Source organism: Acanthochromis polyacanthus, chromosome 13 (genome assembly GCF_021347895.1).
Source record: "Acanthochromis polyacanthus isolate Apoly-LR-REF ecotype Palm Island chromosome 13, KAUST_Apoly_ChrSc, whole genome shotgun sequence".
NCBI lineage: Eukaryota > Metazoa > Chordata > Actinopteri > Pomacentridae > Acanthochromis > Acanthochromis polyacanthus.
In genome coordinates, this window is record NC_067125.1 from 27,593,532 (window position 1) to 27,715,427 (window position 121,896).

The 121,896-nt window shown below is 40.4% G+C and overlaps 1 protein-coding gene across 6 annotated transcripts; it reads left to right on the top strand.

The window, feature by feature from the left end:
- The first annotated feature begins 7,869 nt into the window (after positions 1 to 7,869).
- Positions 7,870 to 116,750, top strand: cntn5 (contactin 5). 6 transcript variants are annotated; one of them, XM_022189027.2, is made up of 25 exons: positions 7,870 to 8,439; positions 37,599 to 37,717; positions 49,426 to 49,635; positions 59,418 to 59,541; positions 59,652 to 59,827; positions 72,678 to 72,773; positions 74,276 to 74,299; positions 78,370 to 78,573; positions 83,003 to 83,105; positions 88,023 to 88,204; positions 91,526 to 91,662; positions 91,813 to 91,942; positions 94,604 to 94,748; positions 98,869 to 98,996; positions 99,385 to 99,584; positions 100,804 to 100,924; positions 104,311 to 104,469; positions 106,346 to 106,495; positions 107,273 to 107,343; positions 113,543 to 113,777; positions 113,864 to 113,973; positions 114,108 to 114,294; positions 114,454 to 114,566; positions 115,239 to 115,407; positions 115,841 to 116,750. In XM_022189027.2, exons 2-25 carry the CDS (start codon positions 37,663 to 37,665, stop codon positions 115,942 to 115,944), a joined length of 3,333 nt encoding a protein of 1,110 aa, XP_022044719.1. In that variant the 5' UTR covers positions 7,870 to 8,439; positions 37,599 to 37,662; the 3' UTR covers positions 115,945 to 116,750. The 6 variants fall into 6 exon arrangements, with proteins under 6 accessions (XP_022044719.1, XP_022044723.1, XP_022044732.1 ...); XM_022189031.2 differs by having other exon boundaries at positions 99,385 to 99,572; XM_022189040.2 differs by having other exon boundaries at positions 7,871 to 8,439; positions 99,385 to 99,560.
- Positions 116,751 to 121,896: the final 5,146 nt, after the last annotated feature.

Here is a 121,896-nt window from a genome sequence, read left to right on the forward strand (position 1 = left end):
ATCCCGCTGTTTCTTCCAATTAAGAGTGAGTGAGTCAGTTTGTGCTATTATTACACAGTATTTACAACAGGAATCATGTGACAAATCAGTCTTACCCCAGGCAAAACTTGCAAGCTTTTTTTTTTTTTTTTTTTTTGACTTTCCAACCACATCTCACAGTTTTTATGAGCAGATGTGAGCGGACAGTTTGAGTTTTTTGCAGCCACCCTCTGATTTCTGGCTGACAACTGTCAACTCTTCCCACTGTTGATGTTAGACCAGTTTTGGCTTGGTGTTCTCAGACAGTATCTGTGTGTTCCCAGTGATCATGCAATTTCTAGTTGTTGTCATGCACCGGCCTGTCACATGGGATATTACAATAGTGTCCTACAGTATCATTTCCTACAGCCCAGTCATGTAAAGGAGTCCGATTTGATTATGAAGACATAAGTGGAGGTGGTTCGCACTTTCGCCTTGCAGCTAGAAGATCCCTGGTTTCCGTCCCAGTCTTCCTGGGATCTTTCTGCATGGAGTTTGCTTGTTCTCCATGTGCATGCGTTGGTTTTCTCTGGTTACTCCTACAGTCCAAGCATGCTGAGGTTAACTGGTAACTCTAAATTGCCCGTAGGTGTGAATGTGAGTGTGATTGCTTGTCAGTGTATATAGTCCTGTGTTAGACTGGTGACGCCATGGTGTCACCTGCCTTTACCCTGAAGGCACACACTGTGTAATTTTAACAATGTTATAAGTTCACAGCTTGCTACACTGTACTACATGAATCTGATAATTTGCTGTGTGCAGATTGCACGATGAAAACGCAAGCTGAATCGCAGCCTATCATGTATGCGAGTTGACATGAATGCGCAATAAGCGTGCGCCGTCCATCCATGCAAAGTAAGCAATAACATAAACTAAGTGCTGTGGCCACTTTTTTTTTTTTTTTGCAGCGGTGCTTGTTGTGTGTTTGCTAGCCGCTAATGTTAGGTTACTAACCTGGGAGCTGCAGTTCTGTCATTATATCCTTCTGTTTTGTCCCTTTTTGTCCAGGGCTTGTGCTGCCACAACTCTACTAGGCTGTCATCTTTGTTTAAATCTCACATACTTGTTTTGATGCGTTTAGCTGGAAATCCTCCATTTGTGTTTAGCGCCAATTTCGCGCTGATCAATACATCATTTCATCCTGCATTTCTATTGGTTAGTTAGTTGTCGTAGGTTGCAGCAGCAGTCACACTGTGAGACAATCACCCCTAATTTCTGACACTGTCAGAAGTTTACCACAGCTTGTCTTTGGTCGTAAAACCATGACAACGGCCGTCCTTGAAACTGTTTTACAGTGTGACGTAGGACAACTGATTTAGAGCCATGACCAAAGATATCGCCACAAAACCGGTGTTTTGGCACGAGCTATCGCGTGATTTCAGAAAGAGATTTGCTTTCTAGCGTCCTGAGATTTGGATACAGACCACAACAAAGAGCGATCGCCAAGTAACGTGGAGGTTTTCGTTCACTTCTCATCTCTCGTATGTTGTGGGACACTCGTTGAGACTATCCAAGCCGGTCAGTGTGGGAAAAAAAGCACGTTAGGGCGGACTTTGACGGCAAGTTGCCCCATACTTTTCACTAGCTGAGCTGCGAAGCTGCCTGCCTGGCTGCCTGCCTGGCTAAATACTGGAGCTATGTCGAAAATTAATTTCTCCATCACTCACATGTATGAAATGACATATGAAAACAGACCCCAGGTTGAAAAAAACCGAAGTTCCCCTTTAAGTCAGCTGGGATGAGGCTCCAGCCCCATATGACCCCAATAAGGATTAAGCGGTGTATAGATAATGGATGGATGGGACATAAGTAGACCTTGATTTGAAATTATTTTCAACCCAAAGATGAAACTTCTGCTCGACATGCAATATAAAAACACTTTGTATGCTTAGGTTTAAAAGCAGTCCATTTGCTATTATGTACAGGGGAAATATGCTGTAATACTTATTTTTAATATCAAAATATATATACACATTCTTTAGAGTACAAGTGGCTTTTTAATATTGGTTGTACTCTACAAAGTTCATTGTTCCAAATCTGTTCCAAAGTTTGATATCTTTAATCAGTCCAAACCTGTGATTCCTGCTATACTTGTTTCTCTCACTTCCTTTAAATAGACTTTAAATCTTTCATTCCTGAGTGTGACTTTTTGTAGCCAAATGCATGCATAAACACTACCCAGCAGATGTTGGTGCTACCAATAATGAAAAGAATCAATCTACCAACCAAATTGTAATTTACCACCTTTATCTAGTCAGCATCTGCTGAGCAATAAATATAAATTGCTTAAATTTGCTAGGCATGTTAATGTAACCCACCATCTGTACTAGTATACCTTTATGATTTCCTTAACTTTATATGGTAGGAGACTGTGAACAGACAGATGCTAGACTTACACTCAGTAAACAACATGCACACACACAAATGCAATGCTAAAAATGACTATAAACTCATTATGCTAGCATTCTTGCGAAATTATAAATCAGATCAAACACTGATTTCACACAAATGTACATTTGGTTAGACTGTATCACGCCAGGTGCAATCCGCCATTGCTAAAAACAGAAGTTGGTGCAGCCGTCTGAGCAGTTGTGAAGTGAAAAGCAGTGTAGCACAACGCAGCTCTCAGTGTGTGTGTAATGAAGATAAATTAAGACGTTTTGCTCGTGGATAGTGCTGTGCTAGCTCAAACACTGAGGATAGCCATCGCCTTAGCCTTTTCTTGGGAAATTAGGATTCAGTCAGCTGCAACATCACATACCACCCTGCAAACCGGCAGATGTCACATACTTGGGTTGTTAGAAGTGTGAAAGTGTTCATTCCCACACTGACAGAAAGAGGGACAGACTTGAGCAAAAGAAGATTATGTAAAGAACAGGTTCTGCCAAGCGAAATGAGTGATCACAGACATGTTCCAGCCACGCTGTTGATTTAAGTACGACACGGCTAAAATAACTCGTAGTACTGACTGCTGTGCTTTACAGTTAATTTGGATTTACTTACACGTGAAATGTACACAAAAACAACTGAAATCTTTATACTTTGGAATCTGTTCAGAAATAGATCAAAATCCACCATTTGGGCAGCTTTGTATCTGCATTCTAGCATGCCTGGATCAAATTTAATTATTGGCTCTGCGACAGGGAGGAAATCTGCCTCTGATAGCTTCCTCTGCTCACAGACTGTACCTGCCAATGTCAGTTTGGCTTAAGAGTCGAGAAAGTTCTGCATGCTGCCATGTAGCTCACGTCACCATGTGACACTTGTTGTCAGGCCTTAATTTCTAATCTTTTCCTTGCAGCAAAGCACCACCTCTCTAATTACACGTGATGGCTGTCTTCTTAGTACCAACAACATGTTGCCAAGTTGTCCTCCTTAACTGTAATTACGTTTCATATGAAAATTACGTGTTACCAGTCGGAGCGAATCAAGTGAAGAAAGAAAAGCGGTATCAGACTGAGGATGACAAGAGGATAAAATTGTATCACACCAGCATGGGAGATTTGTTAAGTTTGGCTAAATGTGTTCTTCTCTCCAGTTTGCGCTACCATCTGCCACATAACCAAACATTTTGAGGTGGCGTGTTCGGCCCAGTGGTACAACAGCAAGAGGATAATGAGCAGCGACAACATGTACAGACCGCTCAGATTTAGTTCTTTGTAATAAGGGCGTAAGTTTTGTGTCTAGTATCTCATGCTCTTGGACATCATTGATATAAAGACAGTCTATAGTCCGCAGTACACACCAAAAAAAAACTGAAGCTCATTTGTTCTCACAATCACTATGACAGGTTTGCATTAAAAATGCTAAAAGCTGTGATTATTTGGGCTGTGAATGTGTGGTTTTAGGGGGCACGATCTGGTTAATCTTTGCTTTATTTCCACCTTCCTTCCTGTGTTTTGTGCTTTGGGTAAGTGGACAAACGGTGTCAAAAAGATGAACCAACTGCAGGAGACAGAAGCAGTCCAATTTGTGAACGTGGTCTCAGAGAACAATGATCTCTTGCCTTTTTTACCTCCCAATTATAAAGTCTCAGATTCAAAAACATTGAGTGTTTCAGACTTTGTAAGCTGTGATAAAGTAGATATTCTGAGTATTTGGACAGACTGGTGGCTTTTGATTCATTACGTGTAGTGTAATGGGGGGGGGCTTCTCTCCCTCTGTAATAGCACAGGGTATTCAATGCTCATACAATACCATCAAGCAGTTTTCTGATACTCCATATCTTCTGAATCCGAAACATGATTCAGGCAGAGCTCTAAAACCACCATATTTAAGGTAACAAAGTCAAAAACACATTTCAAACTGTATCCTATTAACAAATCTCTAAAAGAGATTTCAGTCCCCACAAGCAAAGCTGTACAAAAGACCCTTAAAATACGGCTTTTCAAAAGATGTGATCTAAGGGCTGATAAGAGCTACAAGCACTGGGATGGATCAATTGTGCACTAGGAAGAGCACTCAGTCGTGGGTACTGTTTAATTAATGATGGGAGATAGAGATAGGCTGTTAGCTCCATATTGTCAGTCAAACACTCACAGCAGAGGGTGGCAATATGAGCTATGTAACTGATATGTGAAACAGAAGGAACTAATCTATACTCTCTAGTCTGGAAGCATTAATGTTCTGTTAAGAGGGCAGGGTTGCTGCCACATGACACACAGACACGCATTTTTAATTTATTCTGAATGCAGACGACTAAGCGTTATAGTTTTTTTCGTAGACTGTAAGTGCAAATTTGGTTCGTGAAAAGAAGTTTAAAGAAACAGTTATGGTGGAATTAGCATTTCATTTACAGGAAGCATCCAGTCTTTTAAGCCTGGCGTGTCTCTTTATAACAAATAAATAAAGACAGATACCATCTTTTGTACATGCTGACGTATATCACAATCTGCTGCTTCACCTCTATGTTCACCTTTTGTTTTGCTTGTTCTTCCACTAAGATAAGTTGAATAAGAGTGTTAGTCTCCTGAGAAAACTGCCTTAAAGAAATAAATAATTGAATGTGAAGATGACAAATTGGCAAAAAAAATGGAAACAAACAGATCATCTCAAGCTTGAAACAAAAGTCTTGTCCTATCAAAGGACACCTCCAGTCTGATTTTGAAGCTCAACGAGGTAGTAAAGTGGCCTATTGATTAGGGACACCTGCATGGATCTACAGCCAATTGTGATCATCAATAACTACTTGTCCTGTCAAAAAGTCCTTGGACCAGCCGCTAAAGCCCTGCCACCCTGTTGCCCCAGAATAATAAGAGTCACCACAGAATAGTGACTGGAGAGTCATTTCATTGTCACACAAAGTTCAAGACTGACTGACTCGTTTGGCAAATATATTTCCAAGAATAATAAGATCATAACTAAATAACACTAGCAGATGCAGTCCTTCTAATCTCTAAGCAACATTAGAGGAAGTTATAGCTTTTCACCTTGCTTTCTCCTCCCCTTCCAATGGTTACATGTTACGTTTTTCAAAATAAGAACAACAACAACCTCCCTGCAGCAAACTACTATCCTAAAAATTCTGAGTTCTGCTGAAAGTTTGGATTGTGCGATAAAGCAGCCCTCCTAGTTGTTTTTAAGTCATTATTTTTGGCATTTTTATGCCAGTTTTTGCCTCCCTGCATGCAATTATTCTCAGAAAACAATTCCCCCATCCCTATTTTGAGTAAAGGCTGTCATGACATTCAGTTCTTAGTCACACTGAAGAAAATTGGAATTGATTTAAAGAAATATAAACACAACAGAGTTTTTTTTTTTTTTTCCCTCCTGAAGCCGCAGGATGACCATTCTACACAATTACACAATATGAAAGTGTAGTCTGGCTATGCAAGACTAACTAGACACTTTCAAATAAATAAAAAAACAACTTCAGATATAGTTCATGTATATTTAAAAATGCAGTGTAGAAAAGTATGTTCATCCAGTGGTAAAAGTGCGTAACTACAGCTGTTGCCGCTTAGAACATTCATTTTGAAACAGCTGACAGTTGCCATTCAACTTTTTATGCAGAAAATGTGTAAATGTATCTATTTTTACAATGTATTCATTTTTTTTTGGCTGTCGTCGAATTCAAGTATCTGCTGCTACTGAGAACTGATCTGATGCTGTATTCCTGGTTAAAACACACTTCAAGTACATCAAAATCAATGTAGTGTGTATGCTTGACATCTGAATAACTCTTCAATATATGAAGAAAAAAATGTATTTCAATCTCCAAGCTTTTCCTTAATATTATGTGGGCATTATCTGAAATGAAATGTTGAGAGAATCGGGTGTAGCTTCGCTCCACAGACTACAAAAAAAAAACAGAATTATCTACATATATGTACGAAAATGTATTGTAGGTTAGTTGTAGTGACTGGTTGTTCCAACAGGTGGCTCTTCTTACAGTTTTATATTGTATTAACCTGAGGAGACAGCCAGTCGGACAATAGGCAGCTCTGTTTTAGCAGCAGAGGGTTTAACTAGCAACAGGGCCATCATGACAAAGACTTCAGGGATGCTTAATGACTTCCAAGCAGAGTTTTTTAGATTTAGACAACCTGGGATGTGCTAGGATAGCTTAGCTAGGTGAGGGCACTTATCCTTATTTGATTTCATTTTGCGTGAGAATTTATTTGTGTGTGTGTTATTCATTGTTGGGTTTACTTAAAATTATTACCAGTGTACCCAAATAGAGCAAATGGATTAAATTCAAAATAAATCTTTTATTTTAAACTTCCTTAATAATAGCTTATTAAAAATTATCAGTAATTAATGATACTAACGCCTGACAGTAACATCAGTGCTAGCTTATTTTTTTTAAGCCAACCATATTGAATTTTAGCCTTAGCTATACGAATAAATTCCGTTATTGTACTTTAAAAAAAAACCAACTAACTCCACAGAAAACCCTCTACTGGCAAGGTAAATAAGTAATTAATTTCAGCAAAATGTTACTAACCTAGCCCCAATTACCATATTAGTCTTAGCTAAACATGCTAAGTCAGTGTTAGCTTTACAATAATATCAGTGCTAACTAACCAAACACAGTGAACTTTAGCCTGATTTTACACCTCAATTTCATTAATAAATTATTATTATTATTTTTAAATATAAGACAAATTCCACAGAAAGCGATATAGTGGCAAGGTAAACGAGGAACTAGCTTCTGAAAAATTTCCCACTGTGTTAACCTGCACATTAAAACCAGCTTTACATGTTACTGCTGTCATTGTCAAAATAGCACAAGTTTGTGCCTCCTGCTTTTATTTGCTTGCTTTATTTGATAATTATCAAGGTGAGATGATTCCTTTATCTTTATTTATTTTCATTCATGTTTGTAAATTTACTTAGATGTGTGTTTTAATGTTGCGTCTGTTGTGTTTACTTTAAAAATGATGACCAGTGTATCCTGATAGATAAAGTGGGTAAATTCTGAATAAAAATGTTTTGCCTCGTGTTTATTAAAAAGAGGTACAAATAATGAATAATTACGAATATCAACTTAAATACATTTTATAGTAACATTTTCAGTTACCTCTTTTAGCGAAACATGCTACGTCAGGGCTAGCTTAAAGATAACATCAGTGCTGACTTAGCTTCAGTCTTGGCTTTACAATTTAGTTTCATTATTGCTTTTTTTAGATAAATTACAAATTAGAAAAACATGGTAAGGTTAAAAATAATAAATAAATAGATTGATAAATAAATAAGAAATTAACTTGAGCAAAATGTGCCTGTTCCCCAATGTACTAACTCATACGTTAAATTGCGCAAGTCAACTTTCTGCCATTGTGTCTGCACTTTTTTTTAAAGTGGAAATGGGGGAAACATATTGATGCTACTTGCGCGCAATGCACAGCCTTTTTCATAACACCAACTTATCATTTATCCAGTCTCATAAAAGGGAGCCGACTTACATATAGTCAAACACATCCTGACCAGGATCTCTGTACACAGTGGAAGAAACTGATGCAATGCCACTCCTTATAACTAACTAAGGGCCACCTTTTTTTCTCTCTCCTCAGCACCAGTGAGATGGGATGCTGCGCTGCAGAGAGAGACTCAGCCGGCTGCAGCGGTGAAGGCTCACTGAGAGGAGACTGAACCAAACCTCCGTCCGCCACGACGCACGGCACCGGCACGGAGCTCCCTGAAGTGGACGCAGAGGTCTGACGCCCGAGAGAAGGTGGAGAGAAAAGAAACCCTCGATATCGACCGAAATCTACCTGTTTCCTGCTGGTTTTAGTTGGAGATGTGCTGTTTGCGCTGGCGAACCAGATAGAGCGAGGACCCGGACTTCACTGGATATTGTTCACACCGCTGCCATTCCGCCGTTTGGGTCGGGAGACAGAGGCAAGTACGGCGGCCACCGCGACCCAGAGCAGCCGGGAGAGGAAAGAAAACACGAAGGGGAGGACGACTTTTTGTATTTCTGTGAGTAAAGTGTCATACTTTGCTTCTATTTGTTTTGTTTCTGGGGGTTGCAATGTGCATCTGTGTGAGGTTGCTCAAAGAGAGACAAGTTGTGGTTGGTGATCTCTGCAAGAAAAAAAAAATCCCCTAAATGCAGCTGATGACTTTAAATGTAATATTTAAGCTACAAACTACACACTTGTCATGACTATGTCTCCTAATTTTACTAGAATGGCTACTACTTTTTCCTAAAGAGTCAAAATTAAGCATGTGGCTGATGCAAAGTGTTCGGTGTGCCAAGATGCACAGTGTCCAAATGAAGCATCCCTGCTATTTATCACCCACTGGAGGAGTTGAAATAATCTTTCCAGTTTTGAGGCTCAAATTAAAGGTGTCCCACACTGAACCCTGAACAGCAATGAAAGCAGAGCCTGCTTTGAAACATACTTAACACAGAAGTGGGTTTGAGGTGCAGCTGCTTTTGATAGGAGCTCAAAGGGATCCATGGCAATATTTTGTGAAAGAAAAGAGCACTCCTGTGATTGCACTGCCAGGTCCTCTTTTATTTATTTATTTGTTTGTTTGTTTGTTTTTTTCCATAGGAGAGCATCTTTAGGTTAGCAGAGCAGGAGGCATCGAACACACCGCTTACCACACAAGTAGACCCACAGGACTTATCTAATCAGAGATATGCAAATTTTCCAAAGTCTAATTTTGCGGCTTTGCTGCGGTTGAATGTTTAGTATAATACTATCATCTGACAATGCTGGTGACAGTTGGGTGTGCATTGTGGCTTGGGGGGCTCTCACAGTCTTGTTTGATCCTATTGATTTGGGCTGTGTTTGGAGGATGCACAGAGAGAAAAGGGGGTATTATTAAGCCATTACTCAATTAGGATATTGTTTCCTCTCTTTTTTTTCCTTGAAGTTTGTCTGACTTTCTCTTCAATGACAGCAATTAGTGCAGTGGTGGCAGATAGAATTAAGTCTGCCAAAGAGGAAATACAGCCTTTAAAGGTCTGTCTGCTGTCAGTAAATCCCTCTGCTGCTCTGGGTTTTCTTCATTTTTAATGCCGGTCCACTCAGACACCAAGCAACAGCATTGTACTATTTTGAGGCAAGTTACTAATTTAAAGTCACTAAGTATGTCACTACAATATTCAAGACTCAAGATTTAAATGAAAGCCCTTTGGACCAGTTTTCCTCTCTGAAAATAAAGGGACTGGTGTGTGATGTGTAGACTTTAGTCACAACAGAATTGTTCAAATGTTTGTTGTGATACTTTGGAAACACCGCTGGTAGAAACATTGCTGATGGTGACAGCATCCACATAAATGGTGGACAGTTCAATAACAAGTGCAAAACTGACAATAATTTTCTATATGCAGGAAATGTGCTTTTCATTTTCCATGAATCGTGACGCTTAAAATCCTCATCTGACGCATGCTGACCTGCAGGTTCCATACTTGTGCATATGGTGTATGTATAGTGTGAGAGTGGGATATGAACAGAGAAAAGTTGCCCACTCAAGTCTTTTTGCTGCAAGCTTTGTTTGAAGGTTTCTGAGCTGAGCATATCCGGCTCGCTGTTATGTCACACACTGGTAAATAAGTTCACTTTAGATGTAGGCACCATATTTCATTAATGAAGTGGAGCCTGTTTGACTCAAGGTTTTGGAAGAAAAAAAAACAATAAATGTAGCTTAAAGTAAAGTCAAATAAGTTGAACTTTGAATTATACATGTTCAGCGGTAAATCATGTAACTTGCACTTCCACTTTCCTGTCGGTGTTGCTAGTGTGGAGCATTAAGACTTAATGATGGAGGTATAGCTTGAAAGCATGCTTGTGTTTTCAAATGACCTATACGTTGCCATAATGTTTATATATCTATATTATATACCTTTCATGTGCTTCAATGATTGCCGTGTCAGCCCACTCTGCCGCTGAGTTTATTTTCCTGTAATCATCTGAAAGTGGCTCATCTCAAAAGGGGATGTATAGCTGAAGTCATCAGATGCTCTAATCAGGAGGAGATTCACCTGCATATCACGGGAAAAGGTGGAGGGAAAGCACAGCTGTGCCTGTTTCACTTGGCACGAATCAGAGGTTACCCCCATCCTTACTAGATGTAAATCAGTTATTTGCTTGCAAAGCCTGCTTTAAAATGTTTGTACATCCACTTGGGGGCAGGTGTGAGATGGAATGCAAATTAACAGACGGGCTAACCTTGATTGAAATGAAATATGTCTTGAAGTTCCAGCTGCCCCATCCTCCCTTACATGAAATGGTTATTGACATGGACCAACACACAAATGCATGTAGGGTACAGCTAATTGAAAATGACAACTCTGGTGAAGGCTAGCCTTTGGGACACTTGGGGACAAAAAGAAAGCATCTCAGCAGTGACAAGAAAGAGGCTAGGGATAGAAACTGTCTCACCAAGACAATGGCACCCAGGGGAGTCCTATTTTCACTCTGAGATTTGCAAGTAATAAAGTGAAAATAGGCAAAAACGTCTTGCAGAACACCCTTTGTACCCAACACATCCCCGAGGAGTGTTGTCTGTTTTTTAATATGATAGAAGCAAAGATATTCAAAGACAGCATCACAGTGTATGGCTTCAGTGCATAGAGCACTATGTAGTTATTCTTATACGGTGACAAAAGTGAGGCGAGGCAGCAATAGGAAATCACTGGGCATCCAGAAATGTGTAAACAACATGCTTTTCCCTGCACAGAGGATGCAAGGGTGCAGTTTTGTTCTCAAAACACAACAGTGACTAAGAATGTAGGTTCTGGGAATCGCTCCCTGGCAAGATTTGAGATGACGTGCATTTGTTAGATTAAAGAACTTCCTTTTAGGAAATGTTGGTAATCTTGACAGTGGCAAACCCTTATTTGGCTGCCTTCCTATCTCGCACTTTGTTTGTAAGGGAGGCCCAGTGGTCTAGCAGAGCCTGGAAGACAAACATCCCTCATGACCCATCTGACAACTTAATTTATATAATTGCTTGGAAGCATCTGCGTAAGAAAGACTGACTTTCAGCACCCCCCTCCACTTGTCACTGTTATGAATGACTTGGATTTGATGTCCAATGAGTCAAACAGACAATTTTAAGTCACACAGATGTTGTCATACCAAAGTACTGCTGCTGTGAATATGATTGCAGCCTTTGCCTCATTCTTCAGCATCGTATCTTCACCTTTATCTGATTGCTCTGATTCTTAAGATGCAGCCAGCTGCTTGTACAATCAATCCGTGCACCATGACAAGTGTGTGCATATGTTAAGCAGTAATGCAATTAACACAAGTGACATGCAGGCGTCGGTGTGACTTCTCTCTCTCCCTTGTTTTTTTTGCAGCTTTTAGCAGCTGATCCTAATGGCTGAAACAACTTGTTTTGGTTGGTTAATGTGTTCCACAGCCTCAGGTTAGCTAATTATGCAGCTTCTTTATCTGTTTGTCTTCGTGCTGTCCTCATTGTGTAAACTTTAGGCAAGCAAGATACCCGCAGGCTTCCTCTTTGACACCATTTACATGTGCAAATTGAAAAAGTGTTAAAGTTTATTAATTGCATGTTAGCCGAGTATCTGAAATAACAGCAGCAGTAGCACGTCCCTGATTGAAAATATGTGGGTCTTATTTGTGGAAATATGAAGCCGCTGGGGGCACGAGACAAAACCTTTTTCCTGCATGAATAAAACCTTTACAGCAGCATCCTTTACTCAAACACATCATTCATGTGTTGAAATAGGTGGTGGTGGGTTTGATTTTTTTTCTCTGGAAATAGTTTGTCAGTGAAGTGAACATCAAGTAGTTGTGGAGATGGTATGGAGAGAGTAGTGATGATGGTGATGGTGGGGAATAGCCTGAGGATGGAGTGTTTTTCAGTAGGCAGCTCCTGATTTTATGTGACAGTAAAGGGCCTTATCTAGCAGGGCCATGATGAAGCACAGCACTCTTTGATTTTTTATCTTCCAAACGTCTAACAATCTCATGCCGTCGACAGATTAGTGAGATGAAGGTGTAAAAACGGCCTGTGCAGTTTCAGGGGAGTCAAATACAGGTTCTAAGGCTATATCTGCATCATGCTGATAGTACAAAATGAAAGATTAGCCGAAATTAGTGACACACTTTTGACCTTCAGGTACAAAGTCAAAAAATATGATGCGTCTTGCTGCATGATTTGATTATTTTTGTGTTAGTAAACAATCCTCTGTGTGGCAGATGGTAAATGGGATAAAAAGGGGTGTAATGGGAGGAAAAGAATGAGATGACATGCAGGGTTTCTGCATAATCTTTAGCTGAACTCGAGGCCTTGTCCCTTATGACCATTCAGTGTATTCAGGCTGTCTGTTTTGTGCTCTAAATTCAATTTCCCTTTATCATTACTACAGACAGGACATTAAGAATTAGTTGGAGGCATTTTCTGTGGTAACTTAATAAATGAAAAAAAACCCTCAAAGACAGAGCAAGCGTCAGCCGTGTCTTCAGAAAGCAAAGCAACCTTCAGAGATGAATGGATATCCGTACTACATTTGTTGTTGTTGTATGTAATTATGTAGAAATAACCTTCTACATTTTGATCTTTAACCCTTGTGAAAATGTCTTTAGGCCCTGTTGCCTACATGTCTTCTTTGCTGGCTCATTATGTGAAATTTTCAGTTCCTCTCTCGGATTTTCATGAAAGCGTTAAACCAGATACCATCATTTCTTAGATAATTAATTGGATGTTAAATGTGGCTGTAGTGTGGCATTGGAACCTTTATTTTGACTTTACATAATGTAATTTTTATGTGTTGTATGTTTGACTGCAAGCATGGATATATCCAGAGTACAGTTTTGTTTGGCTCATATATAAATAGAATTTTCATGCATGACATTTAGAAAATACTGTCAGGTTTATCAGTATGCGAACACTTTATATCCATTAAAGGAACCCTGTAGGTCACTATGCTGTAAAATAGTCCCCTGATGTGTTTTTTTAGGCCATCTTCCCGTCCACTAACTCACGGTGAGCCTACGCAGTGGTCTCTTGTTGCAGCCCAGTAGGCATTTTTGAAGCGAAAGCACCAATGCTGTACATTAAAAAGAAGAGAAGCCGTGCTTTAGGGTCACCTTTCTTACAGCACTAAGTCATGCATCCTGCAGGCTCATGATGAGTTGTTACGTTCCACTCTCATGCCTCCTTTCTCCCGAGAGATGAAATGTGTATGGAGGAATCTGTCAGAACACCACTAAGAGGGCTGCTATGCTTAGCTCTACTCTGCTTGTGTAGTTCCTCCCCATTCATTCTCTTGTGACAAACACTGGATTTATTCTTCTCTGGTGATGTAGATGTATAAATTCTTCAGTACCGTTTTGTTACACTGTGATCTAACGGTGCTCATATGAATGTGTTTTGGTGGTTGGTTTCATGCTATGAATGACTTTTTGATGAAAATCTTGATCTGATACATTTGACACAAAGCCAGTGACCATGCTGAGCGTGTGATCTGCTACTTTTAACTACAAAAATGAATAATATTTTACATCAGTACACAGATTGCATGCTTTAATAAATGTAGGCCCTAATACCAGTAAAATGTCCCCCAGATATTAGGATGCTGTGAAGCTTCATTAGGCTTTGGGATAAGACAGAAGCACTGATGCATTTTACAGGAAATAAAGGCAAGAAAGCTGCTTTATTCAAGGCTTTTATTCAAAGCTACTATTGTGTGGTGAATGCTGATGTTTAGGCCTACACTGCTTCTTGAAACCAGCTGTCAGCGTGCTATGGGTCGCGTTATGACTGCAGCAGTGGTTCAGAAAAACAAAAACGGAACAAAAAGAATAATGTTACATTGTTAAAAAATGAGATTAAAATATTAGTGTGTGCAGCATTGATGTTTTTTCTGATTGAAATTCTTTTTGTTCTGCATTTCCACAGTAGCTGTGCCAATTTTCCAATGCGAGCGGTAATTTATTCATATGGTTGACATAATTTATAAGTCAGAGTTCAGCCTTCCTTGTAGCATCTCTTTAAATTATTAGCTCTTAATAAAATGATAAGACGAGTGCTGAGCAGTGGATGAGAGGCTGCTGAATTGTCTCATTTTCCGGCTGTCCAGTAGATCAATAAATGTAATATTTAACATAATGGGAGATTAATGGGAGATGAGACAGCGAGGGATGGCAGAACAGAAATGTTTGTAGATATGCAAGGCGAATTATTGTAATGCAGCCTATCAAAATAGCCCCCCAAAAAGAGTTCAGAACATTCAGTTAACAATGTAGTTGTAAAATTATTGAGCTGATGCTTTTGATAAGCAGCTTTCAACTGGTCAGAAACTAAAGGTCCGTAATTATGTCAAACAAAAATGCAAATCATCTGCTGCAGAGGAGAATATGGTGTTCTCTGGTCTGGAACACGTACACATTAATCTACAGTATCTAGGTAATTTAATTAGTTGAGCTTCAAATTTATAGAATGTCCTCCAATGTTTGAAGCAAATGGTCTACATGTCTGTGCACACTTTTCCATAGCTTTGTGGTTTAGAGTGCTACTTACCATTCAGTCAGCCATTACTTTTAGTTCATATTATTATTACGTTAAAAAATTGAAGGAACAGATTTAAAAAAGCCTGGAAAAACACAATTTAAGCACCTTGAGAATTGACTGCATTACAGCTAAATGCATCGTTTTATTTCAACAAGTCGACGTTCTTCTGATTTCATTGGTCTGACACTGCAAACAACAGGATTTTTTTCTGTTTTTACTGTAAACGGATGATATTTTGACATGGAAATGCATAAAAGTTAGAGTGTACATGCCTTCTTCAACATTCAACCTCTGTGAGAGCTTAATAATAAATGCATAAATGTAATGACCCTTAACATTTACCAGTTACACCAGCAGCTTTAAATCCAACTGCAGCCGCTCTTTAACACGTAGCAATTCAAGCATTTTTCACACTGTGAGAGTCACTGCTGGCATCTTCCAGGGTACAAATGTTCAGAATAAAGTGATTCAACATTGATTTTTATCTGAAATCAGGATTTTTATTTTAAATCACTTTATATCCCACACTTTTGCACACATTTTTAGAAAAAAAAATGTGATTTACATGTTCAAATTTAACAAGCTACTGTTATTTCAATGTGTACATACATATTTTAATCAACATTTGCCATCTTCTGCTGCAGTGTATATGTTTGTTTTCATTATGCACACTGAGCATCTTTGGCACAAACATTTATCTGCAGATGACTCAAGCCGTAATCTCATCCCATTTTCAGGTCGGAACAACATTAATTAGGCTGCCAAAACTTTATCCTCCTAATTCCAGATGTCAACTTTGCCTTCCGAGTTGTTCCAGGTTCAGTAACTTTCCGAAGTTGAACAGTTGACGGAAAAAAGATTCACTCAAACATTTGAAAAGATTTTTAAAAAGAGAATTTAATACTTGGACTTAGAGTGGATAAAATGCTAAAACCCTTATTCACATTGCCCCAATTTTTTTCATGCAAAGGTCCCAGTTCTCCTGAAAATAAATGTAAGCTTAGAACTCTGTAATCTTTATGAGCTCAGTTAAATTCTTTAAGCCAAGCTGATTATGTAGCCTTCTTATTTAATGTTAGTTTAATACCTAATATTTTGATCTAATGAGTGAAAACTTGTCTTTTCCTGTATTATTAGTGCACCACTGTCACATTCACTGGAACTATTATCGAGGATTTGTTCATTGCTATTAATGATCATAGATTACAGAAATGATGTCAGATGAAAATACTCAATTTAGCTGCTAATGTTAACCAGCCAGTAGCATCACTGTATTCTCCGTAGAGGACACGAAGGCACTTTATCACTTAGCGAGCCAGGCAGTGGAGATTGCACTCAAATAAACTGAGGATTAATTAGATCTATATGTCATTGCCACAAATGTGCCATGGGACTGTACAGAGCTGCTCTGGGGATGAGGACGTGACATAGAAACCCACAGCTACATTTCGCTGGCTGCTGAATTTCACTCGCCAGATGTGACTCTTCAAATGTGGCCACTTATTAAAAATAGCTATCGCTGTTTGCACCACTGTCACGTCTCTATGAAAGCAGGGTTTTCCAAACGCACCTTTACTGTCAGCCTCCATTGTATAGGCTACGCTGTCGTTACCATAGCAACGTGTGCCCCTTGATTTGAGCAAAAAATCAGGTCACATTATTTCTACGTCGGATGCGACCTTTACTTCACTTCACTCGGTGTGCGTCTCTGCTTCTTACCTTAATTGTGTGCGCGCAGTCAGACATCAGCAGAAATCAGAGCATGAATGTGAATCACTGAAGTTTCAGACAGTGTTCAGCAAGACTTTTTGCCTTTCAGTATCATCAGGGGATTTCTCAGTTTGTTGTTTCAGCCATTTTGGATTTTTGGCAAATAGTTTGTAACTACATTTTCTTGTTTTCATTTTATGTTTCTATCCAGATGCACCCATTACCAGCTGCTCCCTCTGTGCCATTACATGTACTCCAGAATAGAACAACACACCGTTGGCACTTTAGCTCAGTTGTTTGGATTCAGGCTAATTCATTTGAAGCAGCCAGTCATTTTGTTGTTAACCGTGCAAGTGGATGGTGTTAACTGTGCTGACCTGAGCCGTAAAGAGCCAACAGTGAGCCTTGAGACTGGCCCCTCATGCGCCAGATCGCATACTCATTAAATCTCAATTTTCAGCAAAGCTCATTCAAAGCATAATTGTGTGACACACGGAAGCTGTGTTCTGCCAGGAACAAATTGAAAGTGCAAAGTTCCAGGTGCTTCACAACTGCTGTGTGAGTGTATGCAGCAACCGTCCTCTGCTGGAAAAAAACTCCACAGATTGTCTGTGAATGCAAATGCTTGAATTATTGTATATGTAAATGTGGTCTGTATGATGCTTCACATACCATTTATTCATGTTTGTGGGAGCCAGGCACCGTCTCCCTTTAACAAAACAATTAAAACAAGGCGTCCTTGTCTAACAAGCAGGAGAACAGAGGGATATTACAGAGGGATATTTCTGGGTGAGGGGTTGTTTAGTGTGTGTCAACCCCTGGCTGTAGCAAAGCAATGTTTTGCCACTGTTTTAAGGTTATAGTGAACTGATTAATTCATACATATTCTCTAAGGAAAGGAAGATCCTAAAATAACCAGTTGCTTTTAGGGATTGTGTCCGTGTGGCAGACTTGGGTGTCACACTATAAATATGTTTCATTTATGGCCAGAGAAAGGATTTTAATTACAACAATTAAGCAATAGCAAAATGTATTTTATATTGAGCCACACTACCTAACCTACAAATCATGCTCAGAATTTTATTGAGCACGGGCAGGCAGAGCCCCACAAGCCATTTCAGATCCAGTAAATTTACCACATTGCGTGACCTCTCTGAACCCCTCGTCTGATAGGAGAATTGGAATGAAAGAGAACCTTTGCAGAAAGTTCACTCAGCTTTTTTTTTTTTTTTTTTTGATGAATTTTGAGCCCAACACACCAGGCTATGAGTCATCCTTGAGCCATGTCAGATCGTCTTAACGAAAGCTGACCAATTTAGGAAAAATAGCTAATTGCAACTTTTTCTGACAGCTTTTGCAATTCTGATGTGTTTTGCAAATTTTTATTGAAAGTCAAGCTTCAGATCAGAATTCGCTGTCTAATAGATGAGATACCATTAAACACAGTCAGACAACGAGGAGGAGTTTGTTAAATTTCTGACATGACAGTTCAAATCCTGAGTGCCTTGTGCTGCACAAGTTTTTTCCACATAAGTGTCATGCCCCATGATTGTTTTGACAGAGCAGCTGCAAACAGCTGAACTGCCTAATTTCCTAAGTATTCAGAGCACAGATTTGTCTCTGGTGTTCTTTAATGAGAGGGGTGAGCTGCCCCATTATCTTATTGTCATCTAGATGGATTGTACAGATGGAAATTCATGGTCGTGATGTTGTGGGAGAGACATTAGCGAGAGCTGGTGCAGTTTTAAGTGCACGGCTACTTTTTACAGCTGAACATTTGCTCCACGAGATGATGTTGAGAACAACAAATTGCACAGACGTGAATTTATGTGGAGTCTGGAAAGAGCTTTAACTTTGCTTTTACTGTGAACCAGGTGCGGGAAGTTTGACTGGGTCAGCCATAAACTCCAACAGGCTTTAGTTGCACGGTTCTGTACATACTTCTACTTTCTTACTGCTGTTTCCCACCAGTTCTCTTATCAGTTTATCTACATGACGTATTGTCTAAAGCATTTCACCGTCTGTCAAACTTAGATTTGGTTACGGTTGAGTACGGTAGTATCCAATGTGGTACAAAATTCTAAATACATAAACTAACCAAGGTTGCACAGGTTTATAATAAAAAGGACCGTCGTACTGTAAATATTAGACTGTATTTCTTTGGGGAACATCAGTGAAGAGCAGCTGACATGTGCCTCTGTCTGTCTGTTTTGCTACATGTGCTGAATTTGTGATGTGATATGGATTTAAGAGTTCTTGTGGGAATGCTTTTTTTTTTAAAACACTGGAGACCAGAATGATCTAAAGAGCCGTTTGCTCATATTTACTCAAATCTTCCATTACAAAGTGAGACACCACTTGCATCGGTGGCTGTGGGAATTTGGCTGATTTCTGAAAGCAATCAATCAGACTGACTTTTTCTTAGTTTACTTGCTTCATAATAAGCCAAAGATTTTTTGGAACGGCATCACAGTACAACTAAGTCCTATCAGGAAACTTGAATCTGTTTCAGACTTTGCTGCTCAACTTGAAAAACACAGTTTGCAGCACAGCAAGTGTTTTTATCAGAATATGCTACTGTTGGAGTTAAAAACACAAAGCCAAACACAAGACAGGCCCTCTGTGTATCTTCCTGAAACTAGTAAATATGATGTATCCCTGGGGAAATGTGCACCACTCAGAGAAGTGGGGAGACGACGCAAGTGACAAACAATAGAGGAGCGAGTGGAGCCTCTTCCCAGGGGAACATGTTACACTAAACTCACGTAAGTGGTGGAAATTGCACGGCAGCTATAAATTTTTGGGAAGTTTAAACTAAATCTGAAATTTTCAGATCATTTAATTTAAGTATGAAAGATTTACCGTGCTGCTGTCAGAAGGAAAGTTTGCTCAGATGCAACAAGCTTGTTAAGACATTTACTGAGTGAGCTCCGGCTTTGATAGGGCTGATTTAAACATATGATATAAAAAATACAGGTTTGATTCTGGAACGATGTCAAGCAGTTAAAATTCACAGGACTCACAACAAGCCTTTACTGGAAAGTAATCTTATTAAAACCAATCCCTCCAGGAATTCACAATGTTGCGATCGCGTGAGTTCACGTGAATTCACGTGAATTCACCAAATCTCCGCAAATTCTGTGCGACCTTGCAATTTTGTCCAATCACCACAACTTTTCCACAATTTTGTCCCGCCTCCCGTGAGTTCCATCATAGTTGTCCCCAGCGCAAACGTAATGCACGTATGTCACCTAATTCACTTTCTTGTTTCTGGTTTGAAGATAATAATAATCAGAATAATGGATTAAATTTATATAGCGCTTTTTTGGGCACTCAAAGCGACATGCGAAGATGCAGACATGGCCCATTCTAATGTCTCTCATTTACCAACAAAAATTACTCCTGAAGACTGTGCAAAGCAATTAATTCCCTGATGTTCTTCACCAAAGCGGAAGTAAACTGTTTTACACTCGTGCAATATTGTGGTGGAATACAAAAAAATAAAAAAACAATGGTCGATTGATAAACACTTTTCTACCACGAAACATATGAGGAGAAAGGCTGAAGCAGCGGACCACAGAGCAGACAAATCACCATGATGGAAGCTATTGCATCCAGATCTGTTGGAGCACTGAAATAATGAAGGGAAGTTAGATTAATTTCTCCGCCAAGGAACACAGCGGAGTTATGTGACGATCACCATACATGAATCCTTCCTCTGTTAGCAAAATTACTCAAAAACGGACTAAGGGATTTGGATGAAAATTTCAAGGAAGGTCAGAAATAACACAAGGACCAAGTGGTTAGATTCTGGCAGTGATGCGACTTATAGTCTGGATCCATGGATTTGCTAAGGATTTCCCACTGAGATAGCGGCACGGCGTCTGATAGTTCCATGGCAATCAGGGTAACCATGACAACAAGTGCACATTACCTCAACAGCCTGCTGACAATCACATCATTGCGATCCTACTACAAGTCCACCACTGTGGACACATCGGAAATGATACAAGGAACAACTGATTAAATTGTCAGGGTGTTTTTGAGTCCCATCAATTCCCACCACCCGGTACATATTTAGGTCACATGATTTGGTATCCGTGCATAACGCACACATGCATAACACACGCCTGTGCTCAGCATAATGAACAGCGTTGGTGGAGTACTGTACTCTCAGTGCTTTTCTTGTTAATTGACATGACAAGCCGTGAGCGTGTGTGTGTGTGAATATGTGTGTGCCAGGAAGTGAAATTAACTTTATAAGCCACTGACAGACATGTCCAAATGTGATTCATTCCATAGTAAATGATCATTTTGGGCCTTACATCTACCAACCACTTCATGTTGAACCAGTATCTGGCTGCTGCTAATTTCCCACCATGATATGCCAGCTTTGGTGAAAATGGGTTGGAACGTTAAAAAATTAATTTCGGAATAGATATGGTCAATTACAATGTTGAAACATGTTAAGCTGAACATTTTTTAGCAACTATCACTGTCTCCTGCAATTTTATCGCAACAAATATGCTTAAAACATTGCAGCTTACATCACGATTTTTTAGAAAAGCTGCCGCAAATTCAGGCATTTTCGGCCGCAACAATCTGCGAAATCCTGGATGGACTGTAAAACAAAGAATGAAACTACTGGAGAATAATGATTATTACTTTAGTGCTTAACTAAAATGACATTTGGATACAAAAAGACAAAGCAGTCCGAACAGATTACCAGATGCTCATTTGAACCAATGAGCCGACCTAAAGTTGGCTCCTTGATAGAGCTCAGGTGTCGGCATTCAGGCTGTCGCTGGAGGTTAACACACATCATTCAGCACTCTGAAGGTATCCTGGTGCTCTTTTCACTCCACTGTTTGCTTGTCACAAATGGTAAGCTAGTAAAATAGCCTGTCATCCACAAAAAAGACGACTCAAAAGAAACAAGGCCACTTGAGATGGACTTGTGCTAATCGCTTTCTCACTCTTTGAATTGTCTAATTGAATTTGCATTGTAACATCTGTGACTTGCTTTTGTGCTTGTTGTTGACGCTTGTTCACCTGAACAAAGTGTCACCTTTTGTAAACTTTCAGTAACAGCTTGGCAAGCAGTGAATATTTATCAGTGTGAAGGAATTGTCAGTCAGTTGGCATTGCATGTTTTTTTCTGCTGAACTCCTGCCCCGAGGAATACGGAAGGTGTTTCTGGGTTTTAGTTTTCAGTAATATGTCTTCTCCCCACTGGACTTCCAGTGTTGTGTCAGCACTGCTGTGGGTAATTAATTAGAAAGTTTACATATTTAATCTGTTTCATATTTTTGCAGTATCTGCATTCATTAAAATGCATACAGGGGAGTGAATCGTCTCCTGAATGAGCTGCTGCAGTAAAATTAACACTTGATGAAAAGGAGCAACAATCAGAAGCAGTCACCATGGTAATTGTACACAAAAATGGTGACTGCTTTAGCTTCAAAATACTTAAAATGCAAAAATTAATCCACATTTTCTTTAGTTTTATAGACCAAAATAAGACTAGAGCTAGCAACAATCAAACCAATAAAATTTTCAACTTATTAACATTCTTGTCAGGTATGACACCCAACGATTTAAATTCATTTGTGAACACAGAATAAAAAATGAGTGCTCAAACAATTTAAGCAATTAAATATTAGAACTTTAAGTGTAGGCCCTTTCTGTCAGCACCTCATTAACACCCAAATGACTCCAAAGTGGTCTCATTCCTTTCGTAGATCATTTATTCAACCAAAACAACCATCTGTGCCTCATTATTTCTCCATTTATCACAATTTATCTGATGTTTAATGCTCATAATTTGAAAATGAATGGAACCAAAATGTTTATTTTCCTCACACAAACAATGCACAAATAAATGAGTCACAACTTCGGAGTCATTTGGATGTGAAGGTCGTTTTAGGATTCTCCAAAAACATACGTACGTACTTTCCTGCACTTGAGAATGTGCCCACTAAAAGCATCCATCCTGAATCCTGTCAACGTATGTATAATGCAGGCTTCAAGTTTCCACATCGGTCTTTGCCAGTTGAAACTAAATTGGTGGTAATGTTACCAATCATGCCTCTAGATATATGACATTCCAGGTGAACACAGAGGAGATGAATTCGTCAACAACTTTCCGGTGTCAAACTCTGAACACAGATCATTGAGTGTGGCGATGCACAAACATCCTAGAGAAGTTACATTGGCCCAAAACTCGTGTAAGTTGGCCAAGGACAAATAAATAATACAAAATAAATAAATAAATAAATCATGGCCGATGTCTGGTGTGCCCTCTGCAAAGCTGGTGTCTATATTATTGACTAAAGATAGCTTCTTAGAGAAAGATTTACTTAGGCTGTCAATTTTACAACTGGCACTTGTTTCAAAAGGGAAGATAACTGAGGAAAAATGCACAATATGGCCTTGCCACAGCAAAACGGAGAGGTTTAGGTGCAGCAGCATGACTCAGACACAGTCAGTTCAAAAGGATTGTTTTAATCTAAAGCTTTTATAATCTGCCTCAGGATTTTTTTTTTGTTAATACAAGACAATGTTGTGGTATTATTTAGTGTTACTCCATCTGCAGCCCCTATAGTGCTCAGTTGCTTTAACTTGCAGGACTACCACTATTGCAGGCAATGTTACTGCCAGTTTTAACATCACTTGCACTACTGAGGGTCAGCTTTTACTGCAGACACACTAAATAGTTTACCAGTAGTGTATAGTGTGAATTGTTCTTTTGCCAGTTTGAATTCATCATCTTAAAATTCATTAACACCCTCATAACTATATGCGCTCACAACACGGAGAGAAGAAAGGAAAATATGCTCGCCTTCTTACCTTTGCTTAAATTTTGAGGACAACATTTGGATTTATGAGGCGTGGTGAAACTGCTAGATTTTTATGCCACTTTTCAGGCTTTACGGGCTTCATGATGGCGTGTGCTCCCCTGGCAGCTATCTCTACCTCGGGTCAGCGTAATTCCCCAGGTGGAGTCTGCCGCGGATGAAACATTAAAATGACTTGGCATTCTGGTTGTTTCAAGAAAACAGCACTACAGGGTGCGTTGTTTGAAAGGGAGGAAAAAAACACTGATCAGATGCAGCATTAGGAATTTGGTCGGGTATATGTAATTTAATGGTCTCAGAGGACTAGATGTCTGTGTAAATACACTGGTATTATGACAAGGCAGGTGATGCAGGCAGGTGGCCCTGTTGAAATCCGCCTAACTCAACAGGAATGCAGTCGCTGTTTGATTGTACTGTTGTTGTGCACATTCCCTCGCCTGACTTAAGACCGTGGTGTGTTACACTGCATCATAATGTGACTTTGCGTTAAGTTTAACTTTGCACGGAGTCAAATATATTACCCAAAACTCCCATTTGCTTTTTTTATCTTTCAAGGATTTATTTGCAAAATAGATTGTCCGTGTCTTTGCGAATATACCAAATAACACTTTGCCCTCTCCATGATCCCCAACAGCTGCGGAAATGATAAACAGTTCTGTTGTCTTACTCCTCCCTCAGTCCAAGAAATGACTGTCATTTCAGCAGCTCCCAATATGCATTGCAGCACGCACTGATTCTTAAAACAATGATGGACTTTTAACAGTGTCAGACAATGCATTTCATGATGATATAGGTTTACGGAATAGGCCTCATTTTGACTGCAATGACAATATGCACAGTCAATAATCATCGAACTGCCAAATTCCGAAAATGATTGTTTCATTTTCATAATAGGAGAGCAAAGTGGAGAATGTCTGTATGCTTACAGTCCCTCTTAACCTATTTTTAACTCATCTCAGCTTGCCCTGAATTCCTCTACATACCTTCCTGTAAGTGTCCTACCTTGCTCATGTGGCTTTGAAGTGTCAGTGTCTTCTCATATTCAGGCTTCTCTGAGGACACATAAGCATTTCAGACACATACTTAATGCTCACTTTTTCATCACAACACCCCGCCAGCACATGTAATTTTACCACTGTGAAAGGAGGCAGCTCCATTCAGGTGTGCTCTGTCTCGTGTTGAAGACAATAATTGCCTGCGCCGCTCTCCCCTTTGGTAATTGTCTTTTGATTGAGGTCATCAGGACAATTAAAACCATTGAGGGGTGAAAAGTGGTGGCAGGAGACTTTAGACAGCTCTGCTGGGTGGGAGAAATGAAGAACGAAACGTACAGAAGAGATAACCGTGTGTGGGGAGACGCGGTGAAGTAGGAATAAAACACTATTCAGAGTGGATTTGTCTACACTGCTTTGTTACAGCCTATTAATTGTGTGTCTTTTTTCAGACATCTGCTGAAGGTAGGAGGGTGCCATCAGTGATCATAGGAGCACAATTTTCTGTCGCGTACTGTACTTAATGTCTGTCATGTAATGTATTCATTTAGAACTCAGATCAAATGGCACAATGCCGTTTCTCTTTTTGTGATCTGAACAATTCTGTGACAAAAACTGAGACTAAATGAGCTTGAATGTGTTAACATACAACATGAAGTTTCTTTGATGAGGGGAAAAAAGTGCTGCATAATGACAACATCCATTTTCTAAAATCTAAAATTGCTTGTGTTAGTATGGGGAACTTTTGTCATGACGAATTGCTTTATTCGTAGTCTACAAAAATTCATGATGGTATACGTCAATCAAAACTGTGGATCTGGTTTCACTTCATTTTCCGTGTGCACCTGAGGCAAATCGTTGTAAATTTGTGAAATACTGGTTCTTAGGAATGAGACGCATCACTTAGCCAAGTTTTGTCGGAATCAGGTCAGTAGTTTCTGGGATGTCGCATGCAACGGAGGAAATGGAGACGGATAAATTGTTCAAATAATGAATAGGAGGCTGCTTCTGATGATTCACACATCGTTTGCTTCCACTGTAGCAGTCAGTTGAATGTCAGGTTTGAGGCCAGAGTTAGACAATATGCGCTCATCCCCAGTATTTCCTCCCGTATTGTATGACAGTCACATTTTTTTAACTTTATTTTTTTTTATCTGCACCAGCTATTCTCGGTGAATGTTGATCAGTGAAGCGTGGGCAGAACTAAGTTCTCTCTTCTGTGTCTGTGTGGGAGACAGTGGTGGATCCGGACTAATACACACTAAGTAATGAGTAATATCGTAGGGCTGGAATTGTGTGCTTTTTGTTGTCATGATGGCTTATTGCAAGGGTATAAAAAAGTATCTTTAATTGTCTCTATTACAGAGAGTAGCAGGAACCAATTAGCTTGCTCTTTTTGGGGTGTAATTTGACACGAAATTCTTCTTTTTCATATACAGATTGAGTGTTAGCAGTTCGCTGAGGCTTTAGGACAAAGCAATGATACTTGTAGCAGGGCATATTTCCTGAGAGGGGTTGATAAAAAAAAAAAACACACATAGGAGCTGGGATTCTTATCTTCATGAACGCCAATAATCGATTTTTAAAAGCATATTAGTATATTTACTGGTCAGAAAAGTCAGCACCCAGATGGCATACAACTCATACATACTAGAGTTATCTTGTTCATCTTTGAAAAAAACACATGGATTTGCACATATTAAATTTAATGACTTAATTAGCTTTGCAAGTCAAGTATTTCTGGAATATTTAGCACTCAATTACTGACAAATTAACCTTAGCTTTTTGCATAACCAGTGATGTTGACTAATAGATTACACTTGAATTTCAGAATTTTCATTCAGAATGAGAGTTGGTTCCGAGTTAACCCACTGTAAAGAAAAAACCTTAACTGCAAGTTTCGGTTCATTTACAGCTCACTGAGCAAAAGACTGGAGTTAATGGTTTCGCACACAGTGAACTGGAGTGAGAAGTGTTTTGAATTCAGAGTTGATTCTGAATCTAATTTTGACACCAAGTATTAGAATCACACTGAAGCATGAAATCGTAAACAATTCCCAACCCTGTTTCTTAAAGACCAGCTAATTAGCGAATCATCTACCCTGTTTACCCTGGAGTTAGTTTAAATAAGACATTGTCTTCACACTCAGTGGAGAAATGATAACAGCCTTGAAATGTGAAGAAGTCATTTCTTGGGAATGCTGATAGTCGCTGTTGTACCATACATTGCTTGAATGCCTGGAACATTTGTGTTGTTAGACTTAAAAAATGCCTTTATATCTGCCATCATCAGTGTCAGACTGAACAGGAACATAGATCGATGGATAGATAGATAGATATTATATTTTAGAAAAATAAGGAAACCAATGTGCTTAACATGGCATACCACTCTGGATGAATAAAAAAGATGCAATAATTGATGGTATTTACAATAAAGGTGCAAAATTGATGGTGCTTACAATTAAAAGAGTATTAAAAGGTGTAAAGGATTGTAGACAAGCAGAAATTTCATACCAGTTTTGAAGAATGCTTGCAGAACAATACTGATTAGTCATAATTTTAAAGCGGTGACAAGTGGTGAACATTGATCATCTTGATGCATTGCAGTGTTTTTGCTGGAAAACCTTAAGTCCCGGCATTCGTGTAGATGTTTCTTTGACATCTGCCACAACATGGAAATTCACACCACAAAACTGCTCAGGAGCAGCTTGAGGAAGACGGCAATGGGCCAAGGCGTTCATGTAGCCTCCAAACTCCCCAATCTGATCGAGGTTCTGTGGAATGATCTGGAACAAACCTGATCTACAGAGACCCCACCGTGTAACCCACAGGGTCCAAATCATCCGCCGATAAAGTCACCATGCCAGACATCACAGGAAACCGCCAGAGGTCAAGTCTACATGCCTCAGATGTCAGAGCTGTTTTGGCGGCTAGCCTCGAAGGCGACATGCACAATATTCAGCAGGTGGTTTTAATGTTATGGCTGATCACTGCATATATAGTTGCTAAAATATCCTTGCAGGGAAATTCCTCTCTAAATAGAACTTACATCATGATATTCAGATTATTTTGCTCACTAAACTCAGGATCTACAAACACTGTGCCTCCCTCAGCTGTGAAGCCGAACATCCAGACTTGAATCATGATGTCATCAGGTGACCTTTTGGAGCCGAGCCAGAGAGAGACTGAATTAATGAATGACGCTGTGGCTCGGAGGATTTTTGTATTAAATATTGCATCAAAATGAATTTTACTTGAATGTAGTGCTGTGATTCAGGAAATGTCCCAGTAAAATCACCACGGGTGCTGTTGTAGTGTCTCAGGAGTTGTGTCATTGTTCACTGTCTCTGCAGCTCCAGGTTCTCTGTGCACATGACATCAGTATTACAGTCTGCCTCTTTGCTCTTCAGTAAAGGGGAGAGTGACCGGATTCAGGTTTATTACGCTGTGGAGTGCGGTGCTACAAAAACCAGGAAAATCACATACCTGAAAGGTGTATGTCAGGGGTCACCAACTATATTTGCCAGAGGGCCAGAATTTTACCGGACAGTCACTTTGGGGGCCGGACCCTCAAACAAAAATTAAATAAAAATCGAATTTTGGCATAACATTATTATTTGATGTTTATTTTTTATATTTTTCCATTTCATTACAAAACTGAAGGCATTTTTAGCCTTTATGAGTCAGTGCTCCTATCACCTGTACCACAGTCAACCACTAGGAGTGATAGAGATATTTTGCCTCATCTCAAGTCAACTTTATTCACAGAGCACTTGAAAAAGAAGCACCGCAGAAGTGACAGGAAAGGGCCTCTTAACACGGGTAAAATGGCACTCTCTAAGGCCACGAAACGAAAAGTTGATGTGGAAAACAGATCCTTTAATAATGACTGGACTGACTGCTTTAATAGTGTGGACCACATGATATTTTCTCTTTGAGCCTCACAATTTTGGAATCCAGTCGTGGGCCGGATTGGACGGTTCGACGGGCCGTATTCGGCCCGCGGGCCGCCAGTTGATGATCACTGGTGTATGTCATTTTCAGTGGAGAGTAAATGACATGCAAATGATTTCTGCTTAATAATCAGCAACAGGCTTTTACCTAATTAAACAGGATTCTTCCCTGCAAACACACACATATGTTCAGCTACGCCAGGTTTGTTTTCCTCAGCTCCACCTAAGGCTGAGCAATATAGCAAATATTTGCAGTGTATTTGCATTAATTGTGTTCATAATAAGAAATATGACTTAATTGTCATTCTTTATGCATAGACATGCAGCGAGAACATTATAGTACTGAGATGTTTAGCAAGCCAGTAGAATAAACTGATTACTTGCTGAATGAATGTGCTTCGGGTTACACTTATTGATGACCTACTTTGATGATTTTAAACATTTCTATCTTTTTGTGTACAGCTATGCAAAAGGAAATAAACTATAAAACTGGTTTGTCCATAGATTAGTTTCTTTTTCAATTTTTTCAGTAAAGCTTAATGTTTAAACATGGACGTAGATGATTTATTATCACTATTTTATTAAAATTTATTTAATCAGTCTCATAAAGCATGATATCTCATTTCCAGGAGAGACAAGACAGGAAACCTTCATAATAAAAAAAATAATGAATACAACTAGGACACATCAGTGAAACAATTACAACTTTTGTATAAAAAAAATGAAAAAAAGAATACACTGCAGTGAAGTTGTAGAAACTCCAAGGAGCCTGTAGGAGTCTTGTTTGAGAACGGTTTGCCATTCTATTCTTTTTATTCATTTATTCTTTGCTTCATTCTTTTGTCATAAATAGCTGTACATACGTCAACACACCTACACCAATTAGCATCTGTTTACTACTTTTTATTTCTTTACTATGGAGAGAAAAAAAAAGTGTTTCGTTTACACAAGAAATCTAAGAATAGCACCGTGTAAACATGACATGAGTGAGTCGTTCCTTTTGCTCTGCTTATCGTTTTCTATGAGGAAGTCGCAGAAAAATGTCTTTATATTTTGCTGTTTGTGTAAGTATAATTAGAGGATGTTTTCTACAGCTGTAGTGTAGTTGTTGTTGTGTAGGTTGAGGTTTGCATTAACACAGAACTCCCTCAGGACTTCCTAGTCCCACTGCAGATCTGACTGGCGTAGGTAAGTTTTAATAGCTGCTGGCTGGATTTGCTGGAATGCTCGGGGTATAATGAAAAATAATGAATGCAGTTGAACATGGAGATTGTGGGATATTTTAATTGATAAGTTAGATCCCCAGTCGTAAGCAGCGCGATGATGTGATACAAAACAGCAAATCTGCAAAGTGGCATCATTAAGTTCCAACATGTAACCTGCTTTTTTGGCAAATAAATTGTTGCAGTAAATTAATTTTGGTTCCCCCTCTGTTTGCTTAAATTTAGATTTTTACATGATTTGTTTCTGGGCACAGACGAAGAGCCTGTTGGCCACAGCCGAGGGAACAATGGTAAAGACACCCCAGAGCCGAATGTGTAAATGTGCAGCAGACAGGATTTCTTTTAAAACAACATGAACACTGGCATTGTAGCAGATTGGCTGGATTCACCACCTGCTTCACCTTTGATTGCTTCGTAGCTCCTGTTTTCTCACCCTGAGGCTCCATGCATCTCTAAAGCAGACGCCTCTTTTATATGAGTGACAAGTGAAGAAGTGGGAACTTGACCAAATGAGGGGGCGGACACTGGGAGAAACGATACCGTTCTACCTCCAAGCAAGAAGAAGTTGTATACGATTGGTTTATTCTATTTTAAACCTTCTTTAAAGTAGTGGAGGTGTTTTTTTCCATGCATAGATTCTTGGTAGCTTTCCAGTATAGGGGAAGTTTTACTGCTGATCCATGTGTAGTTACAAAGCCACAAAAGTGCCTTGCTTAAGGGCTTGTTGAGCAGTATCGACTGAAGGAAGGAAGCACTCAGTATAAGGCCACTCATCTTTACCCACTTCCAGTCCAGGAACATAAATGATAAGTCAATCAAAAGCCCACTTCTCAACAGCCACCATTATCCCTTCCTGCACCTGGTCCTCTTATTAGTTGTTTTTTTTTTCTTTTTTCAGAACTTGCGTTAGCATTACTTAGCGAAGGGCTAATCCGGAAAAGATGTCCTATTAACAAAAGGCTTGGCTTGGTCAGAGTAGTCAAACAGTGGTGAGAGTAATCCCGGTATTATCATGTTTTAACTTCACCCCTTGCACTCGGATTAAAACCTCCAGCATGTGTAGCAAGACTTATTTTAAAGAGCTTAGTAGCTTCAACAAGCTGGAATGCAACATATCTCCAAGCAATGCGTGCTGTCGACATCACTTCATTTTGTATTACTCTGTACAACGGATCATTTAAATTTCTACACGTTTTTTTTTTTTTTAATAGAGGCTCTTTTAATTCAAGTGTAAATAAATCTCAAGGCTTTTACAATTAAAATACATAAAAGGTGTGCAAAAGTAAATGAACTATTTGTAATTCCATAAAAGTTGGATATTTATCTGCAGTAAATATACAACCTTCCCTATATTTATTGCTTTATAATACATAGAATCTACACAATAGTTGTTGTGATATTCATATCAGTATTGGATTGAAACCTCCAGCATGTGTAGCAAGACTTATTTTAAAGAGCTTAGTAGCTTGTACAAGCTGAAACACAAACATATCTCCAAGCAATATGTCCTCTCTCCATTAACTACACATGTAGAAAGTTGGCATCATTTTATTTTGCATTTACGCTGTAAAACAAATTATTTAGCTTTTTGAATTTCTTTAAACTCTTAACTGCTGTGTTAATTTAGAACCGTTTAATTCAAGTGTAAATAAAACTCAAGGCTTTTACAACTAAAAAATAAAACCTAATTGCCCTTGCACAAAAGTAATCATAAGACTGCATCAACTAATTGTAATTACACAGAAACTGGATTTTTACTTTACTGCAGTAAAGAAGTAACATACAATACAAGTGCAGTAAATTACAGTCTCAGTAGTGTACTGCTTTGCATGTAAGCAATGTAAACCGTAGTTGTTGAGATATTCATGCCACTACATATGATATGTGTAATGTATGCTCGTGCCTTCAAGTGCTTGTGTCACAACATCCACAAATCAATGAGCAAATGCCTCCAAACTGAGCTTAATAGAACAGTGAAGTGTCATTCACTCGCTGCCTCCTACACATATTTTTAGCACGTATGCTGTATATTCATATGTTTACTGATAAGACAAGTGTTTGTGGCTCCCAGTGCTAGTTGTTATTTGTTTTGCAGATGCTACTACAACTATTAGCACACTCACACAACCATGTTACTCCCTTTGTTTTCTCTTTTTTTACTTTATATACCTTGGAGACACTTGATCAAATCTGAAAATTTGACAGGATTACTCATAGAAGAGGAACAAATGTGTCAGAAATACATAAAATAAGAATCATCAAATTGAAAAATTGTATTGAACACATGACAAATAATGTATTTTTTTTATCATTTCATGTCTATTTCAATGCTGCTACTGCTGTAATTTAAAATACACAGTGTTAAATCACAGCTAAACACACATGCACACGGGCGATGTGTATGTGTGTGCACTGTCAGTAACGAGTGGCCTACTCTTGTAGGATGGCACTGATTAAATTTCTGGTCTCGTCCGTTGATAGACTTACCTTCCCTGATGCACAAGATGTATGCTAATTGGAAGCGGTGACAAGGTGAGACGAGGGAGTGCGAAAACGATAATTGCAGTCACGTTCTGGGTATGTCTGGGAAGTACATTTGTCATCATGGCCTCCTCTCTGCCTTTATGACTCAACGTTTCTTTCTGCCGATACCTTTTGTTAAAATATAGAAAGGGTGAGATCCGTGGCATCATTGTTTTTAAACACGAACAGAGAGACAGGTTGGTTGAATTTCCACCAGAAATACACAAACTGTCAGCGCTGACAAACACAGCTCACGTACGGTTCTACAGCAGAACTGGTGAAAATGCACAAGGGGTCTCCGGCTGCAATGTAAGCGAACGGATCATTCATACAATTTTTTCGAAAAGTGTCAAAAGGCACACCGCCATGTCCCTGTCCTGTGTCGTCTCGATTTACACCATAAAATAACGGCAACAAGTGACAATACCGCCACTGTGGGAGTGTTTTCAGGCAACGTTTGTGACTTGGTTTGTCGAGTCTGAGCCTGGCAAAAGCTTGTCTGCATTTGTTTCAAGTAGAACACGCCTTGTGGAAGCACAGCAACAAGATCAAGCAGAAGCATCACATTGAGAAGTGTCAGTGGGCCTTGTTGCGCTCTCTGCACTGCCTCATTAATAATCGCGCGGCTGAGCTGTGATCGCGCCGGACAGAAGTGTTGCGGAATCCGGTCTCGCAGCCTCCGTGTGATGCACTGCGCACAGCACACACCTAGAAAAGTTGCAGGATACTGTGGAGTGGTGACAGTTGCTGTGCTGTTTTTGTAGACTGCTCTATGAAATACAAAACAGGTGTCAGTGAAATACAGACTGTCAGCGTCTCTCAGTACAGGATGCCATTTCAGAACTTAAAGCCCGCATAGCGATTTATGTGTATAAGTGAAAAAGAGCAGAAGAATAGTTGCATTATATATTATGAAGATTTTTGTTTGTCACCTCCTGGTTGCTGGAATGCATTCCTAATTGAGGCCACTTTTTCATGCCGTTATATGCATTTTAAAGGTTGGTCTCTTGTGAATCAAAGGCAGCTCCACTACGTTCTTTTTCTCCCATGTAAAATGTATGGTTGACTGGAAAGTGAAAGCTGAGCCCACAAATGACATGTCTGGCAGAGTGAGGCTCTGAGCAGTCAAGTGGGATGAACTTTAGGTTCTCTGAGTGCAGATGCATTTTATGAGACACACAAGGGAACCATATTCTCTCACAATGATAAGAAAAATTCATGCCACTTACTGTGAGAACAAAAAAATGTATTTTTGGGACAATACTTGTCATTTTATCTGCATTCATTATAATTATCATGGAGACTTTGCAATTGTTATTCTACATAAAAGAAATGATTTGATGTCACATACACATTTTTGATATTGATCAATCAACGGTGAGTATCCGTTGATGTCGATACTAAGTCTTCTCCTGAATAAGCCCTCCACATGCACCCGGTTTGTCTGTGAGTCATGTAGCACTTCAGCTGATATCCCGCTTTGTGTAAAAATTAATCATCAGACTATCCAGTGTGCTATCAGACTGACAGCTAAACAGTCTATCTGAGAGACGAGAAATTCATTTTCTGGGCACTTTCCCAACAAGCCCATCCATTAAGGTGGTAGAGTATTCTCCAGCTTCAATTTAAAGTGCGTCTAGGAGGAGTAGGAGTAGGAGGACATTCATTTGACGAATTCAAACTAGTCTGGAGTATTGCACTTGAAGTTGGTGCTGCTCGAACCGATACCATAATATTATTACAGCAGCAACGGAATGATTTTGTACATTTATTTCCATTCATTCAGACTATGATTGGAGGCTCGCTGTTGAAATGACCCCTTTCAAAAACACCAGTCATGTCAAGGATGGGGAGTTGTCGCCCATTTAGGTAAACTGACAGGATCCAGCGTATGCTATAAAAAGTTCTTTAGTGACTTCACACAGATGCAAAGTGAAATCAGTTTATACTAAAGAGTGCAACAAGACAGGGACCTTGCTTGGTCCTTGGTGTGAAGTGTAAAAAAAGCCTTTCAATGTCAAATTTGTACAAATGTCTTCCTCATGTACTCATAATTGTGGAGCCTCACTGACCAACACAGGCCTCACAAAACAGCAGCAATGAGGAGAGGTTTTAAAAGAAGCAGTGAGGAATAAAGTAAAGCAGGCTGCGACTCTCAGCTCCACTAAATTATTAAGAGGAGGAATGAGAAACACCTCATTTAACACAGCAAATTTGATAAAACATTTGAATACCCAGCATAGCGCAGAGTTCAAGGAGTTTGCTAATGCTAGCAGCAGGAGACAGCAACAAAACAACTTTGCAACAAGCACTGAAGAAGCGAAAGGAAATGTCCAGGGTGCCCCGCAGGCTGTAAAAATAGAAGAAGCTCTTACCCAGTAGATTGCTTTTGATGACCGGCCATTGTCTGTTGTTGATAATATGGGATTTCAATGCCTTCTCAGCCACAGTGTGAGTTTTCCCAGTCATCACCATGTCACAGAACTGGCTTACCGAAGGTGCATGAGTTGTGAAAAGCAGCCCTGTGTCCCTCATTCAGCTTAAGATGTGCAGTGGACTGACTGTGATTCTGCTCCCATCGACTCTTACTACAAGTAAAGCAGTTTCATGACTCATACTAGTCAAGCTACGCAGGAGGAGTGTTCAAAGTCAGTGGAATTTGATAGTAGTTCTGATTTCTGTAGTAGAATAATGCATTGTTAAGTACTTGGCATCATTAGTACCTGACGTGACACTACTGCTCTATATGCAAAATATAAAGCAAGCATAGGCCCGATGAAACAGAGAAGCTGCTGGTGGGTTTCTACAGCAATTCCCATTCTGCCAGAAATCCACAAGAAAGAAACGGTGTCTCCGACTCCCAGTGTCTGCTGTGAAAGTTGTTCAGTCCAACACATTCTAGAGTTTGTATGAAACCGCAACTGATCCATACAGTCAAGGATAAAGTGAAATCTGAAAACAATGGGACAGAGAAAGCTTTCCTTTTCCGGAGGTGAGTTGTAAGTTTCAATGTATGCGCCCGGCCTCCTGCTCATGTTCTGTCACACTGCTGTTGTGTGTTCAGTTTACGCCCCTGTATGCAAGTGAGATGCAAGGAAGGTCACGGCGAGGTGAATGAGGGCGAGGGATTTTCTAACCGAGCGCGCTTTTCGCCAACCTGTGCAGACAGCTGTCTAGACAGCAAACCTGTGGCTATTCAGTTCTTTACATGAGTGAGCAAAGGAGTGTAAACTTAGAAATAGCAGCATCAAGGATCTCTCCTCATTTTGGTTTGCTAATGCACTTCCAGCTGCAGAGAAAAGGCCTGAAATTACAGAGAGGAGCTGTTACATGCGGCGAGCAGCCTCAAACAGTAGTAAAAGCAGCTAATATTACAAGGAAGAAGTAATTGTTTGTCTCTCTTTCCTTCTCTCTCTGTTGTCTTTCTTCCATCTCTAAATAACAGCCTATATTGCTAAATCACTAATTGTTTAACCCACTAATGCTGCTGCTGGTGCAGTGTGCATTGCAGGGAGCAATGAGGTGAAGCAAAGACAAGGAGGCATAAATGATGAATGTGAGACGACTCCTACTGGATCTGGACAGTCTTCCCTCAACCCTCAGAGCTGTCTGTGCCACCCGCATTAATTATCTAAATGACAACTTAAATGAAGATGAGAGACACTGTCACTGAGATAAGAGAGGAAGAGAAACAAGGGAGGTTTCAAACAAATGCTCACTGCTCTCAGATAAATGGAGAAATGCCACTTTCTGTGTGGAGACGAATGGCGCTGAGAGAGAATAACAAGGTCAGAACAACTTACTCTCTTACATTTCGTCTTTCTGACTTAAAATGGAGATGAATCTGTGCTGCTTATGGATGAAGTTTACACAAGTATCCTCTGAATTTTATGGTTTGTTTATATTCCCATAATGAAATTATAATGGTGTTGAAGATTATAGCAAAGTATGATGAAAGCCTCTAACTGTGGGACTTGTGTGCATTTTTTGGAATGAATTGCAGTGCAGCATTCCTTCTTGATGCTCAACGGCTTGTTAAACACAGTTAATCTGACTATGATTGTTTGTAGGCGCATGGTAGGGATCAGTTATCGGGTCTGGGAAAGTGATCGTCAACATCAGTAAACAAATACCTTCAGCACTCGAAGCAAACAATAAGTTCAATTTGAAACTGTGGATTAGGAGGAAATTTAAATTGTGAGGAGTAGATGTCTATCAGTTTGTGGAGGAGGGCAATCTCAAAAAGAGTCAATTTGAGAGAAGTACCAGAAAAGCAGTGCTTGAAAATGTAATAATGTGAAAAAAATAAAGGTATTCTTGGGATTTCTTGGAATGTCTATAAACGTGAGGTTTAAAACAAATAGAAAACAGTAAGATATGAAATATACGGACATGTGTGGGAGTTTACGAGTTCATTATTAGTTCAACTTCATCCTGCTCATTTTCCGGGTTATTTTCAAGGTTTGGGTTTCTTTTTCATTTTGTGTGATGTGTTTTCCTCTTTTCGCTGTTACAGTATTGTGGCATGTCTGAAAGGAATCAAATCAAATCAATGCCATCTTTGTCTGGTGGGAATAGGTGAACTTAGTGAAGCCCCTATGCTGGAGGTGAAAAGAAGTTTGAGTCGAGTTAAGCTGGAATTCAGTGTGACGGGTTTTTTTAAAGTGCAGGTAAACGGCAGCTACTATTCAGACAGGGTAAACTAACCACAAACTCTCAAAATAAAGGGGCTGAAAACAGATTATTCTGCACCTCCATCCATCCCTGTTGTGTTCAAACCTTACATAGATTATATAATTAATTTAGGAACTATCAAGTGTTAAGTAAAAACTCCATGCTGCACGGTGGCAGTAAAACATTCCCCATCCTGCACGCCCAGGCACTGTGTTACTATTCCCCAACTTATTCACACTGCGAATTTGGAGCATGCATGTGTCAGTTCAGAAGCCTAGTTAGTTATGTGGGTGCCAGTCACAATCCATGAAGCATAGTTTTTTTTCTTTCCTCAACACTGGATGTGTGTCAGTTCTGTAGAATAATGGGAATTTAAAAGCTGTATAGACTGCAACCAATTAGAGAGCGTGCGTAGAACCCGCAAAGGGACAGCAGAGTGTAACCCACTGTGTAATCCTACATGAAAATTGTAGAGTGGGGGCAGTTTTGTCATGTATAACTCTCCTGTGGGCCACGTCGTGCGGTGCGAACATCCCTGTGACCATGAGACAAGAATGTAAATGCAGATTCCGTTAGCGAGGTTTGCACAGTGATGTGGATTGACGGCCGTAGTGCTCCTCAATGTCCTGCTGGATGTATGTGACAAACAGATGCACATCCTCCCACTAGCTGATGCTTTTCCCTCTCTCTGTCTTTTTGTGTTTGTAGGCACAGCTTTAATGAAGAAGCAGACCTGCTAACATTCTTGCAGAAGGGACCCTCTTCAACAAGTATGGGGTCACCATGGAAACCATTTCTCCTCCTGTCTGTCATCAGTGGCCTTTCAGGTAAGACATTTTTTTTTTTTTAAAGAGAGAGAGATAATAGTAGGAGATAGATGCTCGGAATAATCTCAGTAAGTGCTGATATTCCAAGAAATGATACAGTATATATGTACTGTAATGACATGGCAGCTGTAAATGAGATGCAGCAGGGAGAACGGTCATTTATGGATGTAAGAGACGACACTTTTCACGCTTGGAGCGATGAATTTTGCAGTGAAATCTGAGAAGAAGTGAAAATGACACAGTTCTTTCAATATTCCCTACCTTGTTTGGTTTGTGAGTCTCTGATAATTGATAGGATTTTTCATACCTGCTATGGTGGCTGTAAATAGCAGTAACGTATCGACTACCAGCCAGAGATGTGGCCACATTACCGCTATGCTTTTCTTCTTCTAATTGCATGACAAGTTTTAAATAGCGTGGGAGATTTAAATTTAATTTAATAAATACTTTACTTCTTAATTAAAAAGGAGAAAACAAACCCTGATACAGCAGACATAAAAGCTTGTCTAAAATACCTTTAAAGTATATTTCTGGCTTTATCCACACTTCAACATGACACTGCCCTGCTCCCTCTTCTGAGTTGAGTTTTCTGGTGGTATCATATCTCTACTGGTGTAATTTGCAGTGAGTGCACAATTTTGAGTCCAGATCAAGTCTCTCCCTTGGCCGGTCTGCAGCATGTTTGACTAATGGATTCTGCCCTTTAAAGGGTTCTTTCAACCCACCAAAGGAGGGTTCGTGCACTCCGTGGTTTCTCTCAGAGCTTCATTTATAAGAGTCACACAAACAGTGCTGACCTCACTTGTCTGCTTGTTAAACCGTACTATTAAAAGGAAACAACTACTTCTTAACTTTTGAGCCTAACTCTCTAGGGACGGTTAGACTCAGAATACATTGTCAACATCTTTAGAAGAGAAAGTCTTGATTCTTCTTTTTAAGTTAAATGCAGAGCTTTAGGTTTGCAACTTCCGGTTACGCATTGCAACCCGACAAAGAAACAGCAACGTAAACTGTCACCCCTCACTATGGTTGATTTATTTCTTGCTGTGGAGGAAATGTTTGAACTTGGAGATAAAATGTGGTGAGCAACCTATAAATACCAGCAGAAACAGGTTATACTAAAAGGAAGAAATCATGTCCTCTGTTTAATTATCTTTCTATTGCTGCCTCTGTAATAAATTTATCTCACTTGCTTGGTAACCCTAGTCTACCTTTGCTGCTCTTTATGCTTTCCATGTCTGAAACATCTGGTTTTCCATGATATAAGGTCTGTCATCTGCCAAGTATGCAAGAAAACGCAGATCTAGTGTCCTCAAAGTGGACTAGAAGGCATTGACTACGTGTCTGTGGTGTAATATAAGTCTTAGTCAGTAACTTTAAGGATTTTGGTCTTGTATTGACATTCTTGTTCATAGAAATTTTGCCACAGCTAATACTGTGCATTTCATATGTATGTATTTATTATTAAATCACAAAATCATGATTATTTTTTGTCATGTAGGCAAATGTGTTAAGATTATTTAAAAGGATCAAAATGGTGTTTTACATTCATTACAATGTGAGCAGGATTTTTTTTTTATTCTAACACTTGACAGTGCGTGTGTATCTTGTCTGTTTTTTTAATGTGTATGTGGAGGGGCCACACAACAAGGAGCAAATCTGTTGACCACAACTTGTTATGTCAAAAGCTTTGCCAGCAAGTGTGTGTCTTTCCAAAACAAAGATGGACAGACCTCAACCCCAGACGTCTGAAATTCAGGCCAAAGAAATCTGTTTTTATTTAAAAAAGCACCCAACCTGAGTCTGGCGATGGTGCCAGAAGCTCTGCCTCTGATGGCAGGGAAGGTAGTCCTGGCCAGAGCACAAGCAGCTTTCCTGCTGATAACATTACAGCTGCACCCCCGACAAGCACAGCAGGACACAGTGTGACACAGCTGTCAGAGAGGAAATATTCCTCCTAGCACTATGAGACCAATATTGGTAAGGTTAGGTGCAAAATTAAATAAAAATGCACCTTTAATTCAACTCTGTGCAGTTTTGTAGCACTCACACCCCGCTGGTCAAGTGTAATAATGACTGAAAATCTTCATTACCATTTGCCAGTTGGCATAAACAGAGAGAAAAAAAACAAAAGCAGGCGGAAAAAAGCACCATTGTTGGCAGCAACCCTCCTACTCACACACACACGCACCCACCCACACACACACTCGCACATGTGAATAAATAGAAACGAGCTACAGCACAGAGAGGAGACCGGTCAAAGACGAGCAAATAGTCACGAAGAGCAGTCTCACAACACTGGGAATGGGCAGGATTTCTAAAGCTGGATAGACAGCAGCTGCTGCAAGATATGCAGACTACCTGTGCAGATGAAGATGGCAAAATTACCTTTTCCACCTGTTGAATAAATGGTAATCTCACTATCCCACCAAATATATGCAACGTCAAAACACAACAGCCTTTTCCCGCCATTGAAAAAATTACAATCGCACGAGTAAACAGAAAACCAGAGTCTGGGCTCCCAAGCTTCAACCGCTAGCATTAGCAGGGAAGCTCACTAACAAGTAAAGTGATGTTACTTTAGACCCCAGCAGGAGACGGGCAGCATGTGCTTTTATTTGCAGAACACTTGTAGGATTGTTGTAGACAAATCATATGCATTTTAAACCGATGTCTGTAAAGCATAAGGATTACTTTCCATGGGATTTCATTGAAGTAATTCAGGAGACACGTGGGAGTGTGTGAGAGAAAAGGAAAAGCTATACCAACTCGCTACTTATTATGACTTCTTATCTGTGTAACAGTTTGCAATCAAAGTTTTTTTCATTAGAAATTGCAAACTCCACAACAACTTTTCAGTGACTTTTCAGTTACAATAAAACCTTCAGAAAAAATGTCACAGCAAGATACTGCAGTACAGTACTAAATCTGGCAGTAAAAGCAAAGCCAGGGGAAGGATTCAACAGTATCTTCTCCTGCAGAGGACCTTAATAATAAAACAAACAGAAACTTTCGATAACTAAACGAATTGCTTTATCGACCCTGCTAACGCTGTAGCACTCCATCTCCTGCTTGTTTTTGCCCCTCAGCAGTGTCACATCTTGTTTAAGCCACTTCAACTTGCAACCTGCATCTGGCTATGTCAACACTCAACATCAGATTAATACCTGTTAAGCTGCTCTGCTTCAAAGATACAGCAGAGGACGAGTCAAAGTGGCAGATATGTCAGTAAACTGCAGTACTGACCGTTCAGCTTGGGTGGCTCTTAAGGCAGATTAAGGCACAATGAAATATAATTAGAGTAAAATCCTCAGGAGAAAACAAGAGATCTATTCGTTATGTGGTTGTCACATATTGTGCTGTCATCCAAGGACAAAAAACAATGATTTTTTTTATTTTTTGTTTTTATTTTTTGTGGGCTGTTTTTGATTTTCAAAAGACAAAGCTGTTTACATCACATCATGTTCAGTCTAAGTCAGTCAGGTTAATTAATGACTCGGTCAGACTTGAGACATAAACTACTGAAAGCCTTTCATATCCACACAAGCTTTTAAGAAACTTCTCTTTTTCGAGATATTTAAAAGGGACTTAGACCTCTGAACATTACATTACAAAAGAAGCCGCTGCGGGAAAAGCTGGGGGTTTTCTGTTTGTCAAGACTTAAACTAGTTTGTCAACTTTATAAACAGGGACTTAGTGGGTTGTGCAGTTAATTTGTTTCGGTTGAGTCAATTCTGTCCATTGATTTTTGATTTCAGGATTTGGTTACTCGGTACCTTTGGTGCATAGAGTTGACAGAATTTGCTCGGCTTGCTCATTATAGGAGTCTCAGCCCACTGCTGCTACTTCGCCTTCTGTTGTCTTATTGCTTGGTGAAATAATTGCCTCTTAGAAAAAATGGCTAGACTTTTTCTTACAGGCCTTATAGGGTTTTACTTCTGGATTGATAGTCCAACTTCACATTCGGTCCCCACGTGGAGACAAGTATATGACCATGGGTGCTTTTCATTATGCTAACGTAACTCTCTTACTCTCTTCCTCGCAATCTGAGGTCCTCCCCGCGAGGATGTAAGAGAAAGATATCAGGAAGACGACGCGAGGGCAGAGGAGAGAGCTGAAGCTGCTAAATGAAAAATCCTTCGTTCCATAGCGTCAGTCTAAAGCGACGGCAGTTACTTATGACATGCTGCACAGCTTTATCACCTGTCAAATCAAACTGACACTCATAAAGGTGTGGCATTTAGATGTCACGCCACTTGATCAAAGACTTCTGTGAAAGATACAGCTGTGTTTTCTTGCTCTAAGCTCCTTCCAGAAGTCTCCTCACTTTCCTTGAAGTGCATTTAGGTTTTCAGAAGATCCTCCACGATGACAAAGGGGGAACGATTTTTTAGTTAAAAACAAGAAATGATGCGAGGATCAAAATTGCCAGTTAGATTTTATGACACAAAATCAATGAAGATATTGCAATGTATTCTTGTTTTTTATGAAGAGTAATATTAATCAGGTGGTATTTCTGTACATATATAGAAATATATTCATTCACCCACACTGGTGTTCGCAGTATTTCCTGTATTCTATTTATGCAGTTCTGGTCGGCATTCCCTCCTCATTAATGTCACACGTTTTATTGAATGACAGGGTCAGCAGATTTATCAGAGTGTAGACAAATGAAATTTAATAGACATGGCATAAAAACTCTGAAATAAGATACACGCTATACATCAGTGTTGTCCTCAGGCCTGGGATGACAGGTCTTTACTTTTGTTTGCTCTCTTTGTTTCAGCCTCGGGAGAAGTTTTCTGATCTCATCCATGTGTGTTTATTTTAGAAGTGCTCTCAATGGACTTTTATCAGATCTCCCGGACTTCCTGTCATCATCCATCCGCACATTAACAGCTGAGCATCGCCTTATCAGGAAACTGATAACAAATAAGAAGTCAAATTGGTGTTGTGCATTTCGTCTGTAGTGCTGATACCATCGTGGCGGTGCTTTTTACACCAATAAATGTTTACATGTTACAGTTGTCAAAGCTGCTAACTCTGATGTTGATTGTTAAATGTGTGTGTTCTGTTTTTAAGAAGAGCTGTTCGTTTTACTCTGCAATTACTTCACTAATGTCGGAGCAACGAGTGGTTTTCCACTTTAGTCAGAGCAGCGCTGAGAACTGAGTATGCTTTTAGCACTTACAACTATCAGAAATGTGTCACATTTTAGTTAGAGTGCCGGTTTGGTTTTCAGTATTACCAGCAGCAGGAGCCCTGAGCAGCCCATCCCAAGGGGTGTGATGCTGTCTTTGCCTATTATAATACTTTTGACCTGATGGTTTGTATAATGGATTATTGACCTACTGTTCTCTGTGAATATTCTGAAAATGCTCGCTTTGAAGACAGTAGCTCCTCTGTTCTGTTTTATTTTCCTCTGTACCTGTCTCCGCCGTCCAGTCCTTTCATGCCATAGATATTGAAATCACATAGAAGCGGAGAGGGCAGCACAATTAGATTTCTCTCATGTTTGAAAGTGGGTTGGGCAACCATGATGTCTGGGGCCATTTTTTTCCTTACTCCCTTCCAGTCGGCCGTTGATTGAAATACCATGTTGCTTGGAGTGTTAAGTGTGGAATGGTAATTCGGCTGCTCCTCGGCTAACTGTGTGGTATCTCGGTATTAAAAGCGGGTTGCAGGGAATATAGATGTGGAGTGCTGTATAAGTGATGCATGAAGTCATTTTCAACAAGGGCAAAGGAGTCACACCCCAGAAATACGGTTAGGTGTGTGGAAACGGATGAGTATTTGCATGCACTACACACAGGTGGACCATGCAGGGAATATGTTGCTGCAGAAGATAAGCTTTAAAACATGAAGCTGTGGGAAAGCCATAAAGGGTTAACTGCTTTTTCAGAACATCCTGCTAACCCAAATGACATTGTCAGTGCTTACAATGATCAGCCATCACAATCCTGCATTAACTTTGTGCATTTTGAAAGCTAGAAATGTAGAAACTATTTTTGGTTTCACCATCAGGGACTGGTGGCCTACCTCCAACTGGTAGCCTCTCCTATACTCAAAACTTGAGCCAAGGAAATGAAATAATAATAAAAAAAGACGAAGAACAAGAAGAAAAAAGTCATTGTTGATTTCTGTGAGCAGGAGAAGTTGGGCACAACAATCAAGTCTTGGCAGTCAAGCTGCTTTTGTGTGTACAGTGATCAACGCTCTAATCAGTACCAGGGGATTTTAGACTTCAGAGCACACAGATACATACAGTGTGCCTGTGTTTGTACCATTTGCCACATAGCCTGAAGCCAATTAGACAAGTTTGCTGCAGTTTTTTTAAAATATTGTAGATGCAGAAAACATATAGAGCCCCTACTTTTGTGCCATTTTAATATAGGATTATGCTGCAGCTCCAAAATGATTTCAGGCAGGAACAAAAAAAAAAAAAAAAGAGAAAAATAATAATAAATGGCAGTAAAAACAGAGCATGCTGGATAATGACTCCCACACTTCCCATTAGGTGGTATGACACATTAATACCATACATCACACAACAGCACTGCGGCTTCGTCGTCACGCTGGCAAGGTTGAAGCAACTCATACAGTTCCCACAGTACGCCGAGGATCAGGAAAAAAAAACTGGGTTTTAGTAAGTAGTTCGCTGTGATAGAAGGTGAGGTGAGGTTGCATATGATGTATGGATTGTTCCATCTGTAATGATATTCCGCTGAATAAATGGTCTCAAGCATAATCAGCTTCAGTCAATATAATCTCACTGTGAAGGTCTTCATTAATCTTACAGGCTATGGCTAATCATGTCCGTCTACTTGAGCCCCCATGAGCGTCTCACCTACTTAGTGTATGCTATTCTAATTAATTTTTCACACCACAGTCCAGAGGCTGCAGACGGAGCCTCGCAAGTGCCACACATTGTCTCCTGTGCAGTGCAAACCTGGTGACCTAATCCGAGTAGATGAGTTTTTTCAGCGATTCCCCAGGCTTTGTTTCCCCAGGTCTCACCTCTGTTGACTCGAGACATGTCATCCTCCTTTAGCTTCACCTTCACCTCTGCTGTTGGTCTGTTTGCATGTTAAGTCCTTTGTCTGAAAGCCGTGTTAGTGTCCTCATTTTGGTTATACTGCACAACAACACAGACTAATATAGTAGCATAGAATCTCCATAACAGTGAACCCACTGTCTAATAGTCTGACATACGTATGATAATAAGGACAAGGTAGCCCCACTGTTTGGCTTTTTGTTCTTTGTTCAAGTATAAAATGGCTGTTGCCTCCTTTGTTGATGTTATCATGAAGGTGGTGTTAAGACCTGAAACGATCACCGATGGCATTGCTCTAGAGCTCCGTGAAATACAGCAGGTGCAGCCCTTTCAACAACAATGAGTGTTTCTGATTTTGCACCCTCTGAAAGATAGGGATCAGTGGGATCTGCAAGGGTCATTGCTTTTATCAGATGAAGGTGACAGCTGACAAGAGCAAGTGCCTGTCGGCTGCAGTAGTCAAACAAACAAAAGAGACTCTTTTTTTTTTTTTTTTAGTATGCTGTATTTGTCAGGATTTAGCCCCAGTCAAGAATGGTGTTTTTCTGGCGAAGGGGAGTGATGCCTTTTATAACTTTCACTCGATAAAACAGTGCAGAGAATGTATAGACTTTCTTTGACAGGGTGTCCCTGTAACCTTGTTATATTTTATGACAGAAATGAGGATGAATGTCTCAGCAAACACTCGTGAAATATGAGATCCAAAGCATGCTGTTTTATAATTTATTGAGTTTTGTGTCACACAAATTGGATTAATAGGCTGTTGCTACTTAAAATTCAAAATGACTCCTTCAAAAATTAAAATGCAACATATTCATACAATTTGTATCGTAGTTATGAGTAAACAGCTGAATGAGAAATGTCAGAAAATCTATCCTAATATCCCTCATGACCAGGTACTTTAGGTCCTCAGAGTCAACGTGGCTGTCAGGAAGTGTTACTGGTTTGCCAGTTTATTACTGTAGGGACATCCAGCTACATCAAGTATAATCCGATACAACAACCCTCAACCATCTCCAATGACATTAATAGTAATAAACTATGGCATCATATCTGAGTATGGCAGGTTTGTGACAACCTAACCACAGCGCCATGTTATATTAAGAAACTATAGTGTTACTAAAGCACTTTGACTACTCTGCTAAAGTCCTGTGCTCTCTGCAACTGAGTATGTTGCATTTTCACTATAATATACACACCTGTGGTTTTATTTATGGCCTTGGCCCAGTCTGAATCAGCAGCAAAAGGTTGCTGTAACACTGTGGGGAGAAGGGCTTACATCCACTGTTTTATTAAAACTTTTTGTTTGAGCCACTTCTTCTCTGTCCTAATTACTTCCTCATGCCCTGTATTTCTCAGAACTGAGAATCTCAGCCTATCCCAATGATTTGATTTCAGTGCTGGGACTCAGTTATGGAATGATACATGCTGCATGTATCATTATTGCATTCATAATTACATAGTGCTTATTATTAATAACAAATTAAACCTGATTAATCTATGTACATTATCATTTATTACTACAGCAGCAGCGTAGCAGCTGGCTTTGACGTGAAATAGCAAGTTTGCATGTAGATCTCGTGTTGAGTGAGAGAAATGAGCCATTTGTCCTGACAGTATTTTGAACCTTGACTAAATGAAGTCAATGCAGCTGTCATCTTTTAACAGGATCAACCTATTTTATAACAAGCTGTTTCCTTGTCATCACTCTCAGCTTTTCTCAACCACACTGCAACTGTCACAGCACAGCTGTCAGTCAGACCGCATGTTGCATACATACTAGGGCTGAACAGTTTGGGAAAAATATCTAATTGTGATTTCTGTGACAGATACTGGGGTTTGATTTGCGGTATAATTTTTAAAGCAAGCTTTGGTTCAATATTTGCTGTGTAACAGATTTAAAATGTGTGATGGAGCATTACCACATGAGATGCTATCACACTAGGAGGTTGTGCATGAATTTGTAAAGCTATTGACCCAACAGTCAGATGAACTGCGTGATGTACTCATGTATCTTAAACTGAAGCCTTTGCGTTTTGCTAATTGCGTTGTTTCACATTTCACGATTTTGATGCAAAATGAATCGCTCAGCCTTTATACACACATGAATGGTCCAGTGTGTCGCTAACAGATGGTCAACGTCAGATAAAAAGCTAGAGATTATGTTATGAGGACTGCGTGAATGGATTTTTTTCCCCCAGTGTGACAAACATGATGATAAGCAGAACTTTGTGAAACCCACACTGTATCAATGCGTGAATCAAAACGTGTACGGCAGCACAGGAAAGCTTTTTCTGTGTTTTTTAATAGGTTTTCTTTGCCCTGAGCCAGGTTTACAGGCTCGTGTGATCAGACTGATCAGCTCAGACTAGGCAGCAGACAAATCAGATGTCAGAATCCCAATTATTAGGTAGCACCATTGTTTAAAGTGTGATTTAGTAGTTATTCTGTGTTAAATGTCTGTTAAACATCAGAAATTGTATTAATATGGGTTGATTTTATCCCCTTGGTGGCATTCTGTAGGAGGTACAATGAAGTAGATGTGTTAACTTAAGAGACTGTTCCATTGTGTCTTACTAAATGAAGTTAATGTGGTTCTAAAAATTTTCCACCTGCCAAAAACGACTTTTCATCTGCAGCAAAGGGCTCAGCAGAGTTGTGGGCATCAGCAGCTGGAGTGCAGTTCAACTGAGATGATTCTTGGCAGGATAAATGATTTAACTGACTACCAACCAACTACTAATTGCTTTGCTTTTCAATTTCCAAACTCACAATAGTTTTAATTTCAAATGGAGTTCCATATCCTGCTTCTCCCCAGAATATGTAATACAGTAATTGCCCGCTCTCCATTTGTAGATAGCAGTATTTTTGCAGCTGACAAGTCCCCAAGGACACATAATTATTTCTCAATTTTGTTCAGTTCTTTCACAGCACATATCATGTAGTGCAAAACACTCCCACCCCTTTTGAGGAGCTCTGATTATACTCTACTGTGCTTCAAGCTTCTAGTCTTTTGCATTTCAGTTTTAGCATTGTATCGGCGCAGAAACGATGCCATATCATCAGGAATTTCAACCATTTCTTTTAGCTGTATTGTACAATAGCTTTGTAAATTATGTACTGATGATCAGCCGTGATGGGGGAGAGGATTGTTTGTGTAATCTTGAGTTGTTATATTTACAGTATCATAAAAGTACGAAGCATTGGCATGTAACTGAACATAAAGTGGATTGAATTCTTTAAAAGTAGACAAATAAAGTGACAGCTAAGACTAGCGACAGCCGTCACTGCAGTTAACTTCGACAGAGTCGATATTATTCTGAACCTCCATGGACTCTTTTACTTAAAAGGAAGCTGTTTCCTCTCCCGTTCTGCTATACTTACCATTTTACTCAATTTGAGACTTTGATGACAGTGATCTCCAGAATATGCAGCATATCTTTGTTTCCTTTTAAGAACTGCATGTTTCCACCTAAGGCATTATAAGTGGCTTTTTAGACAGCACATCAAATGGCTTCTACTCAGCAGATGCTCCAGTAGGAGACAGACTGCATGAGGGGCCAAATGGGAAAGACTGCCAGCATTGTTCTTGAAATAGAGAATAAAAATGTTTGCACAAAAGAAGTTAAGGTCCTTTCAGGTAATTTTACTCCTTTTTAACTCGTGTCGTGGTGATGGTTTGGAAAATGATTGCAATATTAACCTCTCCCCCCCTGCAGAACCATGTACCAAACCATATCTGTTGTAGAAGGTAACTGGTGCAATTTTTCAGAGGTCACCCAGCGTCGCACATTCACATCCGCCCGCTACTACTATGACTAAATTTGATGTAGCGTTTGTTGTGCTTCATTTCTGTTGCATCAAATTTGGTAGGGCTGCAGCTGAGAATTTCGAGAGCAGGTTCACAAACATCAATGTCACAGGCTGGTTGTTACAAGGTTCTTATTTACTCCAATTTGCAGTTTTGATGAGGCCGACTTGAAAATATCCTCTTTTTTCAGATCTCACTCTGTCCTGGTGAAAAAATAGGGACACTCACTGTTAATATTTTTTAAAGATCCTTCCAAATATTCTTCTCCATAGAGCCTGAGGTGGTACTGAATCAATTTGAGGATGTTTTCTCAGGTGGATGTTTCACAAAGTGACCTCGAGTTTGAAGGTTCAGTGGATATTAGCCCTTAAAGAGGAATATATTTAGGATAATTCAAAGCTCCAAATTAAGATATTGTTTTTCATGACTTGAATATGGAAGGGATTGATCATTATGGGGGAAACTGTCTCAGTGCATTTTCTGTTTACTGTGGGATGCTTTTTTTTTATACCTACTTCAGTCAGACCTGTTTTTGAACTATGACACTTCTTTATTCTACTGTCTGAACATTTTGTTTTTGCTTCCTGTTCCTGCCTTGTAGACACTAGTTTGCTGTAAATTATTTGGTTTCTCACACAATAGAGAACTGACTTCAGTTGGATAGAGAGCTGGATGAGACACAGAATAGTAGAATAATACTATTCTTTATAAGTAAGCAATTGCATAATTCTTTTCTCTCCAAATGTTTCTCTTGATGTTTATGGAGCCTTTTTTCATGTTTTGACAAATTTGACTTCAATTTCACTTAAAATCCTGACTGTGTTTCATCTTTTTTTCCCTCAGATTTTGCAAGAGCTGTTGCAGCGAGGCCTATATCATATGCAGCGGTATTACGAATGAAACCAGACAGGTCTTCGTCAGTGCTCAGCCCTCGCAGCATACCTCGACAACACAGCAGCGGTGGGCTGGTGACTCCTGACTGGCCTGCTTTCTCCAGTCACCCCCTGTCAGCCCTGAGTCTGCTCAGCTCTCAGGAGGACTACAGGAGTGAAGGTAAAACTAATGGTGCAGTCAAACCTACAGTTTGTTTGCTCTTGTCTGAACCAAAATGGAAAAGTTTTCCTTTTGGTTTGCCAAAGTTTACTTTCACACGCAGAGAAATAAACTGTACACAAAAGCAAATCTAAATAAAAATGGCTCATTAATGGCACAATTTGAAAACATGTCTTCCTGCACGGACTTCATCCGCAACTTTCGCCAAGGATAATGAACACTTGTGCGCACTTTGACATAATTTACACACTGCGGTGTTCATTAGTTAGGAAAGCAGGGAAGAAAAGCTGAATATGATTATCGCTTAAGATTTGTCAGCATCTGTCAGCATCTGTCTCCTTATGCCTGGAGAGCTTCACTTTTTTGGGGGTTGTTTACTGTTGTTAGTCCTGGGTGACACTTTCAGCTCTGACCAACTGGCCTGTAGTCACATTATGCAGAACAGAAGTCTCAATTTTTTGGTAGTTTTAGCACAAATGGGAAGTTCGACACGAGTTTTGATGACAGTGTTCTCACCTGGTGAAATCAACAAACTAAAAGTGGACGCTTCAGAGTGTAGCTGGACTCCTCCAAACATGATTGGTGTGAATTCACGGTGCTATCTCAGCACTCTGCCAACAGTCTGCCATCTCTAGTCTCACTTTATCTGTACGGGCTTCCTGTCCGTTTGGATTTGGTCTGAAAATGAATCTTACCTATCCATTATCACTGTGCATGGTCTGCCGTGGCCCGGGTTATGGCCTTTGTGAAATTGAAGTGGGATCATGGCAATATCCAGCTCTCTCTGTGTTCCTGTCAGTATAGAAGCTGTAGATTTAATGGATATCTTTGTCAGAAGGCAAGATTTATTACCACAAACACAGCAAGGAAACACAATGTCATAAATTTATATGGGTCACTTGCTGTCCTGATTTGAAGAATGAATAATTCTGGCGAATGGAATGACACATTGGATGCTTTATTATATGATTAATCACATCATGCTTATTGCATCTGGAGTGCTTAATTAATGGAAATCTGAAGTAGTTGCTGAATTGGCAAACAGGATCAGCACATATTGGGAGTAATGACTTTAGTCACATTAAAGGCAGCCACCAAATAGGAGTGACAATTCTTGCCTTCTTTTTCTTTCTGTTTTCCATTATTTCTGTTTCAGTCTTCTTTGTGCCTTGCTGGACATCTTTCTCTGTCTTTTTTTTTACTTTCTGACAGCATTATCACTATGTAGCCATAAAATGACTTACGTCTCTATAACCAAGGTGAGGGTAATGTCTCTCCATTGTCAGTGGTGACAAGACCATTATACCCGTGGACAGGATTGATGTTCAGTGGACGAAATGGATGCCAAAAAGTAATGCACCTTTGTGGGTAAAGGGGTTATTGCTTTTTGGCTCTGTGACTGACAGATGGCCATGGCTCTTGAAGTTGACTGATTTAGACGAGTTGTATTCTTGCGTATGTCCTTAAAAGGGAGACCTTCTGATTCTGGAGCAAGACTGTGGATATTTAGCTTGTTTGCAAACTAAGATAAAGTTACCACAAGCCAGATTTACCATCATTCTTTAATTAATGGAGATAATAACTAGATTTGGCCAAATGTGTGTTGGATTAGAATCACTGAATAAAATCGCATTTTTCCTTTCAGCTCGTGTGTTTTCAGATCATCCGAAAAATGTATTGCAGGTTGACACAGCTCCGGTTTTAAAGAAATAATTAAAAACAATATAAATTGACTCTCATATTGGCTCACATCTGATGATTACGGTAAAATGAAACATTTGTGCTTTAGTGTCCATTTATTTAATTCTTTGAAGTCAATCAAACCTTCAATTAGTTTCACATGTGAGCTCAAGCGAAACGCCATTTTCTACGGCTGACTGCAGCAGAATATATATTATATACTGATTTAGAAACAGGTCCAGGTGTTAGCCAGAATTACAGCGCTATCAGGAAGAACAATGACGCTCCTGTTTTGGCTCTTAGCTCCAGCACACTGAATTTACAATGAAACAATAACTGTAAAGCTAAGTGCCAATTTTCAGCTTTAATTTGAAGGCGTTTGCATCCACATCTATTGAATATTGTGGCAATTGCAGCCTTTTTTCATGCAAAGTCCCTTGAGTTTAGGAGATAACAATTAATTGAATTGAACACAACCTGAAGCTATCATATAAAGTCATCACAGTTGCTGATTTATAATTCTTTGCAGTTACTATGACCTGTAGCAGAAACCGGTTTTCTCTCCCAGTTCTCTGCTGGGCCTTGATAGTATCACACCAGAAATCTTCCAGTTGTTTGCAATAAAAATATTTTATCATACTTCATGACCCACTCCCCAAGCTAAGCAAGGCAGCTGCAGCATACTGATACTAGTTGTGCATTTATGGATGGAGAGAGTCAAAGCTGTGAAAAAGAAGATGTAGAAAATGTAGAGACCTGGCTTTCTTTCATTTATTTTTAGCGCTAGTAGCACTACAAGCGCTGGGGTGCTTTGCTTTATATGCATCGCAAGGTTTGCAACTTAATATTGATTCATTTACCCCCAGTGATTAGGATATTACTTCAAAAGCTTTTTATTTCCCTGTAGAACAGTGAATCGCTGACAAAGGGTTGGAGAGATTTTATATACCCTGAGAAAAAAAGCCATGATTCTCATTTTGTCACTTCATTCCTAAATGGTGACAAGCACTCAAAATGGAGTGACTTGCATTGTTGTAGTGGTTGTTTCACAGATCAAATGCAATCCAAATGAATCTAAATGCTCAGTGTGATTATTTCTGTTTAAATACACATCATTAACACATATATACTGCTATAAATTACATACATGCAAATACAAAGACCAAATGTTTGCAGGGCTTACAGTCTTCATAAATACATTGTCCTCTATAGAACAATTCTTTTGAAGAACACAGCAGTCTTTCATACAGTCTGACGTTCGGAGATGCAATATACCTGGAAAGCCTTCCACACTAAGTGCATCACTTGTGTGTTAACAGAAGGCTGGATCAAAGAGCGGAGTGCTCTGAAGAAACAGAAGAGAAGTACAACAGGGACTGTCAAGCAGAAAACACCAGACCAACAAACACATCGATATGTGGGAGAGTTCAGGTTTTACACGAGAGTAACTTTACATCTGCAACGGGAGAACTTGAAATCAAGAAACTGTGCCGCTTAGGTGTAGTAGTCATACTTGTGCGGATTAAATAGAATATTGTAAGCTTTACAGTATATATGCATTTGTAATTTAAGCTTTCAGTGGAGTGCATTTTTGTTTTTCACATGAATTTCATTGCATTAATGCCTGAAACACCCTCTGGCTGTGTGCTGTCAGTAACTTCATAAGTATATTGGTAGATAGGAAGAAATTATCCTGCTTTAAATTCATAAGTCTATCTTTAAATTTAATTACATTTTTATTTCTTTAGTTAATGAATCATTCCCTGGATTAATTCTATTTTACGTTAGATTCAACTTTATTGTCATCGTCAGGCGTCAGATTTCTTTAATCTCTCCTCTCTGTGGCATTTGCCTGGTGTTGTTTCTCTCCTGTACTCCTGATGCTGTAAAACATCTGTCATTTCTACATTTACACCTAATGTTGATATAACAAATTGATTGACAGTATGGGTGATTTCTATCTCGCACCATTCAGCTGGGTATTTGCTGTCAAAGCCTGTTTTATGAAGAGGCGCGGATGTAAAATAAGTAGGTAAACCTCCATTTTTCATGGCCATAGTAATAATGATACATCCCTCATTATTTCCATGTGTGACCCATGCACCTTCAACCTTCAACCCATGAAAAGAGTAAAAGTGTGACAGTATTTCCTTTGCACACTACACACACATGGATTATGCCTTGCGCCTTGTAATCACAGATAATCAGGGCTCTAAATATCAGGTTTCTTTACACTTGGGATATCTTTTGAAGGGAGCAGACTACAATGAGGCTAAAGCGTGAGCGGTCATTTTCTAGTAGCGATTCATGTAGTGTTTATATGTTAAAGTTTCCTGTGTGGTGGATCCACTTGGTAAAGGAGAAGAGACATTCACCAAAGAGGACTTGTGCCTTGAAGAATCTAGTTTTCCGGTTCCGGGATTTCTGGCGGGTTATGTTTTAGGTTTTTGCCGGTTAAGGTACACACATGTAGTGGTGTTGAAGTTGTTGTGAAGTGGAGAGAAACCAGTAAAGTTTTCGACTCACCTACATCCCCCGTCTCGTTGTTTCAACTCCACATTGGTGACCCCGACGTGCACGAACAATGTCCGACCACGAAGCCGTCCCTGTAGCTCCAGTCCAGGTAGCTGCCGCCGACGCGGTTAGCGGGAATGCTAACAACGTTTACGCTGCGGCAGTCAAGCTGCCCGACTTTTGGCAACATAACCCACGGCCGTGGTTCCAGCACATCGAAGCCCAATTCCAGCTGCGGGGGATTACGCAGGATGCAACGAAATACTTCCATGTGGTGGCGGCGTTGGATGCTTCCACCACGGCGCGCGCCATGATGCTGCTGGAAGCTCCACCAGCAGCCGGCAAGTACGAGGCATTAAAGACATTCCTTCTGGGGCTGTACGAACTATCGGAGTTGGAGAAGGCTGACCGCCTGCTTTCCCTCAACGGCCTCGGTGACGGCAAGCCGTCGGAGTTAATGGAGAAGATGTTGGCTGTGCTAGGATCGGCTGATCCTTCGTTCCTTTTCACGCATATTTTTCTGCGTCAACTCCCTGCGCCTGTTCGTACGGCGTTGGCCAGTTCCCCTCTGTCCTCCGGCAAGAACTACCGTGCTCTGGCGGCAGAAGCGGACAGGGTTTTCCTAGCCAACCGCCAACAGTTCGTCCATGCCGTGCTGCCCCACCAGGACACCCCTATGCCGCTCCCGGAGGGTGGTGCAGACACCGCGGCTGCGGTAACAGCTCGCCGCCACCCCGACGACGGTTTCTGTTATTACCATGCCAGGTTTGGAGCTAAGGCCAAACAATGCCGCAAGCCCTGCAGTTTCAAGGTTCGGGGAAACGCCGGAGCCGGCGCTCGTTAGCGGCTCTGGGCGTCGGCGGTGGTTGCAAGCTGCTGTTTATCACTGACTCGTTGTCCGGCCGGCGGCTGCTGGTCGACTCCGGCGCGCAGCGCAGCATCCTGCCGGCTCAGACCGTGGACACCATGGCCGGTGGACACGGACCGCGGATGGACGCCGCGAACGGGACGCCCATCCGTACGTACAACACCAGGTCGGTGGATGTGTGTTTTGGCGGACGCCGTTTCAGCTGGGACTTTGTTATGGCTGGTGTGTCCACACCGCTCCTGGGCGCGGACTTCCTCTGCGCTTTCAACCTGCTTGTGGACGTTAAGAACTGTCGCCTGATAGACGCCGTCTCTTTTGCCTCTTACCCATGCACGCTTGGGGGAGCGGGAGCACTCTGCCTGTCTAACACTCTCGCTGCCGGTAACCAGTATGAACGTCTGCTCGCCCAGTTCCCCGACCTGACCACGCCCACCTTCTCGTCTGCTGTGGCTAAACATGGCGTGGAGCACCACATTACTACCGTGGGCTCCCCAGTCTACGCCAGAGCCAGGCGTCTCGACTCAGCCAAGCTTGCCATTGCCAGGGAGGAGTTTTCCACCATGGAGCGCCTTGGCATTGTGCGCCGCTCGAACAGCCCGTGGGCTTCCCCCCTGCACATGGTTACCAAGGCTGATGGTGGGTGGCGGCCGTGCGGCGATTTTCGTCGCCTGAACAATGCCACTACCCCTGACCGATACCCCGTCCCACACATACAGGACTTTTCTGCCCACCTGGCGGGGGCCGTCATTTTTTCCAAAGTGGACCTGGTTCGTGGTTACCACCAGGTGCCGGTCCACCCAGCAGATGTTCCAAAAACGGCTGTCATCACGCCCTTTGGACTTTTCGAGTTCTTACGTATGCCGTTTGGCCTCAAAGGCGCGGCACAGACGTTTCAGCGCCTTATGGACTCTGTGTTACGAGACATGCCGTTTTTGTTCGTGTACTTGGACGACATCCTCGTGGCCAGCGTTTCCCCTGAGGAGCATATGACACACCTTCAGCAGCTGTTCCAGCGGCTCACCGACCATGGCCTCATCATCAACCCAGCTAAGTGCCAGTTTGGTCTGTCCTCTATCACCTTTCTCGGACACCACGTCACGCCGCAGGGAGCAGTTCCCCTTCCTGCCAGGGTGGAGGCGGTCACCGCTTTCCCCCGCCCCCGCACTGTGAGGTCCCTGATGGAATTTAACGGCATGGTGAACTTCTATAACCGCTTTATTTCCCGTGCCGCCCACCTCATGCGTCCGCTGTATGCGGCTCTGCGGGGCAAAGCGCCTAAGGACGTGTTGGACTGGTCCGCGGACATGGACGAAGCTTTCGTCGCCGCCAAGGCCGCACTGGCCGACGCTGCTCTGCTGGCGCACCCCTCTTCCGCTGCTCCAGTGGCGCTCACAACGGACGCCTCTGATTACGCGGTGGGGGCGGTGTGTGAGCAGTGGGTGGGCGGGGCCTGGCAGCCGCTGGCTTTCTTCTCCAGGCAGCTCCGGGAGAACGAACGCAAGTACAGCACCTTCGACAGAGAACTGCTGGCCCTTTTCCTTGCCACTAGACACTTTCGGTTCCTGTTGGAGGGTCGGCGGTTCACTGCTTTCGTGGACCACAAGCCGCTGACTTTCTCCATGGCCAAGGCCTCGGAGCCGTGGTCTGGCCGTCAGCAGCGGCAGCTCTCCGCGATCTCGGAGTTCACCACTGACATCCGGCACTTGTCCGGCAAGGACAACTTTGTCGCCGACTGCCTCTCTCGGGCAGTTGTGGGGTCTGTCCACCTGGGGTTGGATTATGCCGCAATGGCGGCAGACCAAGCCGTGGATTCCGCGGTCCAAGCCTACCGTTCGGCCCCTACTGCACTGCAGCTGACCGACGTGGCGTTCGGTGTGGCCAACGCAACCCTCCTCTGCGACACCTCCACCGGTTGTCCGCGCCCTCTGGTACCTGCTGCTTGGCGCCGTCGGGTTTTCGACGCCATCCATGGTCTTTCCCACCCGGGTGTGAAGGCCTCGGCTAAGCTGGTGGGTGGCAAGTTTGTTTGGCCCGGCCTCCGGAAGGACGTTAGAGCTTGGGCTGGCTCGTGCGTGCCGTGCCAGCGGGCCAAAGTGCACCGTCATACCAAAGCCCCTTTGGCGCCTTTCGTGGTGCCTGAGAGGCGGTTCGACCATGTGAATGTGGACCTGGTGGGCCCTCTGCCCCCCTCCCACGGATACACTCACCTGCTCACAATGGTGGATAGGACGACCAGGTGGCCCGAAGCTGTCCCTCTCTCTTCCACCACAGCAGCGGACGTCGCCCGGGCGTTCATCGGGTGCTGGGTGGCCCGGTTTGGGACGCCTGGTGACATCACGAGTGACCGGGGCCCCCAGTTCACGTCAGAGCTCTGGACTGCGGTCGCTGACCACCTGGGGGTGAAGATTCACCGCACTACGGCGTACAATCCGCAGGGCAATGGACTGTGTGAGCGTTTTCATCGCGACATGAAAGCCGCTCTTCGGGCCGGTCTTACAGACGGTAACTGGGTTGACCGCCTTCCGTGGGTCATGCTTGGCCTTCGCTCTGCCCCCAAGGAGGACCTCAAGGCCTCGTCCGCTGAGCTGGTGTACGGTCAGCCCCTACGGGTCCCCGGGGAGTTCCTTCCCGACACCACGGCTCCCTGGTCGGCCGCCTCTCATCGTACTGTGTCCCGGGCCGCTGCCGACGCCTTCGTTCCTGTTCCGACAGCTAGCCACTGTCTTCCACAGTCCTACGTGCCCAAGGACCTGCCGTCCGCGAAGTACGTTTTCATCAGGCACGATGGCCATCGGACTCCGCTGCGGCCCCCCTACGACGGGCCCTTCCGCGTCCTGGAGGCGGGTGCTAAGAACTTTGTCGTGGACGTGGGCGGTAGGCCAGAGCGGGTCACTGTAGACCGTCTCAAACCTGCCCACATGGACGTGGAGGAGCCGGTTCAGTTGGCCCTTCCTCCGCGGAGGGGGCGCCCTCCGGTTTCGGACCGGGCCCCGCCGCCAGTCGGGCCTCCGGCCTCCGGTGGCCCCGTTCCGACGCAGCGTAGCCGTTTCGGGCGGCTGGTTCGCCCCCCACGTCGTTGACTGTTTCTTTTGTTTCGGTCCCTGTGGTTAGTAGTTGCACTGTTTTTGATTGTCGGTTTTGGTGAATTCTGGGGGGGCCTGTGTGGTGGATCCACTTGGTAAAGGAGAAGAGACATTCACCAAAGAGGACTTGTGCCTTGAAGAATCTAGTTTTCCGGTTCCGGGATTTCTGGCGGGTTATGTTTTAGGTTTTTGCCGGTTAAGGTACACACATGTAGTGGTGTTGAAGTTGTTGTGAAGTGGAGAGAAACCAGTAAAGTTTTCGACTCACCTACATCCCCCGTCTCGTTGTTTCAACTCCACACCTGCTTAATTTACCTAAACCTTGTATAACAGAACCTAATCTAGCTGAAAAGATCACCTGGAGATCGCATGTAGGCTGGAATTACCCTCACATGTGTGCAGTGTCTAAAACTAAGTAAGAACTCTTGATTAGATTTTAATGCTGGTGTGTGTGCAGTATTGAATTGGATTTAAAGTGCAGAATATTGCAGTCAAATGGTACATGAAGGGTAAGAACATACACATGTGAAATGAGCTCTTGATGTAATTTAAATGTAATGTTCTGCCTCTTTTGTTGCATTAATTGAGTTATGTCACAGTAGTACATAAAGATAGCAGCCACATACGCTAAATACTTGCTGTGAAATGTCTGAAGTCCAGATGGGATCATTTTTGTGGGTGACATTTTTACTATAGGCTTCTTTTATTCCTTGCAATTTTGCTTGTAGAGTTTGTTATTTAAAATATAAATAAATAAATAAAAATACAGGCCTGCTGCAGACTATTACAGAGACAGTAAACCATGTTGGAGAACTGACAAGGAAAAGAATAAGATTGTGTTGTCAGATTTCCTCCCATGACAAATAAAAAATTGCCTATTTTCTGTTCAGTGGAAGGGTCATCATATTATTTTGTTGAAGGACAGAAACAGATCTGTGAGAAGAGATGAAAGATAATAGTTATAGCTCCTTTAACACGGTTGTTTACCACTGGACAACACTGTTTGAATGTGTGTGCTTTGAAATAAAGTGGGAAGCAAGCCACAGAGACAGGAGATGTACACTTCCTGCAGTTCACTCCCAAATCTGATTGCAAAGTTAAAACTCTCACTTGGATCAAGCATTCGGCCAAAAGGTGTGAAATCAAATGAATGGCAACTCAAAGGTTGAACCTAAAGGGGACATTTTGACGTTAATTATTATTTTTTTAAATAATATGAATCATATCCAACAAGATTAACAGTATAATCACAAAGGATCACTTCAAGCTTCAGACATTTTCTCCTTCACAATTAAAACAGCTTCCAGGGTTCCTCATTGACTCACTAATGTGCCTTTTTAGTGTCAAGCAGTCAGATCAGTTGCGCATTATTGCATATCACCTTTCCCAAAATCTACTGTCTGCTGCAGAGTGCCATGCTAGTTATTATTAGCGTCTATTTTGCTGTTTATAATTGCGTCACTTTATGGAGCTGTACGTCTTCCTTTTCTATGGTTCCACCGCTAACCAAGCTGGGGAACAATAGTGAAGGTAATTGGATAGTAAAACTGAGTGGCGCTCCTGTTGTGATAATTGCAATCATCCTTGCCTTTATCTCTTTGTTTTTTTGTTTGTTTCTTTTTCCTCCGCCTTCATAGAAAGTGAAGAGTTTGGACCTGTTTTTGTCCAGGAACCAGATGATGCTATTTTTCCTCTGGATTCCGATGAAAAGAAAGTGGTGATGCACTGCGAGGCACGAGGGAATCCACCACCCACATACAGGTGCGACATATATTTGTCTGTCTCCTAATTGCGGTTCAGCTTTCACAGCTCATTAGTTTCTCATTCATCACAAATGTATTAAAATCTGCTATTCTTCTTATGTTTTTCAGTTGGTACATCAATGGGACAGAAGTTGATTGGGATGCAGATTACCGCTACAGCTTTATTGATGGAAACTTAATTATTGCCAATGCGAGTGAAATCACTGACTTTGGGAAGTACCAGTGTAAAGCAGTAAACAGCTTTGGGACGGTCCTAAGTCGCGATGCTCTTTTACAGTTTGCATGTAAGTAATTTTTTAGAATTTATCCTAAATGATAATCTAGTGACAGTTGGAAACACTTGGTGAAGTTGCAGGAGAATCTGTGTGTCTGTGTTGGAACAGAATTAAATGTACATTTTATTAGTCAGACTGAGGGTGTGAAGGATTTGCCTCTCAGATGAAGCAAGTAATTGGCTTCAAGCTCTTTGTCTCTGTGAGTCAAAATAAACCTGTTTGGTTCCAGGGGTAAATAAACACTATGCCGTCTACAGTTAGGTTTTGTTGCTGAATGGAGCTCCCCCTGGCTCCGTCTGATACTGTTCAGTTGCACTGTTAACAGGGTATGTGCCCTCAAATGCTTTGTCTCAGTGGTAAATGAGAGCAAAAAAATCACATTTCTTCCCTCAGTAATCCCCTGGCCTACCTCCAAAACATCATCATAGGCTAAGGCAGCTCACACGGAAAGACCAGGGGCAGTATGCTCAAAGGAAAATGCATTGTTGGTGTACGCTGCAGTTTCCTCAGGAGCAATGACCATAATAGCCTTACTGGCATGTCTACAGGGAACTTTGTGTTCTCAGTCACTGAGCTTTCGCTAGGAAGAAAAGTACACGGTCTCATGTGCTGTTATGGGGACTTACAGTTGCTACAGAATTACTTAGGAAACAAATGGCAAGATTAGACTAAAACTATGAAGACAGGGATTGATTCATCTTCTATTAAAGCACTATTTTCTTCAGGCCAACAAAACTTCAAGGTTTTTTCCACTTCAGTTTTTTATTCTCCCTCACAAAGTTTCGTATGTATAAATGTGATCAAAAAAGTGAACGAAAATCAAAGGAACACCGGTCCCAATTTAAATATGAGCCAGACTGCACTGGCAGGCTGAAATGGCCAGATGGTAAAGCACAGACACGGGCTTCAAAAAAAGTGCTGCTAGTTTGTGAGGAACACAAGCTGCACTTCAGCATGTACCCTCATCTGTCCTCTCAACTGTCCAGATCCTCGCCTTCTCCTCTCTCCACTTAAGGGTCACATACATATTTAAAATAAATGAGCTTGAGGCCTTTTTTTAAAAGTGAGGCTGAAAGTGACCAATACAGCATTTGCTATTTATAGTTCTGCATGAACACTAAGTACTAGTTTCGCATTATTACCCATCAAATTCATTGTGGCAGCATGCAAAATTCTCATTATATGATATTTGCCAGCATTGTGTCCTAAAGAATGAGTGCAGTGTTTTGCACTACCTCCTCTGAATTGTGCATTTCAGTTTGAGCCTCTTGAGGTATCTTTTGCTTCTGTTAGATCCAAAACTAATGGCTAAAGTTGGGTTTTTTTCTTCTTCATTGTGTTATAGTTAAGAACTAACCCCCATAAAAATAACATAACGCTGGAAAGTTTTGCCATCTTTTTGCCATCAAAACTGCCTGCTTAGCAGCAAGCAATATGAGCACCTGAGTATCACACTGTGTTGGTACCTGCTAGAAATTGGCTCCAGACCTTGTTTCCAAACAATCTTCACCGTGTTTCAGAGGGAGATACTGCACTTTCTACTCCACTACATTTATTTAACAGCTTTAGTATGAGCATTGCACACACAATGGATAATATAATAATCTTTTATGATAGAACACATTGCTAAAGATTGAACCAGTTTTTCCCAATCTTCCTGATGTCTGACTTCTTACAAAAAAAATTTCGAACAGCTCTAACAAGGTGCAGTTTTTTCCCCTCAAAGCTCCTCATAGGGATTTATTTCTATAAATGTTCCAAAGATTCAATATCTCACCGAAAAGCTGAGAGAAAAAGACCAAAAACTCAAAACAGATTTTTGTATTAGAACTTTGTTTTTCTTTGTAATCATCTGACAACCCCTCAGATCAATCTGCATATATACCTGCATGTAAAGTAGTTTGACTATCTCCACCTGCAGCAGCTGCAACATGCTGCTTTTACACTGACGCTTCAGCACTCCTCATCTAATGGTGTCATCTTTACTTTCAGTCAGAGGTACCAAACCAGTACCTTTGGCTTTAGTACAGTTACTTTGCATTTTGCTGCCAATACTTACGTAATTTTACTGAAGTAGGTTAAGTTGATTTTTAAAGCAAGAGGACTGCATGGTCCATCATGACTGGAGGAAAAGAGGGATTCCTTCGTTACTGTCACGAACTGCAGGAGTGATACTGGCCTATTAGAGAAGCTTGGTGGTGAAATGTGCAGTTTATTTAGCATCTGTTTAGCCATTTTTTTTAGTAAGAACACATGCTGTGTTAGTATAAACAACATGTGTGTCAATATAAATGAAGAAATGGCTTTGGTTAATAATCCATGTGCTCAGTGTTACATATGGTAGTTAGCCATGTGGAGCTGTAATGTTTAAAGAATGTTAATGTAAAAAATGAGCTGGAAAATATTGTCTGTTTTTTTAATTTAGTGAAAGGAAGGTTTTAACCCTTTAAGCTGCAGTCAATTCCAGCCGTTTTCAGTACAAAAAATCGCTAATATTCTATTTTTAAATAAAAAAATTACGAAAAATACGGGGAATATTGGACGGGCATCGCGAGGTGCATTTCCTTGAAAACGACCGAGTCGGGGATTTTATACGGACTTCAGGACATGTTTTGGACAAAATAGTTTACTGGCTTGTGTTATCTGGATGTAAAAGGTTGGATTATGGCCGTTTTTTTGTGGAATCTTTTTTTCTGTGTGTAATAATGAACCCGGAAATGTGAGTCACACTGTGTGCGTTGAAGCCGTGTATAGAGAACGGATGGATGAATATTCGTTTTTGTCGGACAAATGTGTTTTTCTCACCCGCTGTGGTAATCGCATCTGAAAGTGGTTTATACCGGCGGATTCATGAGAATCTAAGCTTTCCATCGGCGTATAGTGTTTGTATAATCGCGTTTGCAGCCGTCGGACATTCTTAAAATTCCTATGCAAATTAGTAGGTGTACCACCGGCGGTACACTGAAGCTTAAGGGGTATAGCATCAGCGCGTAGTATATGATGTGCTTGTTTCTCTGTTCTGGAAGGCTATCAACCTACTACATGCAATTTTGCAGAGAAAATCTGCCCTAAACAAAGTAGTCAGTAGAAATCACCAACCCCATTTGAGCTGATGGGATGTTTGGGGTCATGTTTGGTTGACTGGCACTTGTGGCAGCCGAGATTACGGCCACTTGTCACATATAAGCTTCACCCAAGCAACCTTTGCACAAAATTGGATTTTCTAGTTTTCATAGAAGCCAGGTCAGTCACTGTCCTGTTTGTTGGAGGCGTGACAGGGAATAATGTGGAAAGATGCAGCGCCAGACAGACTGCGCCAAGTTCAAGGTGTTGTAGAAATTGCTTATAATCACCTATAAAGTTCTATCCTTCTTATTTGACTCTTTTCCCCAGAATCACATCATTCCTAGCAGTGCAGTACATTAGCAAAAGTTCTGTGGCCCCAAGATTTGTAGACCCAGCTGTAAAATATCACTCACTAAAAAATGTGTGGCTTTCTTAGTCATATCAGAGTATTTGAGTCAGCAACACATCCCACATCTCACCTGTCACAAATGACAAAAAGGAAATGTTATGTGAGAGAATTCCTGATTCTTTGTGCAGTAACAGCAGACAGTATTACACACAAGTACAGTTAAAAAACAAACACTGAAACTAATATTTTGGGCTGAACCACATAGACAACTGCTAATTATTTGTGTGCTGTGGAAATGGCATGGATAATTAATGTTTTCCACATTGACAAATCATTTGAATAACTTTACAGAATAAGTGCTATTTAATACTTACCTTAAGGGATGTTTTTCTATAGACTAATTTCCCCTTTGATTAAATGAAATTTTAAAGTTGAAATAGGTAATGAGAGACGGAAAACATCAAAGTTATGCAGAATTTAATCATTGGGGTTAAAAAAAATTACATGTATTTGATAATGATTAATCACATTCTTCAACTAGATGAGCCCTCAGTAGAGGGCAGAACCACGCCCTCTGCTGGCGAAAACCCTGTCCTCCCTATACAACTGATGCAATATGTATCAATTTTGATCATCGTACGTATCTCCCTCCCTACTTGATCTGCTGACCTGTAACTCCACAACTGAGCAGGGGACCTTAGACTGATCTTGAGTGCCAAGTTTGATTATCCTGACTTCAGCGGTTGCAGAGATACCGGACCGGACATAGCCACATACACACATACATACATACATACATACATACTTACCCAGCCAGATACCGCACCGAATGCAATAACCCCGCCAACGTACCCGTCGGGCGTGGTTAATTAACAAAAGTTATTTTAAATGCAGCTGAAATGTGTGGGGTTTTTTTCTAACTTAAATATAAACACTTGAATGAAGAATTGACTGACTGATGGATGAATTTACTGCCAAATAATGCTGATTTTACAAGACGTTCCACTTGAAGTTTTCCAGTTTCAGTACAGGAAGACGTAAGCTGATGTTTGCTCTTGCTGCAGCCCCCCCTAGTGGCAGGTACCTTCCCAACAGCTTAGTAACTATAATCAACTGGCATTATACACTAATAAAATGTTAATAATGAGTTAAACCGGCTAATATTTCTGATGACGACTAGTGAGAGCAGTAACGTTTAATTGTTTAATCGACAAATTGCGCACAACCCTTGAAGTCAGAAAGGTGCAGATCTTTTACATTAAGCTGGTTAATAGCCCTGTAGCATTATTCATTTTCTCTGTCATCCTCCTTATGCCGCTGGGACACACACTTCTCCAGAGGTTTCAGTCTCAAAATCTTCTGGAGTTCAAGTAAATTTAAAATGCATAGCTCAGTTGTCGTAGCTCAACCATATAATTGACAATCCTTTGTAGCTCATTCCTATGTCTGTGGATGATCAAAGAGCAATGGGTGGACTTTGTTGGCATAAAATGATGAACAAAGTAGTCGCCAAAATATTAAACTTCCATTATCCAGCAATGTCATTATGTGTCTTAATTGCACTTCTTCTTATTTACTCGAGTGAAGAGTGCTACCACCTGCTGCGCCGTGTTTCTCTAAGTTTTTCTTCTGCTTGTTCAACAGCTGTTTGATAAATTGCTTGTAATGTCTCAGTTACTGGCGGACTTACGGATAACGAGCATCGTCATCTTCAACTCGAGTTTGTATACTCTATAATGAGACAAAACCTCAAGTCTGTAGCACTTCCTGTGAAGCTGTGGGTTCTCCACTCTCAGTATGTGTTGGTGAGCTCCACCCTCATAAATAATCAGTGACACTGAGAGCAGGGCAGTCGGCTGTAAATGGTGTCCATTGTTAATAACCATAGTCTGCATTGTCAGACATAATTATGGATTGAAATTCAGTTATTGAAAAAGTAATAATAATTTAAAATTCCCTCTATTTTATTAGTAATATATAAGTTACAAAAATATGCAGGAAACATAAAGATTTACATTAACAGATATCAGGTAAAAATTTGATTATAGAGAAATGCATATTCTGTTTTGTAATGTATTTAAAACAACAATAGGAATTGAAAATCATGTCCATCAAACAGGCTGCCACTATGAGTTGCTTCCTAAATGAGCTTGCTGTCTGCTGCATTTTGAGCTTTGCTAATCTGCACGCAGAAGGTCTATCTAGTCATTTCATCCCTGGACCAGATTTATTCTGTCTTCAATATTACCCATGGCTGTTTACTACCAAGTGACACATTTGTGTGACCATTTCTTTAGCTTTATGCCGTACACATATTCAGCAGCACCACTGTGCAATAGTCTTCTTTCCTTTAGAATGTGACCCTTCAAAAGACTAGCCACAGAAACAAAGAAAGGTGCCCCGCAGCACACATTTGAATGCAGAACCTTCCCTTGCTCTTTCAGCATATCAAATGGTGGGTATTTATCACTCAGCATGGAGCTCAACTTGTTCTTCCCTTTTCACGTTGGCACTGCACATTTCCATGCAGTGGCACCGTTGTTGATTGCTTTACCTGATCCAGATACATGTGGGCAATTCCTCTCCTCATAAACGGACTGATTTAATGAAGTAACTGCATGCTTTATTGACCTGAAACAAATTGGTCAACCTACTGGACTTTTGTATTTAATATACAATTTCTATATCACCTACAGTCAGCATGCCTCTTGCAGCTATGCTTTTAAATTGCAAACATCATTCTCTGAATTCCAGGCTGCAGCTGCTATAATATGAAGCAGAGATCTGCAGCCTGGTCTGAATGCAGCATGTGAATTTCATAAACATACTGCAGGTTTCAGGTTTGATTTAAATCGAGGACAGAATGCTGAAACTTGATAAGCGTAATGTTATACTGCATAAAAATGGAATAAATTCCGTCGGTACTGGTGGAGAAACTCTAGCACAGGTGACTAATTTACCATAATATGATGCTGGAAGCCCTGGATTGAGAGTCAACTCACCTGAATGGTTAGATACTCTATGTAGCCTGTAAAAACAATGAGTTAGTTCCTATTTATTCAGCAGTTGCCGGCCTGTTTGGCTTCAATATTAAGACTGTGGTACTGTTGTGTCGCTTGAGATTTTGCCCCTATACCTACAGTCACACATATTAGAGAATTTACATTTTTCGTTTTAAACTTTTAGCTTTGTGTCTGTATCTTGCTGAGAAAAAGTTTTTAGGCCATATGGGCTAAGTTAATTTGAGTTGTGGTAGCCAGAATGGACTTTGTGTGGTTGGACAAAGACACTTAGTGACACCATCTAGTTGAGAGGTTCTGCTAAGCAGAGTTGGCGCACTGAACACAGCCCTGTTTCATGGAGGATATCAGTGGAGGGTTAAGAGTTGACCAGCCAGAGTGCATGAGGAAAGGTTCTCTCAAGACTCTCTATATTCCATCCACTGGTCGTGTACACTGTTCCAAAGACGTTTCAGTAGGATGCTTTTTTTCTTCTCTTTTTGTTTTGAAATTCTGAGCTGCTGAACTCACACTTGGGCTGCTTTTCAGCCGTGACTTTGAAGGCAGCAAGCAGAAAGGAGGCCTCTGATCTCTCTCCCCATAGAGTTCTTCTCTCTCTGCAGACGTGAGTCTGGCTGAGGCTCAGGTATCGAGCCACTCTGAGCAGTACAGTAGTAATGACATTAATGGGATGCTTTGACTTGAGCATTGGAAGATCCACACACACATGCCACTGTGTGATGTCCTGCATTGCCAGGAGTTAATGCCCATTGATAGAATTCATACTGACCTTGAGATACCTAATTTATATTGAGAACCTGCTCTGCTGCTTGCTGCAAATTTCATCACTGCATTTCTGGATTTTAAACATTTATATGGACATATGTTGGCTTGTAATTTTTGAGGAAGCTTTAATGACCATGCTGTCTTTACATTATTTAAAGGGTCATTAATATTGATTCGGTTGCATAATCGTTGTTTTGTGAAGGGACATGATAGGTCGTTAAAGAGTTTCATTTGAACTTTATTTTGTGGTTCCGTAATATATGAGTGCTGATCTCATTTGTGGACTAAAACACCCGCTTGTCCTGCATTTGGTTTATTTTTACCTCCGCCAGGAGGTTATGTAATCACCGGAGTTTGTTTGTTTGTCTGTCTGTCTGTCTGTGTGTGTGTGGACAGAGAGCTTCAAAAAATTCCTGGATCCAGACGGTGATTCAGATCACCTCCAAAATCTAAGCGATTGTTTGAGTGTTTGCTCTTCCGGACATCCTGTAAAAATTTGGTGAAAATCCGTCCATGACTTTTTGAGTTATGCTGTTAACAGACAAACAGACAGACAGACAGACACACACACACACACACACACACACACACACACACACACACACACACACACACACACACAGACGGACAGACAGACAAACGGCATGGCGGAGGTATGCGCTCTCCGAGTGCTTTTCTAGTCTAAACATTTTACATGCGACAAGCTCATTATGTCTATATTGCACCTCACATTTGACAATCAAACAGTAGGGTAGGTTTATGTAGGTGGCTCTCTGATTTCTCTCTAATGGCCAATGTTGCTGCTGCCGGGAATGTAAAATGTATAATTTCCCATGTGCCTGGAGATGTTTCCCAAGAAAGACATCCTCCATTACTGGGTGTTTTCAACAAGTGCAGTGAGTCTCTTAAACTGGATATACTGTTCTGTAGGCAGAGTTGTTATCGTGTTGCTGCAGTTTTATGGAGTCACAAAATAGAAATACATAAAGGAGGACATCGCATATAATTTTATTAAATTAGGCGGGCTGTCTTAGAAGACACAGTGTTTCTTTTTCTATCATATGTAGCCTGGCAGAATGATTGAAGAGACACTGATATCGACAGAAACACACACATGTGGTTTCTGCCAAGTCCAACAGTCATGTTGCAGGTCTCTAATTACTGTTGTTGTTCTTGTGTCTTTACTCTGTGTTACTTACTCACTAATTACTCAGTCATTTCACGTTCTGCTCTGTTTATCAACAGATGAAAAATCTATGTAGTCTAACTATTGTCTATCTGCCAGTTACAAACACTGATTAAAAGTAACACGTGATTTATGGTTTAGTTTCACTGGGAGAAGTGGTAGAGGGAAGCTACACTGACAAGAAAAGACAAGTTTGGTGACAGCTGCTTGTGAATCAATGGTGAACATAGTGACAATCATCGGCTTTCCATCCCAGCTCTTGTGGCGCATTGTTAGCACAAATAAATCAACATTAGTCACACGTCACACACACCAAATGGGCCAAGATGATGGAACTGTCTTTAGGATTGCAGAGGCAGTAGTAATGTCAAAATATTGGAATTTTGATACCAAGCCTTAAACAATATCGACACTGGGAAATCTTGAGAGCGTAAGATTTTAGATATTCATTAAATATAGAAATATTGCAAGGCTAAAGCATGATGGGGTACATTTCAGTGGTAGTTTGACGATACACTTGTTTGAAAAGTGTCTGGTAGAGTCACACAGTCAAAAGGCAAAAAGCAATCAGACTTTATTTATATTGCACTTTTCATACAAATGAAAAGTAACACAAGGAATGAAAATGAAATGATGGATTTGTGGGTGAAGGTTAAAAAATGACAAACAGAATAAGATAATATTAAATATGAAGCAAAAATCAATACATAGAATAGACTAAAATATGGAAATAAGCAAATAATAGTGAAATCAAGAAACAGAAATAGTTCTAAGAAGAGTGATAAATAAATAAAGTCAATCAAATCAATCAAAAGCCTGAATAAAAGGGTAGGTTTTGAGTTTGCCTGTAAAAACATCAACAATAAGGTGCAAGTAGGTGCAAAACAGCACAATTTAATGTATTTTCAAGTGAAAATAAAAGTGTTTTGCAGAGTTTTGTCAGCCCCAAGTTTAACCGAAGACATCTAACATCTAAATTGGCAGAGCGGTGTGTGGGAAATCAATCACTGGTAAGGTTCAGTCAATCTTAGTTAATTTATAAATAACATTGGGCACCGAGAGATGCTATCTGTAGTCAGCTGTAGCTCAGAATTTCTAATTTTGTGTATTTTTATTCCAAAATTGCTCGCTGTCAGGAGCTGATAAACTTTCTGTTCAGTCCCAAATCTGACTTGTTTCAAACAGGAAATGATGGAGATGGCAAATTGATTTCTATTTTTTTTTTTGGATTGATTTCTAGTGTGGACTGAACGCTCGCAAATTCAGGTTGTATATCAGTCTGCTGTCCCAGCTGATTCTGCTGAGATGGTGCAGCATACCACATGAAATATTTACTATTCTGTTATTTCATTTATTTTTTGACATGGTTAGGATACCTCCTCTTACTGTATTCTGACAGTTTTTTAAAATGATTTAAATTAACCTTCTGTTCTGTATATTGTTTCTCTCTATCTTTTTTGAGTCAGGAAGCATCACATTGACTGTGACCACCAGCTGAGCTAAAATGTAATATATATATATATATATATATATATATATATATATATATATATATATATATATACACACGTGGACAAAATTGTTGGTACCCCTCAGTTAAAGAAGGAAAAACCCACAATTCTCACTGAAATCACTTGAAACTCACAAAAGTAACAATAAATAAAAATTTATTGAAAATTAAATAATCAAAAACAGCCATTACTTTTGAATTGTCGATTAACATAATTATTTATAAAAACAAACTAATGAAATAGGGCTGGACAAAAATGATAGTACCCATAACTTAATATTTTGTTGCACAACCTTTTGAGGCAATCACTGCAATTAAACGATTTCTGTATTTGTCAATGAGCGTTCTGCAGCTGTCAACAGGTATTTTGGCCCACTCCTCATGAGCAAACAGCTCCAGTTGTCTCAGGTTTGATGGGTGTCTTCTCCAAATGGCATGTTTCAGCTCCTTCCACATATGTTCAATGGGATTCAGATCTGGGCTCATAGAAGGCCACTTTAGAATAGTCCAACGCTTTTCTCTCAGCCATTCTTGGGTGTTTTTGGCTGTGTGTTTTGGATCGTTGTCCTGTTGGAAGACCCATGACCTGCGACTGAGACCAAGCTTTCTGACACTAGGCAGCACATTTCTCTCCAGAATGCCTTGATAGTCTTCAGATTTCATCGTACCTTGCACACTTTCAAGACACCCTGTGCCAGATGCAGCAAAGCAGCCCCAAAACATTACTGAGCCTCCTCCATGTTTCACCGTAGGGACAGTGTTCTTTTCTTCGTATGCTTGGTTTTTGAGTCTATGAACATAGAGTTGATGTGCCTTACCAAAAAGCTCCAGTTTGGTCTCATCTGTCCAAAGGACATTCTCCCAGAAGCTTTGTGGCTTGTCAACATGCATTTTTGCAAATTCCAGTCTGGCTTTTTTTATGAGTTTTTTTCAGCAGTGGTGTCCTCCTTGGTCGTCTCCCATGAAGTCCACTTTGGCTCAAACAACGACGAATGGTGCGATCTGACACTGATGTACCTTGGCCTTGGAGTTCACCTTTAATTTCTTTGGAGGTTGCTCTGGGCTCTTTGGATACAATTCCAACGATCCGTCTCTTCAATTTGTCATCAATTTTCCTCTTGCGGCCACGTCCAGGGAGGTTGGCTACTGTCCCGTGGGTCTTGAACTTCTGAATAATATGAGCCACTGTTGTCACAGGAACTTCAATCTGTTTAGAGATGGTCTTATAGCCTTTACCTTTAAGATGTTTGTCTATCATTTTTTTTCGGATGTCCTGGGACAATTCTCTCCTTCGCTTTCTGTTGTCCATGTTCAGTGTGGTACACACCTTTTCACCAAATAGCAGGGTGACTACTTGTCTCCCTTTAAATAGGCAGACTGACTGATTATGAGTTTGGAAACACCTGTGATGTCAATTAAATGACACACCTGAGTTAATCATGTCACTCTGGTCAAATAGTTTTCAATCTTTTATAGAGGTACCATCATTTTTGTCCACGCCTGTTTCATTAGTTTGTTTTTTTAAATAATTATGTTAATCAACAATTCAAAAGTAATGGCTGTTTTTGATTATTTAATTTTCAATAAATTTTTATTTATTGTTACTTTTGTGAGCTTCAAGTGATTTCAGTGAGAATTGTGGGTTTTTCCTTCTTTAACTGAGGGGTACCAACAATTTTGTCCACGTGTGTATATATATATATATATATATATATATATATATATTTCAAAGCTTATGCAAACAGTACATAAATTGAAATGCAACATGGTGCTTCAATGAGGAGAAAATGGAAAAGAAACCGCACTAATGTTTTGAAAAATACAGAAATACACTTTGACAGGAAATTGACTGCATGGTATATTGTACGATGAAGGCTGTAAACCGTGATCATTATTAACTGTCCCACAGATGCAGGTTTCATAAGTCACTCTAGGGAATCATTGTCCAGCAGCTGCAGGGTGATGGTAAACACCGCGCCTCAAAGTGATGGAGGAAAGTGGTGCAGACTCAGAGACCCGCCCTGGGTCAGCAGCCTGCCACTGGATTTCCACACTTTTGGCAGTGCTTCAAAAATTCAACAGCCGATATGAGGTTCCAAAAGGCTTCAGTTCTGGGATTTCAGATTAAAGCTACTTTCTTCTACTTCTGTGAAAAAAAACACATTAAAGCATAAACAAATATGACGTATACATTCAAACTGAAAACTAATGTATTGAAGATGTTTCAGTTCTTCACCGTAGATTCAATGATCAAATTTGATTTGGTCCAATCAGCTCTACAAATTGAGAAATTAATTGAGAAAACTCTTCCTTGGTTTACAGAGCAGCAAGACAAAGAATGGCCATCACTTTGAAGTCAAACAACAGTGCATCTACAGGATAGTTTTTAATGGCTTCACAGCTGTCTTTGTCATCCTGTTCCAGTCCAGTCTGTTCTATTCATGGTAGAAATCCAGTGCATTTTGTGCAAATGCCAGATGCAGATTGCTATTTAGTGCGTGGACATGTAAACCGTTTAACTTTGATCATGGACACCCACAACTGCTGTTTTGTTTGCTTGTTTTTTTTTTTCCACGATAATGGTCTTTGTCCTTCATTTATCAGGAACTTTAGTTTGCTCAACTTGAGCCATAGCTTAACTTTTGCTCAGTTCAGCCACTGTGTAGACAAGATAAGTCAGTTCATCAGTCAATTGATTGGCCTAAAATCAATCAGCAACTATTTTATCAGTTAATTAAGTTGATTTCTGAGCAGAAACTCTAAGAATTATGTGGTTGCAGATTTTTCAATGCGAGGTATGAAACCCAAGGTGCCACCACTAATTAGACAGTGAACTTTATCTTCATTTATGCTGAAGCATTAGTTCTACGGGAAAAATAGAAGCTTTGTAGCTCCTCCAGAAAATTCGGCATTACTGTTTGACATTTTCCTGTATCGCTAGCTGTCTTCTCATGCTTTTCTAGATCTTAGAGCTTTCAGTCCGAAGACCCGAGGTGGAGTTTCTGTGCGTGAAGGCCAAGGTGTGGTCCTCATCTGTACCCCTCCTCCTCATTCACCAGGTAAGAATTTAGCTGTTCAGTCACACTCAGTAGAAGAAAAACAAAATGTGTTTTTTCTCCTCATTTCCTTTTGGGATTGTTCTTGAACCCGTCACAATTTGTCATAATTTCTATCACGGCAGGTAATGTTTTTATTACTGTGCCAACGTCAAGGATTGCTCACATTATATTTATTTATTTATCACTTTGTATTTTCATGATTAGTTATTTTTTATAGCTGTCCATTCTGCTATCCATCCATCCATGCTGTTCAGATGATGAGTGTGATCAGCGATTGCAGCAACAGAGCCAGATTCTCAGAGATGAAGTTTGCTGGATCATTAGAAATGGAGAGAAATGTTACGCAGCCAATTATTTCACATAGACAGAGGATAGGCGCTGCTGTCGAATGGCACATCTTGAAATATCCCACTTTACAGTTGTCCTCTAATGTGAGCTCTTATGCGAGTCATGAATCATCCAGGTTTTCTGTTTGCATCAGCTCTGTCATACTGCTACTCTGCACCCGTGGGAATGTATGCCAAGTGCTCTTCAGCACCGATGCCCGTTTCTGGACGCCACTTTTCATGTCATAATAGCAGCCAGTGAGTCAGTGACAAAATAGCGCATAAAAAAAAAAAAGACGCAATTAAAGATGTGTAGTGGCAGACGGTTTAAAGCGTAGTGCAGATCATTCTCCAACAGTCACAGGTGTATGTGCATCCTCACACAGAATTTGTGAATAAAGCTTCCATTTAATGGAGGATTTTCTCTTAAATGATTAAAAAAGTGATTGACATGTAATTAAAATCCAACATTAGAGATGATGTTATGGACTGATAGAAGCGTAATGGAAATAGTGATTTTCTGTCGTTTAGAATTTGTTGCAGTCTTGCTGCTCTAAACTACAAAATTGGCGCAGGTTTCAATCATGATGACACAGTGTAAAGCCCTCATGTTACATTACTTGCATTAGATTGACCGAGTGGATCGATGCAGAATGTATTATATATTTATAACCGCTCAGCTGCTTAAAGTGCAATTCAGAAAAATGCGAATAGATTTTAATCATTGCATTCCTGTTTTGAATTGTCTGTTTGAGGTGGCTAAATTAATTGTAAGAGACAAATCCGCAAGAAATGAGAAAATAAATCTAAAATCACTTCAGTATCGCGCCACATGTGTGTCACCTGCAACATAACTGAAGGAACATTGGCTTGTTCAATATTACTGCCATGTAATAACATTTCTGTTTTCTTCCCGTTGATGCTCGCTGTATTAATGTTTAAAAATATCATTAAAATGTGAGGTACAAAGCATTGATGAGGAAGCCTTGCATGGGAAAGGTTAGATTGATACTTTAAAGCTTACAGTCCCTCAACTAAAACTAGCTTTTGCATCTTTAATGTTCAGTTTTGCCTGTGTGTATCTGTACAAACGGGGGTTTTACACTAATCCTGCTAGACTCAGAAAGTTAGCGTTACTTAAATGGGAGGCTGATGCTTCTTTTTTCATGCTTACAGATTATGCTCAAACACATAATGCAGGTAAGATCGTAATTTATTTCTTCAACGTTGCTCACATGAATGATGATCTCCAACATCTATAATACATTTTTAGATGAATTTGAAGATGAATGCCTTAGTGAGTCCGAGCGTGTCACACCTGAAATTCATATTGTATAGAAAGTGTTAAACAATGTTAGCGGTGGGAGGATTTAACAACTTGAAAATGCGACTTAAATTAGATCAGTCTCCTGAGTAGAAATAATTTGGAGTCACTGAGATGTGAAAAGTTTATTATTTTCCATTTCATGGCTTTGATCATCTTCACATGCTCTTTGGTAAACAGTGTTTTACATTTTTACATTATTTGTATCTGTTTTTATTTATCCGTTTTTATTTCTGTGTACAGCACTTTGATGGAAAGCGCTTTATAAATAAAATTATTATTATTATTATTATTATTATTTTATTAGGCTAAAGTATGATGAACATTGAGCAAAACCTATTGGAACTTGGATATTTTTGGCAATGCTAATTGTTTGTGGTGGAAAATATTAAAATTTATTGCATCAATATATATTCAGCATTAAGTTATCATCCTCTGTTTCAAAGAGTACAGTTTTTGTTGTTCCTATATCTCTGCTTCCATCATGTTTATAAATAGTATTCTCAGTAGATTAAGCAAAGCATGCCAAGATTTCAAATTAATCTGTTGACATGCAATATTCGAAAACTATTTGATTTCAATTTCCTCCTTATTCCACCGACCACGTATGAGCTTAAATCCGTGCCTTTGCATCTTTGAGTTATCCCTTATTTATTATTTACCAAGAGGACAAGAGGTTGATCCGTTTTTTATTATGGATTACGGATGCAGAATCAAAGAGTTGTGAAATATTGTTAGGAATGTTAAATGGATTAATTTGTCCCTGTGTTTGACAGTCCTCTTTTGATGGATGTGACCGTGCAGAACTCTGCACAACAGTCACAAAGCAAACAGCACACTGTCAGCGTACCGTAGTCATATTTCATCCATCCATTCTTTTTTCATGTTACATTTGCATATCAGTATGATTTGTAAAGAATACTAAACAGAGCCACATCTGTACAACCAAGTCTCCCAGCTTATCTCCTGTACTCACACCCACTGGTATTTATGAATAAATTATGAAAGATTCAACCTAGATGCAAATACCTTGATAATCACGCTAAGATTATTAGCTGTAAAGGTAGAATAATCATTTTCTGTGCTCTGTCTTGTTTGGGTTTACACTAGAGGACGCCTCCTATTGTTTAATGACCCTGATCGTATGTATACACACACATGATCGAGCTCAGAGGAATCAGTCCAACCTGGAATAATGAGCTGTAATGCCAGTTTCACCTTTCTGATGGCATTGTGATTTAATTGAAATAACACTGTAAATAACAAGCTGATTAAGGCCCTGTTTTTGTTGTTGTCATCATTTTACACTGATGCTTAGGATGCTTATCCCTGTATAAAACCTGTATAAAACCTACACTACTTTAAATTGTTTCATGGGTATTGAGCAGTGATTCACAGTGTAAGACTAATGTTGTGCTAATTTATCAGTGTTGATCATTTTCTTCAGTCTGACATTGGTTTCAAAGGTGTATTTGTTGAAATATATATCAGAGCACAGCAACAGTCCACATGTCAGATAAGAACAGATAGAAAACCAGGTTTGTGTTTTGTAAAAAAAAACTCGGTCAATGATCACCTGTTAGTTCTCTACAAGAGTGAAAGTTAGGATTGTTATTGAAAGTCAAGAAGTGGAGACTGAAATAGGATATTAAAGAATGCTACTGTGCTTTCTCAGAATATCCAAGAATGTAGAAACACTGCGCAGTGCACAGGATTTTTGACCAAGTTCATAGATTACTTTCAGAAACATATTAAAAGGATTTTAAAAATCAACACATACACTACCAGTCAATTGTTTGGACACACCTTCTTATGTAATGTTTTTTTCTTTATTTTCTTGACTATTTACATTGTACATTCTCACTGAAGGCATCAAAACTATGATTGAATACATATAGAATTATGTACTAAACAAAAAAATATGAAATAAGTCAAAACATGTTTTACAGTGGGTACGGAAAGTATTCAGTATTCAATTCTAAGCAGTTTGTGGAGAAAACCAGGCACTGCTCATCGCCTGCCCAATACAATCCCTACAGTGAAACATGGTGGTAAGAGCATCATGTTGTGGGGGTGTTTATCAGCTGCAGGGACAGGACGACTGGTTGCAATTGAAGGAAGGATGAATGCGGCCAAGTACAGAGATATCCTGGAAGAAAACCTCTTCCAGAGTGCTCAGGACCTCAGACTGGGCCGAAGGTTCACCTTTCAACAGGACAATGACCCTAAGCACACAGCTAAAATAACAAAGGAGTGGCTTCAGAACAACTCTGTGACCGTTCTTGACTGGCCCAGCCAGAGCCCTGACCTAAACCCAATTGAGCATCTCTGGAGAGACCTCAAAATGGCTGTCCACCAATGTTCACCATCCAACCTGACAGAATTGGAGAGGATCTGCAAGGAAGAATGGCAAAGGATCCCCAAATCCAGGTGTGAAAAACTTGTTGCATCATTCCCAAGAAGACTCATGGCTGTACTAGCTGAAAAGGGTGCTTCTACTCAATACTGAGCACAGGGTCTGAATACTTATGACCATGTGATATTTCAGTTTTTCTTTTTTAATAAATTTGCAAAAATTTCTACATTTCTGTTTTTTTTCTGTCAAGATGGGGTGCTGAGTGTACATTAATGAGAAATAAAATGAACTTTTTTATTTTGGCAAATGGCTGCAATGACACAGAGTGAAAAATTTCAAGGGGTCTGAATACTTTCCGTACCCACTGTATATTTTAGATTCTTCAAAATAGCCACCATTTGCTTTGATTACTGCTTTACACACTCTTGGCATTCTTTGGATGAGTTTCATGAGGTAGTCTCCTGAAACGGTTTTCCAACAGGCTTGAAGGAGTTCCCAGAGATGCTGAGTACTTGTGGGCCCTTTTGCCTTCACTCTGTGGTCCATTTCATCCCAAACCATCTCAGTTGGGTTTAGGTCAGGTGACTGTGGCCAGGTCATCTGACGCGGCACTCCATCTTTCTCCTTGGTCAGATAGTCCTTACACAGTCTGGATGTGTGTTTGGGGTCATTGTCCTGTTTTAAATAAATGATGGTCCAACTTAATGCAAACTGGATGGGATGGCACGTCGCTGCAGGATCCTGTGGTAGCCATGCTGGTTCAGTGTGTCTTCAGTTTTGAATAAATCCCCAACAGTGTCACCAGCAAAGCACCCCCACACCATCACACCTCCTCCCCCATGCTTCACAGTGGGAACCATACGTGTAGAGACCATCCATTCACCTTTTCTGTGTCACTCAAAGACACGGCGGGTGGAACCAAAGATCTCAAATTTGGACTCATCAGACCAAAGCACAGATTTCCACTGGTCTAATGTCCATTTATTGTGTTTTTTGGCCCAGACAAACCTTTCCTGCTTGTTGCTTTTCCTTAGTAATGGTTTCTTAGCAGCTATTTGACCATAAAGGCCTGATTGGTCAGTCTCCTCTGAACAGTTGATGTAGAGATGTGTCTTCTATTAGAGCTCTGTGTAGCATTTATCTGGGCTCAGGTGCTGTTAACTTGCCATTTCTGAGGCTGGTGACTCGGATGAACTTATCCTCAGCAGCAGAGGTGACTCTTGGTCTTCCTTTCCTTGGGCGGTCCTCATGTGCACCAGTTTCGTCGTAGCACTTAATGGTTTTTGCGACTGCTCTTGAGGGGAGAAGGCCAAGGGTTTGCAAAGGCATCATCGAAAGCAAAAGGTGGCTGCTTTGAGGAACCTAAAATATAAAACATATTAGGAGTTATGTCATAATGGTTTGTTTTTTGCATAATTCCATGTATCTTACTTGATAGTTTTGATGTCTTCAGTATGAATCTAGAGTGTAGAAAGTGCTAAAAATAGAAAAAACACTGAACTAGAAATTGTGTCCAAACTTTTGACTGGTAGTCAAGTACATATAACTTGTGTTTTTTCTAATATGTATGGTTTTCCTTTGCTTTCACAGAGATCATCTACAGCTGGGTGTTTAATGAGTTCCCCTCTTTTGTTGCTGAGGACAGTCGGCGCTTCATCTCCCAGGACACAGGAAACCTTTACATCTCGAAGGTGCAACCCTCTGACGTAGGAAGCTACATCTGTCTGGTGAAGAACACAGTGACGAATGCAAGAGTTCTAAGTCCCCCAACACCTCTGACACTGAAAACCGACGGTGAGTATTCATTGGTAAAACCAAATAGAGAATCCTGCAGAATTCTCCATCTGTTTGTTTGAATGGAAAAAAGTTTCAGATGTTTTGCAGTGCTTTCTCCCGCTGAACTTGTTCAGCACAGATGAAAATCATATTTTATCCACCGCTGGTGCACTTTGCTGTATCATAATGCGTTTTGAGAAAAATTTTCACATCAGATAGGTTAATAAAAGTGGGCCGGTCTTCTGCTTTCCACAGAGCATTGTGTTAGTGGAAGGCGTTCTGAATTCCATACACACCGTAAATAGATAGTGAGCAATGCTTTAACATGAGAGTGGGGAGCCTTCTTTGCTCACAATGTGCTTTGGTGAAACTGGCCATCAGGGAAATCATTTTCCTGCATAAAATTAACTGAATCAATGGCCCTTGCTGTGGATGGGATTTTGCTCTTTTATACTAGCCTCTCAGGAGCCATGCTGTCGAGCTGTTTGTTGGATTCAGGTGTGGATTTCACCTACAGGCTTTTTACATCTGACTACACAGAGAAACGTCCATCACTTCACACAGGTGCCTGTCATTGTCAAGGTTTCAAAGAGCCACTGAGATTACATCCCAGTGAAGCTGTGAAATGGCCTCTGTGCCTCAGAAACAGGTTTGCTCCAAATGTTACGACACAAATTTACTTCTTAAGGATTACATGCCTTCCAGCAAGATTCTTGCTCTGTATTTGCATAACCTTGTATGAAGTGGCCTTCAGAGACATGCATAATACTTAGCACAGAACTACGCCAAATTGGTTTGTGTCTCTCAATAGCTGAGATGCCAAATGCAGTCGGAAGGGCATGTGGTCAGGCTGCTGTTGCCATTTTATTAGCCTTCGTAGTTGAAAAAAGAAGCAGAATTTTGTTGTTTTCCGACAGTGAGTGAAGAAAGAGAGATCAGCTTTGCCGCATCCATGTGATACGCTGCAGGTTGACGGACAGCATGCTCACCTGCAACCCAACACGGCCAAATCAAATCTCTACACCTGCACGTCCGTCATGCCAAAGTATGCCTTGGCAACTCTGGCCTAGCTAGTCTCATGATGCTCAGCAGCCTTCTATATTTTGAACTTGGGTCTAAAATGCTGAAAATTACATTGGCGTACCTCACAGCAGTCACCCAAATGTTGCCGTGCTGTGTGCACCCTTCAAGCATTGGAGTCTGACCAATTAGACACTGCAATCTGTGCCTCAGTAAAAGTGACTGATTATTACACAGCAGACAGTTCAGGCTGGATCTGTGCGCGGCTCACCACTGTCAGCTCCAACCCTGACTCTCTTAATCAAAACAAGCATCTGGGCTCCATTATACCCAGCTGGAGGCCATTGATCGACGAATCGCAATCCACCTTCAGCAGAACGGGGCTAAACGCTGAACTCCGGACTAATGCGCTGTTTTTAAACACACAGAGTTCATCTCAGAACTCCTATCTGTCTGATTTAATGCTTTGGTGTAAATAGAATCCACTGCATAACATTACTGTGGATTGCTTTGAAGTGGTTGTGGATGAGAACACATGTAAAGCATATGTCTGTTAATGAAAGGGGAGGCTACAGTGAAATGAAATGCAGGAACAATCTACCATGGTTGCTTCATGTGCGCACATAGTTTTCTTTATTCTGACATTTTGCTCACTTCTACTCCTTTAACTGTTAAGAAGAAAATCTTTAAAAAAATAATTTCTAACTGATAATAAAGTTGTATAATTCTCCAATTGGTCGACCGGCTGTGGATAGAAGTTGTAAAAGCAGACAGAAACTAAGTCTGTGTTTCTTTTTTGTTTTGTTTAGTTTAAATCAGTCATGTTGGGAGTAAAACCAGCATGTGTTTTCATTTATGATTAGTAGAGAAAAAACATGGGAATTATCCATCTGGAGCTAGAATCAGTTATGTGTGAGCATAAACTCCACAAATACAAGAATGCAGCCCAAATTTATCAATATATTCACATAATTTTTTACTTACAAATAGGTATTTTGTCGGGTTGCGGCCCCCGTGGTGTTGTTACTGTTGTATTCGATCTTCTGGCTGCACACTGGCGGTAAAATCAGTGAAAGATAATGTTTGCAGGAACATGTCATCCCAATATGTGCGTGTTTTCTCGACTACACTGTGGACTATTATTGACAACCTAATGCTTCCTGCTGTATTGAATTATTAGCCAACATACTGTTAGTAAAAAATAACTTATTGTCTTTTACCCCAAAGAATGCTGTCAAGAAAGTGCTCACCTACAATCTGTACCATTAAATACCAAAAAAGAGCATACAGTAGCATTATTTTTATAATAACTTAATTAGATAAAGTGTTAGTTTCCCTGCCTCCAGCATCAAACCATCACATTAGACAAAAATCAATAAAAGCGAAATCAATTAAAGCAACTTGACATGAGGTCATTTGGTTTATTACACCATTTGTTGCATATTAATCATGTCCCTTGTTTAAAACGTTGCTGATGCAGAATAGATGGAGGGTCAGTCCCTTCAGGGCAGCTTCCTTTAGTGAGTATCACATTAGGGATGTGGCTGTATAATTATATTTAGATAGACCAGTCCAGCTGTCTAGGCATTGGCGGGACCAATTCAAGTGTGTGGAGATGAAGAAAGAAAGAGGGAGATGTCACGTTATGAATGTTTAAGCAGGTGTAATGAATCTCTTAAAACTTACAAACCTGCAAAATGTGTTTCTGACGCCTGAAGCCTAGACTCTGCTGCCAGTATTTTCTATTTTTCTTTCAAAATTTCTGAATTTTCTCCGGCATTAGTGCTTTTGATAGGCATCTGAAGACACATGAATTACCAGATCAGACAGCTAATAAAACACGTTTTAATGCTATTAGCTTGGAGTTCCAGTAAATGTTAGATCAGGCATCTTACTTTGAAATTGGCTTTCTGTGGAAAAACCACAACAGGAGGGAAAAAAAAGTAATTTTCATGCGATTAATAAAGGAAATTGGAAGATAAAATATAAAGCTTCGCTGCGAGTGAGGGTCGGTAATGTTTTAGCACGCCGAGTCTAGACGTTATTTCTTTCAATTCTATCAAGTCCACCCACTGAGACTGAATATCATATTGAATATACTATGGCAAGAGCCAATGAAATACTGCAAATTCATTATATGTGAAGGGCTGCTTTGGAGCCATAAATGTTGAGAATGAGATTGAAATTGAAAAGTTCTTTGGAACAAATATCATAAAACTCCTTTTCCATACATAGTGGGCCACAGTTCAATAAACCCACTCCTTTGCTGCATTCATTTTGTCACATAAAAAGTGTCAGGTACATGTAGGAAGTGTAATTATGGTTTCTCAAATGTCACGCCGGTCATTTGTCTTACTGATCATGTACTTTATAATGCATGTGGCGCCGCGCTGCATATGTTCTGATGTGTTTTGATGTGTGCTCAGGCAGGTGTTGCCATCAGTGGCATTCATGTGCAGTAATTGTATGCATTTAACATTTCCATTTAGCTCCATTTAATTCGCCAGATAATTGTATGTATTTCCCAGATGATTGTGTTTTCCTTTGTTTCTCCAAATTCGCTCAAAGCCATCTGACATATCTGCTTCACAAATGGAAATAAATGGCCGGCCCGACATACAGATGAATAAACAAAGAAGCCGTGTCCTTTGGCTACGACTTAGAGAGGAGGTGTTAGTCATAGTGGCACTTAGCAAGACTGATAACACGCTGTCACTTGTGTCCTTTGCAATGTGTTTGCGGATTGCTGCGTGGATTACTAATTCTTGAGGACAATAGAGTCCTTTTCCTGGTTGTTGTCACTGGAGAATATTTGTACGCATCACATCATCCCAGTGGTTTGTTTTGGTGATGGTGCAGCTTTTGAGCTTCTCTTGCTATTTCTTATACAGTTTGTGACATGCTACCAGTGCAGAATTTATCTCGCATCTTCAAATTTTTTCACTACAAAACATAATAAAACATAAAGAAGTGTCTAAAAAAATTAGTTAAACTCATTTTGTGTTCAACAGCACATGTTTGAATTCATTTTCTGTAGAGATCAAAAGCATAACTGTTTAGTTACATGCTCTGAATCCGATTTAAACCGGTGTCAATATCCCTATTAATAAACAGCGCATAAAATGAAGGTGGATGGTTGAAAGGTTCTCCAGATGGTGTGCATAATGTGCACTCCAAACCTGCACCTTGCATGATTTCATGTAGCGTGTATTCTGAGAGATTTCAGCATCAAGAATCTGTTCTTCAGTTGTCGCTTATACGCTCATTAAACAATTACGGAGGAAACGGGAAATGGATGTCCATGTTATTTTTAAATCACCAAGGCCTTTGTGTAGAAAATGGTGGGAAATGGAGGGATACAGTAAGTAACGGTTGCAATACACTTGGTTCTAATGTGTGCGATTCCTCTTTCTTAACCTTTTTTCAGGTGTCATGGGTGAATATGAGCCCAAAATTGAAGTGCATTTCCCTACATCTGTCCTGGCTGCCAAAGGAGTCATTGTCAGGCTGGAGTGCTTTGCTCTAGGGAAGTAAGTAAACAAGGACATATTGCACAAATATACGTAGCTGTTTATTACAGCGGTATCATATTAATCACTAGGAAGTGTAAACTACAGCCTATCACTGCTCTGCTGCTGGGAGATCCTTTAGATAATACCGCCTGTGTTTTCTCTCTTCTTTAAATTACATTATTCCATTACCTGAATGGGAACCAGGCATATCTTGTCTTCAGGCAGTATGTTAAGTGAGTGTAGAGAGTGCAGCATCGTAGCTCTGCTGTTAGATGGCATGTTAGTGCATGGGGTGGGGGGTGGGGAGGGAAGACTGAATGGGGAATTCAGCCCGAGGGACCCATGTGTTCTTATAATTGAGAGCCCTAATGTATCTGTGTTTCCTGGGTGCTTTCAGGGTCTGTTATGAACGTAGAAAGCCAAGGTTATGTGTCTGAAAAAATGAAATTGGTAATAGTTGTCTGCCAGGAGGGAAAACACTCTTGTCCACAGAGACTAAAACCCAAACCACTTACCACAGTTGCTGAAGTTGGGCTTCATGGTTTACAAAACTATTGCTTTTATAATGCATTTTGTCCCTTTAAAAAAAAATAAAAATAAAATGCAAGTTTATTTTTTTTATTATCAATGTTATTGTAATGACTAAACTGTGCTGTAAGTGGAAACACCTATGTATAAAATTTAAACTCAATTCAAAACATTTTAATCCTTTTTTTAAAAATTCTAAAACAAGGCTGAAGTGGTGTTTGACATTACAGAAAATATTTTATTTTTTATGTTATATTTTGTTGAGAATTAGTCATCATAAATTATTCATTTCTGACTCCTATCTTAAGTGCAAACAGTCGCTAATCTACAGATAACTAAGCACCTTGTAGTTGTTTACCTTGATTTTAATTAATTATCCACATTATGGTCAGTCATTTTTCTAAATATATAGACACTGCATTATAATCTCACACCCCTCAGTGTTTCCCATTAAGCGAAGCGGGAGTTTCTGGACTCTCGCTGAACAGCCAGACAGCTTGAGTTCTTGGCCTGTGCTTCCCTCAATGAAGTAATTTGTGCATGATGGCTCTCAGTCAGACAGTGATCCCAGTGACTTACCCTTTTACGCAGAGATGAATGATTTATCAATGAACCCTATTAAGAAATGCCAGTCTTTATATAGCGCCGAAAATGAAGTTAAAATGGGTTTTGTACTCCTGTTGATCAATATGTATGATGGCACCACTATCTAGTCCGAGGCAGAAAAGCTCTTTGTGTGTGAATGCCAGAGCTCCTTGATGTGATTGTCTGTTGTGATATTTACCAGCGACAGTGCTTTGTAGACCACAGTCAAGGGCAAAAAGAACAATGAGGCAGTGATAATGAAAAACACAACAATAAAATTAGTCTTTTTAACTTGAAGAAGTTTGGAGCTGTGGTCACCTTGTGTGTTATTTTAGTAACCGGTAGAATAATTTTGTAAAAACAGCATGTAGAGGGAGATCACTACTATTGCTGTGCTGTTTCAGCTAACATCACATAAAACAAGATAGATAAATTAGAACTTGGCTGGAAATTGGCATTATTAACACTTTTTCCAAAAGACTTATTACAACTTTTATGTGAACAAGACTTTCAGTCCAATAACTCAGTGTTCAGCTTAGAGTTCTGCAGTCGGTTCTCACATTAGCTTTAGCTCACCAATAACATCTTTGTTAGGCTTATAAGACATTTTGTTATCAATGCTCGTATCATTCCTTAAGCAGTCATAGACTCAACTTAAAAGAAAATATGACACTGCTCAATGTCATTATCTGAACTGTGACTTTACTGGTTTCAAGTGAAGTCAAATCCATATCTTATATAACACAAGATCACAACTTTGCCTCAAAGGACTTTATAATCTTTACAGAAAATGACAACCTTCTGTCGTTAGAACCTTGTGAATATCCTTCACAGAAGCTTTGGTGGAAAAAAGTATAAGAAAACTGAAGAGTGATTGGTTTTTCCTGGCACATAGACGTGCAATAGATAGAATATGAACAGAAAGGCAACAAGGTAGATTTATTATATAGACAGCCAAGATGGAGGACATGTCCGCCTTACAGCTTCTTTGATACACAAACATTCAGCCTTTAGTGGCTCTTTAACAGTATCTATCCATTCAGCTTGTATCCACTTCTGTTTCCAAATTGAAAGGTCAAGACAGATACAGTGAATGACAAAATGCACCTATAGATGATGATGTACGACTTGCACATTGTCAAACAACAAATTCAATTTAAAAGCCCGACTTCACAGTCTGGTTCTACAAGCAGCTCCGTAAAGTGCAATGCTGTTAGCTGCTTTCATTTCAAGGGAGATTGGAGTATGAAGTTCAGTGTAGTTCAAAAAGCCTTTAAAATTTGTTGGGTTACACACTCAACCCACTCATTTCCACTTAAAATATAATATGTGGCATGTGCTGGATGCTTTCATCCAAATGGCCTTGGAGTACTGGATATACTTTTAGTTTCAGTGACCCCAGAGGGAACCAAACTCTTGAAGCCTGCGGTTACTTTTCTCATTGAGCCATACAGAACCACATTATCAGCATCAAAGTGCCTCTTAACACGGCATATTTTATACTCTTAATGCTTTTGAAAGACATTTGTTTGTGCTCGGATCATACAGGTGAATGTGTCTTTGTGTTTCGTTTCAATACTCCTTTCCAAATAGTCTAGCATTTCCTAAAGGTACCTAGAAATTGAGAGTTTAGCAAAAATGAGCTAAATGGTAGGTTATTATCTAGATCTTAATGATCTCAAGGAAAGCAATTCTCCATTATATTTTGGTGTTAGATTTAATTTTGAACCTTTATTATGGAACAAGTCCGGATCAGGGCACAGCATTTGTGTGGAATGCTAATTAAGATGTAATCTACATTGCTCGCCTTTGGGTGCGCTCTTAAATTGAAAACTGTAACGCCTTACATAAACTCCAATGTGTAACGCATTCACAATGTTGAGGTATAAAACGTTTAGTTTATGCACATTGATGAAATGGACCAGAGTGAGCAGAATTCAGCAGCTTTAGAGGACGCTGACAGGAATGGTTTATCATTTTTAAACTGAGTGAACCTATTCCCTCCTGTCCACCCCCGAGTCCTGTGAGCATGTGCCGGCCTGGTGCTCATTATTCAGCCTCCAAAGAAGAAAAATCCTGACATGGATTTCACCATCATGTTCTTTCCTCTCGAGGTCTCTATAGATTTTTCTTTGTTCTCTGGTTAATAAAGAGTTAAGCCGGAGCAAAGGTCTGTGTAAGTAAGTGCTTCAAGACAACTCCATGCTATATTTACTATATAGCAGACATGCTGCATGGAGTCATTTTTATTGCTGGTTTAGCATACCAATCAGGCACAACATTAAAACCACTGACAGATGAAGTAAATAACGTTGATCTTCCTGTTGCAATGCAATGTTCTGCTGGAAAATCTTGGGTCCAGGATGTTACTTTGACACACCTGAACACTGCTGCAAACCAAGAACATCCCCGCATGGCAAAAACACTCTCGGACAGACGTTGCACCACACAACACTGCAAAATCTGCTAAGAAACAGCTTGAGGAGCATGACCAAGAGTCTTTAGGGTTGACCAGGCCTCCAAACAGAAATCACAGGACACCCCCAGAGTTTAAATGTTCGATGTTTTAGAGCTGTTTTGGCAGAACAAACGCAACAATATTAGGCATGTGGTTTTAATGTTGTGGCTAGTCGGTGTGACCATGTTCACAAATTTCAAGTTCCAATAACCCAAGAATGTTTGAACATACAAACTATTATTCACTATTTTGCTTCACACTTTCAGTGATGTGAGGAGAGCGAAATGTTGCTGCAAATTACTTAATTAGCTATTAAAAAAAATGCAAATTAAAGGAAAGTTTTCAAAACATTAGTTTACAAAAAAAGATGTAAAATACATACCTCCAGTGCAAAATAAAGAAGAACCACTGGTGAACATGGTGTGAATCCTAATTTGAGTCCATCGCAGCCGAGAGCCCTTCACTGTCCTTGTGAATTTAGAGCAGTTAAAAAAGCTCAGGGATGTAACATTTCCATCTTGGCTAAATGATTGATGGGTTCACTGGAGGTTTGTACGGTGTCACATTTCCATCTTTCACAGACCTGTCAAATCTAGTTGTCATACAAGAAACTACTGATACTGAAGACATAGTAAGACATTCTGTATCTGCATGTGCAAGTCATCTATCATAAGCATCTATAGGGAAATTCATGAATAAACAGGGACGGATAACATCGCATGAATACTAATCGGAAAAAAGCTCTCTGGCCTTTATAATAGCCTGATTTGAATAGTGTCCTTATTCCTCTGAAAAAAAGGATTATCTAATAGATGTGTCTTCAGCTGCAGGTCAATTGGTATCATAAATATATTATGAGTACATCAAAGGTCAGATATTTACATGGAGAGCAGAACATTAAAGCCACAGTGTTTCTAATACTCACTTCTTATTGTGGCGACTCATGCATTCAAGAAACTGTGAAACATTCGAAGCACAACTCTTCCAGTTGCTTGTTTTTATGGTGCAAAATTTAGGTCACTTGATTTATGAATGAAATGATGGAGCATTAAACTTGGACGTATAACATTTCATGCAATATAATAAAAGGGACTGAGGGACTTGGAATTCCAGAGAAAATCTAGAGAGCACTTATATCATGGTTGTCTTTTTAATGTAATGGATGAGCGTGCAACATACATATTACCCTGCTTTTGTAATGCAATGTAACATTCTTATTTTAAAGAAAACCATAAGGTTGTCACTTTTTATTATCAGTAGTGAATTGCATCGTTGCAGTTTACACCCTGTGCTGTTATGTGAATGCTTCTTAAGCCCCAGTGTTGCGGAGTATTGTATATAACGCTGCTTTTCTCTTCTCACAGTCCAGTGCCAACAATAACATGGAGGAAGATAAATGGCAACATCCCAAAGAAAGCAAGACTTCGGAAGTCCCAGGCTGTATTGGAGATTCCCAATATTCAGCTGGAGGACTCGGGAACTTATGAATGCAAAGCTGAGAATCCAAGAGGAGGCACTGCTTTCAAAGGACATCTGCAGGTCTACAGTGAGTAGACCATATTTTCATAGTTTTTGTTGTATTTATGAGTTCACTGTGGGATTTTTTTTGTCTATATTACTTAAATAGTGGACTTTAGGGTTACATGGTGCATTGTGACCCTTCGGCCACAGACTGCTCCGACTCCTATCCTCTGCTGATCTGTTTAGATCTTTTACATTTGTGCAGCCATCATGCATTATCAAAGAGCATGAATGCATTAGCACGAGTCTTAATGTACTTACTCCAGGAATAGTCGTCTAAGTAACCGCCCTGCCTTTTCCGCGAGCTATTTTAGTCCTTCTGCAGTTTCCAAGCATTTTTCACCAGATAATCTCTTCTAGTTACAGTGTTCTCAAATTCAAGGCTCGGGACTGTTATCGTGTGCTTGGGAATTTGCAGAACTGTCCGAGGACTAATTATACATCCATCCCAGATAATCCAAGAGGAAGTATCCATCACTGCAACAAATGAGCTGTTTCTTTCAGTTGAAAGAGATGTGGGTCTCTTAGACAAGTAGTCGGGTGTTTTGTTCTGAGCTACGCCTCTGTTCAGCTTTTGTAGTTTCATAGTGTGATTGGATTTTTTCTTCTTTTTCTCAAGTGGCTTTTGTAGATGCATGCCCTGGGAGTTATAATGCTTACTATTAACTTGCACACCTGTTTCTGCTTCCCCTTTATAAAAACATAAACCTTAGTTAACGTATCTTATAGTGTTAAATAAAATAAAAATAATAAGCTTAATTAAAGAAAGAGCCAATGTTGGGAGTGCTTATAATTGGGACCAAATCTTATCTCTACTAACACAGTTTCAGTGTAAAACTAATTCAGGCATACACAGTAATTCATTTTACTAAATCGATGCTTATCACCCAAAGCATCAACTAAAGCATTAAGAGTGCAAATTTAGTCAATATTTGCCAAGTTTATATTTTACTTATGCATGGTCTCTTACACATTTCTGTTTAGTATGGATGTGGGTTTACCTATGAGTTCTAGGTTGGACTTTAATTAAAAGCAGTTTTGGGCTTTCTAATAATGAGATGCACTGGGAGGCATTCCTGACTTACTGCCTTTGCCTGCAATCAACAAACTTATCTGTGAGGCTGCATGTCTCCCATTCCTCTCTGTCCATGCCATGCGCACAGAACCAAGATAATGGACTGCCTCAACCTTGGTGGGACACATTTCCAAGGCCCTGCACTCCTTGGCAACCTCCATTCTGTTGACATCACAAGGAGAATAGGGAGCCTAATTTGTAGCAGCCTCACACTAAATGTAATTTACACAGGTCAGCTGGTAGTTTGAACTTTCATTGTGAGCGAGACCTTCCTGCCCAAAATCATTCAATCAAACCCCACAAAAAAAGTATTCTACAGAAGGTGCCGTATGCAAAGAATAGAAAGGAGCGTGCTTGGCATGTTATCGTAGGAGAAACGGCTCGATAGCGGGGGCGTCCTCCTGTCTGTGCGCACTACACAAGAAATCCAAAACATGTCAGAAATCTATGCAAAGACTTTGTCTAAACAAAAAGAAATCGCAACTGTAGTGAAGTCAGCACCAGTATGTCTTCTAAACTTTATACGTCTACTCATTTGTACTAATTTATTACATTAGTCATAAACTAATAGCACAAAATTGACAATTAGTTAAGCTGTCCCAAGAAATATAGTCTACTTTCGGTTAATACATGCCAGTTGCGCTTGATGGGTACATTTACATATGCATTGATGACACCACGTGCATCTGTAGATGTCACATCTGAGACTAAAACAAACACATAGGAGCAAAAAGTACAAATGAAAGGGATTCAAATAAAAGGGTTTGTGACTGACTGATTAACATTTCCTCCCCCACACAACACTGACAGAATGATCCTGCCCCAGTTAAAGGTTCTGGTAAATTTCAGAATCTTGTAAATGTGCAAGAATTGAAAAATTCACAACCAAAGATAAAACACACTATATTGAAAGAGACTACAAGATGAAAAGAAGAAGCATACAGCCTATACAGTGTTTCAGGTCTTAAGGCTGAGATTTTCCGCAGTATATGGAGTTGGACAGGAAATGTGGATGGAGCCTTGGAAACACAAGCAAGTAGGCTGTGGAAAGGGGAAAAAAAGAGAAAAATAAAAAGGCTGGCTGGTAAAGAGGCCCCCAGGAAGGGCAGTTGCCTAGTTTGCATAGGCCATGGCCAGCTGAGCAGTGGAGGGAAGAGAGAACATTTTTACAAACATGATACAACCAAAAAAAAATGTGTAAAAATTCAAGAGCGCTTTCACACTTTGCACGGAAAAAAATCCCAGCTGAATAAAGTGTTTTTACTCGTTCATTTCCTACAGTTATTATGACCTCCCTGCAGCGCCGAGCATGTTAGTTATACAATGACACAGAAACATGAATGCGATCAGCACTTGGAAAGGAGACGGTGGCTTTAATCTTTGTGACATCTGTGTAACTCTGGGCCCCACAACGATCTCAGCTTCATTTTCTGTACACAGCACATGCAAATGCTAGATTCATAATTTAAGCAAACTCATTCAGTGGGTGGCTTCTGTCAGTGAGTATTTGTCTGGGCTGTACATCTTGACTAGAGGAGGGCTGTTGTACTGGTTTTACTACTGTATAACCCCAGAAACAAGCCCTTGAAGGTCTGTACTGTACATAGATTTAAACCTTTACCCTCTTACTATATGTACCTCTTAACTATGTTAAGTGCAGTACGAGAGCAAGGAAAGCAAGTGTGTCAAGGATTTCAAGCATTTTTGTGTGAAGTGACAAGCATCCAAAGACTGAATACAGATTTCAATAGCAAAGTTAAGTGATCATCGGTGTAGGCAACCTTGTCTATTGAGGAATGTCTTTAAACTTATTTTTGCATGTTTGGGAAATTAGTTTGAAGGCATTATAAACAAAAAAATGTATCCTCTATTTTAAAGTGGATGGTAGCAGTCATTTTCAGAATCGATTTGTGCATTGAAACACTTCTTTATTAATCAATAATCATTAAAAAAGTTTAAAATGTCATTTGCAATTGACGATAGCCCGTAAAAGTGTTATCTGATGTCTTGTTTTTAGTCTAAAATCCAAATATATACAGTTTAATCTAATGTTAATACAAGAAAACCGTCAAAAGTTATTCAGTGATTTCATTTTCTGCTTAATTAATTCACATTTGCAGCTCTAAACTTAAATACGACTTCTTATATTGTGTTTTTAAAGCGTATTTGTGCATGCATGTTCTTTCTCGTGAAATGTACAGCCAACCGTACTTGTGCCTTGTGTGCATTTCAAGGATATATTACTTATTCTTTTTTTCCCCCATCCTCAAGCCCTCCCTCAGTGGGTCAGAATGATTAATGATACTCAGATGGATAGTGGAGAGAAGCTCCAGTGGGAGTGCAAGGCCACTGGGAGGCCCCGGCCCACCTATCGCTGGCTTCGTAATGGTTTGCCCTTGACACCTCAGGTACCCATTTTTACCACACAGCTCAGTCTCCTTTTGTTGATTGTACTGTGAGACATCTGAATTATTCCAATGAAACTATGCTTCCACTATATTGCAGCATTATCATGTATAGTGCGACTCTATTCAGATGTGATGTGTTTTCTCGTACAGGGTCGGCTTGAGATAGTGAATGGGGAACTGACCGTTCACAAAGTGCAGCAGACGGACTCAGGAATGTACCAGTGTGTCGCCGAAAATAAATATGGGGCCATCTACTCGAATGCTGAACTCAAGATTTTAGGTAGGCATGAATTTGGTTTGTTAAATTATTTAAAACAATGAGTGATGTTAATTCTGCGAGGTTACTTCTCCTCTCAGCAATTTTCTTGATACTCTGCAAAGAATGAAATGGCAGACTGAGTATCGACATCCTGAATGAGGTACCGGATGATAGGTAAGGGAGATTGAAATGCAAGTGGGGGACGCTGAACTGTGAGATGTGCTGATTGCCAATCAATGGTCCCTGATTTAACCCAGCGCAGTGGACGGCATGAATAAAAGAACAACTCTTATGGTTATATTCAATGAGGTGTCTGCAAGCATCAAGTTGAGGAGAGTCTGGAGCAGTTCTACATTATTCTGAGTAGAATGAAAACCAATGACTTGTAGGTATAGATTTATACTAATGGGAGCAAACACTAGGAGAGAGACATCAATGGGTTCTTTGATGGAGTTTAATGACTCCATTAGGGTCTTATCTCCACTCTATCGTTTGTCATGAAAGCCCAGACTGCATTAAAATTCCCATTATTTGGAAAAAACAAATCTCCACTTTGGACACGACTTTCATCAGGTATTTATTAGCCAGTGTGCATCTAATAATCATTCATAATTAGTAATTGCTAAAACACATTGTACAGTTTCCTGCTTTTTGTAAACAACAAACCGTGCATCACTTTCACTTCCAGGATCCAAGGAAACTCTGTTCTTCAGCCTCGAGGCTTCAGGCTAAAAACATACCAGTCATACTGAATAGCTGTCCACTGTTCTATGTTGATTCGCTATTTTCTCCTTGTCATCTTGTACTGAGACACATCTGGTGACATCCAGTCCCCTTTCATGTTTCCCCAAGGGACAGTTTGATTTACTGTCTGTGTGCCTTGCCCTTTTTTGAAGGGGAATCTTTGGCATTTTGAAAATCTTACTGCAAATCGACAAAAGTTCTTTGTCCGCCCTGTAAACCGTCAGTTTAAAAATCGGTGTGAAACCGCCGCTGCGCCGTTGATTTAAATTCAAGGTTTGTCTGCAAGAGTCAAAAGTTCTAGATTTTAATAAGGTTTATCTGAGCCGACGAGGAGGTGCTTTGTGCCTTCCTTGGAGTCACAGTCACATTGATGATATTTGGGGGCTGTTGACGAATGTTTTCATAACCATACCCTCCAGGCATATCTTCTCAGTGACCTGTGCTCCGCGGAGATGTCCACAAGCAAACACTATCAGGACAGATTACATGACTAATAACAGCCTGCAGATGAGCGATCACTGGAGGCTACGGGGCTGCAGCGACTGCCCTCACGTCTGTGATCTTGTCCCAGATCCAGCTCTACTGGGAGGGTGGCGGGTGAAGCAATATGGGTACTGCTGCCACCAGCTGCAGGCCTGCTCTTATTTTGATTAAAACAAATACACACAGCAACTGCTCTGTTTTCCGCTACTTTCCGTGTCCAGAGGGACCTCTGCCACTCAGGCAACTACTCAGGCTCAAAGACACAAGTGTTGCAGGGAGGAGGGTCAGCCTGTAGCTACAGATGGGATTGAATTGTCATTGTGTATAATGTCACCTACGAAGCATCATTCAGCATTTGAATAATCACACTTGACAAAGCCCTGTAGCCCGTGGATGGCCTTGATGTGTAATGCAGCTGTATACCAGCAGACCCGCATCTACTTGAGCGCCTGAAGCCGTATTTAGGCCATTACTGCTTAATTTGTTCTCCTGAGCAAGTCATAATTGTTGAAAATGTTTGTTATGTATTTATTATTCACACAGGCAGCCTGCTTAAATGTGGGTTAAAAACAATATTCATAAAAGCAGTTACAAATCATCCAACCATGTCATCATGTTAATGATGTGTGCCAACGATGAGTTATTTAGTAATTAGGGTGTACGACAAAAATGCATATTTGTATACTGGTTGTGGTTACTAAATAAGCAAAAAATTAAGATGAAGTGGGACACATTTTACAATATATTAGATAGTATTTTTTTTTTAAATTCAAGTCCAGAAGCATGGTTTGTATTACTACATGTTCAAATTCTAGTTATTTCATTGAAAGTAATAATTATTTTTGATCTAGCAGCGCTTTGAGTTACGATGTGTCAGTCTGAACCCTGGAGCATTTTTGAAATAATTACTTTGAAATGCCACAGTTGAAGAGGCAGCACTAGTGTTATAGTTATAATTATTATCATTCCTGTTACATGGCAGCCACACAGAAACTGCATTAAGCATGAAGTTGTTTTTTTTTGCTATCAGGTTAAAAAAACTAAGTGTCACAAATAAGCAGGTCAAGTTGTGAGGCAAACAGATCCAGCAATAACAGAATAACAAGAAAATCCCACCTGTGTTGTCATTTTCCACTGAGCAGGTTGCAGACAATTAGTTTCTGTGGTATTTTTTCAAAAACTGGTAGCTCATATTTATATGGAAGGCAGTATTGTTTTACTTTGTGTTGCTTTGTTTGGTTATTAACTTTATCAGTCGTTTGATTCAGAGCTTGTTTCAAAGACAGTAATTGGACGTCCCTTCAAAATAAGACTGATTTTCACAAAGTTTAATGTATAGCTGCATTTTTAATTGATTCAAGAATGCACATAATGTGTTTAAAAAATGTGTCAATCATGAAATGACAGTATTTTATTGAATGCACTCTAAGTCATTGTTTTTTTTGCCTTTCGCAGCGTCAGCACCTGTGTTTGTCCCCAATCCAGTGCGGGTCATAGCAACACTTGGAAAAGACGTATCACTGGAATGCAAACCGAGAGCATCGCCCAAACCTCGGATAACATGGAAGAGAGGTGACAGGAGGATACAGCCGAACAAGAGGTACGGCAGCTCTGCGTTTCGCTCCCAAACAGAAGTAGCTTTTACTATACTGGACATCTAATTTTTGCTATTATTAAAATACACAAAGTAATCTGTGTAAGGAAACGTGTATATTGTGAGGACCTCAGAGCTGAAAATGCAGCTCAAGAACTCTTAAGTTTTAGTTGATGTTTGCCTGCACAAAAGCTGGCACCTGGGTTCATACTATATTCAGGGCATAATATCAAACTTAAGCCCATTTTACATTAGGCTAGACTCTGCCATAGCTTCATGTAAGCAGAGATGTACATTTTAACAGTATATCATGTTAATGCTTAAGCCTGGTTTGGAAAAGTGAGACAAAGTGTAAAACTTGTGATCTTCCTCCAGCCCCTTATTGCAAAATGATAATACGTTGGAGGATGGGTTTCAGTGTCTGGAATGAAATATTTCAGACTTTGAGGATGGCTTAATTGCTGCTGTTATCTCCAGGATGGATTGTGTACATTTTCTTTGAAGACTGTGTTAGATTTACAGTACTGCGCTTCTGTGTTATTACTGCATCCGATTTTCTTCCTCTGTACAATTTAGAGAAAAGAATATTATGAGAGAAAGTTAATTGCCCCGTAAAATATGTATGAAGCTATGAAAAGTTTGTCTCGCTCAATATCTTTATATTGTTATTCATCATGGTTTTACGGCATAAATTCAACTGTTATCATCCGGGCTCAGGCCCTGGAGGTATTGTATACATGTCTTGTTGTGACACATCACATTTTCATTACTGTAACTGAAATTAAGTGTCACCGCTAAAATAAAACACCTTAGGTACCGGCAGGGCTCCGGAGACTCATCCTCAGCCCCACCTCCTTCTCAAGGATGCTGACAATTTAGTCCATACAATTGCATTTGGAATTCACATGCAGTTTGATGCATCATTCTTTATGAAGAACATCTCTGCGTCGTACCCAGAGGGGGCTGAGCAGGACGAGGGCCCATCAATCAAGCTGAGCGACGCCGCTGAAAATTTTCAGTCACTGCTGAGCATCTCAAGTTTTCGAGCGAGAGAATGAGACCTTTTGTTTATCAGCCAAGATTCAGCAGTCTGTTCAACAGCCTCACAGCAAGGGCATCCAGCTGATTATCAGATCCTCAGTGTGTGGCTCCTTCAAACAGGCAGCGACGAATATTTATGCCTCTAACAGGTGGATGGTAGCAGAGTATGCGGGCATCGGTTTAACATTTCACAGGTTTGTGGACATTTGTGACTTATTTTACTCTCTGGTCAAAGAAACGCAGCCCTTAGAGGTCATTCGGAGTGTCTATTTTGATCACTAGAGCTGATGGATGGGTTGTGAAAGTGTTGCCCTTAAAATGGTGATTAATGACTGTGGCTGCTCTGGATCAGACAAAGCCTTTGAGGTATTTTTCAAACCCTTGCAAATCAATTTTTCACCGTTGCTGGTGTTCACCGTGAAGAGATTCATACCAGTTTGAACACCTTGATCGTGTTTTAATCCGACTTCCGACAAAGCTGTCCCAAGAGGGCCTGAAATTGTTAACGAAAAATATCGGCAAAACAGTTAATCTCTGCCCTCAGAGCAATTTATCATTCACTGGTAGTTGCTGCCGTTATATATGTATGTGGTTCGTTTTCTTCGTCGTCTCTACTGTCAGTAATTCAAACTTTTCTCTCGGATTCCTCTTAAGCAGCTATAGCTCTGATGATCTGAAACTCTAATTGAATTTGATACTCTAATAGGACGTCTGTAGCAACTTAAGAGCACTGTAGTGAGTTAATGAACTGGATAACACTGTTTAGAGGAGTCACCGTTCACTTGGAGCTCAACCTTGTGAAAAGGTGATTTCTATCTGGAAGAAAAAAAAAAGAAAAGACGAAATAAAGAAGAGCAGTTTTCAGCTCCTGGCCAGGGTGACTTCTGCAAGGATTTTCTGCCATTACCTTTAGTAAAGAGTTTATGGGTTGAGAGACGTTCTGTTCTTGGAAGAACAGGGGAGGAATCGAAACAGCTTCACGTTTATCTGGAATTGACAGCTGTGCTGACTTAATGAAGGTTCGTAATTAACATGGATTTCCGCTAATGTTCAGGGCTTTTGTCTCTTAAATTGAAAGTATTAATCCCATTAGTTTGAAAGTACGTAGCAGAGTCATTTGAAATCCACAGACCCTTTGTTTAAGAATCCGTCAGTAAATGAAGCATTTGGCATTTTTGTAATAAAAACTGCTAAAAGCGAAGAAAGTGCCTTGTCGGCTACTGAGTTCACATGTAAATAAGGAGTAGCAGTGTGATTGATTTCACCTGAGAAACCTTGCTTCAGATTTTGAAAACATGTTTTCAAAGGCTTTATTTTTGCTGTGATCTTCCAGTGTTTCCCTTAAATTTCCTAAGGTTGAATTGATTTGCATACTCTGTACACCCAGCAGTCCTTATCTTGTCCTTTCTGCCTCAGTGTCCTTGTCGGATGTGAATTTCCACCCTAATTTGAAAAATGTGTCCTGGCTGCAGATTATTGCTGAATTGTGTATGTTGTGCTGGATTTTGTCACACCCTCGTGGGTTTTCCCTTTGCCGTTTTCAATCACCTTGCTCATGATGAAAGAGCTTAGTGTTGTAAATATAAATGCCAAACAATACGAATTGAATTATCAGACAAGAAAACCTCATACACCCTATTATTTCGATTGTTTGATTTGGGATAAATTTGATTTTCTAATACAAAATAACTTTTTGGAAGTGCCAACTGAAATACCCTTTGTTTGAATCCAGTCAGGGATCTGTGTATGTCTTACCCCCCTCCATCACCCCATGTTTCTAGTCTGCCTCTCAACTGATCATGCTCCAATAACAACAAAAATGCCAAAAAAAAAACAGCAAACAAATGGCGTATGAATATTTATATCTCAAATAAAAGAAGTTTGCAGTGGACGCCGAGGGAAGAACAAGAGCTCTATACTTAAACATTATTTCTGCTCTTTAGCCATCTGCTCACACACCTGCTTCCAGGCTTGTTGCATACAGTTACATCCTATACTATCTGATGTCAAGCTCTAAATTCCCCAGCTGTTATTTTCCAGTCAGAGTGAAATGTTAAGACCACATCGCAAGTGTCCCTCAGCTGGATAAGGGGCTAGTTATGAATGCAGGTGTGGAGTTTTGCCGGTCTGTTTTTTCCCCCCTCTCTTACATTTGTGTTTCTCCGGAGGACAGCTCGGTGATATGCACATCAGGGTTTGACAGTTTTTGCTTTAGATTCATTGAATGCAGCAACATCTAGGGTTTGTTGGGTGAATTCACGAGCGCCACGCCAGATGAATGCACTGTTTATTTAGATTTATGGAAATATTGATGCAGAGGAACAAAGACTCCCAACATCTGTTTTATTTCAAGTTGTGTAGTGCAGATTTTGTCCTGAAATTTCCCTTTAATGAATTTAAAATTATACTGTAATTGCTCAAATTGCAGCCTATTGTGTGCTTTCAAAGGCACAAGATCAGATAAGGTCGAGCACCGTGCCGAAATTGAAAGTCGCAGAAATGATGGTTTTTCTCTGTCCTTGACATCAAAACCTTGATGTCACTTCTTTTACTGAAAATGTGTCTTCATTACCTGTACCTCATTAACTGTATCTTTAAAAAAAATCTGTGTTTAATCCTGTTCCAGATAGAGGCACTTAGTGGTATCTGCAAATCAAATTCATTACCACATTTAAATGGTTGATTGATGTTTGCTTATAAAGCCTTTCTTTCATGTTCTGCTAAAAGATGCACAGTAAACAGAAGTGCTGTTCTTGACTTCACATTCATCGGTCCTCTGAGCTTTTTAGCAACGTAAACAGCAAACTGTCTGATGATTTTTGTCCTTCAATTCAGGGATAGCCAACTATTAGCTGTAAACGCATTCTTGCTTTATATATTTTGCTGGAATCTGTAGTGGATGATTGTTTCACGAGTATCTCAGGAGGTGGTTTTAACTTTTGTAATCTCCTCCCTGGTGAATATTACTATTCTTGTAACCCGACACAAGCGCAAACATAAAACCTCAAGCTTGAACTTGTAGTGCAACTGTTTGTACATGAATTTGTTACTCATACGGTATTGATTTTTGTGTCCTTTCTTATAGGATTATGTTGTTACGGAACAACACTCTGAAAATTGTTAACTCCAGCCGAGCGGATGAGGGGAACTATGTGTGCCGGGCAGAGAATCAGTTGGGCTCGGCAGAGATGACTGCCATACTGTGGGTAAAAGGTAAGTGATGCCCTGGGGGCCTTTATTTTCTGCCAAATTAGCACAAGTCGGCCACCAGTAAACAGTCCCCAATGTCATTTTTTCCCCCCACCTTTTGCTCGGGTGCCAGGAAATTTATTGTGCTCGCTCAGCCGTGAAGAAGGGCTTTCACATTCAAGAATCATCTTACAAGGGCACGCTTTAACAGTGTAACAGTGTGTGTCATAGATGCATACAGTCTAGATCGGTGCTAAGCAGGATATTTATCTGACTAAAGGTGAGTGTTTTTGCCCAGGTTGGGGTTGGGTTCCCATGATCTGTCGGGCGCTGATGTCACATTCGAATGCAGCTGCTTGACGCTAGCTTTGGGTTAGCCTGAGGTGACAGTGCAGCAGCTTTGTGCTTTCAGAGGCCATGCGTGTGGTGCTTAGTCCGAGCAGAGTGGAGGTGACGGTGGGGGAGAGTGTGGTGCTGAGCTGCAAGGCGACGCACGACACGTCGCTGGATGTGGGCTTCCAGTGGTTCTTCAACCAGAGACCAATCAACTTCCAGCACGACGGCGGCCACTTCGAATACATCCAAACAGTAAGAGCAAGAGTAAGAGCAAAAGTAAGACACATGTCTGCTTGTTGTTGCTTGCATTTTTTTCCATCTATTTGATTTCCTTTTTGCTCAGATTTGTTGATCTTGTGGCTCAGCTTATTGAATATGTTTCCATTTCTACCTTTTATCTGATCTACTACATTTTATACCAGACACATGTTATACCAGAAAAAATAATCAGTTCTGCTGAAGGTCAGAAAGCCTCAAGGCAATCATGTGTATCAGTCAGTCTGTTGTTTAAAATTGCCCCAGTACATTTTTGTGAAAATGAATGAACTAATAGAGACTGACTGATCCTGGCTTTGAGAGGTAGTAAGGGTCAGAACAGGGTCAGCAGTCATTCAGAATGACAAATAGAAAGGAGACATTGGCAATATTTAACACAAGCTGCCAATATTTTTTCCTTTTCTAATTATGGCTTTGTAAAAATGTGGTTCTTCTACATCAGTTGCATGCCGTCTTTCTCTCTGTTTAACTTTAATCAACTAGAAATGGTAAAAAAAAAAAAAAAAAAAAAAAAGTCATTTATCCTTTGCCTTTCTTCAGCCTTAAGGCTGCATTGTGTACATTTCCATTTCACTTTTACCTTTTTCAGCTGTTTTGTTCGTTTCTGACCTGTTTCTGATCTTTTTCTTGTTTGTTACTGCCACTTGAATAATTAGTGATCAAGTTTCAATGCTTTTCACACAACCTAATTTATTATTTTTACACCACAACAACTTATATTTCCCCTGTCCACAACACAAAAAAGTAATTGTTGACTAAACCATAAACTGAAATTAAATGCAAATTAGCAAGAGAGCAGGGGGTCCTGTTGATGTTACCGTTTCTTTATCAACAGTGGATGTTAAAATCACATCTGTCCCGATGTGTCCTCTGCTACAACCCGTGCTCTGGAGAGAAAGCATTTGCAGTGACAATCCTTTACCAGCACAACAGAAGCCTAGCTGATGCATGGTTTGTAATTTTAATCAGGTTTCGTGCTAAACAGCTGCCTGTAGACCTTGAATCATTCCCAGTCTTGCCTTAGGCTTTTCTCATTTGAACAGAGAGAAAATACGAGTAGCTGAAGAATGTAGCGCCAAGCGAGCACCTGAATTAAACAGGAATTTCTCAAGCCACATGAGCCTCTACAAGATGTAAAGGAATCACACTTTTTTTGTGTCAGGCACATTTAGGCTTGCCGAATACCTAACTTTTTTATGCTTTGCTTTGCCTATTGCAGCAGTCTTCAACAGTGGATCTGATGATAAGGAGCATTTTGTTGAAGCATGCCGGGAAGTATGGGTGCAGGGCTCAGACCAGTGCCGACACTGTGTTTGCAGAGGCTGAACTTTTAGTGCGAGGTAAGCTTGTCATCGGTCAATGCACTGATATACTGTGACGTCTTTTACACTCTTTACTGGAGGCAGTGACTCAGTGCCCTCGTTGAACTAACCCACGACCATAGAACAGAATTAACTGATTATTCTCATGCTTAATTACTGAGCCAAGCAGAAAAGCTGCGTAGGCCCCCGCTGTGTTTCTTCCTTTTGTTCTACATAAGCTTCTCCTTCATCTTCGTCTTTTGTCTTTTCCTTTGGATCAATGGCAGACTGCAGAATTGTATCATAAAGTGTTGAATCTTGGCACACCCACTGGTGACAACCCCCAGATTCTTCTCACATAGTTTCATTTCTGTACATCACGCACTCTAATGCCACCATTGGGTTGATGTTGGAGCTGCATTTATGCACACAACTGTATACCTGATTTTCAAAAATGTAGTACTGTTTGATTCTTTGGAATAGGTTCAAAGCCATATGATGTCAATTTTTTTGGCATATTTTATGAAAAAGTTTTTATAAAGTTTCACAGGCCCCATTTAAAAAATAAAAAATATCAGCGTATTTGATCTGTATGTTGAGCATACACACGTGGACAAAATTGTTGGTACCCCTCAGTTAAAGAAGGAAAAACCCACAATTCTCACTGAAATCACTTGAAACTCACAAAAGTAACAATAAATAAAAATTTATTGAAAATTAAATAATCAAAATCAGCCATCACTTTTGAATTGTTGATTAACATAATTATTTAAAAAAACAAACTAATGAAATGGGGCTGGACAAAAATGATGGTACCCATAACTTAATATTTTGTTGCACAACCTTTTGAGGCAATCACTGCAATTAAACGATTTCTGTATTTGTCAATGAGCGTTCTGCAGCTGTCAACAGGTATTTTGGCCCACTCCTCATGAGCAAACAGCTCCAGTTGTCTCAGGTTTGATGGGTGTCTTCTCCAAATGGCATGTTTCAGCTCCTTCCACATATGTTCAATGGGATTCAGATCTGGGCTCATAGAAGGCCACTTTAGAATAGTCCAACGCTTTTCTCTCAGCCATTCTTGGGTGTTTTTGGCTGTGTGTTTTGGATCGTTGTCCTGTTGGAAGACCCATGACCTGCGACTGAGACCAAGCTTTCTGACACTAGGCAGCACATTTCTCTCCAGAATGCCTTGATAGTCTTCAGATTTCATCGTACCTTGCACACTTTCAAGACACCCTGTGCCAGATGCAGCAAAGCAGCCCCAAAACATTACTGAGCCTCCTCCATGTTTCACCGTAGGGACAGTGTTCTTTTCTTCGTATGCTTGGTTTTTGAGTCTATGAACATAGAGTTGATGTGCCTTACCAAAAAGCTCCAGTTTGGTCTCATCTGTCCAAAGGACATTCTCCCAGAAGCTTTGTGGCTTGTCAACATGCATTTTTGCAAATTCCAGTCTGGCTTTTTTATGAGTTTTTTTCAGCAGTGGTGTCCTCCTTGGTCGTCTCCCATGAAGTCCACTTTGGCTCAAACAACGACGAATGGTGCGATCTGACACTGATGTACCTTGGCCTTGGAGTTCACCTTTAATTTCTTTGGAGGTTGCTCTGGGCTCTTTGGATACAATTCCAATGATCCGTCTCTTCAATTTGTCATCAATTTTCCTCTTGCGGCCACGTCCAGGGAGGTTGGCTACTGTCCCGTGGGTCTTGAACTTCTGAATAATATGAGCCACTGTTGTCACAGGAACTTCAAGCTGTTTAGAGATGGTCTTATAGCCTTTACCTTTAAGATGTTTGTCTATAATTTTTTTCGGATGTCCTGGGACAATTCTCTCCTTCGCTTTCTGTTGTCCATGTTCAGTGTGGTACACACCTTTTCACCAAACAGCAGGGTGACTACTTGTCTCCCTTTAAATAGGCAGACTGACTGATTATGAGTTTGGAAACACCTGTGATGTCAATTAAATGACACACCTGAGTTAATCATGTCACTCTGGTCAAATAGTTTTCAATCTTTTATAGAGGTACCATCATTTTTGTCCAGGCCTGTTTCATTAGTTTGTTTTTTTAAATAATTATGTTCATCAACAATTCAAAAGTAATGGCTGTTTTTGATTATTTAATTTTCAATAAATTTTTATTTATTGTTACTTTTGTGAGTTTCAAGTGATTTCAGTGAGAATTGTGGGTTTTTCCTTCTTTAACTGAGGGGTACCAACAATTCTGTCCACGTGTGTATATATCTCTGAGACTAAGATTTGCGAAAGTTAGTGTATGGATTTTTGGCTTTTGAAGGCATTTGTCCTTCACAACCAATCAAAAACTGGCAAGGAAGCTACCAAACTTGCATTAAGCAAAAATGTTGATGTGTTTATCCCAAGGCTGAGACATGTAAGATATGAGTAAGGCAAGGTAAAAACGAATTAAGATGAAATTCAGAATACACGCTGTCTTTTTTTAAAAAAAAAGTCTGTTAGCCCAGGGAGTCATATCAAATTCTTGTTTTTTCTCTTCATATCTGCTGTTTATTGCTCCTCCTTGGTTCACAGCTTGACGACAGCTTGATAGTAATGTTCATCCTGCCCACGGCACTGATTGACGAGACACGAGTTCTGCTGATCGGACCAATAGTGTTCCATGTCACAACTTTGAATGAATCAGTGAAGTCGGTGTGGTGGATGGATTCAAAGGTCTGGAGGCGACCAAACTATTCCAGGTGGAAGCTGCCCTTGAGAGTTTTTGCTCCTAGAATACAAGTACATAGACATGAGAAGACTATTTTGAAAGTAATTGTTTGGATCCCAACATGCAAATGCCCCTTTCAGCAACCTTCTAATGGGCACTTTTTGGGGACACAGTACATTGATTTTCACTGAGCGCACCACCTGCCAGCTTTTCATTTACAGCTGTTTCCCCTAGAGTCTTTAGACGTTTGCTGCACTTGCAGATTACATTTACCTCTGAAGACGGAGGTAAACATATGTTCAGCTGTATTAAAACAGAGGAAGGTCTACCACGAAGTCGTACTCAGCAGAACTGGCAAACTGCCTCCGAAAAACCCAAGAAAGAAAGCCTCAGTATCCCTTCATCAGCATGAAATTCATGGCAACAGATCTGTGTCAGCCCGAATCCTTGTTCAGTTTAGTATCCCATGTTCTTTTCTGTTGTTTGTTTGTGTACAGATTACGAAGGAGAACTGTTGTTGTCGCCATGTGCACACAGCTGCACATCCTCCTAATGCTTGTGTGGTTACATCCATTAGTGTGTCTAATTGTAACAATCCATGATGAAGACATCACAATGGACCAGCAAAGAATTGATTCAAACCACAGCGGGGACTGTTTTTGTTTTCGCCCTCTGTCTCGACACTCGGCGGTTCAGACATTCACACCTATAATTTAATCTGTGTCTTCTTCCACTCAGGCCCTCCTGGACCCCCTGGAGTGGTGATAGTGGAGGAGATCAGAGACACAACGGCCACCCTGTCATGGACTCGTGGCCTGGACAACCACAGCCCTATCAGCACCTACAATTTACAGGCCCGGAGCCCATTTTCATTAGGCTGGCAAACTGTCAAAACAGGTAATCAATAAGGAGCAAATTGCAGCCTCTAGATCCGGGAGGTTAATGTGGGGCCATATTACGAAGGCCTTAATCCTGTCCAAAGTCATATGCCGAGGTTGAGAATCAGCCCAACTAGGTCGAGGTCACAGCGTTCAGGAGACAGAATGGAATTTCCCGAAGCTGTTTATTTTTGTATATTAACACAGTATGTTAAATCTCAAATCTTATAGCGTCGATAGCATAAACCCAAGACTTTCTTCTTCTTAGGTGCCAGCTTCAGAAGTTGAAATGCAGGTCACTGTCTTTTTATGGTTGAGCTTGGCTGTTGTTCAGAAGAGCGTAGCAAAAAGTAATTTGAGCCCATATCAAATGTCATTGGAGTGAATTTTATTCTGTGTCATATCAGCAGTTGGTAGGAAATTAACCTTTTGGGCTTGAATCATAAAACTTATCCATGTTCATTTAGTATAAATGCACTTTCGCCACTTAGAAATGAATTAGCATCTTCGTTTTTTTCCCCCAAAACTTGACAGAATAACCATCAATTATTATCACTTAGCCTTAAAAGATGAAGGCTTGCTAAGCATTGTGTGTAATCCATCTTAATATGCCGTGTGATAATAATAGCAGAGTTTAAGGTGCGATAATGATTCATCCCCACAGATAGATAAATCACAGTTTGTATACACTCCTCTCACATTATGTCCGTTCAAACTGCATTTAATTCGATAAAACACAATTAGGACTCTGTGATATATTGTCAGCGTTGAATTTGTTAAGATTAGCATAAAGGGGATTGGGCTTTTAGCTCCCTCTCCTCGCAAACACAGTTATCAGCTCATGTTTGAAGAGCAGCTTGCTTGACAGAGTGGTCTCATTGTGAGCTGCTTTGGACGATAAGAATATAAGCTCCACTGCTTCAGAGACCTCGGGTTCATTTGTGACATGGATATGCTTTCAGTCAATGTTTGTTTGTTATTGCACGATCAATATTGACAAAGCTTGATTATGGCAGTCCTGAAGAAACTAGATTATTTGCATTACCTCCTTGTAATTCTGTTCTAAATACATTCATAAAACCGGATTTTTTTTTCTGTTTCCAGTATGTGATTTAATTACGTAGCTCTGTTCTGCAGAAACTGCAAAAATTGATTGAAACAAGCTTCCCTCTGTGTCATGATTTATACCTCCAAATGCGGTCTTAAGCTGATAGTAAGCTGTTGTTCATGCATCAAAACGTCTCACACCAAGTTATAAGTAAATTGTGTGTCATCAACACCTGGTGTCAAAATATGCCAAGTCACAGTAAATCTGGAGGGAAGGTGGAAAACTGTGCAGAACGAAGAACGAAGACAGTGTTGTGTTTTGTTTTGTCTTCAGCTCTACACTCCTGCAGACTAGATATAAAATTAAACAATAGTTATGAGGTTAAAATGTAAACTCTCAGCTTTTCCACACAGGTGTCAACAGTACAGAAATTGGAACCCTTTTTTATAGTTTTATTGAAGTAATTGGACAAGATTCTTGATGGTACAATATCAAAGCTTCATCATTAGTCTAAAGTTAATCCTTTGAATGCCTGTAGGCTACAATCCAGGCTGTGTTGCTCTGCCAACCCTGTGCCAATTCTTGCTTGGTCTTTAGTAGTGAAAGAGCTGCTCATGATTAAAGTCTGATCTTTTGAATATTTGTACATAAAAAAACTCTGCCTTGTCTGCTTTGTCTGTTCTTTGGGGAAAGTTTGTATTTAAAAGTCTGTCTGATGCCCTCAAAGCTGAGCACTTCTGGTTGTGCATCTCCAACTGTGCATCGTTAGAACGTAAATGGAGCAACTGTGATGTGATGCTCATTCTGAATAAATAAATAACCACACAAGCGTCGTTGATGTCTGCAGACCCAGACCCAGTGACAGGGGACCTGGAGTCGGCCATGGCTGTGGAGCTCAACCCCTGGGTGGAGTACGAGTTCAGGGTGGTGGCCAGCAATGCCATCGGGACCGGAGATCCCAGTGCACCTTCGAGAGGAGTTCGGACTAAAGAAGCAGGTAAATTCTGTACTTCTATTAGTGGTGAAAGTCCAGAAAATTATCACTTAATATACTGTGTCCAAACTCCAGCTTCTGATTTATTGTCGATTTATTGTGGAGAGATTAGCCGGTGCCCCCACATACCACTTCATGACCACGTTATACCCCCATTGTTAATATACTCAATTTTAATTGGGGAAGCGGTTGAAAATAAGCTGCTTATATAAATTTCAACAAGTTTAATGTTTCTGCTAAAGCAGCCTCTTCTCTAATGCCGCGAGGCAGCGACACAGTAGAATACACTATTTATGGTGTGCAGAAATTCACTGTGCCCCTCCACTAACTGCTCGTTTCCCGTCTATAAAATGCAATAATTACAAAGGTCAGTGGTCACCTCGGAGTGGCTTATTTAATCTGTCCCATCTCTTCAGTATAATTAACAAACTAATTACTGTATCTACTCACTGTTGTAGTAATCCATCGTTTAAGTTACAATACATTATTCAAATGTCAGCAAAAGGGTTCCAGTTCAAAACACAGGACTTGAACCCACAAATGGTTCCCAATTGGATTCTTTAATGAAAGACGAGACAAAAAATGCTTTCAGAATGTTTTCTGATCCTGTTTAAGTTTGTTTTCAGTTTTCATTTATGAGTTTAATGTTAGCTCAGATTTATGTGGTCGGAAACTGAGGATCTTCCCTCCAGTTTCCAAAAATATGCTGAAGTGTGTGTTGTTGTTGTTGTTTTTAGTGTTGGACCAGTGATGCAATGTTAACCTTTCTGTTTCACACAGTCCCATCGGTGGCACCAGCCAACGTTAGTGGAGGGAATGGCCGCAGGCACGAACTGGTCATCTCATGGGAGGTAGGTCCTCTGCCAAACTTCCCCCTCGTAGCACAAGTGTGACAACATGTGCAAAACCCACAAATGTCACAGTGGGACTGTGTTTTTCCAGTTAAGCAAACTCAGATTTTTGTTGCCGTTAATAGAAGCTTTTGTATAGGCTTCTCTGACATAAAAATAATGTTTTTGGTTCCCTTTTTAAAAAAAAAAAAGAAGATAAAGATGTTATCGTTTCCTGGGAAGCTGCTCAAAAATCCCTTGCTTTCAAATATTTAATCCTCTGGCAATGAGTGGAGTATGAAATGGAAATTTGTTCAACTCATAAACTTTAGAGAATATAGTGATATCTTAATATTGTGTTTTTTCTCACTCAGTATGTAAGCATGCAGTCAAATAAGAGTAGTATTTTATCGACAACCTCAGCATGATTCCTTAAACCTTTGGGCTCAACAAACTGTGTTTTTCACATTTACTGTTACTTGCAAAAACAAATAAAATCTTCCTACCCTTAAAGCAGGTTTATATTAATCTGCAGCATCACAATGATACTAAAAAGCACGCTGCAGTCCTCCAGGCCATGTTGAAGAAGGAACAAATACAAATAATGATCGTAATCGACCAGAGAAAGTCAGCGTCGGCTTAATAATAAATGTAACCCCAAACAACATGATAAATATAAATGCTGATGTTTCATTTTGGGATTTTTATTTTTATGAAATGATCCTATAAAGTGCCTGTGATAGTTGAATCCTGAGGCATAAAAGGCACAGGGTGGTGATTATTTTTAGGACAATTTACATAATTAAAAATCGGAAGAGTTCTTTATGCTGTAAATATTCATCATTTAAGAATGCATTACTCACCAAGATTAAAAGTATGATATTAAGTATGTATGTAAAGGAAATGTTTTATATCCTGACACATCAGAGACTGAAGGTTGAGGATTAGTAATGTAATCCAGGAGTCAAAACGATCCCACTGAAACATGCTTTAAACATCTGCGCCGAAACTACAGCTTTGCTGTTGTTCACTGAGGAATTTCACAGTCACTAAGTAATAAATCCTGCATGTGAATGTGACTTAATAATCATGTAGAGGTTGCTACTGCATGTGCCGTTCATTAAAAACCTTCACTTTTCTTTCCTGGGAATACTTGTCAGACGTTATTAAGGGGGATAAAGCATGGTTGATGGACGACGCTGCTCCTTGTGGTTCTAAGCTTGAAGGAAATGGTCTAATGATTTTACGATACACAGATGATTGAATTAGCTTACATTCAGTTGCGTACACTGGAGGTGAAATATGGTGACGAGCCGCAGCTCCGCTCGCTGAGTGTCGGGGACCTGAGTTTGCTTGTCGTCTTATTCCCAAAACCATCAAAGTGGGATCTAATTAAAACATAAAGAAAAGTTTGAGTCTGGAGATGTTCTTAAAATGGAGGATGGCTGAACGTGTTGAGGGCTTTACAGATGGTATTTAAAGACCCAAGTTGAGCACAGCAGGTCAGTTACATGTCTCAGATCAGACAGCTTCTGCGTGGTTAATATAATCTTCAACATTTTCTTTTCTAAACACCCATGGGTCAAATAATATCCTGTGTGCAGGTATTCTTAACTAGACAGACTCCATGTTTTTGTGCAGACTCTAGATGTGAACTAGAAGGTTTTTGCAACACACTGAATGCAAGTTTTGTATTTGGAGGACTTGCTGCAGATGCAAACTTAGTGACTCATGGTTGACAAGTCAAGTTTTCTTCACCTTATTCTGTGAAATCACACCCACATAAAGCTCCCTGACATCACTACGATGCATTTATTAATTTTTTATTTTGTTTTTCCACTTTCATTTTGTGTTCTTCCAAAAACTAGCCTGATCACACAGTCAGAAGAACTTCTGTTTTATTTATCATGGCAGTGGTGCCACATTAAACATTAATGAGTAGCGATTCTTAGCCGTACTCTGTAATCTATAGGTGGTAGGTAGATTACACCCTGTGTTTTGTATTCTCTAGACTCTGCAGTCTCTAGCAGGTGATGTTACACACTATCAGGCCACAAATAAGCAACTGATCCAGTGTTTAAATTTTGTGCATCAACCACAGAAACCTTTGCGTTTATGTCTACATCAAACTTCTCATTCTGCAGTTTCAGATTCTTATTAAAAACCTTAAATTAGTTTAAAATTCTCTCTCCACTGATAACTTCCTCAGGACCATATTGCTGCCAGTTGACTCTGTCCAAAAACAACAAGGACACAGCTGCACACTTCATCTTCATTTGAACAAATCTGGCCCGAATGTTACCTGGAAATGCATATTTTGAGTGATAATACAGATAGACATGCTGATGCGATTACCAACATGATGTGACATTTTATTGTGATGTTCGCCAAAAATATATATATTTATTTGATTAAAATTCTAATTCATCATCATTATGAGGATCACATTTGCATAGCAGTATAGAGATTAAGCTGACAGCTGTTGGCAGTTATTTACACTGAAAAACTGTCAAATTTAGACTTACAAATGTAGTTATACAACTTGACAAAAAAAATTCACACCTTCACTGAACATGCGACATCGTGGTGGATCGTTATGTGAAAATTCAGGGGGACACTGCTATGGCCAGAAAACATGATCAACTTTGTACATTTGAGAAATCAGGGAGTATCCTCTGCGTAAATGGAAACAGGGAAAGTCCTGTGTTTAAAGGGAATTAAAGCAGTGAATGTGGGTGGCAAAGAGTGCCACATGATCCAACATGCCCACTTATCATGCATGATAATGTATTCTTTCTTATCTCGGCCTGTTGTCCAGTGTGCCGCAGGTGTGCCAGGCACAGCTGGTCACAAGGACACCAAAGTGTGCGGCACAACCCTGTTGGATTGGGCTCAAATAAGGGCCCTTAAAGTGTTTTGCTGAATGATTGCTGTAATTCTTAAAAGAATTTCCACACCTCTTCGTTTTGGAGGCAAAACAAAACAAAAACAAGGAGCTCACATCCTTTAGCATCACTACTGTAGCAGTCTTATTTTCAGCAAACCAGCTGGTCAGTGAAACACTCTGGACAGCTTCACAGCTGTACACAAAGGCAAACTGACCCAGCTGGTGATGCACTGAACCACCAAGAAGCTGTGACCCTGTTCATAGAAAAAGGCAAAGAGAGTTGCACATCATCTCCAGTGGGATAACACAGAGGTTGAGGCTGGAGTCTTCACAGCTATGCGTACCTTTGGAGAGAGGGCCTTATGGGTTGTGAGGGGCTCAGGTGAGCGCTCATCATTAGAGCAAAGCAACCTTTTTCCATCTCAGAAGGGAGACCAGATCAACCCATCTGCTGTAGTATTCTGCATGATTTTCTCTGACTTGCTTTCATTGAATTGTGGCAAGTTGGTAGAAAGGCTTCAGCTGTTCCAGCAAAGGAAAAATCTTCACAGAGTGGTTTTCCTTCACTGGAACATAAATAACATGTTGATTAATGACATTTTTCCAATACAAACCAAATAGTTTTGAAACACTTCTTAATATAATTGACTTATGGTTAGTTTGCGGGTGCGTTCCACATTTATTTACAGCACATATGCGGGGTGTTAAAGCAGCTATCATTGACTCCTAATTGTCAGATTTATAGAGCATGTATCACAGTTTTGCAATCTGTGAAGATATTACCAACAGAGTAAAAACTCCTGCTCCATTATTAACAACGGCACAACAGTTGCTCAAGACCGTAGCTCATTGCATTTTAAACAGTGTCCCAATTTATTCTGTTGAAATTTGTTTAACCATCCAGGATCTTAGAGTTAGAGGGCATAACTCGGCCACAATTGCAAAAGTTGCTGACATAGCTCAAAGGAGGCCAGCTGGGCCGTGTAGTACACAGAGCTGCATCAGCCAGGCAAGTGATTAAGATGTAGTGAATTTAAAATTTGGTCCCACCAGAGAGGCACAATGATGATTAACCTTGACTCCCGGAGTCGCTCCCACTAAATCCAGGGTTGTTTATGAATATCTGTTTGTAATCTTGAGCTACAATGGTCGTACAAAATGTAATAAATCTCACACCAAGTAAAAGAGGATATTAGTGTGAGCCATTTTCAAGTGGACAGCTTGGCTCACAGCCAGATTCGGGGCAATGCATGTACGGAATTACTATGAGCAAAGCTGAGAATTTGCAATTGAGATCAGTTGAAGGATACATTAACAGGGGAACAGTGAACAGATGTGGAGGCAACTGACAGTTATTCTTGTAGTTATTAAGTATGGAAGCCCAACTGCCACTGGGAAGATAACCTTCACATCAGGAGAAGTGCACCTCAGTGGCACATTATGGGGGATAATGTCCATTCCAGATGGGATGGTGTTTGGTGGTAGGCTATTTCCTATTTATAACTCAAGAGTGTCATTAGCTTGGCCAGTATAACACAATGACAACCTCCTTATAACCCCATGTTGAAGCAACAGTCAAGGGACGCTTAAAGCTGCATGAAACCATGATTGGTGTTCTGTAAAAACCCGTTAAAGAGTGAATGAAACTGAGTGACTACAAAAAGTAACTCTCAGCTAAACTGTTTCTGACCCAGAATTCTCTTGTCAAAGCTGTGTCTCACTTATAAAAAATGCCAGAACAATTTGATTTTTCAGCAAGTGCCTGAGCATAAAACTGAGAGTGAACATTACTTAGTCTCCTCATTTGTTTTTATTCAGACATTTTAAGTCACTGCTGAAGTACAGAGCGTGGTGAGGTAAAAAAATGAAAGCACTTCCTGAAGAATGATGTTTTCTCTCTGCTCATTGTGGGCTACAGGAATTGTCACCCATCCATAAGTCTGTCAGTTTTTAAAGTGAATCACAGTACAATGCTGAGATGTCCCACTTTGAGGCAGTAGTCTCCTTTTGGTACTTGGCATTTTAAGTCCTTTTAGCTCTGCCCTATTTATTCTTGTTTCTACTAAATGCTTTTGGAAATAAATCAGGACTTGGTCAGTGATCAATGGAGATGGATATTAAAGGAGACGGAGCAGGAATGTTAGCCCTTTTTGGCAGTCAAGGCATGTGAGCGCGTGGCAGTTCTGCCTTTCCAATCATCTGTGGAGAGTTGTCAGAGCCTGGACGGCCATGGTGGGCAGGGTTATTAAGCAGGATGAATGACTAAACAGTCTCTGCAGCTTCATTCAGCCGTCTCATTAGAGTCGACTGTGAGAGACCGCTTTTTCTCGGGAGAGCCATAGGGACGGCCATTAGTGATGCCCTCACAGTCACCGTCGCCGAGCCCAGCAGGTCCCACAATTTCATCCACGAGACTTACCGCCGTTGTATCAGCCCCCGTCACACTGTGTCCACGCTATCTCACTTCTTAAACCTGCCAGTGTTTCCAAACATGACTCGCTAATTTGTTCATGCTGCTTTATTGAAGACCCATATTCCTTGGCATCCTTTTAAAAGCATTGCCAGCTCTGATAATAACTTTGATGGAAGCTAATTCATTCCCACAGATCATCCCCGTAATTAGGTAGTCATGGTGATTGGTCCTCGTTGAATGAAATGTGAACTACAGCTCCATCCACCACTCGATCCCTCTGAAGACTAGATGGCTAATATGGGTGATGCCTTCGGGGTGCGATATTGCTGTGGAGCTTATGCAAATCAACACATTACGGCGTGAGCGGCAGACGTGTTGCCAAAAACAGGTGTACAGGTGTTTGTCATTTATTAAATTCAGCCAAAGATTTAATCCCTGCAGCTCATATTTTAATTAAATTCAAGCCCACTTAATAAATTTGCATTTGATTTGATTAAGCACAGAGCAGCTGTGTAACACAGCTCCCAGTTTCACCACTTCAGGAAAACCACAGATAATCAGTGAAGCCGGCACACAAAAGCTGGGTCCCAAAAATCCTCCTGTCAGACATGGGAAGATAAATAGCTACATAATGGACACAACTGAGCCAGATATGATTTGTTTCCATTACTCTGGACTGACTGCATCTTTATTAACACTGGCAGACAGTTACAGTAAATGGGAGGGAAATTGAAAGCTGGTTATATGGTATTACCAGAGGAAAATGTGTTTTTTTGCACTGAAGGAGCTGTCCAGATGAGAAAATGTGCGAATGTTGCACTTTCAGCCACAGAGTTTAAGTGCCTGTAATCCAGTTTTTGCTCTCAAATTCAGTGAAAGACACTTTTTGATGATTGTTTCCCACTCTTCCCTATTTCCAGCCTGTATCCGAGGAGTTCCAAAACGGTGAGGGCTTTGGGTACATCGTTGCATTTCGAGCCAACGGGACCAGAGGCTGGAAGGAGAAGATGGTGACTTCAGCTGATTCCACAATGTACAAATACAGAGATGAGACCTTCCCTCCTCTCACCCCGTTTGAAGTGAAGGTTGGCGTCTACAACAATAAGGGAGACGGACCATTCAGCAAAGTGGTCATCATCCACTCAGCTGAGGGAGGCGAGTTAATATTCGTGGACTTTAAAGGTACAGAGGGGATAGTTTTCAACCTTTAATAATCGTTATCATTTTGATTTGTTTCACAGAGCCGAGGGAAGCGCCATCTGATGTGAAGGCTTACAGCATTTCTTCATCAGAAATTAGGGTGACCTGGAAACCACCTAATCCTGGCCCTGGAAAACCAAGAGGATATGAGGTTGTTATGAATTGCTTGTCTGTCCTTCTTCGTTTTAAATACAGTATTTGACATTTCCCACAAGCACCCGCGCCTTTGTGCATGAGCTGAGGTTTGAGAGCAGTAATTTTTCAGGCTGTAATTCCTGTTAACAGGTCAGCTACTGGAAAGACACGGAGCAGGAAGAGTCGGGGAAAAAACAACGGACTGTGAAAAACGAAACATCCATGGTCTTGACAGGACTAGAAGGAAACAGTGTGTATCTCATCACAGTAAAAGGCTTCAACAGCATCGGCCAGGGTCCTGCTAGTGCTGCTGTCACAGCCAAGACCAGGAAAGCCCGTGAGTGCAGCAGTGACACTAATCATGCTCTTCTATATATGGAATACAGGCTACCTGTTAAGTTTGTTCAAAAACCCTCTTGTAAAAAAGTGTTGCAATTGACCTAGTTGGTTGAAACTCTCTTTAGAAGAATGTTAAACTCTTGTCTTCTCTTTGTAGCTCCCGCTCAGTCTCCGACCAACCTCATGTGGATTCAGGAGGGCAACAACGTGTCATTAAGCTGGGACCCGGTGAAGGCAAAAGACAATGAATCGGATGTCATCGGGTACATGGTAATGACCCTTTGCTGAATGATGTTTGTTCAGTTTCATGAGAAGCAGAAAAAATATTACAGCAGAGGAGAGACTTAAGTGGAAATTCAAATTTATGGTGCTGTTGTATTTACTGTCCTTGACTTTCCTGATAGATTGACCTGAGATCTCTATGGTTTACCTCTTGTTGTACAATAGACACATCTCACAATACTATAGGCAGCAGTCAAGCTGTGACTCTGAACACATGTGAATTGAGTTCCTCTGTAACTGGTTAAACATATAAGCAACTGATTATTAATAGAAGATTGCCATATAAATAAATGATAACCTGAGAGCTTAACATTGATTTTACTTTCACAGTCTCCTGGACAAATTAATATTGGTGTTTATGTTTAACTTCTTTTATGGGAAATCATGTTAAATGTATTTATCCTAACATTGATCCACAAACCACAGGTGAAGTAATTACTAAATGTATTATGAGAGTGTATATTTAACTTCAGCTGGGCGTAGGTTTTGCTAAAATGCTTCTTTTACAACATTCCTATGCACACAAACATGTATCTTGTGACTGTTTTCAGAGTGTAGCATATCTACCAACAGCTACTGTGTGTTTTAAGGAAAGAGGGGACTGCAGCGAATTATAATGCATGTATAAAGCTCAAGTGTCCATGTGCTCATGTCCTGCAGGTGTTACTCAAACAGGAGGGCAGAGGCCACAACCAGGTGACCAGAACCATTAACCCGTCCACCATGCTCTCACTGCCAGAGGGAGGCACTTACATCATTGAAGTGCGAGCTCTCAGTGAAGGGGGAGAGGGAGCGGTCAGCTCCCAAGTCCGAGTTGTCACCTCCTCTGGTAAGCTCGGAGCTGGTTTCTCGCCTCTGATGACCTCTGAAATCCAATCTCTATGCACAGACTGTGTTCTCTTTGTAGCAATCTTAAGTCCTGCCCTTAATTGAGTCACCACAGCTGTTGTGCGGGCCAAGTTTTCTTTGGCTAATACTGTTTTAATTACCTCGCCCACACAAGCCTTCCTACTCCTGCATAGCCAATTAACTTCCAAGTAACAGGACGCAAGTTTGCATTCCTGTGCGCGACCAGGCAGCTTTTCAAGGCAAAGGATTGCTGTTTCACTCCGTGTCTCTAATTTCCTTCAAGGTTGTTTTCTGTCCTTTAGGAACAAAGGCTGTTTTTTTCGCAACTTCTTAAGACACTAAAAACGCAGTCAAAGATCAGTGGAGTTATTTAGCATTAAACACAAATGCATCTGTTTTCTTGCTTCTCGTAGGTGTCCGAGCAAAAAGCAACCAGTGCTCGGTGCACTGCCTGCCACAGAGCCTAACATGGACATCACTGCTCCTGGTTCTTCTGGTGCCTTCAGCTTCCTGGTGAGGCCACTGTGTCGTCGTCATGTTCGTGGAAGGGAGCCACCAGTCTTCTGCTCCTTTATTCCCTCTGACTGCCTGCTTGCTTTGGCCTTACCCATCCCGAAGGGCCTGAGGCCTGCCGAAGGGGATTGTGTCTGCCAGTTAACATGCAGCGCTTCAGAGTCCATAATTTTCAGTTCCATGTTTCAATCGAGGCCCTGGACGTTTAAGTTGCACAGTTCTTTCCAACATCACGGTAGTGTTGTACTGTAGTGTACATTGTGGGGAAAGATTTGTTTAATCACTTACTTTAACATTATGTGTTCCTCTCGTTGACTGGCATCTAACCACTTCCAGACGGCTCCTACAGCTCTGGGGCTCTACAGAGCATGAACAATTCCTCGAAAGCTGCTGTGGTAGTAATACAGGGATCAGCCGGCCTGTTTCTTTTCATTACTTATCTGCATCAATTTACCCCTTGGCTGCCTAACAAGCAATGCAGCAGAAGCTCAGTAGAGATAAGTGCATTGTTTTCTTATTCACACATTGAGGGGGGGGAAAAAAGTTTTTTATGGAACCAAGAATCTTACTATTTCCAGACTTGCTTTTTGTACATTGTGTTACCTTTAGAGACAAAACAGTGGTGTGTGTCAGCTCTGTCAAACTCTGTTTTTTGGTAGCGATGCTTGGTAATACAGTTCGTTGACTGTTGGATGTATGGAAGTAGGAAACAGGTACTTACCTGTAGTGCCCAAACACATCAATAGACAAAGACAACTCTGTACGGACTCCTGGTGTCAGTACAAATAAATGTGATGTATATTTTTTAAATGCTTGTTGTTTGTACTTTCTAACTTTTAGAAAAGGAACAATCATGAAGATGCACCGGACTTATGAATAATTAATTTTATCATCGATAAGTCTGATAATTATTTTGTGTACAATGTCTGAAAACAGAGATCACAGGTTCCCAAAGCCAAAAATGGCATCCAGAATGCAAAGTTATTTAATTTACAATTCGGAAAAGCATCAACATTAACGAGGGATAGACCGATTATCAGCCTGGGTGATTACTGTGGGCCGATTATCGGTATCTGTATTTTTATCAACCGACTATTGATAAATTGAAAGCACTACTTCAGGTCTGATGCAGCTCCTCTCTCCGTCTGTCGTCACTCTGTGGTCGCAGAAATGTCTCTCAAGCAGAAACTGCAAAAACTGAAGAAGAAACACAAGTTGTTGCCACAAATTAGCTTCTCTCACAGTGGCTAAGGCTATGCTAACAGCTAGCGCCTAAGTTAGACGGCAGCCACAGATCACCCTGAAACAATCTGAAAAACTATAAATAACAATGCTTTCAGATCTGTGTGGTAAAAGTAAAAGATTAAGAAAATAGCCAAGAACGACAGATGTAGTTACAGAAGATAAACTGATCAGTCGATTCCACATAAACAGAGGAGAGCGTCCAAATGTAGTCTTTCTTGATTACCAATAATTGGCCCTAAAAAACCCATACCGGTGAACACAGTTTTATTTTTTATTTTCATCTTTAGCACTTCCATGCACCCAAAATATATGACTTCAAGTGATGCATATTTCGCATGACATGTCTCTATATGGCTTCTGTAACTGCTATCATATCACTGCTCTGTCAGACAGTTCTGCTCTTGAAGAAGCCTCTCCCTGAGTGTTATATAAAATATGGAAAGATTGAATTCCACACATGTGGCATTGGAGGCCACAAAACTTTTGTGTGATAAAAGAACCTCTGCAGAGGCAAATAGGGCAGCATCAAGAGTATCTCTTCTTCCTCTCAGGCTCCTCTCTTGCCTTGTCTGCAGTAAAAAGCTTATCTCTCACTGGGCAGAAATCCAAATGAATTTGCCTGAAGTGTAATTAATGTTAGCATGGAGATCTGTAGTTCTAAAGCCCGCGTGCTTGAGCAGACCTTTTGCTTGCTCTGCCTCCAGCCCTGTGGACTCCCATTACAGAGGCAGAGTAACCTGGCTCACCCGCGCAGGTTCAGGCAAGGGTACCAGCTCAACCACAAGAGATAGGACCACACAGCAGAACAGAGGACGAACACTGCTCCAAGCACTGTCTATCCCTTGGATACTCTCCTTTCAGACCTCTCTGTTTTGGATGCATTCTGAAGGGGAGGATGGTGAGGTTGGTCTCCTCTTTCCAACTTGTACATCATTTGTAGTGCAAAGCATTAAGCTGTTTAATGTGGATAGAGGGGTTTTGTGGTGCTTTTAGCCTGTTCAATGACGTCGGCTCAAACACATGCCTCTACACAAGTGCTAATGTACCGACCTTTAATTATTCATGCAGCACCTGTCTGTGTTGGCGCATCTGATTTATGATAATGGATTATGTATCCTGCAAGGGGACCCATTTGGTTCAGAGAGCCAGAAGCTATAGTGTCAGCAATTAAAACATGCACTCCCCTCAGGTTAATGTCAGTGTGTGTGCGTGCACGTGAGTGTGTGTGTGCAGGATATACTGTACTTTTTGGTCATCTACAGTATGTTATATTGGATCATTTTAGGGCTAATGTACAAATGGTCACTTATACTGCTTTCAGTTAGGATTTGCACAAGAAAAATATATTATATTGCTAACAATTAGCATTTAAATGTTTTTACCGACCGAATATAGAGATGGACTTATAAATTATTACTTACTGTCAGTTTTATATTATTTTAATGTATGGGTATATCGCTTTTTTCATGCTTTATTGTGTGTTCGGGGAAGTAAAATGTAATAATACCCAATGTAATACACCTAATGTTTCAATAGCAACACACGTGATCTGACAGCAACCCTGAAGCCAATCTAGTGCTGAAAAGAATATTTTTGGAGTGTACATTTCAGCAGCGATTTTGAAGAGATGTTCTCTCCTCTTCATTATGATTCTGCTCTCTCTGAAACCTAAACCATATACACAAGGAGGGCGACTCTGCCGTATCAGAAAACCCTTCAGATGCGATATCCCAGCGAATAACAGTTTATACTTCTATCTTCATCCATTCCCCAACGTCCTTTAGCCTCCTAAAACTTACAAAGTCGAGTATTAAATTGTCTCTGTGGCGTTGTTGTCGGGGGATCCACACTGTGATTTAAAGCTGAGCTGTGACTTTGCTGTTCAGGCAGGTCACAGTTTAACACTCATTCTGAAATTGCCTGAAAAGCAGGGCCCTCCAGCAGACTCTGCTGCAGCTACAGTAAGAGGTAGACTGTAAGACACGTCCTGGGTTGCATGTAATTCCCTATCTGCCGTTTGATTTCCTGTTCGCATAGAAACAGAGCTGCATTTACCAAAAGTAGCACAATTTTCTGGTAAATAACACCAACATGACAAAACCACTATTTCCCAGTGAGTTTTAATTAAGTGTTAATTAAGTGTTGCCACTGCATTGTATGCTAATGCTAATGCAGCATTAGCATGCAATTAAAGGCTTATGAGTGATTGAAATCTTTCTGTGGCAGTGAAACATTCCTCAGATAAAATCATTTCTAAGCTGTTGAGGCACGACGTTCTGTATGTTTAGGTGTCCAAATGCACAAGTTGTTGGGATTTCAGATACAGAGAGCTAATTTGTGTTTGCTGTTGGAGGTTTCTGTGATGTCTGGATTTTCGGCCGGCCGGTCGGTTTCCCCCCTGGCAGTGGCAGGAGTGGCAGAGAATGAGAATTAGGGAAGTGTGCCATGTTCTGCTGAAGACTGTGAACAGAGGGATTAAAGGAGCAGCTTTGCGGAGAGAGTCAACATCCAGCATTGCATTGCACCAGTCCAGTAATTACGGAAGTTATAATTGAAGTTGTCTTTTGACCTCTAAAACCAGCTGCATTGTCAAGAAGCAAAAGTGCACATGTTAGGCTTCAGAGCCTCGCCTGGCATAAATTACTACTGTTGCTGTGTCGTCATTAACTCATTGGTCTGACTGCTATGCTTCTTGTTTCTTTCTTGCTGCTAGAGGATGTCATCAAATGTTTTAAGATATCTTTCTCTGAGGTTAAATCCTAAAAAAAAAAAAAAACATTCTTTAGTGCCACACAAAGGAAAAAAGTGTATTCAAGAAATCCAATGAACTCTTTTGTGACCCTGGCAGACTTTTTCTCACTTCACACTCGATTAAAATGCTTCCACGAAAATATAATCTCGCACTTGAACTACGGAGATATTCTGGCTACATTCAAGGACAAGGATTGTAATAACCTCATGTCCTTCTGTCTAGCAGTTGCCTGTTTAGCTCCACTACAGAGGGCCTACATGTAGGAAATGTACATTGTTTCTGGTAAAACTGTGTTGGCTTTACATGTCTTTTGTTGTCTTTGTGGTCCTATTTGATGTATTTGAAAGAAAACCGAGATCCGTGTCATTAAATTCAGATAAGGTGCTACATTATCAATGCATTTGAATGCAAGAGTTGCTTTCCGAGAACCATTATTTAAAACAGTGTTAACAAATGCAGCATTTAAGCAGACACTTGCTTTGTTTTTTGAAATGCGCCTCCCTGTGCGACGACATATGGTGTACTATTAGAGGAAAACTTCCCAAAAAACACCGGCTAATTTGATAAACTGTGAACCCTCGCTCATAAGAAATTAAAGCAAAAGTGGCCTGCTGTGACGCCTCATTAGAGAGACACATTTCACACTAAATCTGAGAGGAAAAAAAGACTAATTTTGTTGATTAAACTTTCTACCCCTCGTAGTTCGGGCCATGTGTTGCTTCTCCAAACATTTGCTAAGTATAGCACTGAAATATAGCCTTGGGATGCATTGTGTCTTTGTATTTACACAAAGCTCCAAGATGTAGTGGTACATTGATACTGACATGGTTTCAGCCAACAAAAAATGAGGGCAGGATACATTAACATACATTGTGTGCCAAAATGTTTGGCCTGCGTTGAACCACATCATATCTGCCTGCAAATCGTTCCCAAATGATGTTATGTGCCACTCAGCTCAGAAGAAATCAACACTTCCTTGAATTTTTGCCTGCAGGTGTAATTCCCCGCCGGAAGTAAAAGTCACATAATGGTGATTTGTGTATACAGATCTTGGAATTCGGCCAAATCCCTGCAGATTGGAGAAGGTGCTGATTCAATTTGGAGATCCGAGCTACTTTTCTCCGCTTCCATTGTGTGGGGAAATAGAATGGGATGGATGTGTAAATCTGGGGATAAGGGAGGGAGGTGGGAGGTGGGGGGCTGCATTGGGAGATTTAAAGGTCACGCAAGAAAACAGTTGGCTCAGAGCAGACCTCTGCCGAGACCTTATAATCTCCCCAGTTAGCTGTTCCTGTCACAGTCGGTCACATGGTTGTGTGCTGATAGCTGAATGCATGAAAGCGGGCGAAATTTGACCCAGCGTTGACGCGCGCACGGAGGTCAAGGGGTCACCGGCATGAAAAGGTTTTTACCTGATGGAAGCAGTAATGTGAACAATGAATGATCTGTATGTGCCAGTAATGATACGATCTGAAGCTGAGAGTGGGCGTAGTCTACAGTGCATGACAAGTGCTAATTTAAAACTTGCTTTAAACACCATGATTAAAACAGTTTAACTCTTTGATTCAATGTTAGTTCAAGACCAAATTATATACAGCCATGGCCATAAGTTTGGACACAGCATGACTTACTATGTCTGTTTTGATGTCTATTACAGAACATAACTAATATTTTTTGACAGCACCAGTTTAATTAGTCAACAAATCAACAAGGGATATAATATTATCAATAAATTCCAACAATTGGAACAACTTTGTTCCCAAAACATAATATTAGACGAAAATAACAAAAAATGCAGTACTTTCACAACCGAATTTGGTAAGAATAACAAAATGACACCAAACTCTTTTGATGTTTTTTTTTTTTAATATGAAACTTAATATAGTTCTCAGGACTTGTGTACTGTATTGTAAGTGACAATTTTGTGGTATTTTCTAAGATTCACAAGCATCATGGTAC

What these genes read in the sequence shown, in the direction of transcription:
- cntn5 (XM_022189027.2), top strand. Translation starts at nt 37,663, where the DNA reads ATGGGGTCACCATGGAAACCATTTCTCCTCCTGTCTGTCATCAGTGGC. An exon ending in TGTCATCAGTGGCCTTTCAG is followed by an intron (nt 37,718 to 49,425) that starts GTAAGACATTTT and finishes TTTTTCCCTCAG; the next exon opens with ATTTTGCAAGAGCTGTTGCA. An exon ending in AATCCACCACCCACATACAG is followed by an intron (nt 59,542 to 59,651) that starts GTGCGACATATA and finishes TATGTTTTTCAG; the next exon opens with TTGGTACATCAATGGGACAG.